This window comes from Barbatula barbatula (assembly GCF_947034865.1).
Source record: "Barbatula barbatula genome assembly, chromosome: 10".
Classification (NCBI taxonomy): domain Eukaryota; kingdom Metazoa; phylum Chordata; class Actinopteri; order Cypriniformes; family Nemacheilidae; genus Barbatula; species Barbatula barbatula.
In genome coordinates, this window is record NC_136773.1 from 818,237 (window position 1) to 930,932 (window position 112,696).

Consider the following 112,696-nt stretch of genomic DNA (forward strand, 5'->3'; position numbering starts at 1 on the left):
AGAGAGAGAGAGAGAGAGAGAGAGAGAGAGAGAGAGAGAGAGAGAGAGAGAGAGAGAGAGAGAGAGAGAGAGGGGAAGGAAGTGATCTAGAGGAGAAAGTGTAAGAGCAGTAGTGTGTGTCAGTAATAGAAGGCAGTCTCGCTGCACTGGGGGAAAGAGGAGCGCTCTCATTGTGCCTGTTATATTCTGAACACGGACGGCTGGAGAAAACACTTTTCTCACGGGAGCAGAGAGATGGACTCAGATTCTGGAGATCAGAGTGAGGGAGAACTCTCTCCAGGTAAGACATGATGAATTCAGTGTTGTTTCTCTCTCTCTCTCTGTGTGTGACAGCACAGGCGAGCACGGACACGTGCTGTCATCTCTCTCATTAACACATCCGAGGACGGGATCTGGATGAGCAGCGGGTATATATGCTCTGGGTCATGAGAGCGCTGAGATTCCAAAGGTTCACAGACTTGAGCGGATGATGATGTCGGTGGTAAAAGCAAAGTGACAGGCGATGTGATTATAAATACAGTAGTCTCTCCCAAAGACTTTTAGTGAAATGAGTCTGAGGACAGACAGGTCTCCGTTGTTTCTTCCGGTCAGCAATGAAATGCCATTCTCATAGTTTTCTGTGATGCACTTTCTGTATGTCCACAACCGTCTCAGCTTTGTGTAGTTTTGCTTCTCCTAAGGAATTTTTCCAGAAGTGAAAGTAAATTGACATTTAAAAGAAACATAACTAGAATGGTCCGATCTCTAAAGATGGTCGTTGGCAATAACATTTGGCTCTGGCTGATGAAGAAACTTGCAGCCAAAATGTAGTTGTTGGTTTTGTGTTTTCGAGAGAGCCCTGGAGGAACAAACACTCATCATCCAGTGGAAACGATTAAAGTCCTTCAAAGAGCAGTTCATGTCAGTTGTGTGTGTGTGTGTGTGTGTGTGTGCGGGTTTTAAAGCTGCTCTGTGAATGAAGCGCTGAGGGAAGGTTTGAGGTTTTCATCTACTGTGAGGTTTGGCTAAAGATCGTCAGAGAGTCTCTTTCATGTTTCTGTTCTTCCACTGGCTGATTAACTTCTAGTTTTCGACTCAGACGTCAGACCCACAGACCACCCACCACAAGTCCATCCACTGACCGTCTGATTTGAAGTGCACACACAAGACCTGACAATGATATTCTCCGTTTCTGTTTGACCGGCTGCTGATATACATATTCAATCTAAAACATGTTGTGTCATTTCAACCCAACTTAATTAACCTATGCTGGGTTGTTTTAACCCATTGTTGCATTTGCCCATATTTGCCCTGCAAAAAATGACTTTCTTACTTCCACTTCCAGTAAAAATGTCAGAAAATTCATGAATCAAGAAATATTTTATTGATGAGCAAACTGACCTTAGAAAATAAGTCTTGTTTTAAGTCCAAAAATATGACATTTCAGTGAAAGGGTTTACCTTTTTCTTAGTCGCTCAATTCAAGATGATTTTTCTTACCCCATTGGCAGATTTATTTGAAAAACATGTTTTGTTTGCAGTGTGACCCCACATGTCTTTAGAGTGAACACACACACACACACTGTACTGTCTGAGGGGACTTTGACTAGTTTATCTTGTCTATAAAGTTTTTCCAAATTAATGTGTATATTATAACCATTACATGCTAATTGTATGTTTTTACGCAGTGAAAATAACACGTTTTTGACTGAAATTGTCAGTAAGCTGTATACAGTATACAACAGATGATGCATTTGTGCCAAAATCCAAAGGCAACCACCCATCGTTGAACACATTTTGAGTGCCTTCACGTCGTCCATCGTTCTTGGTTCTTTACGTCACGTGAACGAGGTGAGCTTCAGAAGTGGGCAGTATGAAGTTTCCAATGAAGGCGTGACGGCAGCATAAGTGAAGCAAACTTTATGCAAATAGACAAAACATAAGAGTCAGGAATGAAGACTGTATTTTGATGGATGCATCTTTCCCATCCTATACACATGGCACGCACACACATGGTCTACTCATGATGACAAACTGCACACTAGATTAAAGACACGACACATGGGAAATGAAACAGAACATGAGTTGAGTTTTAAGATCTTTCTCCTTTAATTATCAAGTAGGTTGAAGATGTTTGTCCTGAAAATTCTTCAGGAGAAATAAGAACAGACAAGTAGAGCACCTAACAGCATATGAAGATCAAATGTGGTCTCGCTCAGATACTGTAGTACAGTCGGAGATCTTCATGAGAAATGTGCGGTTCGGTGTGAGACGTGTTGTGATAAGATACTGAACTGAAGAAGCAGGTGATTGAATATCATTACAGTCCGTGCGTGTTAACAGAAGTCAGCAGGGAATATTTAAAGCTGCACACACAGAAGTCTGTGTTTTCCAGAAGCCAGCAGTTTTCTGTGGATAGCGCTGAAATGTTTTGCTTTGGCTCGCGCGTGTGTGTTAGTCATCAAAGCTCTTTCCAGTGACATGTGTCCATCTTAACGCTCTATTCCTGGAGAAATGACACAGGTTTGTGTGTGTGTTTGTCGTGTCAGCAAGCCTTAGTCTTTAAAAACATAGACACTGCTGCTTTAGGAGAAATAAGTGTGTGTGTGAGAGAGAGAGAAGCCAGACTTCATCACACTTACTGTGTTCATATAAAGAACAACATGAGGGCCTTTGAAGGACTGACCTGAGCCGTATCTTATGACGGGTGCATCACAAGGAAACCAACCAGAAAACTCGAGCATCATACAGTTTACAGACCATGGACTTACACAAATGTGTATGAGGGGATAGGGAACATCCTTCGTAAAATAACAAGTATTAGGGAAAAGCATTAACATTGAAACCCATCGCACCGCAGAGAGAGAAAGAGAGAGACCATCTGCAGACTGGCATGAAGAAAAACCTCTCTGTTTCTGTGAAGCCCACCAAAAGATAAAAGACAAGAGATTCCAGTTTTCTCCTCCTCGCAGCATGAATGTGTGTGTGTAAGCGCAGAAAGGAACTCTCCAAACACTCTTCTGAGTTTCCTGGCACTCCCAACACACTCATGGGTTTAACTGGCATGCAGACGGCGAGAGGGAGAATTTGTGCTGAAACAGGGGAATATTTTTCCACTTTCACGTTGAATAATGTCTCTTGATCAGAGCAAACGGATGAAAGTGTTTGTGTTCCCTTCGGCGTTCTCTCGGTTACCAGAGGAATTATATACAGCACACTGCATAACGTCTGTAATACGGAGTCGCCACAAGTATTGAGATACTGTAACCTACAATGTCCTGACAACAATATTTACAATAAATAAAATCCCTAGTAAAAACCTTTTCATTGAAATACATTGATTTCATGCTAAGTTTAGTTTAAATGTAGTAACATACGTACTGATATCAAATTATTATTAAAGTTTATTTGTAGTACACAATGCACATTTCCTCATATTAAGCCTTTGTTTTAAAGCACGCTCCCCGACCTCAAGAGATGCTCTAGCAACAGATGTTAGGTCAGAGGTCGTGGCCTTTATCCACATCTGTCTCCGGCTCCAGGGCCACTCCGAGCGGGTGCAAGTACACTAACATCTTGTAATTTAATCATATTTAAAGTCTTTCTATTTTAAGAGACTGTGGAATTGAATACAGAACGCACACACACACACATCACAGCTTCACTCTCTAAATGAATATGCTGAATTCATATTCTACATGGGCTCTGTAATTATAAAAGCATCCATTTGGAGAGCTGTGAGAGAAATCGAGCCAAGAGTAACACACACACACACACACACACACACACTCATCACAGTGTTATGGAAAATCTGGCAGGGCCGATGGGGACTGAGAGATTTTCTTCTTACTCAATGCGGTCAGCTTCACTTCTGCACGAGCTGTCTGTACCCCTACAGTAAATGTGATGCGTTTCATGTACAGCTCAGCACACAACTGAATCTGATAAGACCTGCTTTAAAAGAGTGAATAAATACACAAACTTTTCATTTTGCCAAATCACATTTGACATTCAATCTAATATTGTCAAAGGGTTTGTGTGAGGTTAAGGAGTTATAATAATGGCAGACATGTACACAATGAAGTTCTGTTAGTATACCACAAACTGCTGTGCATGTGACAGAGAGGTGCAGATGTCCTTATCTTTATCTAAAAAGAGAAGCGTGACTTCTGGCAGATCAGATAAACGGCTCTGAGTCCATCAGCACTGAAGCATAAGACGAAAAATCCTCAATCCTGGGTGGAGGAACATTTGGGCATCGGGGTTCACGTAGCAGAAGTCTGTCGGGAGGGATGCAAAAACCATTTAAAAATCAGCTGCCGGGTGCAAAACCATCTGCGGTCTGTGCTGAGTCTGGAAAATGCACGCGTGTGCCAGACCAAGAGCTCTTAAATCCATATAGTCAGCCTTCTTCTTCTGCGGCTACTGCTTTTCTGGAGGACGACACCTCAGTCATTCATCTGCTCTTTCTGTCTTTAGACTGACCAAACTATGAAACTGTCACTGACATAACTCACATCAGCAGATGAACTGTCTGCATCATTGAATATGAATACAGCGCCCTGCGTTTTATTGATATATCATCTGTAGTTCATCTTAACCAGCTTCTATAATCACCCGTATGCCATATGTACAGCATTAACTCTCTTATGCGTGATGTCGTACAGTTTTCTGTGAAGTATGCCAGATAGTTGGTGATCTATTGCATCCCACACAAACCACGGATTCATTTTCTTAGTCACCAAATGTCATTTCATGTAGAGAATCACGGATCAATGTATTCATGAATTCAATTGAAAATCGAAGATACAAGCCAAATGCTGATGGCAAGACAACACGTACACATACAGGTCATATGCTGTATATACTGTGTAGACGCAAGCGGATCAAGATTTTCAAACCTTTAAGAACAAAACATACTTGACCGAGTTTGCTGTAGATGTGAAATCATGATATACAGAAGCAGGTCTACATGGGGTCAATGCACTGTACCTGAGATCTGTGTGTTTAAAAGAGGGAAGCAAACTTTATCAAACCTTCACCTTAATGTCTCTGGATGAAAACACACTGACGTGTTTTACTGTACTGCTTTTACCACACGACCTTTATTCAGTCAGTCAATCAGTGATGTCTGCGCTATAAATTGATTTCAACAAATCACCACAGGGCAAAATCCAGCATTTCACAGACAGCGCTGACCTTTGTGTCACACACACACACACACACACTTATAATCACACAAAGTCATCATGAGGCCGGACTGATCTCAGATCAGATGAAATATGCGATGATGTCATGTGACACCTGAATCAGCTGGCTTATCTTAGAAGTGAATCACCTGAGCGAACAGACACGTTTCTACAGTACCAATACGTGTGAATTAAATGAAGCAGAAGTGCGGTAAGTGTGAGCAGCAGGTATTGATCTGGAATCAGAGTTCCTGATTCCAGTTTGCACATCATCCATGTGTCCCGCAAGGACAAAATAAACCAAGAGCTTCATTTTTGCATCACTGGTCACATCACCAGCCGTCGTCACAATCACTTTGTGAATTCCTTTGGGAAAAATGTAGTGGATGGAAAATCAAAGAAATGTTTAAGGAGATTCAGGATGAAAACAGCTTGGATGGCATCCTTTTCTGCTTTTGATCTGGACGATATTATGAGAACAAAAGAGATCTTGTTGTTTTGCATTATTACATCTAGGCCTGTGAGTTGTTCTTTTCTTGGCTCTATTGCATAAGAAGCTTTGCTCTTTCATCAGGCCAGAAGCTCAGGCGAGCTCTGCGTCTCTCTCTCTTCATCGTGGCTCACTCTTTCCTCTGCTCTCTTTTCCTTTCACATTTGACTCCTTTTCTATCTCATCATTGTTGCCCGAATGGAAAGAGTGAAGTGTGTTTGTCTTTTGAATGTTGACAGCTCTTCACAGGAGTGTTGGGTTGATGGTGATCCCACCACACACGACCGAGGACCTCCACACCCTTTATCACAGCGCCTGTGTGATAGACATGTGATGTGTCAACAGTGCATCATATTGAGGAGGAATGGGGGAGCACAATAACGTTTACATGTCAATGCTCATCTCAAAGTCCCTTATGACAAAAAACAAGCTTCTGACAAGAAGCATGTTTTTGTTCTCCTGAATAGTAAAGCATTGAAATCTGTTGAGAAATGTAAAGTTGATTTGCATGTGTCTTACCCTGTCCATGATGGTGGTTTTCACGAAAGGTTTGTGACATCTCTCTCACAAAAGCTCAGCAGAACTTTATACACCAGCAGACACTGACACGTGAGAGAATACTCTGTGTTTGTTTTACTGACAGTAGTTTCCAAACTACAACTCTGACTGCAATTCCAGCTTTCAAGATCAGTGTGTGTGTGTGTTTATGGTTTAGTGAAGGGGTTGGCAAGTAGGCCATACACAGAGGAATGGAAAGACATCGTATCTAGTTTTGTGAATGAAAAGCCGTCTGTGTCTTATCTGGAGTGAAGTTGGCACTGTTTGCAAAGAATATAATATCAGACTTCACCAAGAGACGCAGCATGGCAGAATTGACTGCGTTCTTGTTCACGTGTTGGTGCTGAGGACCCGCATTATAACGTTTCAATGCTTCACTTCATGCTGAAGGTATGAAACGTATTGCCGCTTTCTTTGGCCAATAGGCATATGACTGACAGGTAAATCAACCAATCACGTTCCGTCTTGAGCCGTGTTAATGTTTAGATTATGAAATCATGTGAAATTCAACCAATCAGGTGATGACTTCGAACGTGCTGAAGCGTTTCCAAAAAAGTGTGCCGTATGCATCAGGCGTTCAGCCAACGGTCTGTGGGCGTGATGTCTGAGACTAGCGATCGACAGACTCCTTTCAATATCTTTCAGAACTTTTCGAATTTAAAGCTCTCAATTGATTTTGAAATAAAACCTTGCTGCAAAAACATTCTCATAATTTTATTTTGAAGGTAAATTCACTACAGACGTGATTGTGACGGATCTATTTCAGAACCAGCTGCGGGCAAAATGGTGAAAATAATGCTGCTGGCGCGGGCCTGATATTATTGCTGGCAGCCAGTTTTGGCCTGTTGCTGACCACTGGTTTAGGGTGTGATGGGATTGAGGGAAGAGAGGCTGATCTCATGTTCTTGAAGTCCTTCAGGAGGCCACACTAAAGAGGCTTTCAGAAATCAGAAGGAGAGAGTCAGAGAAGACGGAGCATGAGAAAGACGTCGTTACTACATCATGATGTTAAGTGTCTGTGCATCACTTCCTGTGAGAGATCGAAGCACAGGTTTGGTCGTCCTGAGATCTGACAGAATTCCTTTCCTTACTGTGTACTGAGTGCTCTATTCTGCTCTTCAACGTGTTTGCTTTTATCTGTACTTTCTTTAAAAATGACACTTCCTGTCTAAACACCTGAGACAACAACTCACAACTGTTTGTAAAAGGTAAACACTCGTTCCTCTGATAACACGATGTGCTGTCATTGCTGAGCAGCAGTGTCTTATGGGACATGCACGACCACATTATTTGTGAACCTTGAAAATATTCATAATAGCCACATCCAAACAAAACAACACGCACACACATGCACAACAATGTTTGTTTATGTAAAATAACATATTTGTTTTTGTGGTAATATTTGTATTTTCTTTTCGGGGTGGAGGGGGGGTAGTGGGTGTTGTCGCGTGTATGTTGTATCTAGTGTTGTGTGTTTTCAACACCTTTTTAATTAATCCTTCAGTGTTTGAGAAAGACTACAGCTGACAGCTTCACACCCTCACACACGCACACACACACACACACACACACACACACACACACACGCACACACACACACACACACACACACACACACGCACACACACACACACACACACACACACACACACACGCACACACACACACACACACCAAGTAATAAATAGAATAAAGGAGGTCACAAGTCAATGCATCAGGGGTGAATTACCCACAGAAACACTGAAGCAGGAAGATCATGATATAAACAACATCTGAGACCAGCATGAATGTTCACGATTATGAGCTGCGTTCTGTACTCAAGACATACAGTAATATAGTCCCAAATAATGTCAAGTGAACAGAAATATAAATATCCATGCCGGTGTAAGGAATCTGCCGTTACGTTCATATTCCCTGAATTTTCATGCACATAATGATTTTTATACAGTACAAAATGATCAAATAAACATCATTTTGTATGAATGTGTATTCCCTCATGTCGCTGTGTGGCTGTCAGGTGAGTTGAAGTGAGATGTTGTGGCAGTCATTAGCACCATCACATGTCACTGCTATGACACGAGGCTCACGGAGGTCACTGCTGTCGTTATTATTCACATTATCAACCGTGTGTCCGCTGTACCGAACAAACACATACATGACGTAGCACTGGTCAAATGAGAATAACACCATTGTTCTCCTCGGACAGAAATGAGATATTCAAAACATTATTCCAGTGTAAAAGGAAACGTGTTCTTTATCTTAAATCTGCCACATTCTTTTCATACTGAGGTCTACTGTACCAATCCATTCTTTTAAAGAAACAAAGCCAACAAAAGTTTGTCTGTGTAATTTAAATAAATACAATGTAGATGTGAGAGAGCTCTGACATCCTTTGTTTGCAGACATCTTCATTTGGTATATTGTGATGTAATGTAAGAAGCAGAACTTTTCTGATCTCTGTCTACTGTACACAGGAACACAACACACACACACACACAGTGTATAATAAATCCTACTGCATTTAATATATAGAGACTAACGGTTTGTTGGTGTTCTGCGTGATCCTTAAAACACAGTTGTGTGTGCAGCGGGTCTGTGGATCAGGTGACACAGGTTTACATCATCAGAGAGAGAGAGAGATGCTGAACAAAGCCCTGATTCACTTTAACAACAAACAACAGCGAGAGAGAGAGAGAGAGAGAGAGAGAGACAGTGTAACACAGAGATGCGGATAATGTAAACACACGCCAATCGCTACCATGAAAAACTTAAAGAATATAAAGACACCCTAAGGACATAAAAGAAACAAGATATACAAAATCTCTAGAAACTAACCGCTTCTGGGAACATTGGAACGCACTTAATAAATCTCACCATGAAGAACTACCCATTCAGAACAGAGATGTATGGATAAACCACTTCTCTAACTTCTTTAGTAATATAACCAACAACCACGAACAAACTACCCTTGAAGACAAACTATCACCCTAGAATCAACTATTAAAGATTACCAAAACCCTTTAGATTACCAAATTACACTAGAGGAACTATGCCATAATATATGCAAACTTAAATCCAGAAAAGCAAGCGGAATTGATGGCATTCTTAATGAGATGATTAAAAACACGGACCAAAAATTCAAACTTGCCATCCTCAAACTGTTAAACACCATCCTTAATACAGGAATATTCCCCAGCATCTGGAACCGAGGTCTTATTACCCCAATCCATAAAAGCGGAGACAAATTCGACCCAAATAACTACTACTATGCGTAAACAGCAACTTAGGTAAACTCTTCTGTAACATCCTAAACAGCCGACTCACCAACTTTCTAAATGACAGAAACATTCTGAGAAAATGCCAAATCGGTTTCCAACCAAAATACCGCACATCAGATCATATTTATACCCTTCATACTCTAATCGACCAAGAAATTAACCAAAATAAAGGAAAACTCTTCTCATGCTTTGTTGACTTTAAAAAAGCTTTTGATTCAATCTGGCATGAGGGGCTTTTCTTTCAGCTTATTCAATTCGGCATTGGAGGAAAAACCTACGACATCATCAAATCAATGTACACGGATAACAAATTTGCAGTTAAAATAGGCAACAAGCACACAGACTTCCTCTCCCAGAGTCGTGGAGTAAGACAGGGCTGTAGTCTGAGTCCTACTCTATTTAACATCTACATTAATGAATTAGCTCGGGCTTTAGAACAGTCACCAGCACCCGGTCCCATCCTACTAGACACTGAAGTGAAATGCCTTCTGTTTGCAGATGATCTGGTGCTGCTGTCACCCACAAAAGAGGGTCTACAGCAACATCTAGACATCCTGCACACTTTCTGTCAAACATGGGCGCTATCAGTGAACCTTAAAAAGACCAAAGTTATGATATTCCAGAAAAGGCATAGTCGACAAAACCAACATCACAACTTTAAACTCAACAACGTGCCTTTAGAGCAAACCCAAAACTACACATATCTCGGTATAAACATCAGTAACACCGGAAACTTAAACAAGGCAGTGAACGACCTGAGAGACAAGGCACGAAGAGCTTTTTACTCTATCAAAAGGAATATAAAAATCCACATCCCAGCTGGAATTTGGTTTAAAATAATCCAATCCGCTATAGAACCAATAGCACTTTATGGATGTGAGGTTTGGGGTCCCCTCACCAACCAAGAGTTCACCAAATGGGACAAACACCCAACTGAGACCCTGCAAACAGAAATGTGTAAATACATTCTACGGGTACAACGCAAAACCCCAAACAACACCTGCAGAGCAGAATTAGGACTATATCCTCTAATAATTAAAATACAAAAAAGAGCGATTAAATTCTATAACCACCTTAAGAACAGCGATACAGAATCACTCCATCACAAAGCCTTACGTCATCAGGAGCTGAACCCAGAGAAAAGTTGTCTCATCCAACTGATCTCAGAACTAACTCTAAAACCCCAAACGTGTCCAACTGAACCCCAAACTCCAGCCAGAATTAACCAAATGATAAAAACACAAAAAGAAAAATATCTCAAACACTGGACAGAAGCAACAGCTCAGCAAAGTAAACTTGAATGCTATCGGTCATTAAACAGAGAATATAAAGCGGCAGAATACCTCAAAAGCGTATCAGACCCTAAACTAAGAAAAGTGTTGACCATGTACAGACTCAGTGAACACAAGCGCATGAGATCTAATTTCACCTTCATCTGTTATCACACTGCAACCTGGTATTTTCAACTGATGAAAGCTTTTCTGCTCCCTTGGCTTTTTTTCAAGTCCAAAAAAAAAAGATGTAGGTGCATCCATGTCATTTAACTTTGCAAATCTGGTCTTTAAAAGAGCTGTCTTTCCTCGTTCCTCCAATAAGCTCCGTAGAATTTTTTCTCATTTGCAACAGACTCACTAAAAGTTGAATTACTGTGGGTACAGTCACTGCCATGTCCAAGAATGGCTTGTTCAAGATTCTTTATTCTTGCTTTAAGTATTCCAGTATTATGTGCAGAAAACTGCTGGCAAAAGGTCTTAATATGTGTTTTACCAACATCCCACCATTGACTTAGTGACAGAAAATTACCTCTCTCCAAGCTTTCCAGAAAAGATCAAAGGAGTGAAGGAAAGTGCAGTCCTGCAATAATCTACTCTTAAACCGCCAATGTGAATTAGAAAACTTTGAAATAGACACAGAAACTGTAATAGATACAAAATGATGGTCAGAAATAAAAAAATGGCGTAATCGTACTACTCAAAACCCTTCCCCTATTACTTTTTCCAACATACAACCGGTCAGGCCTAGCCCCTGACAAGTAATTAGAATTAGCTTTAAACCATTTGTATTGTCTGATTCCAGGAAAAGCCTCTCTCCACACTTCAACTAAGTTGTGATCTTGAATTAATTTAATTTAACACTCAGCCGAAGGAAGATGAGGTTCATGATGATTCCTGTCTAAATTTTAATTAACAGTGCAATTAAAATCCCCACCAAGTGCAACAATATTACCTTGAGGACACTGTAGTAAGGCATCATAAAGTGTTTAAAAAAAGAAACTCGTGCTTGACCCATGTTCGGTGCATACACATTAATAAAGGAAAAATGCGTATCACCAACAACAATATCTGCTCTCAAAATTCGGCCAGGTATTATTTCAATCACATCTGGTTGTGTACCAACACGTGAAGACAACAGAATGACTATACCAGCACTAAGATTTGTGCCATGACTCAATGATATGCTGCCTTTACAACCTTTGCGCTTGATTTTGCTTATCGGTGTGTTTCCTGTAACAAAATAACATCTGCCTGTTTTAACCGCACATAATCGAACAAAACAATTCTCTTTTTTTCGCACCGACCACCATTAACATTAAATGTCCCAATGGTCAAGGTTGTCATAACCAAGAAAGAGAAAAGATGACTTTAACTGTAAGCTGCATTTTATTCCTGCAGCACTTCCTTGGGAGCTGACATCAGTGAAATAGTCCCCCATGTCAGATGTCTCACTATCATAACTTCTATCAAAAGACTGAGCCTCGCCACTCTCAGAAAGCTGCTCCATGTCAACCTGAGACAGGTCGACTGATGCTTGAGAGTCTCGAATCTCTCCTATTCCTACAAGTTCGCCTGGCTCTCCAGGGATTTCAACACTGTCTTCCGCAGCGACGGTCTCAGATCGGCCGTTTGCCGCACAGTGAACTTCAGTAACATTGTCATTCACTGGAAGCGATCCCTCATTCCCAGCATGACTGATATCTGCATCCCCTTTCGGGTTTTCATCATCTTTAGACACTTATCCAAAGCGACTTACAGATGAGGAAACATTGGAAGCAATTATAACAACATAGGCAACAAAATACATAAGTGCATCAAACTAGTCCATTAAAGCCTAGCACAGTATAAAAAGCTAAGAATAGTGCGGTTAGTAATTTTTTTTTAAAGAAGGAAAGGGAAGAGAATTAGGAAAAATCAATCAGCGACGTGTTGACGGAAGAGATGCGTTTTTAGGCGTTTTTTAAAGATGGCAACCGAGTCTGCTGATCTTGTAGCAGCTGGTAGATCATTCCACCAATGTGGAACAGATCCAGAGAAGGTACGGGAGAGTGACTTTTTTTCCTTTTTGGGATGGTACCACTAGTCGTTGTTCCTTTGCAGACCGCAGTGATCGGGCAGGAACATAGATCTGCATTAGCGAGTGGAGATACGATGGTGCAGATCCGGTGTTGGTCTTGTAGGCCAGGAGGATAGCTTTGAACTCTATGCGGGCGGCAACAGGGAGCCAGTGTAACCTGATGAAGAGCGGAGTTACATGCGCTCTCTTCGGTTCATTGAAGACCACTCTTGTCGCTGCATTCTGGATCATCTGGAGAGGTTTGATTGTGCAAGCAGGAAGTCCAGCCAGAAGCGCATTGCAATAATCCACTTTGGACAGGACAAGAGCCTGGACTAGGACTTGCGTAGAGTGCTCCGATAGGAAAGGTCTAATTTTCCTAATGTTGTAGAGGATGAATCTACAGGACCGGGTGGTGCTGGCAACATGACTTGTGAGGTTAAGCCGATCATTGATTACCACTCCCAGGTTTCTGGCTGTGCTGGACGGTGTAATCGTTGATGAGCCTAGTTGAATGGCAAGGTTGTGGTGAATCTTTGGGTTGGCCAGGATCACAAGCAGTTCCGTTTTTGCAAGGTTTAGCTGCAGGTGATGATCCTTCATCCAAAGCGAGATGTCACTCAGGCATGCCGCGATGCGAGCAGCGACCGTCGGATCGTCCGGTTGAAATGACAAGTAGAGTTGTGTGTCGTCGGCATAGCAGTGAAAGGAGAAGTCATGCTTCTGAATGACCGAGCCGAGGGATGTCATGTAAATGGAGAAGAGTAGCGGTCCAAGCACTGAGCCCTGTGGCACCCCCGTGTTGAGCTGTTGGGACGCGGAGACCTCATCTCTCCAGGATACTCTGAATGACCTACCCGAGAGGTAGGACTCAAACCATTGCAACGCCATTCCAGAGACACCCATAGCACTGAGAGAAGCCAGGAGGATGTGATGATTGACAGTGTCAAAGGCAGCAGACAGATCCAGTAGGATGAGCACAGATGACATGGATTATGCTTTTGCCAGTCTCAGGGCTTCGATGACTGAGAGCAGTGCAGTCTCTGTGGAATGAGCGGTCTTGAACCCAGACTGATTGCTGTCCAGGAGGTTGTTTTGCATGAGAAAGGAGGAGAGCTGATTGAACACAACTCGCTCCAGGGCTTTGGCGATGAAGGGAAGAAGGGAGATAGGCCTGTAGTTTTCTAGCAGTGTAGGGTCCAGGGTTGGTTTCTTTAGAAGCGGTGTGATGCAGGCCTCTTTGAACGCTGTGGGAAATGTCCCAGTGGTGAGCGAAGAGTTGATGATGTGGGTCAGAGCAGGCACAACCGTTGAAGAGATGGCCTGGAGGAGATGGGTGGAGATGGGATCCAGTGGGCAGGTAGTAGGGTGGTTGGAGCCAATGACCTTTGAGACATCAGCTTCAGACAGAGTAGAAAAGGCGGGGAGCACACACGTGTCAGGGATGTGGGCGGGTTCGACAGATGGTGGTGTAGAGAACTGGCTGCTGATGGCAGTAGTTTTCTTTACGAAGAACAATGCAAAAACAGCAGCTGTTAACTCCGATGAAGGTGCGGGAGCAGGCGGACAGAGGAGAGCAGAGAAGGTTTTGAAGAGCGTTCGAGAGTCCGGAGAGTTGCAGATCCTCGAGTGGTAGTAATCCGTTTTTGCAGAGGTGACGTCTACAGAGAAAGAAGAGAGAAGAGATTGGTAGAGAGAGAGGTCTGCAGGGTCTTTTGACTTGCGCCATTTTCTCTCAGCTGACCGGAGGCTGGCGCGATGCTCACGCAGTACATCCGATAACCAGGGAGCCGACGGGGATGGACGGGCTGGTCCAGATGCCAGGGGGCATAGGTTGTCCAAGCAGGATGAAAGCGTGGAACACAGGGTGTCTGTGGCATTGTCTGTATTCAAAAGAGAGAGCTCATCAGAGGTTGGGAGTGCAGAGAAGACACACTAGAGGAAAAACAGGAGGGAGGGAGAGACCGCAGGTTGCGCCGGAAGGTGACCATCGGTAGGACATCTGCGATATCCGGAGCAGTGAGGTCGAGGTCAAGGGTGACGAAGAAGTGATCAGACGTGTGCAGCGGGGTGACCTGAGAATGGTGAGTGGAGCAGTACCTTGTGAAGATCAGATCTAGATGGTTTCCAGACTTGTGGGTTGCTGATGTGGAAACCTGCTCGAGGAGAAATGATGCGGTCAGGTTGACAAAGTCAGCAGCCTGTGGCTTTCCAATGTGGATGTTGAAGTCACCTAGTACCACCAGGGGAGTACCATCCTCAGGGAAGGATGAAAGAAGCACATCAAGCTCCTCCAAGAAATGTCCAAGCTGACCTGGGGGACGATATATAACTACAAAATGACTTTTAACAGGGTGGGTGATAGTAACAGCATGAAACTCGAAGGAGCTGTTGTCATGGCGGTTTGATGTCTAAATGACATAACATGTTTTAAATCTAGATTTTTCACACCAAGAGGGATCGTTTTGATTGGCATCATAATTTTACCATAGCGGCTAAGTAAACGCTCAAGTGAATCATTTGAAATGAACGGGGGAATATTTGAAAGAGTAATCTTTTTTGAAGGGCTCTACAGTACCATGGACTCTTCCATTACAACCAGCTTTATTCATTCTAGATGCGGACATAATGTTTCGAGCACCTATTTCACTACTAAAGGCTACGACTATGAAGGCTATTCAGGCAATCCTCGACAGCTATAGTTTCATCTGGTACACATTTACACCCATGGCGGGGTGTTAGAAAATTAAACCCATCAGAGTCAGACGGCATTATTTTGGAATCTCAAACTGAGTACAAATGTAAAACTCTCTACCCTGTATTTCCAAAGTGTTTAAGAAAGAACAGAAAAGAAAACAGCGTAAAGACTCACTCAAACAAGCCGCCACTCTCTCGAAGCCTCACGATCACCTCGCGCATGCACACAGAGAGCGAGAGAGAGAGAGAGAGAGAGAGAGAGAGAGAGAGAGAGAGAGAGAGAGAGAGAGCCTGATGCACAAACACACAAACAGAACACATCTGTTTAGTCATGGCTAACAGCTGCTCATGGTTAGCAGTTAACACTGTTCATCTGAGATGGCTTTGAAAAAACATTTATTTGTGAAGTTTGTAAATGTCTGAACGGCAGGTAGTTCATATGTTGATGAAATGTTGAAAGTACTTGTTGATTTTCTTGCCTTAGAAGAGCATGACTGCCGTCTCATTGTGGCTAAACATCTAAATGCAGAGGTTGATACATTGAACTACATGAAGTATTTTAAACCTGGCCTTAAGATTGTGGGTTTAGTTTTAGTTCATTTTGTTATGAGTGTCTCTGGAATGGCTTTGCAATGGTTCAAGTCTTACCTCTCGGGTAGGTCATTCAGAGTATCCTGGAGAGATGAGGTCTCCGCGTCCCGACAGCTCAACACGGGGGTGCCACAGGGACCACTAATCTTCTCCATTTACATGACATCCCTCGGCTCGGTCCTTCAGAAGCATGGCTTCTCCTATCACTGCTATGCGGATGACACACAACTCTACTTGTCATTTCAACCGGACGATCCGACAGTCTCTGCTCGCATCGCCGCATGCCTGAGTGACATCTCGCTTTGGATGAAGGATCATCACCTGCAGCTAAATCTTGCAAAAACGGAACTGCCTGACAGACCTTTCCTATCAGAGCACTCTACGCAAGTCCTAGTCCAGGCTCTTGTCTTGTCCAAACTGGATTATTGCAATGCGCTGCTGGCTGGAATTCCTGCTTACACAATCAAACCTCTCCAGATGATCCAGAATGCGGCGGCAAGAGTGGTCTTCAATGAACCGAAGAGAGCGCATGTAACTCCGCTCTTCATCAGGTTACACTGGCTCCCTGTTGCCGCCCGCATTAAGTTCAAAGCTATGCTCCTGGCCTACAAGACCACCATTACCATCGTATCTTCACTCGCTAATGCAGATCTATGTTCCTGCCAGATCCCTGCAGGCTGCAAATGAACAACGATTAGTGGTTCCATCCCAAAAAGGAAAAAAGTCACTCTCCCGTACCTTCTCTGGATCTGTTCCACATTTGTGGGATGATCTGCCAGCTGCTACAAGATCAGCAGACTGTTGCCATCTTTAAAAAACGCCTGAAAACGCATCTCTTCCGTCAACACGTCGCTGATTGATTTTAACCTCTAATTCTTTTCTGTCTTCTTTAAAAAAAATTGTACTAACCTCAATATTCTTAGCTTTGTATACTGTGCTAGGCTTTAATGGACTAGTTTTGATGCACTTATGCATTTTGTTGCTGTAATTGTTATGTTGGTATAATTGCTTCCAATGTTTCCTCATCTGTAAGTCGCTTTGGATAAAAGCGTCTGCTAAATGACTAAATGTAAATGTTATGATGCTTCTTTCACAAATGTTTGAAAATGGCATCACATACTGTTCAATTTAAGTTTTGTACATTGGATTTGATGGATAATTTAATTTCTCAACAAAGAAAGATATTTTGATATCAAACAGTAATTGGAGCACAACCTCTGCCTAAGGTGAAAAATTAATTTAGAAAACAGGATTTGTCTCCGGAGCGTCCAGAAGTTTGTGTGTCTGGATCATCTCTGACCTGAGTATCACCAGCGCCTTGTCCTAGCGGTTGAGCTCAGGTAGTTTGTCATTCAGAGGAAAGCTCATCATTGAAAGTCTTTGTAAAGGTCAGAAGAGGCTTCATCTCCTTACCTGACAGCCTGGCATGAGTGAGTGGAGGTGAATTTCACGCTGCTATCCTCTCCCTTTGAGATATGAGAGATCAGATCCTCGGTCAGGCATTTCTGTGGGATTCTCAGACAGAAGAATGATGTGTGTGAGGCAGTGAGCGGCAGTGATGGGCTCTCTGTTAATGATAAGCACTTCTCTTATAGCAACTGAGAAACAAATTTCCTCTCGGGTTGCCCACACCTGCCCACACGCTCACGAAACCCGCTGACGTTACATCATGATGGCCTATAACAGACACAGAGATCTGTTCCCAGGCCTCAAGAGCTGCCTCTCATCTTCAGTCAGAAAACACCAATACGGTACAGCATATGATGAAAACTCATTTAGTGAAGGTTTATATGTGACCCTGGGTAACAAAACCAGTCATAGCAGCACGGGAATATTTGTAGCAATCGCCAAAAATCATCAGGATTAAAGTACAGATCATGTTCCATGAAGATATTTTTCTGTGAATATATCAAAACTTTATTTTTGTGAGTAATATGCTATGCTAAGGACCTCATTTGGACAAGGTGATTTTCTCAATAGCCTATTTTTTGCACCCTCATCTCCAGAGTTTAAAATATAGTCCAATCCTAACAAACCATACATCAATGGAAATTGCTATAATTTACATTAATGAATAAGCAAAATAAACTAAAATTTACATTTCAAAGCATCTTTGTTAATGTAAATACGCAGCTCCGTGGATACTCAATTGCTTTAATATGATATAATGAAAACATAGAACAATTCTGGATCATTAGTTTGACTGTAAGTCAATGATGTCCTCTGTCGTATGGGCAAACACATCCAGTGGCTTCACCTCATGCCCCTGGTCATTGCACAATCCAGTCATTGACTGTATGAGTGGAATATCCTTTACTTCGTAAATCGACCCGTAAAGTGTTACGCAATTGTTTCCCCTTTACACTTTTAATATAAAGTATGCCTTAGATAACAACAACATACAAAACAAATGTAGAAAGCACATGCCGTACGAGACTATGATGAGTAGATAGGCAGCTTTCGATAAAACAGTTAGCACACACCTCCTGAAGTGCATTACTCATGAGACAAAAAACATCAACAATGCAAAGAAAACTAAAAAGAGGAAGATTTCCACGATCATAAGCGCTCTCTTAGAAAAGCCCAAATCTGAACTTGTGTGTTCTTCCTGAGATCTGAGTGTAGCGTACACACTGAATCATGCAGCTCATGGGCGATTGTTTTCTGGGTCTATACGAACAGTAATATCAACGTGTGATGTTTAACCAAGTGAAGATTCAGAGGAGAACTGTGCTAAAGTCTCAGATGAAAATATGATACCTAAGAGAGAGTGCCAACTCTTCAGGCGGAGCAAACAGCTTGGGCTTATATTAGCACAATCCATTAGGCAGCGAGGTTGCAATGTATTACATTACAAAACAAAACAAACTATCAAGCTGACTTCTGCAAACACAAGGATGCTCAGAACTGACATCATATTTTTGTGCGGTTTGTGAAACGGCTTTGAAGCCAAATTTGATTTCAGTACAGAAGAGCAACTGAATGTAGGGAACAACAGTGCTCATCACATTAACAAGCCACGTAAAACTAACTAGCAAATAAACAAGAAGAAACGTTTTAAACCCTTGAGTGTTTTCAATTAAAACCCAACAGACCTCCTGTCTTGGAAATACCTTTGGAACACTTTTGTCTATGATTGCATTTTACGTGACATATTTTAGTAGTAGATGACCACAGGGTTCATGAAACAAAGTACAAATGTTTTTAAATGGACTTTCCTGGAGCATTTCACTCAAATATAACATTAAATGAGTAGCAAGGAAGGGATGTGACTTCTCTAAATGCTTTTTCATAAAAATCACATTTTTCATGTGTTGACAGTCTAATGGAGGATATAAAATTTTAACAAAATATGTTTCAAGTAGAGATGCTTTTGAGTCTTTTAAATCAGAAAGATGCATTCCATTTGATGACTACGTAGTGAGTTTGCTTTCTTCTCTTCACAGGTCAGGAGAGTTTCAACTCCAAGAGTTTGGCGCTTCAGGCCCAAAAGAAGATCTTGAGTAAAATGGCCACCATGGCCGTGGCGAACCTCCTCACAGATGACACCAGCAGTGAGATTCTGGACGAACTCTACAAGGCCAGTCGTGAGTACACCAAGAGCAAAAAGGAGGCCCACAAAATCATCAAAGACGTCATCAAGATCGCTCTTAAGATCGGCATTCTCTACCGTAATCACCAGTTCAGCCATGAGCAGATGGAGACCGTGGAGCGCTTCAAGAAAAAGATGAACCAGGCGGCCATGACGGTGGTGAGCTTTTACGAGGTGGAGTACACATTTGACCGCGGCATTCTTTCCGACTTGCTGATGGAGTGTAGGGACCATCTCCACGAGCTGGTGGAGCATCACTTGACGGCGCGCTCCCACGGTCGCATCGACCACGTTTTCAACCACTTTGCACACGTGGATTTCCTCACCGAGCTGTATGGACCGTCTGAAGAGTACCGACTCAACCTCAGGAAGATCTGCGATGGGATAAACAAACTCCTGGATGAGGGTGTACTTTAACCCAGCCTCAGCTCCATCGGGCTTCTGAGAGTTGAACTGATGTCTTGAGAGTTGAACTGATGTCTTCTATGAAACTTTTGTGTGTTTTATGTTTATGTGGGAAAGATCGGTTTGTCATGATAACTTGATCATGTGATTGTAACCCAACCTGTAGGGATGGGCACCCAGACACTAGTTAAAATGCCACCCACTGCATACCGGGTGATTGTCTGAGGAGATTCCTTTAAGGTGTCCTGTAAACCTGCCCTTTTGTGAGCAACTGCAGGAACGTTTTTAATTACAATGCACTGTGTGAAAATCAGCCTACCTGCCCTTAAGAATGGCCTAGCAATGCAAGCCTAGCTTTCTATAAGAGCCGGCGAAGATTGGAGAAGTTAAGCTGTTAAATAAGAAAATCTCAGAAGCTTTGAGAACTTCTCTGATAAATGCCACGTATCTTTGTTGAACGGAGCGCAAGCCAAAATAAAAACGTTCATGAAGTGCAGTCGAAAGATTGTGAATAAACTTTGGGGTTTTGGTCGTCTTCTGTCTTCAGCTTTTTGTATCGACTCAGGTGTCCCATCCCATGAACATGTGCTTGGACTTTACAGATCCTGATGTTTCTCGGCATGTAAACGTTTGATTATACACAAGCTAAATGTGACCCCAGAGTGTAGCACTATTTCTCTGTCATTAAACATTCCTTATGAACTCCCTCGGGTGTCCTTTTGTCATTTTAACTTACTCCGATTGGTCCGTGTTTGACTGGAGGTGCTGGTTATCTAAGGACTACAGATATAAAGTGTATGAATGGGGGGAATGCAGTGCTCAATATGGCGGCTCTAGCGACAGTGAAAACAGCCAATCATCAATCAGTGCAGACGGATGATGCTCAGTGGGAGGGGCTCTGTGCAGAGAGATTCTGTATTGCCAGTCTGAATGTGCACAGGTGCAGGAGCAGTCTGCTGAAAGGTTATTTTTCATTTCAAACTGTCATTTGAACTAAAAAAACTGAATATTCATAGAATAGAAGTCACGTGTAGTTGTTTGTGGGGCAAAGTGTTATTTTGACATTATCAAGCAAATTTAGAAATATCCGCCTTTAGGTTTACCCTCAACTTGATAGGACTTGGTCGTGGACGACTGAAGTATCTGCTTGATTTGCAAATACAGCCACTACATATGTGTTGATGAAAGCACTGAATTGTGGCAAAACTGAACAATCCAGAGACCACTGCTGCAAATACTTTTACTCAAGAAAATGCTTGCCATTTGTCATAATGTGTTTTTTGAAACCTTGCTTTTCATCTAACATAATGTGTTTATTATGTAATCCCTCTTTATTGATGACTTGAGGAGAACAGACTGACAACATTTGACAGTTTTTCCCATTACGGTGGTCAATGGTGGCCAAGCATTTTCCCCAATATCTGTTCATCAGAACAAAAACGTTTAGAGATTTGAAACTAATCGAGGGCGAGTGAATTTTCATTTTTGGGTGAACTGTTCCTTTAACCGAACACATCTCTGTCAACACAAAGCAACATTATGTTGTGCCTGTGATATTCGATCACAAAATCAACACTAAAAACAACTTAAACACTAAAGGCGTCTAACTTGCTGATGATTAGATTGTCTTGTTTAATCTGTTGGTTTTTAACAGCCCTTGTGTGCTTCATATATTGCGACTGAGAGCCCAAAAATCTATTTCAATGTTTAGTGTCACATACCCAAACATACATAGTACGACATGCAGTGAAATGCTTTTCGACTGTCTGAATAAGAACTAGAGATAAGAAAGAAAGGAAGGTTAAACTATACATAAATAGTATAAGGTGAGTTTGAGAAGTGTCCATGATAAGTGCAATATATGTTATATACTGTATAAGTAAGTATACAAATATAGCTACAGCAGGAGATGGCTCGGAAAAAGAGAAGAACATAGACAAAGATGAATAAATCCCCAACACACACAGTGTGCACTGAAGAGAGAACCGCATCCAGACCGACGACAGAGACAAGTGTAAGGGGACATCACATCACTGCATCTTACAGGTCAGCACACTATAACATTCTCATCTGTAATGATTGACCAAACTGTTTGCCTCGGCCTTGGATTCAATCATCAAAGAGAAGGGCTTCAAAAGAAAGATTCATTCATTTCACATGGAAGAAGAAGTCTTGGACCAGCGGTCTAACTTATTTTTGATCTCCTCTGTCTGTAATATATAATAGCTACCCTCACCTCTCATCACGTGCTGGATTTGAATAGCTTTGAATAAAAGAGAAATGGCTGTATAATTACAAACATGACAGAGAGAGGGCTCGGGTGTAAATCTCTTTATAACACCCACCATATAACTCTCTGAGACCACCCACCTCTCTAGTCCATGACTCACCAGAAAACACACTCTCTCTGTCTCTGTCTCTCTGTAACACAGAATATAGGTGTCTCCAGAGCAGCTTTTGACACACTTTTGTTTCAATTCGTTCATATAATCAGGCAATTATATATCTCTCCAAAATATACAGCTCCAAAACGTTCCTCTGCTGTAAAGTGGCGCAGATCTTTCATCTGGCAGGCAAAGGGTTGAAATAGCCGTACATTCACACAATCATCTGCACACATCATGTGATATCATACACACTGGCACGTGCTGGGCTAATGTAACTGTAAATATGTGGTCGATTACTCCCTTGACATTTCATAACATAGAAAAAAGCTCTTTCAAGTCTTAAGAAACCCATTGAAAGGCACCAAATGAAAACCTTGACTCTTCATTGATCTTTTATTTCAGGCTGAAGATGTTTCGTGCAATGAGGTTCTTCGTGACCTTGTTGGTTCCTCCATCGACGGATTCAACTCAGGAGTCTATGAAAGCCCTGAAACAGATGCAGATAATCCCTCCTGTAACTCTTCTCTACGGTATCTTACTGTGTTGAAGTCCAACTGAGTCAAGACGTTTCACTTGAGTTTTTACAACTGTTGACCATCAGAATCAGGGTTCTCAAAAAGACGTGTGATAAGAGCAGGATGTTTTGTGAGGATCCCTACATGTCATTTAAAGGTCAGCCTCCTCTGAAAAGCTATGGGCTAAATATATGCCTAAACATGAAAGAGGTTGTGCCAGCAAAATATACATACATATACATCAGGAGTGTTCCTGGGCCTCAGTGGTAGAGCGCATTTGAGCGCAGAAGGTTGTAGGATCCATTTCCCTGGCAACACCCATCTTAATAAGCTTGCATCGACTGTAAATTGCTTTGGATAAAAGTGTCTGCTTGGTATTTGTATAAATGTAAATATAAAACAAGAGACCAACCTTAGTTATGCCTGTTGACTGTGTAGTCAAATTCAAGCTTCCATTAAAAGATTATTTGAATATGAAAATACACTATCTCTAAAAAAGCACTTCCAATGAACTGGGGTGTCAGTCTCGGGAGAAATACGCCCCCTGCTGGCTGATGTCATATAACAACCAAGAAGAGAGAGAGAGAGAGGAATACGATTTCAAACAACCCAGTTCTGACAGCGTAACTGTAGAGCAAACCATAAGTCATTGAAATTGTAGTATGCTAAACAGAAATTGTCATTTACTAACATGTTAAATATGTTGTCCCGAACCTGTGTAACCGGCTATTCTTATCTTCATGAAAAGCAAAAGAATACGTTTGAAACAATACTACAAGATGAGAACTATGGCTATCGATCCCCAAAACTGCTTCAAATGATTAGGAAAACAAATGTTTTGAATGGCTTTAGAACTGTGAAACGGTGAATGTCACTCACTTGGCTTTTGGATATTTCCACATGTGTAGCCCCACCCAGACTAGTGAAAAAGCCCCACCCAAGACCACAACACATGAAAAGTGCATGGAGGACTAAAGCACGAGCCAGTCACAGTCGAGTGCATTCCTACTGCATCACATCCTATAAAAGATAACTTCATGACAAAAAAGTTAAGGGCTCATGTCATAGTCCGCCAGTGGTTTACATTTAGATTTAGTCATTTAGCAGAAGCTGTTATCCAAAGCGACTTACAAAGAGTTCGGGGAGCAATAAAAGTACTCATGCATGCCTATAAACTGAACACACGTGATTGTGTTTTTGTAGTTTACGGAGAGACAATAACTGTAACCAATTTTAAAAGTTTTAGCGTTGAATTTAAGGGGGAGTCTTGAATACGACGCCGTCACTTTAATAATTAAAAATTGCAAAAGTATTCATCCCCCTTCATTTTATTCACATTTTGTGATGACGATGCCTTATCTTAAACTACAAATAAAATAAAATACATTAATCTACATGACAAAACAAAAAAACACATTTGTGACAACTTTTACTAAAAATAAAAAAATGAATAGTGGTAAGTATTCATAACCTTTTTGAGGACACTTAAAATTGAGCTCAGATGCATTCGTTGTGCTTGTTGATGTTTCTACACTTCGAGTGGCGTTAACCTGTGACTGATTCAATCGAATAAGTGTGATTCGGAGGGGCATAAACCTCTCAATAAAAGGTGCGTCAGCTGAAAATGCACTTCAAAGTAAAAATCAAGACATGAGGTCAAAAGAACGGCCAGTAGAGCTCTGAGACAGGATTGAATCAAGACACAGATCTCCTGTGTCACAAGACTCCTGAAAACAATCTGCTGTATTGAAGGTTCACAGAAGCATGTAGCCTCAATTTATCCTTCATGAAAGAGGTTTGGAACCACCAGATCTCGTACTTGAGCTGACCTCCGGTCCACACTGAGCCATCGATAGAGAAGGGTCTGGTTGAGCTTCATGATCATATATGGAGACGGTAACATCACTGACACATGAACACTTGAAATATGCAAAAACGTACTTCAACGAATGATTCAAAGCGGTCAGAAACAGGATTCTCTGGTCTGATGAATGTCAGTTTCATGCATCATGTCTGGAGAACACCAGTAGCATCTCAACAGTAAAGTGTGGTGGAAACTGCATCGTGATGTCTTTCAGCTGCAGGGACTTTTGTCAGAGTAGAAGCTCAACGGCACAAAGTACAGAGATAATGATCATGAAAACCTAGCCTCAGAGGGTTCATTCTCCAACATGACATTGATCCTAAACACACAGCTAAAACAATGCAAGAGTGGCTTATGGACAACTCCGTCAACGTCCTTCAGTGATCCAGCTAATACCTGGGCTTGAACCCAACTGAATATCTCTGTAGAAACCTGAAAATGTCCGTCTACTGATGATCTCCATCCAACCTGACAGAGATTGAGAGGATCTGAGGAGAAGAATAGAGATGTGTAACGCTTGTCACATCATTCCCAAAGTCTGTAAAGGTGCTTTTACCAGTCAAGGGTATGAATACCTATGCAATGTACTTTTTATTTTTAAGTCACAAATCAGTTTTTTGTTTTGTCATTATTGTGCACGGAGTGTAGATCAATGTCATTTTTATATTTTATTTAAAGTAGTTTAAGATAAGGCAGCAACATACCAAAATGTGAATAAAATAAAGAGGGATGAATACTTTTGCAAGGCACCGTATATCCTTCATGCAATTGGCAATAACATTTAGTCATGAGATCATGTGTGTTGTGATCCGGCTGTTTAAATGAAACAAATCAACTTCATTGTGGTCAGCAGGTTTCTCAGCAGTATCTGGCCATAGACAGCTGTCAACAAACGCTCGACCGACACAGATCTCTGCTGTCAGAGAGAGAGAGAAAGCCAGAGCCCTTCTGTAACAGATGATGATAAGCCCTTATTTGTCCAAACCCGATTTAGATCTCTCTGATTCTACTCATCTATATGTACAAGTGAAGAGCATAATGGAGTTGATTTAATTTCTCTGAGCATCAGTCTTCATCTGCAGGGATACAGTAATGGAGGGAGCGCGTGCCCGTGACCTTATGCATGAGGTTAAAAGCACACTTTCACAGAGAAACCTGATAGGACCGGCGAGTTTTTCCATCTTTAATGTACCTGCAGAAGAGCAATGGTCCTGCCAAACGCGTTCCTCTGTCTCTTCAAACATCCACTCACAGCAAAGCAAGAGCTGTGACCCATACGATAAGGTGTTCCTGCAGAATGAGATATTGGAGATATGTCTTCCCATGCAAATCCATCTTGTTTTGATACTTTTCACAATAGAAAGTTGCATCCCACAACAAGCTATTAGATGTCTATTTATCCTTATTATTATCATCTTCTATTTGTCCTTTCTTAAGATTAATTGTGTAATCCATAGCTAAGGTTTCTTTCTCCATTTATACACTGTGTGCTTGCTCGCTGGAAGCCTGCTGACATCAGGTGTAGGGCTCTGTCCTATCAGTCAGACTAGAATCGTAAAGATAATCAATGATATTATTGAAAATGTTTCCAACGTATATCTTGATGCTGATAATAATGTTGTTATCAGCTCTAAGTGTTCATTTCTAAGCGGTCTGTGAAAAAATCAACAATATCACCTTTTTTAAAGTGGGGGGGCATATCCCCTGTGTATTCTGTGCAGACGGAGTGCTCGTTGCTGCCTGTTGTGGATGAATACCAGGGTAGCCAAATCTACATGGCAAAACTAGCCCAACGGACCCATCCCTAACACCAAAACCCATTATCTTCACTCGATTTTATTTACTTTGACTCACTGTAATTATGACCGTACGTAATCATAAACAAAGCTTACTTTAAAATATGACCATTGAAACTCCACTCTAAAATCTTCACCCTGGCAAGAGTTTTCAATAAAGTTTGGTTTCAGTGAACGAGTACTGCGTTTGAGTGTGGACGAACGGCCAAACCGCAGTCTTGCGGTTTTGAAAATACCAGTGTTCGTGTGAGAAGCACGTCTCCTCCAATCCCTCCGTGCTCTTCAGGAGTAAATATTCCCAACAATCCCTGTTCTCCAGCCTTTTCCCAAACCTGTCTGCTGACCTCACCCGCTTCCTCCCATCTGGAAACACACAGAGAGTATGAACACTTGTTTACTACATATATTTAAACTTTTCATGACACGCGAAAACCTTCCGAGAGCAAACATTTCATTAGATGGGATCGACCTCCAAACTATGGAAGCCCAATCCTGCCAAAATGAAAAATAAATAAATGCAAAAATAAATCCATTAAGATATGTAACAAAGATAAAATACAGTAAATAAATGAATACAGAAATACATTTTCTAAAAACAAATATTTGATTGTTGTACATTTTTGTATTTCTTTCTTGCATTTATGCTAATGTACAGTATATGTATTTCCACATTAATTTATGTGGGGTTCTACACAGGCAGGCTCACAACACCGTGCATCACATTCACTCAACACAGAGATCATGTGATCTGTTGTAAGGTCACATGACTAATCAGGAAGTTATAAATGTTTGCTGGCTGTAAGGCAGACTCTGTCGTGTGTGCTGGGCTCCCTGTTCGTGCAGTTCATTGTAGAAGCGCTTGTCTACTCTTTGAAGAGGACACAGGTTTCTGCACGGAGTTTTAACATTTAGGCCTCATTCACCTGAACTGCAACAGAACGTTCACCTTTTCTCTGCATGTGTTAATGCGCGGTGGGACAGTTGAGCATACTGAAAAGAAAACCAGCCACTGCTTTCCTGTAGTCAATTTCTTCATTTCCTGTTTGAGTTTGGGTTTGTTTCTCTGTAGCTTTTGTCAGTCATGTGCTACATTCATAGTATTTATAGTCATATTTTTACTGAGTGCTGCCATTTAAGCTGGTGGTTCTCCTCCTTAACTATGTCTGTTGCGTAGGTTGTCCTGTACAAGGCCGGATCGACACTGATGCTTTGCCCTCCGTTTCTGTGTTCATAGATTGAGGAAAAATCCACCAGTAGTTTTAAGATCAGTTTTCTACGTAATTTTTTTACTCCAATATAATAAATTTGAAATACATTTACATGTTTACCTCTTGTTGACTGTCCCTTTGCGGGGATAAACATATTCGCCACACTACATTCACGGGAAGACTTGTGGTTCCTCCTGCCCATCATCAGGAGGTGGCGTAGTCAGACTTAAAATAAGGTATACTGCATGGCACTACATTTATGTCTACTCATTTATGTCATAAAAGAGCAATAATACATTAGGTGCTAATACAGAGTTACTAGTTTCAACAAAAGCCAGAACAATACCTATTGAGAGAAGAGAGAGAGTTAGTGTTTTTTTTCATTTGTCTGTCACAGAAGGGAGATGATTTTGACAACCTGCACCAACGACACCAACACCATGTTATAAGTTATAAAATATAATGTATGATATCTGTTGTTTGTTGCTATTGTGCCTCACATTTTTACACAATTGCCTGTTCATTTAAGTTAATAATTCAGGATTCATTTAAAATTATTAACAGGTGCTTGACTAGCCCTGCTATAGCTTATATATTTAGTAAAGTAAAGTCTAGTTAAATTCCCAGATACTACAGTGTTTCCTTATGAAAATAAACTTTTAACTCAATGATGACATTAACACAAAATCCCAAAAAATTAGGCATTATAAAATCAGCTTTTACTTTATGAAACACATTCAACTTCTATTTTAATTAATTATATCATGCAGAAATAAACAATATGTTAACACAGCAAAATGTTTGGTCACAAACTCTATAAATATAGTATATACTACAGTGTTTATTACTGTAATATATACTATGCTGTAGTATACTTAAATATACTATATTATTGTTTCATTTGGTCACACTCTTGCATGTCATTTTGTCAAAGCACAAAATGTTTCTATGGCTTTAGAGTTTACCTGTGGCCTACAGCACCACTCTGTGCTCGACTGCCATGTCTGAAGCAAGTCACGCCCCCTCATTACCATATGGACACAGAAATTAATAAATAAATACATATGAAAATAAATAAATGTCAAAATTTCGAAATATATACAGTATATTAGCATAAATGCATAAAAGACATACAAAAATGTACAAAAAAAATTATAAATGCCTAAATAAACAAATCATATACGTTTTCATATTTTTTGTTATCTTTAGAATATGTATTTCTTTTTTTATTTATTTTCGCTTTTTTACATTTCTTCATGAAATATTTATTTCTTTTTCATTTTGGCAGGATTGGGCTTCCATACAAACAGCCAAAGCCCTTGAGGGGGAGACTTGTGACGATGGAGCTTAATCTGTCCGAGTGTCACGTGATTCATGAAGACTTCAGATAGTTACAGGATGTTCTTGGCAGACAGAATTCTGTGAATACACTCAGAGAGTCAGAGAGAAAGAACTGTTAAGTGTGGGATTTTGTGATCAATAAATGCCTTTATATACAATATTTATGTAACAAACAGTCGTGTACATGTTATATTTATATATAGTTACATCAATGATGCTTTATAAAAACAATTTTAGGGTAAGTGTGATCACTCCTTGCTCATTTGAATTCAATTAAATTCACTTTTATTTTTATTGCGCTTTTTTGCAATTTGCATTTCATCAAAGCAGGTGTACATGAAAAACAAAACCAAGAAACATAGCATGGAAACACAGAAAGAAAGATAGACCTGAAAATAAAATGAAATAGAGATGTCATGTTGCTTTTCATCCATGGTGTCTTCCTCCCTACCCGAACAACCCTTTACTCATCTACTGATAGTCTCTTAACCTTAACATCCTGTTTTGAGAGTGTCTGCCGTTCTACCTCTAGGCCAGCGTGTGCTTCACCCTCTTGTCCTCTGGTTTTCTGTGGATCTTCGCGAACATCGGACCAAGCTAATGCTGCAGATTGGAAGTGGTGCAAGTCTAGAGACCCTGCTGCCCTCTCCAAGTATCTTAACTCCTTCACTACTGATATATTTGCTGCCAAAACCAAGTAGGTACTTTCAAAACAAAATCCAAACAGCATCTAGCCCATGTCAACTTTTCTTAACCTTCTCCTCTCTTCACTGTCCCCTTCCACCTCCCGCCAATACATAGCTGACTGTCGATGACTTTGCAAACTTCTTCACTGATAAAGTGGAAACCATCAGCAGGCAATTCTCTGCTCAACGCATCCCTAATCTTTCTCTTACCCCTTGCTATCCTCAACTCCCTCTTTCTCTCCCTTCTTGGAGACTGATGTCTCCAAAATTCTCCCAATCCCTTCCCATCTCCTACAGGCTATATCTCCGTCACTACTGCCTCAACTAGCAAAATAATAAACACACCCATCACCCCTGGTACAGTCATCACCACATTTAAACAAGCCCTGGTAACACCCTTTATCAAGAAACCAACACTCTACCCCTTAGTGGTCAGCAAGTACAGACAAATCTCACTCATGCCTTTCCTTTCCAAGGTGTTTGAAAGGGGAGTATTTAGACAACTCTCTGCCTATCTCTCACAGCACGTCCTTCTGGACAGTCAGCAATCCGGCTTCAAGAAAGCACATTCTACGGTCGTCGAAAACCTATGGCAGGCAAGGGCTAAATCCTTGTCGTCTGTCCTTAATCTGCCTGATCTCTCCGCTCCATCTGACAGTGTGAACCACCAGATCCTGCTTTCCACTCTCTCCAAACTGGGAATCTCTGGAACTGTACTCAACTGGTTTGACTCTTATTACATTTACATTTACATTTATTCATTTGGCAGACGCTTTCATCCAAAGCGACTTACAAGTAGTTTTTTTTATACAGTGACACATTACTGCAGAGCAATCAGGGGTAAGGTGCCTTGCTCAAGGGCCCTTCAGTCACAACCTGCTGGTACTGAGATTAGAACCAGCAACCTTCTGATCACAAGCCCAACACTCTAACCATTAGGCCACAGCTGACCCCCTTATCTCGCAGGGAGATCATTTAAGGTATCCTGGAGCTCCTCAGGGATCTGTTCTTGCTCCTCTCCTCTTTTCTATATATACCACCTCCCTGGGTCCAAAAATGTATGCACATGGGTTCTCACTCTCTTCATTGACATGTCGGGAACTTAGGCATTACTTTTGACTCTGGTTTGACTTTGATAAACAGATCAATGCTGTGGTTAGAGGTTGTTTTTATCAGCTAAAAAATATAGCAAAGATGAAGTCATTCTTAACATTAAGAGACAGGGAGTCTGTAATAGATGCTTTTATCTCATCCAGATTAGATTATTGTAATGTACTCTACTTGAGTGTTTCACAGTCTCTATTGTCTCGTCTTCAACTTGTTCAAAATGCTGCTGCTCGATTTCTAACTGGAACAAGGAAGAGGGAACTTATTTCACTAGGGTTGATCTCCACTGTCTCACAATTAAATATCATATATATTGTAAAATATTGTTGTTTGTTCATAAAGGTTTGCATGGACTGGCTCCGTCATACAGTATATCTCTGATCTTCTGTTCCACTGTTATGCCTCAAGGGAATACCATACTATTTGATGTAAGTACATCAGTTTGAATGAGAAGTGTTTCTGGTTCAGGTTGACCTAACTAGTGCAGCCTGTAAGGGATTTGGAGTGTGGAGCAGTAGAATCAGGTGTAAGCCATGTTGAATAGATACGGTTTTAATCTAGATTTGAGCTGACAGTGTGTCTGCCTCTCGTACATTACAAGCAAGACTGTTCCAAAGGCGCTAGGTAGGAAAATGATCTGCCTCCCGCACATGATACATATTACCAATTGGCCAGAACCTTCGCAGGGAACATGAAGGACTGTAATGTTACAGGATCATATCACCTACTGAGGACCTAAACCATTCATAAACCATTCAACCTGTCCATATTAAATTCATTTAATTTAGGAAAAAATCTACAGAATCACAATACCCAAAAGCACTTTCCACATTTATTAACCTAAATACACTGTACAAACTACAACTATATTAATAGGATTCGTTCCCACTCGTGTCTGTATCTCTAACTCTAACTACAACAATGGATAAAACATCCTTAAAAGAATGAAATGTACAATTAATAGCATGTTCGTTGTCTGTCACGTCCAGCAATTTCCATTTATTATCCTACCATAATCTTCTATTTATGCTAACATCCCCTAAATCAAAAACTATCCACTAAATTGCTTTGATGCACATGTTGATTTGATTCGGATGTATACATAATATTCTGTACATTTTTATTCTATAAGCCCTTCAAATTGCAATATATATATATATACAGTATATATCATTGATGTGTGTGTAATGCCATGGTCGTGGTTGTTGTTAATTAAAGGTCTGCCTTTTTATGATGTTTAATTAACAAAGTTCGGGAGGAGCCGTAGCATATACAAGCTCGTAGGCAGGGGGGGTTCAGGTGGTTCGAACGAACCCCCCCTCACTGCCAAAGGTCCAGAATTTAAATCGTTTTTTGTTCATGTGATTATTGTCATCATTGTTTTAATCAATGCTTGTGACAAATTTCTGGGTTGTTGTTTCAAATTAATATGATTATTATTGCAGGACGTGTGTGTGTGTGTGTGTGTGTGTGTGTGTGTGTGTGTGTGTGCGTGTGCGTGTGCGTGTGCGTGTGCGTGTGCGTGCGCAGACAGAGAGAGTTTTCTCAATACACTTTTCAAAGCAACATGAAGAAGCATCGCCTCTGAATGATGCGGGGGGATATATATATTTTTTTTATTAAAAGGATTTATCCACTCAATATTCTACAATATAATAGCCATATAAACGTAGTGTGATTATAATAATAAAACATAGCAAAGAGGCATTGACAGAGAGTCAAGACATGATGATGACTGTGTATGGACTGACAAGTGTTACATGAGGAAGCAATTTGACAACAATGCAATAAATATTTTAGATGCATCAAAAAGCGTGCTGGTTAAGATACTAGCAGACAAGCTAATCCAGCACAAATGAGTGCATAAAAGGTCACCAAAATGAAGTAATTGAACCTCATAATTAAATACAAAAGGAGGAGAAAAACTGCAAAAAGGTCCACTTTTTGAAAAAAAGAACCTCCCCTTTCAACAGGCTGGCTATAGAGAAATAATATAAAAGTTCAACATCAACATGAAAGTTTGTTCACCCATCCTTTCCCACATCCAGTGAAGTCTAACAGACCAACGTACACTCATAGACAAAAGGTGCTTCAAAGTTATTTGATGCCATACAAGAACCCTTAACATCTGAAGAACCTTAATGTTTCAAAAAAGGTTATAGTGGTGAAAAAAGGTTCTTCAGTTTAGTTTATGCTTTTATGAAGTGCTGTACAGATATAATACAAGGAATACAAATACCAAGGATAGAATAAAAATTACAAAATAACATTTACAGCAAATACACATGTCCACCGTACATAAAAAGCATCTCTCATACGGTGTTAAATGAAAGGCATTCTTTAAAGAACCTTTGACTGGATGGTTCTTTGTGTAATTGCTGTGAAGCACCTTTATTTTTAAGAAGGCCCATGAAACTTACATTGCACACATCTGACTGCTCTCAGTGTTGTTGTTATTCATGTCTCCATCTTTGGATATACTGCAGGCAGGCGGGGCAGATAGACAGATGATGTTATTATTGTGCACTGTAGTAATCTATTATTCAATGCTGAATACATCAGGGACATCTGCTGGACACTCATATTCATGACACACACACACACCCCTTCTGTTCCAGTCTCTAGGACAAATGCATTATTATTATTATTATGGGTGAAACGGCATTTCTAAATACACCTACAGAAATAGACAATAAACAACTGGATGATTCAATAACATTTAATACATTGTGGGGACATGATTTTATAGTGTTTCAATAATACACACTGGGAGTGTATAAAGTGACACTGGTACAGTGTTGAAGTTAATGAGATAATGAAGTGATGATTGAGTAATGAACAAGCAGAAATCTGTCAAGAGCTCGCCAGAAGAGAAGTAAACACAAACACTGCCATCTATAAACATTTATTTGTTCATAGACTTCATGCAAATGATACAGGTACATTTCTACAAAAATATCTGAACTTTGCAACAAAATAGTTTTGTTTTAAGTGGTGAAAATAGTTTGTCTGGAAGGCAAGTCTGGTTAAATCTTGTCAAAATATCCAGCGCTGACCAGTCCAAGCACAATCTATATTTCAACATTTCTGTTCTTGTGTTCCAAAACCGCAGCGGATTGGTTTCATTATGAAATATTCTGGTTAATGATGTTATTTCAGTTAGCCCGATTCCTTATACAATCTTTTAACACATATTGTCCTACAGTCTATAACAGGACACTTCGGTTATATGCATTATATCATAAAACCACAACAGATTTGCTTGTTTTTATTACAAATTAATTTGCAGGAAAACTTAATAGACGTAATTGACTTCAATGGAACTCATCTAAATAAAAGTCATTGACATTGGAACAGTGATGAACCATTGACAGGGTCATGGGCGGACGTGGGTGTGATGATGTCAGAGGACACAGCGCATCACAGTTTGAAAAGGGTTGTTATATGTTATACCCGCTCGGTGTACTGCATTTAATAATATCATAAATAAAACAAATAGATAAAATACCAGCTAAATCATTCAAAAAATACAAAATAGCGCTTTTGACCACTGCTTAAATGTCATTTTACACAGGTTTTATTGATTGAATCTTGATTTCGTTCAGTTTTTTTGTTCCTTACACTGGTTCAGAGCCTTTGATATAACACACATACTCTCATTCAGTATATACAGTAGACATATATTATATTTGTGGTTTTATTACTCACACACTCTTCATTAAGATCATTTAGAGGCACCAGGTTTATTTTTTACTGACAATACTGCGTGCGATGAGTTCCTTCATGATCTCGTTGGTTCCTCCGTAGATGGACTGCACTCGAGAGTCTGCAAAAGCCCTGAAACAAACCCAGAGAGCCACATACACAACTGACCAATCAGAGTCAAGTGTTCCAGAGATCATCTCATGTTGACGTTATGGATATAGAGACTGCGACTCACTTGGCTATTGGATATTCCCACATGTATCCCCATCCACCGTGAAGCTGCAGGCACTCCGTGGCAACTTTATTCTGTAAATCTGAAGCCCTGAGAGAGATAAGGATGATATCACATAATTCACATTTGAGACTTTACTGACTGTTTATCCCGAAGGACTTCAACAAAACACATCACACTTTTTGTTTCACGACGACTAAGGCATTTTCCGAGTCCGAATACATTTTTGTCTCTCTTTTTTAAATGTAATACTTTTTGTCCATCTACACAGACCATACAATTTGTAATTGGCAATAATTTGCATATGTAGACATGAGATTGTGTATGCTGTGATTGGCTGACATCTGCACCTTTCTCATTGAGTGTCTCACCAGTATTTGGCCATAGACGCCGTGCTGGAGTCCAGTTTTCTCTCACTGTGGAGCAAAAGACAGCTGTCAACAAACGCTCGACCGACACAGATCTCGGTCTTCAACTCCGCCAGTTTGTGCTGCACAGTCTGACAGAGAGAGAGAGAGAGTCAGTCCAAAGGCAATTCAAACGTCATTGATTCTTCACATCTATATCCTGTTGAATTGGATTTCTGGATGAAAACAGTCCAAGACAAATCAACTTATTAAGCAGCAGAATGGTGGGACCCTTTTCATTCGTCTTAGCACAGTTGTTATTGCGTGGGTTTACAGTTTCAATGTGGTAGCGTAGCTAAACTGTAGCGCTGCCTGCACACCGGCAGAAAGACATGATCTTGTTCCTTTTCGATGGAAGCTTGTCTCCCTCCGGTGACACGAGCTTGGCGTCAGGCAGTGGCCGTGTCTAGTGACAATCTCAAGTTCAAAGTCTACTCCTGATTCAAGGTGCAGCGCTGACGACAGTTTCCCAATTAGGAATGATTGTGAATTCAGCTCAATGTGGATTGTTATTTATATTCATAAGCTTTAAACATTCCCATCTGTGTTTTTCACAGCGTGGCGCGATGCGACACAACAAAAGACAATAGAACGTGTTAGAACTCGTTATCATGTTAAATTTCGTCCACAATGGATGCGGTGGAGCTCAACGCAATCGTCCCATTAGAACAAACCGTGTGTTGTGTAGACACGGTGTAATCTATATTTCTGTTCTGTTCTATAAAATGATCATGTCTAGATTTTTTAAAAAGCAGGGTTAATATCACATCATTCACAGTTTTAACATTCTTCTTATCGCCTTGCCATTTGCTAACACTGTGTTTTTTTACACCAGATGTGACATGGTGTCCAACAATACTGGTGTTGACAAAAACTGTAAATAACATGAAAAGAAAGCATTTCTACTGCGTTTATGTAAGGATAAAGCTGACTAAACAAATGATTTTGACGAATGTTTAATGTACCTGCAGGTCAGCAATGGTCCTGCCAAACGCCTTCCTCTGCATCACATAGTTCCTCGTCTCTTCAAACATGAACTCACAGCTGGCAAGAGCCATGACTGCGATAATAAGACGCTCCTGCGCAGGAAGAGAGAGAGGGAAAGAAACAAATACGATATTTAGAAAACCTTGAGCAAACCTAAATAAATCAAGATTCATTTATTGGTACATAAACCATTCAACCCTGTTTAAAAATGAACAGGTTACATTTCAATCACAATTAATAACCACAGTTAGGGGTTGATTTTTAACTTGCAGTTGAGCAGAGAGAATTCAATATGGAAAGTGTCTTGAAACGAAAGACAAGGTAGAGTTTGACGGCCAAGTAACATGGCTTTGTGTACTAAATGTAATTTATGGTTTGTCCACTTTAACTCTCTGAAATCCTACAAAGTATGTTCTCTCAAGAACGTGCGTCCGCACAAGTTTTTCGCAGCCTTTGAATTCAAACATGGCTACTTATGTTTAGAAAAACAAGTTCTAAAATGCTGTAAAGATTGAGGTTTCTTTTATTAACGCCGGTGATGATAAAGGTGTTCATTGAAAACGCATGGTTTGGTTTACTGGTGAGTGTCAGCGCCACATGAGCGGAGTGTTTGCTTGGTCCATGAGTGACTGAGCGAATGTGTGCTGTCACTCATATACCTGTGGCAGCTCATTCATCAGATAATAGAATCCTTTATTGATCTGACCCAACAGAGCATCAGCCGGCAAACGCACGTCCTCAAAAAACAGCTCTGCTGTATCCTGCACACACAAAAACATCACGGTTTTCAAGAAAAGCATTTACATTTAGGCATTTGGCAGAAGCTTTTATCCAAAGCGATTTACACTGCATTATCCTATACATGTTACATAGGAATCTGCAATCCCCTGGGATCCAACACAATGCTCTTTCCACTGAGACACAGAGATACAGGAAAGTGACTTTCTGACTTTCACACGAGCTGGCAGTGCTTGTTAATTTAGCATGTGTACAGCATAATGTATGTGGAAAGACTTAAGGAACCTGGGCTTTGAGACCGATCTTCTCCAGCTTACGGCCCTTGTTGAAGCCCTTAGTGCCGTTGTCAACCAGGAAGAGACTGATGCCATGAGCCGCCGTCTTTGCTTCACGATCCGTCACTGTGACTACGATCACCACATCACTCATCCAGCCATTAGTGATAAACACCTGACAGAGAAATATGGGACATTTTGTGCCAAACTTTTAAAATAGAAAAAAAAATATGAAAAGAGAAATGAAATGAATAGACAATTAAAATGAATAGAAAATAATGAAAACAAGAAATTTTATTTGCTAATTTGACATGTTTTTTTTTAAATAAACTCTGTTTTCTCAAAACAGTATTCCAAGTTTCCTTTTTGCAAATCATGGTTCATGAATTCGCTGCTAGAGAAGTTTTCGCTTTCTCAAGTTTACGTTCACCTTTTTGGCGTCCCAGAGCAGGAAGTAACACTTCAGTAGAACGGATATTAGAGAGCCATCAGGATGCATTAAAAGTACATGTAGAGTTTAAATGATTTCACTTATATATTTGGTAGTAATTGGTATTTGAATTTGGATCAAGAGATGAACATATGTTTCAGTACTTAGGATATGAAGATCTAAATATGGCTTCATGGGAAAACTGTTAAAATGGACACATTTTAAGTCATCATATTCTCCATATAGTGGACTTCAATGGACTCCAAACGGTTGAAGGTCAAAATGAAAGTTTCGGTGCAGCTTCAAATGGCTTTAAACGACACTAGACGATGAATAAGGGTCTTATCTAGCGAAACGATGGGTCATTTTCTAAAAAGAATACAAATGTATATGCTTTATAAACACAAATGCTCACCTTGTTCTGTTCTGCAAAGCGCGATCACAACTTCATGTAATAGCGTTGAAAAGGTCACGCTTGAAGTTGGTAGGCCAGGGCGAAAAAATCCATCTCATCTTCTCCTCCAAGTTCAAAATCGTCCGACAACGTTGTTTTACCTTTTAAGTCCCTTCTTTGTAAACGGCGTTCAGCTTGTAAACACTGACTCTGTTCTTCCGCCTACATCAAACGTAACATAATTGCGTATCACATCAAGTTGTGATCGCGCTTTGCAGAACAGAGCAAGGCAAGCATTTGTGTTTAGAAAGCATATATATTTAAAAAAAAAATGAAAACAACCTTTATTCATAGTCTCGTATCGTTTAAAAGCCCTTTGAAGCTGCACTGAAACTGCTATTTTGACCTTCAACCGTTTGGAGTCCATTGAAGTTCACTATATGGATAATAATCCTGGAATGTTTTCATCCAAAATCTTAATTTCTTTTCGACTAAAGAAATAAATACATAAACAATCTTGACAACAGGGGGGAGAAAATTATCATGAAAATGTATGTTGAAAGTGAACAATTCCTTTAATAACTATTCATCGCAGGCATTTAATATTTTGGCTTTCATCACGACTGATGTTGGTCTTGTTTCCGTAAAAATAGAAAAAAGAATTGAGCCGGGGACACGGAATGACCCAATAAGATCCTCATATCTTTGGAAATGAACCTTATAAAAGTAGTTACCAACAACTAATAAGATATCATCAAGATGTCTTTTGGAGTTCCAAGCACACAAACTGCTTTCTCCATGTAAAATAAAATACCTAACACACTATGACGTGCTCATCTTTGTAAAATCCTTTTCAGCCCCTGTAATTTCAAACATTGTCGTTTTGACCCACTTTGACACATAATAACCTTTCATACTGTGTAAAACAATCCTATAGACTAAGATGTATCAGATCAGACTGAGCTTTATCCATTACAGAATATCACAGAGACTGACGGTGTTTCTCCAACCTTGCTTCCATTAAGAATCCAGTCTGTGCCATCTCTTTTTGCATATGTCTTCACTCCTTGAAGATCACTTGAGTCAGAAAAGAGACCATGATAAACTGAGACGACTCACATTACAAACTATGTATATGTGACAAAATGCGTTACAAGAATCCATGATGTATTTCTAGAGAGTTCAGCTTTTGACTCTGTTACGATATAACAAATGTGAGCGGCTAGGCTGAAGCTCACCTGCCGGCTCCAGGTTCTGTCATAGCGATGGCACCAATGCATTTCCCAGCAGTCATCTGTGGAATATACCGCTCGATCTGAGCACTAGAGCCATAGTGACTGATGTAAGGCATGACGATCTCAGAATGGAGAGAAAAACCCGGACCACTGCAGTTTGAGTACATTCTAAAGCAAATAGACACAGAACAGATCTGGAATATCACAACACACAGAGTAGAGCATATCTTGACATGTACACAGGGCTGGAATGGGGTGAACATGGGAGTGAATTTCAAGGGGGACGGAGTTCAACCTCAAAGTATACGGGATGTCTCTTTTTATCCGTTGATTATACCATGCTCTGTTTGCAGGGGCAGACTGGCCATCTGGGTTTGCTGGTTTGGGGCTGGTAAGGGACGCTTTGGCCGTTCAGACCAACGTATTATAAATGCTACGCGAATTCAAAAGACACTTATGCATATATGTAAACATCAATAATAGCTTTAAACCGGCAAATGACCATGAAATGAGTGTGATAACTGTGCATTAAAGGATTTGAATGCATGACGTGGAGGCCAGGAAACACCCGATACGAAGCGGAGGCTGCTTTAAAACGCTTTGTTTGACGCAGGGATCGTGTGAGGGCGGGGCTGCAGCGATAGAACAGGAAGGGGTGGGATTACTCACTGCTCCTCCCACACTACTGCAGCAGACAGCACGTCTCCTCCAATCCCTCCGTGCTCTTCAGGAGTAAATATTCCCAACAATCCCTGTTCTCCAGCCTTTTCCCAAACCTGTCTGCTGACCTCACCCGCTTTCTCCCATCTGGAAACACACAGCACACGTTAGAGCGCAAAGAGTTTGGACACGGCCAAGCACACTCACTTTTGGTGTAAGGTGACTCACTCGGCGTGATAGGGAACCACTTCCTCCTGAAAGAAGCGCCGGACGTTCTGCCGGAACAGGTCGTGTTCCTCCGAGAAGATCCGTCTGGTGCCGATGTCCATCAGTGTGGTTGCCGAGGCCGTTTCAGGTCGAAAGGGGGCTGCTGTTTCCCCCGCGTGAGGCTGTGAATGCTGCATTCTGGGACGCAAATCAACAGCTTGAATGACTCCAGAATTAAATCATCGCTTTGATCACTACTGTCTATTACAGAACATTTGATTTGATCTGAATGAACACATAAGATGAATACTTCTCAAGTTTGATCTTAGTAATACTGAAGGATGAACAACACTTCTGGGAGGGTGCAGTCACTGTTTTATTGATCACAGATCTGATTATTATTATTATTATGGTGCTTTTGAATAGTGACGCAATCGCATTTATATGTGAAGCAGCTCGTGACGCTCACCTCGCCTTTGACCCTGTGAACCCTTGAGCTGTCCGTGAATGAACACATCGTGTGACGAGAGAAAACCTGCGAACGCTTCTGATCGCAAACATTCTGCTGAAAACAACACCTTTACAAACAACACCTTTAAAAACAACACCTTTACAATAACTCGAGCTCAAGACAACAGCAGCGCGAACTTTACTCTACAATCACAAACCCCTTCCGCCCAATACAAATAACACTTCATAATAAAAGTCCGTCGGGTGAATGGTGTGAGGTTGGTTCACACTGAGTGCACCTTTAATTAACATCCATGAAGCACAACATGATGTCATTGATTTGATGAAACTGAACTATAGCTGCTGCCTTAACTGCTGAAATGAATGAAAATATAAAAGATGTCCCCAGCTACAGCACCCCAGATCTTGGCTATTTCCAGCACTGTACGTAGTATTTCATTTAATTTATATGTGATATATGTTAAAGAACCTGTTTATCAGAAATAAAAAACATTTATGAATAAGCACTTTTTCCATCCAACCGTCACTTGCTAATAAACTGACAGCAAATATCAGTAAGAAAATAAAATAACCCGCTTAGTGTATTGTCATGATGATGTTGTGAATATTTGTGCATGTACAGAAATAAAATACAGCCCTCAACATTTGTGTCGAATTCAGAAGCTCAACGATAAATTTAAATGACACCTGCTTGTAAGTCACATTGGATAAAAGCGTCTGCCAAATGAATGTGAATGTGGTAAATCAGATTTATTGTCAGTAGATTCGGTTTCATAAAGCAAACGTAAAATAGTTGTAACTCAGTTACTATGGCAATTTATGCTGGGAAATTAGCCTGGTCGGGGCATGCTAACTGTCAGGCCATGCCTTAGTTGTTGCTTAACTAGAGGTCAACGTAATGTGATGATATTCCCACTGATTCTCTGTCATAATGCAATATTACATCACTTTAATGAACATAAATACAAATTTAAAGATATCAATTAAATAAATTATAGAACACGATAATAAATGAATATATTGTCTGTTGTCATATCCATTTGATATAATTTCAATGCTTAAACTAATGTCAATAACATTTGAATTTAAACATTCCCCAATAAATGAACAATAGCTATAACCATTTCAAACAATTATACTGGCCAAAAATATCTACATCTAAACAATTTATAGTGATCTAAAAAAACTAAGAAAACTGTACGAATATAAAACAGTTAAACTAACTGAACATGAAATCAGTTTAATAAAGAAAACATACAGATTTTAAAAAGGTTCATTCAGATGTACAAAACTAAACATGTTCTGCACACCAAACTGTTCTGAATTAGCAATCCCTGTTTCCATTGCATATTTAAATGCTTCACATGAGTTTTTCAAGGGATTACTATCGAAAGCCAACAGGATCACAATCTGCGTGCTTTTGATCACCATATTAATATTAAAAGGGCGATGTCTTAACACTGCCTGGTGCTAAATTAACATCATATGCCGCCACACGTTTAAATACGACTTCATATTTGCATGTTCAACTTGCAAACACTTGACTCTGTACTTCCTCCTACATCAAGCGTGACCTTTTCAACATAATTGCTTATTTTGTGAAGTCGTGAGTGCGCTTTGCAGAACAGAGCAATTTGTGTTTATAAAGTATATACATATTTATTTTTGGGGGGAAATTACGTTTGGCTAGATAAGACCCTTATTCATCGTATGGTATCTTTTAAAGCCCTTTGAAGCTGCACTGAAACTGCTATTTTGACCTTCAACCGTTTGGAGTCCATTGAAGTCCACTATATGGAGAATAATCCTGGAATGTTTTCATCAAAAACATTCATTTCTTTTCGAAGAAAGAAGAAAATACATAAACATCTTGGATGAAAACAGGTGTGAATAAATTATCATGAAAATGTATGTTGAAAGTGAACAATTCCTTTAAGGCGTGATTGTGTGTTAGCGTGTTAGTTTCACGTGGTTTGTCTGTTTTGGCCTTCCATATTTCTTCTCATCACTGGAACAAAAAAAGGAAGTCGAGTTGAAAAAGCAGTTAAATGTCACCAGAGAGAGCGCAATTCACCCATCCGTCCTGCAGAGGGCGACACAAGCTCCTAACACACTGGTCACATAACAAGCTTACCAAAATAAACCCCAATTTATTTCTCCTACAGTACTGATCTAAATTAAACTGTCACACTTTCTTTATCATTTTTATCAAACACTGCAACGATATTACGTTCAAGATATATTATAGACAATATATTAAAATCGTGGGGATACTGTCCTAGGCCATTCAAAACATTCTGGTTTGTTTATAAGCCACGCTTGTCTGATATATGGACAGAACACATTTGTATTCGTATGTACATAAAGGTTTGTCAGTAATCGTCTGATCGTAAAATGATAATGGAAAAGAAATAGCACAGCACACATAATGCAAAACATCGTACATTTTGTAGAAACAGTAGGTGAATATGAAATAAGTCTTCTTTCATAGTGTGTACTTGTATTATCTATTCCCACGTTAGTCCAGATGATAAGCTTTCTCACAGAAAGTTCTACTGTGTCCCATATCTCAGTGGCTATACGATTTATAATAAATGAATATGAAATTAAAAGCATATTCAATTATCCAGAAACAGGTGTGATCTCCAGCTGGCTCGTAAATGTCTTCTTTTCTCTTATCAGTTGTGCTCATGCAGCCTTTTATTGTCCCGCATCTTGAATGCGCCGCGTGACGCAGGTGATGCAGACTGACGCAGATGGGCGGGTGTGATCGGGTCATCCTCTTTCTCCTCCATCCATGAGCTGCTGGACTCTGGACCAGTTACTGTACGCGGAGCTCGCATCAGCTTATCCGAGTTTAATTATAGCTGCGACCTGATTTCAGCACGGCGGGGACTCAACAGCAGCCGCTCATCTAAAGCGCTGTAGACTGCGCACGAACCGGGATCTCATCTCCTGGATAACACGAGCAATACAGCATCCGCGGAACGATGGCGTCCAAACGCGCAGGGCTGATGTCCGTCATTCAGCTTCTGGCTGTCATCATCATGTCCGCGCACATCTCCGCGTTCCCCACACCTGCCGGACCCGACGGTGAGTTATAGCACATCACATTCAATAATCCACCTATGGCTTTAACAATCGAATCGCCCTCTTAGTGTTATGACAACATGTCTGGTAAACTGGCTTATTTATTATGAAGGAATAATATTTGTGTATGATTGTTGTTGCTGTGGAAAGCATCTGGACACGGCGGAAGGCTTTTATTTAGTTGTGTTTTAGTTCTTCACTGGGAAGCTCTCTGCGTTTTCAAAAGGCTTTTAAGCTTTTGTCCTATAATCCAATAATTCAGTAAGATTCACTCGGACTGTTTAAATTGCAACTGAAAGTTCTAATAAAACATCCAAAAGAAAGTAGTAGCGTATTACCTGCGTAAAGATTGTGGTTATAAGCAACGATTGTTATAACAATGTAGTTACAGTGTTATGACTATTTAATATTAGAGTCAGACTGTAGTTCTCCAGTAGTCCTCCTAGTCATGTATTAAGGTCAAGACTGACTGATCCCTGATCTGATCTCTGCTTTTAATGACGGTGTGTTCTTTTGTCCAGATAAGAGTGTGTACAACCGAGAGCTGACAGAAGAGAAACCATTAGAACAGCAGGTGTGATCTCAGAAATATTCACATATTACTATATTAATGAACATATCACTGTTCATTTTCATTTATTATTTTCTTTAAAAAAAGATTAAAAGTCTTTGAACACAACTATTTGAAGAGTTTGCTTCCAAAATGAGATTTTTCAAAAACATCATGTTTTGATTATGTAACATGTTTTAATTGTGTTAGTTAGCTGTATTATTTTGAGTTATTGTGTTTGATTGATATTAATTGGACTGCGCAATAAAAAACAGGGACATTTCTAGAAACAGACTTCTCATTTTGAAACCAAACTCTTCATTTGCTTCCAAGAATACACAACAAACATTAAAAGGGGCTTGATGTATAAAAGTAAAAAAATAAAGAAAAAAACAAGATATTGTGCTTTTTTCAATAGATTGCAGAAGCTGACAGTCGCATTAGGAAGACAGGTGAGAAATAATCCCATCCGTGCTGAAGAAACACTTTATAGTGATCAATAGCGTTTCTTTCTCAAGTGTGAAAGTTGCTTGTTGGCTCAGTGTGATGTCCATCCATCCAGACCCCAAGCCAACGGCACCAGCAGAGTCAAAGTCAGAGAACGATGACATCACTTTCCTAAAGTCTCTGGCTGAGAAGTCCAAAGAGTCAAACAATGAGACTCCTGTGTCCGATTCTGTGTATGATGAGTCTGACTCCACTAAAAACAGAAGACTGGCCGATGACTATGACTCTACCAAGAATGGAATGGACTACAAATACCAAGGTGAGAAAACAGAAACCCTGCTGATGAAATACAGCCAGACAGAGCACACGAGGAATACTGTTCACTGTGACCTTCAAAATCCATAACAGCCGTGAATATTTACTCTTTACATAAAATTGAATGACAAATGCTAACTACTGGTCTTATAACAATTGATCAGACATTTAATATTGCAGAATATATAGTGCCCGACTTTATTTGTTTCTAAATATGCAGTATATTATATAAGTGTAGCAGGTTTATGATGAACATTATCCGTATGTATCTCTCTGTGTAAGTTAGTTTGTAAAGTAATAAAATACGCACAGGTTAAGAAAAACCAAGCTGTTCAAAGGTCATGTCATCTATTGCTCCTGCTAATCCAGTCCTGTGATTTAAAATGCAGGAACAGGTGGCAGACACCACAGGTCAATGGAGAGAGAGAGAGAGAGAGAGAGAGAGAGAGAGAGAGAGAGAGAGTGAGAGAGGATTATCTCTCTCTCTCTCTCTCTCTCTACAGACTGAATGTTTTAAAGCATTACACGTCCGTCTCTAACAGCAGGACACGTATATATGTGCCGTAGTCAAACTGAGTTATTCACATATTCTTGTTTGGTGACTTGTTTACATTGCGTGATGTTTGTTTCTTGAAGTTGTGTACATTTACAGACTTATTTAGAAAACTAAAAAGGGTCTTTCTTGTCGAACTTAAACTCGGTTCTAATAGGAACCGAGTTCTGTCATAATTTCTGTCATAATTTAGTCCAGTGCCGATCCTAGACGTCTGTCAAACTTGTGAGGGGCCCTTGTACAAATAATACAAATGAGATATAAGGCCTTAACATAACTGTATGTAACTACAAGAAATAAAAAACATGAATTAGCAAAGAACAACTTAACTTAAATAATTTAGTAAAACATTTCATTCCATTTTTGATTGACCTAAAGGCTCCGATTGACTTGTTTAAATGTCTTTGATCTGCTAAACACAAAGGAAGATATTTGAAAGAATGTCAGTAACCAGACAGATGTCGTTCCCCACGGACTCCCATAGTACTGTGACAGTAAATGGGGGATGAGGTCATATTTCTTACAAATATCTTCCTCTGTGTTCAGCAGATATCAAAGAAAGGTGAACGGGTTTAGAATAATCTGCCGGTAAGTAAATGAAGACAGAAGTTTCATTTTGGGGTGAACTATCCCTTTCAGTTCTTAAAATGTCTTAAATGTTACAATATTAAGACTTAAAGTCCCCGTGAACGGGAAGTTGTGATCGTTTTTAGATCTGTATTTTGAAGCATTATTTTGAATTTCCACCATTGAACAATGGTGGCCGTGGCTTTCGTCTTTCTCTTCGATTTGACTGGATGTATACAAACATCCGTTGCGTTTTGAAATCCAACTGGGAGCCGACTGACGGTTGAAGGGGAGGAGTTAACGGATGCTCCGCCCAAGACGTCTAACATAGACTAGATTATGAGGCCACGTGAATTTTAAAAAGAAAATGACCCACGTTGATACACTTTTAACAGAAAACACAGCAATATTTCATGACATTTTTTATTTATTTCACGGGGACTTTAAAGGCCAAAGAGTCAACAATTTAATTGGTGGGGTCACCATCTTAATAACAACATTAAACATTTACATGTTATTTGAGTCATTTTAATCTCTAGAGAGAAATTGTCATTGCTTCAGTCACACAACCTGATTATTCCAAACAGAAAGTGATTTGTTTAGAAAGCGGGGGTTCTGTCTGCATTACTTCAAAAAGTGAAAGGTTTTGATAATGTACATTTAGGGTTTCTGTCTTTTTCGTTTATGAAGAGAAAAGAGAATTGAAAGAGAGAGAACTACTCAGAACGCAGATGAAACCTACTTTCTCGTTTTGTTCAAGGTGACGAAATGTTTGGTACAGTTCACCCTAAATTCTGTTTAGTTATAGTTTGACTACATCAGATATTTCTACTGAACAATCCGGGACATTTTGACATTCGTGATATGATTTTTTGAAATCATGTTTAGATTCGTACAGTATAATTCAGATTTGAACAAAGGCCCTCTCTCTCTCTCTCTCTCTCTCTCTCTCTCTGTGTCTGATGTGAGCGTCAGACGTTTGATCAGTGTCATGTTTCAGTCTGATACTGACTTTACAGGAAGACATATGAGCAGTAACTGGATCTGTGTGCTAGATAATGGCCGATGGACTGAAGGTTTTGCGCAGTGGGAGGTGTTTTGTGGGCCTCGGCTGTGGAATTACAAACAAGAACTGCTGGCAACACTCATTTTATTATAACACCTCCTCCTACGGTGTTACGGTCTCTTCTTATCCTAACAACAGAATCTAAAGCTTTTGAGAGCTTGTTACTGATCATTTCTAGATATGGTCAGATTTCTCCTGGTATGGAATAGAAATCTATGGATCAGTGAAGTTTAAGCAGTGCTGGAAATTCACTGCACGGAGGAAACTTGAGTCAAACTGTATTCATGTGAGAAATGTGCAAAGGATAAAAGATGCAACTCTGTCGCTGGGACCTTTAGAATTACCACACGTACACACAGTTATATTACACACTTATTACAAACATACAGCACATGATGTCATGATGACCAATGAGAAGTATTTTAAGAGAGGACGAGCAATATTCACGTGAGGTCATTTCTGTAAATTGGAGTGATGTGACGTGGTTATGTGTTTTGTTTCAGATGATCCTGAGAGCTTCCGCCAGCTAGATGGGACGCCCCTGACAGCTCAGGACATCGTCCAGAAAATCGCCAACAAAATCTATGAAGAGGATGATAGAGGAGTGTTTGACAGGATTGTGTCGAAACTCCTCAAGCTGGGTCTAGTAAGACATCAGTCTTCATTCGTTTGTTTTGATGAGTGCTAACATCAGGGTGATGGCAGAATCATTAAGAACACAGAATGGCTGTCAAAACGCAGAAACAAATGTATAGTATAATGCAATGGAAGTCGCTTTGGATACAAAAGTATGCATACGTTTAGAAATGAAAATGTATCCAAAATGTGCTCATTTCTCTATAGGGGAATGAAAATTGTCTGTCATAAAGTAACCCTGTTTAACTGATCGTAGTAGAAGGAGTAAGACGTGCGTCTGTGATGTTCTTCAGATCACAGACAGTCAGGCAGAGACGCTGGAGTATGAGGTTGCTGAAGCCCTGCAAGATCTGATTACCAAAAACGCCAAAGACAACATGATCGGAGAGCTGAGTATGGACTACCCTGTGAACACGGCGGCTGAAGACACACACAACAATATGGTATGAGTGTGTGTTTACAACCCGTCCACATCTAAAGCCTTTCTCATTTAACCCGACGGTTCCCTGTTTGCTTGTGTTCAGGAGGAGGAAGACAGACCCAGCCGGCGGGACGACGAAGAGGACGAGGGTGGTGATGATGGCGATGAAGAGCCGGAGGAGGAGAGCAAAGATGACACAGTAAGAGCTGATGACTCATGGGACACTGTGAGCGACGGAAATGACAGGAATGAACTCAACCCTGAGGATGGACTGCAGGACCTTCAGTACTTCCCCAACTTCTACAGACTGCTCAAGAGCCTCGACACAGGTACACAACACTTGAGTGGAGTTGAGCTTTTGTATTCTTTCAAATACACAGGAGGAATCTGAGTTGGTTTTGTCACTACAGATCAGGATCGAGAGGAGAGAGAGACCCTCATCACCATCATGAAGACTTTGATCGACTTTGTGAAGATGATGGTGAAATACGGCACCATCACACCTGAAGAAGGGGTTTCTTATCTTGGTAAGAGCACAGATATCCATCTACTGTTGGACTCATACAGTTTCTGTCCACATGAAAGAGTCAAGAAAGAGACGGCTGAAGTCTTCGGTCAGCTTGAAAGGGTGATGTATGTTTTGAGGTGGAGTGGGGTGCTGATACCTTCACCAGTAGACCCAGTGGCTCTCATTCATACATCTGAACTCATGAGACGTCTGTTTCCCCTTTGTGTTTTGGGGGATTCCCTGAGATAAGCCTAATGAGCTTTGCATCCGTAAGAAGAACACGAAGCTTTGTCCTCCCTGACAGAGAGAGTGAGAGGTTCCATACGATGTTTACCACTCATTTGCTTGCGTGTGTTTGGCTGGTGTTGGATCTACGTGACGTCTTTGAGCTGTGGTGTGAGACCCACTGTTTTGACGACAAATGATGGTTGAATTTTTTTTCAGCTGCTGATTCGTAAACAGTCAAACTCCATGCAGCTTGTAGACTAAAACATGTGTTCTTGTCAGTGCCGTGACTTGAGTAAAAGTTTGACTGATGTGACCGAGAACAGGACACAGATGGATGTGATGTGGTGTTGTTCATGAAAGGACAGAAGTACAGGATGTTTCGTGACTATACACTGTATGTTTAGGACATCTGTGTTCATTGCGTGTAATGAATTCCGTCTGTTTCTTAAATGAGATGTGACAGGACACAGAGAACAGCGTGGATTTCTCCATTACGTAATAAAGAGAGGAGGTTACTCAGGCAACCTGCGGCACGTGATGACAGCGCTGTATAGATCAAATGAAATGGAAGGCTGTGTTGCCGGGATACGGTCGTCTGGTTATTGATCGTGCTTAAAACATGAGATCAGGCTCCTGCCATTGTGTCCTAATCTTCCACCCTCAGATTGTGTGTTTGCGTGTCTTTGTGTGTTTGTCTATGGCAAACAGCTCCAGGTCGCATAATGAGTACATGCAGATATTGCTCTCTGTTTAGCCTTTGTATAAACACTACTTATCACCACAATACAACTGGCAGTATTTCCAAAAAGATGAAAACTATAAAGAATTGGATTGTCAGGTTTGTGATGTCTGTGTGTCAGGTGGTTGGAGTGGAGCGGTGACACTCATCTCATGAGACATTATGAAGAATCATGCACTCACATATAATGATCTACCAAATCAAAGCCCTTTTAAACATGTTACCAGCTCATCAAGATGCGAATTGCGTCAGTATTTTCATATTAAACTCCCTCTGTCGTGTTCTGACACATTTCCTATTGAAACAGAATTTTATTCGGGGGTCCCTCTGTGCCCCCAATACAATCGACTATTGTCAATGTTTGATTATTTGCAGTCAGACTTTAAACCTTACACACACTATTCTATTAGTTGTAGCTGTGTTGAGCAAGTGCATTGTGATTGTCAAAACATTTGATCATTTCATTACGTCCAATTTTAGGTGAGCTGTCCCTTTAAATTATGAGCACAGACCATACGAAGGTTGTGGAATTTGTTGTTCAACGCATTTAACTATTGAATATACTTGATAACCATTCAATTAATTTGCAATATGCACACAACTATTCTTAACCTTATCCCAAAAAACACGGAATTGATAGATAATTGTAAATTACACGAATCACGTAAATGACATCTTTTTTATAAATATCAGCATTTTCTAGTTTGCATCAGTAAATACTGTCGGATGTTCAACATTTCTATCGTTAAACACTTAACAGTTGTCAGTTATTGAATGTTTTAAGTCACTTACAGTATGTCGTGCGTTGGACAGCACTCTTTTAACTTTAAAATTGAAGCGTCTTTCTTGCTGAACAGCTCAAGACGTGACGGTAGCTCTGTCTTCTTTGATTCGATTGGTCACCTCACTCATTTTGAAATCACAATGTTGGGTTTATTCAGCATATTTGACACCCACCACAGAAAAAGTTGTGTGTACACAGAAAAAATGTGCGTGAGCAAACGGTAGTTTGTCGGGAATTTCAATTTTTTTTAATTTCGTGTGCTCTTGGGGCCCCTGGTGGTGGCGAGGCCCAAAGCAGCCGCTTAGTTAGCATATAGGCAGGGCCGGCTCTGAATGAAGCCGAGGTGTAGACATACATCCAAGCATTTTAAGACAGGACAATGATTTGCACAGGAAAAACAATGTTTAATTGTGTAATTGTGATGGTCAAAGATAAGTTTTACTTTAAGGATTTCCAGAATCACAGAGAGCAGTGTATTATTTACATCAGTGAACAATAATGTATCAGAAAAACAGAACACATTGTGATTGATTGTGTTTTTCACACAGAAAACCTGGATGCTATGATCGCCCTGCAGACCAAGAACAAGTTGGGCAAATCTCTGATTCCTCTCAGCGTTACGCCCCCTACAGGTACTAAAACATGTTGAGTTGTTCTGCCACACTTTACAATAAGGTTATATGTAGCTAGGGTTGGGAATCGAAAATCTATTTCAAAACTCGGAATCAAAAGGAGCAGGAATCAGATACTTGAAATTAAAACTTTGATTCCTCTTATTCCAATATGTTCATGTGTTAACTTGTGATAAAGCACAGGAACCACAAATTGACCATAGTTTCATTAGAGGAACTACACTTGAACCATGATGTAGTAAAGTAATACAAATTGTAATAAACCAGACTAAACATGGTTGCATGTGTAAACGGTGTTCAGAAATTGATTTGATTTGATTCAATTTGTTGTCATTGCACACATTCAAGTACAGTGCAACAAAATGTATTATATATATATGTAATGTAATATATCTATATTTTGCAAACTAGTCAATAAGCAGGACAAGTGGCCAATACAGGTTGATATCTAAATTTAAACTGGGAAACGATACCCATCACTGTATGAAGCTAACATGAACTATCAAAGAACAGTGTAGTTTTATACAAGCACAGTTGTTCATTGTTTGTTCATATTAGTTTATTAAACGATGTTAACAGATAATCTATGAAATGTTTTAGTTAATGGTGCAATTTGCATTATAAGATCAACAAATGCCACAGAAGCCATTTGTTCATTTTAACTTCACATTCTAGTAATGTAGTTACTGTAACAGGAGAGCCGGTGACTTCAGTGACCGTTGGCGACAGGAAGTGGGCGTATATAGCGACGTGACAAAGTTGAGAGTTGCTCACCTTTATGCAAATGAAGAGCGACTACCAATAGGAGTAAAGCAGCGGAGCTCACGTCAGCCGTCTCTCGTCAGTTACAGCAGACAGTTTGTTCATAACCAAATGTAGGAACGCCTCAGAGCAAGAGCCGGAGTGTACGCACAGTAACTAATGTTAACAAAAGGAACCTGTTCATAAAGTGTTATCGTGCTGTGTTTTTTTATGGTTTGAAATCCAGATCTGGTTTGTTGGTTCCCATCAGTCACATTATAAAGTGCAAGTCTCCCCCTCTCCATCCAGAGAAAGCAGCAGATGATGATGACAACACCAAAACAGAGGCTGCCAAAATGCAGAAAGAGTATGAGGCCCTGAAAGACTCAACCAAAGATGTGCAGCAGACTGCAGAAGAGACCAGTGAGTACAGTTTCATCCTCTCACATCTTCACACCAACACCAGATCACTACTACTGACGGTAATGAAGGAATTACGAGCTCACGTCCAGGGACATTATTCAGTCGTCATCTAACACATTTCACATAAAAAACATCAGTTTCTTTCAGAAGTGTCATTCTGTCTTTTGTCAGCTCATCCTGGAAGGTCTGAGAGCTATCTGGAGGCAATCCGCAAGAACATTGAATGGCTGAAGACACACAACAAGGACGGCAACAAAGACAGTAAATATTTATTAATTTCACATCATCAGATCAATGGTTTCCCCACAAACAGATTTGTCATTTAAGAGAATCTGTTTGTGATAGGATTCTGATTTGGTTGGATTGAAGCTGATAAACGTTTAGGTGTAATCTTCATAATGTCTTTTAATGGCTGACGATCAGAGGGATGATGGTCAAGAGTCCAGTCTCTCTTTCTCTCTCAGACCCATCCAAGAGCTTTTCTTTAAAGTGAAGATACACTATTTATTTGAAACACGGAGATGAAAAACGCTTTTCTTTCCCTTATTTTGCAATTGAAATAAGGTCGGGTGAGAGAGCTCATGAATATGCGTGGCTTTAATGAGCTTGGCCCGGTTACAGCGCTGCGACTGGAATCTGCTGCGTTATAGACAAAAGATCCGTGCGTACGAGAGCGGACATCTGTCTGTGTTATTCAGAGCTCTCTCTCTCTCTTCATATTCCACAGAAGCCTGTTATAATCGTGAAACCCACATGATACACATTTTATAAAAGACAAAAGCATGAATCTAATTCAGCAATATATTTCATTCATGTTGTCATGGTTACTGTTCGTAACGTGTGTCTCTCAGAAATCATCCGCACACACGTATGTAATGTGTGTGCAGTTCATCACGGCCACGGGCTGAGCGAGACAGAAAACACACAGCTCTTGTGTATTCAAACTGCCCACGCTCACAAACATGCAACCTTTAAAGCCCCCACACATGCACGCTGCTCCAAAACCTCCGCGTTACCTCTTAACATTCACAGGATGTTTATTATAGTGTAAATCCTGCTCGAGCACTAAATAGGTTTTAGAGAAGGGCTCCATACATGTGTCTCTACTGACATGTTGTTCTCCTCAAGATTACGACCTGTCCAAGCTGAGGGACTTCATGGACCAGCAGGTGGACGCTTACATGGATAAAGGCATTCTGGAGAAAGATGAAGGTGACATCATCAAAAGAATCTACGGAAGCCTGTAGGAACTGCAGACCAAGCTTCTCCTGTAATCCAGTAACTGTTAGACTGTGTACTAAATCAATTTCCACTGGCCATACTAACACGGTTCCTAATGCTTTAACTCCTGATAAAACATACTTTTTAGTGAGCGACTCAGGCAGTATTTCTGCAAAAGTGTATTCTCCTGGAGGCAATATCTTCTCTCAGTCTCACGATGTACTGCTGGACGAACGACGTTTCAGTTGGAAGTGTTCTTAGTCCCCAGTAAATGTGGCGGTAAGACGAGTGTAAACTAGAAGCTTTTGCACCCGTTCTCTTTCGCAATAGACTTTTACATCATCTTCTGCATTTATGTCTTTAACATTCATTCATCATTCATGTATGGTCAAGAGCATCTTTTCCTAATTTGATTTTTTTAGAATGAGATTCATCTGCGTTGTTGTTTCTTAATCAACCACATTAAATCAGTGTATACTGGCAGTGAATCTGTCGTTTTCTCTTGTGTTTGACCCCCTGATCTGATCTGTAGGGGGCGATCTCTTTGCTTTTCTGGGTTGTTTCTTCACTATAGGTCTCTGTATATTCACAACAAATCAAGTATTTTTAAATGTAAATATTGTGATTTTCCAAATATCAAATAAACATTGCCTTTCTTTAAATATGTGCTCCGTCCTTTGAATCATACAACTGTGAATGGTGAATTTATCATGAAGATCAGGTCGGACGTGTCGCTGTATTGACAACACTGTCACATACATTTAATTATTCGTGTGTCTTACTGGTATATTTTATATCAGCGTACAAAATATTACCAATACACTAAATCATCATTAATGATTATATACGTTAACAAATAAATGACATTGTTGGTCCATGCATATATGCTTACACAACATCCAACCAGAGTCTTCTATAATAACAATACATGAAAAACACACCGTCATAAGATTATACTGCTTTTAAAATATGCGCTTTCATTGATCTCTGTAAAAAAAACAGTACACATCCCCTCTTTATTACCAAACTACTGTAAACAGAGCCATCTGGAAAACTTCTGACAGTATCCACACAAACACAGTTGATATCCATCCTACTGTAACTTACTTTTAAGAAAACTCGTTTAAATGTAGAAAGACAGACTTCATGTTTATTGTGTGTGTTTCCATGGTGATACAAAGGTGCGATGTCCATCCTATAATAAATGCAACACTTTCCTGCAGATCTGTGTTAATCGATGTAATAACTGACGCTCATGATCAGTTTACAGAAGCTTTTATTCTGTACACACAGAAACACAACACACATCCCTCTCAAAGCCACGCATAAAGCTTTTAATAGGCCAATGAAAAAGAAAGAAGTGACGAAAAACCAGCAGACGGGCTTGATTTACCTTTGGGACAGTATGTTACAGAATATTTTATAAGCAGAGACAGTGTAAGGACATTTCTCAGAAGAAGACAAACCCTGCCGCTGTATCCACACGTGAGGAACTAAAATGCTTAAAATCTGAATTAAAATCACTGTAATACTGCTGGAGAAGGCGATGACAGCAAGTCAAGGAGCAGAATAAAGATCTCCTGAAGACCACCACATCAGATTTCCTGATACGATGATGCTGAGATTGTTGGGTCATCTTCCTCCCTAAAATTAAACACACACACAATCGATTAAAAACATAAAATAAATACTTCACCTTTAAGAGCTCGAGATTGCAGCACCATAATATTTGAGTCTGGTTTGACTTCTTCATTCATCTCGGTTGTAAATGATCTTTTCCAATCATATAAACAGACACTCGCATGTGTGTTTGTGTCTCTGCAGAGCGTCATGATTTATTCAGGACATTTGTAAGACTCATCTCTCTTACAGCAACACACTCGGAGCTGAGAGAAATACTTCACACTTCAGTATATTTACACATAGAACAGAATGAGGAAGAAATGTCTGCTTTACAACTCGATATCTGCTTGTATTAACTACTACTATTAACTACGACAGAGGCGGTCAACACCTCTTCTGCAGAATTCAAAGAGACATAGAAGACATTTCTGTCACCATTTATCACCTGTAGGAGTTTCTTTCTTCTTGGATGAGATGTTGAGCTACGAGAGGATCATCGGCGAATATCAACTCAAATATGTCATTAGGGCTGCCCCTGACTACAGATCTTTGTAGACGACTAGTAGTCGTTCATGAAGGCCATTAATCCACTATTCGCACGTTTATGTTATTTCCATGAACGTGAATGCTGCAACTATCCACTAGATGTCACTTTTCCTTTTACGACGGGTGGATGTTACGACAGGGAGCGTATCCTTCGTTCTTTGCTTCATTAACATGGCGGATGCGGGTGTGTCGTCAAATTTAACATCATCTTCACATACAAGTCAGAGGTTCATAGGATCGCAGTCCCTCTTTACTGCTAATATTGTGAAATTGTGTTTGTTTTACTGTATCTAAAATGTAAAATAACCCAAGTGTGTTTAAAGTTTAATATACAGGTATTGTGATATTTACTGATCTTTTCTTGAAGTATCTGTATTAAATCTATAATCATTGACTCTAATCGAATCGAGCGCTTGTGAATCAGAACATCAGAATGATACCCAGCCCTAAACAAAACCATAATAATGAGCCTTTAAAATATGAATGAAGCGCTCAAACGCACACATCATGCAATCTGCTGTGACATCGGCAAAAGTTATGATTATATGTCTCAATATACTATACCAGTAGTGAAAACAAAGAAATGGAACAAATTTAGATTTTAGGCAAACGATCATCACTTTTCCCTTTGATTTCTGCGTCTCCGCCATCAGTGCTCTTCTTCCCAACGGCTTCACAGAGCTCAGTTTTGTTTAAACACGACTGTCGGCATTGACTGGAAAACTGAGCTCTGTGTTCAGCGCACGATGAGCTAGTGCTCAGAAGAGGATTATTCCACCATCACGCCGAAGCGTTCCAAGCCATGTGAGTCTGGGTCCATGACACCTTTACAAACTGTTCTCAGGTCGGAGTTTTCGTCACGGTTGTCTAACAGTCCTGAACATTTCTGTCATGCGCCCTGCGGTGGAAAATGAAACCATTTAGGTAGCGGCTGGCATGGATCGGCACGATTAAGCGACAAGAACCATTCGGTGTGATGGTGGAAAAGCACTCATCGAAGGCCTTCAGAAAGAAGCGCACTGATGACTCACTTTTACATTTATTCATTTGGCAGATGCTTTTATCCAAAGCGACTTACAAGTAGTTTTTTACGGTGGCACATTACTGCAGAGCAATCAGGGGTAAGGTGTCTTGCTCAAGGGCCCTTCAGTCATGACCTGCTGACACTGAGATTAGAACCTTCTGATCACAAGACCAACGCTCAAACCACTAGACCACAACTGACAAAGACTCAGACATGGAAGGGCCACCATAGTATCATGCCACTATCCAAGTTTACCGTAATGTTCTAGCGAACGGCTTTGTTAAGTGACTGAAATGAATAAATTGTGAGTTTGGGATTCTGTATTCCTTTAACCATACAGAACTGGTCAGAAGGCTTGTCGCAGTGCATTCTGGGATCGCCACATGCGTGATGGAACATAACAGGGCTGCATGTCTGAATAACACCCATGATGCTTTGAGGGCTGTGAATGTCTGGCAGCCGTCCCATCGAGGGAATCAGAGCGCGAACCTACGGCAGGTTCAACTGTAACACACCCGCATGTCTGACTTTAGCGCTTCCACTCGGAGTAACACGTCAGCTGTGCGTCACAAACACGCTTCAGATTTCTAGTGGAAGCGAGTGAGCGAGGGAAAGATCTTACAATATCCTGCCATCTCATTCACAAGATGATGCGTCATCTGAAATATAAACTGCAGCGAGTTCAATGCAGTGATTCAATCTGTGCTACACACACCAGCTACCTTAATGCTCAATTCTGCTAAGGATGGTGTAGTGATAGAGATGATCACACATACAGTATCTCTCTCTCTGCCTTTACCTCTCGCCGTCCTCTTTGAGTTTGCGTGCGGCTTGTTTGGACTGTTTGATCTGTAAGTCCAGTCGATGTAAGAAGTCTTTAGCGGAGAGCTCCTCGGTCTGCACCGGCCGGGTGTCGGGCTCCGGGACGGACTCTTCCGGCGGAGGGGACGGCGCGTCCACGTCCTGACTGACACACGGCGACTCCTGCGGCGTGTTTCCCTCGCTGTCGGGCGACTCCAGAGACAGTCCGTTAAACAGGGAACGCTTCTCGCGTCTAACAGGAATATTGAGAGTGTTCCTCAGGAATATGCAGTCGTTGCTGAAGAGTTTATTCACACGCTTGATTTGTTCCATCTGTTTAAAACACAGACGTGTGAAACACAGGAGTCATTTACTCATCATTGTTTGCTCCTTCAGTATTTACTACAGCATGACTGTATTTGCTCAGAGCTTCATGGATGTGATTTATACAAACATTACGGTTTGTGAATAGTCAGTTATGGCTTTATAATGTGTTTCTATTGTGTTCGCAGCACAGAGGCTGTGGGTTCAATTCCAGGAAACACACAAAGAGACAGACAGACACACACGCACACACACACACACAAACAAACAACACGCACATCACGCACGCATACACACACACGCACACAAACACACAACACACACACAACACGTACACAAAAAACACACACACACAACACACAAACACACAACAGGCACATCACGCACGCATACACACACACACACACACACACGCACACAAACAACACACACACACAACACGCACACAAAAAACACACACACACAACACGCACACAAAAAACAAACACACACACGCTCACAAACAACACACACACACAACACGCACGCGCACACACAACACAAACAACAAACACACAACACGCAAACAAACAAAACGCACACGCACACAAACAACACGCACACAAAAAACACACACACACAACACGCACACAAAAAACACACACACACACGCACACAAACAACACACACACACAACACGCACACACACACACACACACACCAAACAACACGCGCATACACACACACACACACACACAACACGCACACAAACAACACGCGCACACACACACACAACACGCACACAAAAAACACACACACACAACACGCACACACACCAAACAACACGCGCATACACACACACACACACAACACGCACACAAAAAACACGCGCACACCCACAACACGCATACAAACAACACGCGCACACACACAACGCGCACACACACAACACGCACACAAACAACACGCACACAAACAACACACAAACAACACGCGCACACACACACCACGCATACAAACAACACGCGCACACACACAACACGCACACAAACAACACACAAACAACACGCGCACACACACACCACGCATACAAACAACACGCGCACACACACAACACGCACACAAAAAACACACACACACACGCACACAAACAACACACACACACAACACGCACACACACACACACACACACCAAACAACACGCGCATACACACACACACACACACACAACACGCACACAAACAACACGCGCACACACACACACAACACGCACACAAAAAACACACACACACAACACGCACACACACCAAACAACACGCGCATACACACACACACACACAACACGCACACAAAAAACACGCGCACACCCACAACACGCATACAAACAACACGCGCACACACACAACGCGCACACACACAACACGCACACAAACAACACGCACACAAACAACACGCACACAAACAACACACAAACAACACGCGCACACACACACCACGCATACAAACAACACGCGCACACACACAACACGCACACAAACAACACACAAACAACACGCGCACACACACACCACGCATACAAACAACACGCGCACACACACAACACGCACACAAACAACACGCACACACACACACAGACGCACACACAACACGCGCACACACACACACACACACACACACACACACACAAAGTCACTTAAAAGCGTCTGTGGAATACACACACACACAAGTGTTGTCTATGTGAGGAGATGACTGGGTTTGTTTATATGATAGGTAATAATGCTGCACGTGTCAGATGTTGTGTAGATAGTGAGCACAGCGGGATGGACACAAACCGTGACGCCGTATCTCAGCGCTATTCCCTGCAGCGTTTCTCCGTCCGACACACGATGCTCTACGTACGTCTCTCCCAGCGGCGCCGTGACGCTCGCGGTGCTCCCGTAGGAACGCGTCTTCGTGCGGGCCAAACTCTGAGATAATTCACTGTCCGACTCGGAACCGGACCGGGATCTGTGGACCCGCGCGCATCCTCCATCATCCCGCAGCACGGGAGAATACTCCGCCATCTTCAATCCGTGTTGATTACACTAGCGTCACTCACGCGATAGAAACGCTCATGCTGTGGCGTGGCGGTGGGTCTTATCGGGGTGATTTGGGACTCACGGGTGATGCGAGGGCTTGTCCGGCGGCCATTGTAGTCACCGCGGGCTCGCGAGACGCTGACAGTCCGTTGAAATCTGATCCGCGCGTGTGACGATGAGACGCACAGTAAACGCGTCGCGTTTTTGGACGCTGTGTATCGATAGCAGCGTCGGAGCCGACCGACCAATCAAGGACTCGCGTAAGGCACGACGCTAGCAGCCAGTCAACCAATCAGGGACCCTGTTTATGCAGCAAGACAAGAGAGAATATGCACCAGTAGAATAAAACAAACAGCACAAACACTTATGATAACAATCACGAGCACAAGAACACATCATCACACAAACAGGTTTATGACGGAGCTTTATTTTCACTGTGTAGTTATTACTGTGAGTTAGCTCTTAGTTTACACAGGCTGAAAAAAATGATGATCCCCGATGATCGGCACAGAGGTCACTGACTGACCCTGAGACACTTAAGTGTTGAATGAACCCCGATGATCGGCACAGAGGTCACTGACTGACCCTGAGACGCTTAAGTGTTGAATGAACCCCGATGATCGGCACAGAGGTCACTGACTGACCCTGAGACGCTTAAGTGTTGAATGAACCCCGATGATCGGCACAGAGGTCACTGACTGACCCTGAGACGCTTAAGTGTTGAATGAACCCCGATGATCGGCACAGAGGTCACTGACTGACCCTGAGACGCTTAAGTGTTGAATGAACCCCGATGATCGGCACAGAGGTCACTGACTGACCCTGAGACGCTTAAGTGTTGAATGAACCCCGATGATCGGCACAGAGGTCACTGACTGACCCTGAGACGCTTACGTGTCGAATGAACCCCGATGATCGGCACAGAGGTCACTGACTGACCCTGAGACGCTTAAGTGTCGAATGAACCCCGATGATCGGCACAGAAGTCACTGACTGACCCTGAGACGCTTAAGTGTCGAATGAACCCCGATGATCGGCACAGAGGTCACTGACTGACCCTGAGACGCTTAAGTGTCGAATGAACCCTGATTTTCGGCACAGAGGTCACTGACTGACCCTGAGACGCTTAAGTGTTGAATGAACCCCGATGATCGGCACAGAGGTCACTGACTGACCCTGAGACGCTTAAGTGTCGAATGAACCCCGATGATCGGCACAGAGGTCACTGACTGACCCTGAGACGCTTAAGTGTCGAATGAACCCCGATGATCGGCACAGAGGTCACTGACTGACCCTGAGACGCTTAAGTGTCGAATGAACCCCGATGATCGGCACAGAGGTCACTGACTGACCCTGAGACGCTTACGTGTCGAATGAACCCCGATGATCGGCACAGAGGTCACTGACTGACCCTGAGACGCTTAAGTGTCGAATGAACCCCGATGATCGGCACAGAAGTCACTGACTGACCCTGAGACGCTTAAGTGTTGAATGAACCCCGATGATCGGCACAGAGGTCACTGACTGACCCTGAGACGCTCAAGTGTTGAATGAACCCCGATGATCGGCACAGAGGTCACTGACTGACCCCGAGACGCTTAAGTGTCGAATGAACCCCGATGATCGGCACAGAGGTCACTGACTGACCCCGAGACGCTTAAGTGTCGAATGAACCCCGATGATCGGCACAGAGGTCACTGACTGACCCTGAGACGCTTAAGTGTCGAATGAACCCCGATGATCGGCACAGAGGTCACTGACTGACCCTGAGACGCTTAAGTGTCGAATGAACCCCGATGATCGGCACAGAGGTCACTGACTGACCCTGAGACGCTTAAGTGTTGAATGAACCCCGATGATCGGCACAGAGGTCACTGACTGACCCTGAGACGCTTAAGTGTTGAATGAACCCCGATGATCGGCACAGAGGTCACTGACTGACCCTGAGACGCTTAAGTGTTGAATGAACCCCGATGATCGGCACAGAGGTCACTGACTGACCCTGAGACGCTTAAGTGTTGAATGAACCCCGATGATCGGCACAGAGGTCACTGACTGACCCTGAGACGCTTAAGTGTTGAATGAACCCCGATGATCGGCACAGAGGTCACTGACTGACCCTGAGACGCTCAAGTGTTGAATGAACCCCGATGATCGGCACAGAGGTCACTGACTGACCCTGAGACGCTTAAGTGTCGAATGAACCCCGATGATCGGCACAGAGGTCACTGACTGACCCTGAGACGCTTAAGTGTCGAATGAACCCCGATGATCGGCACAGAGGTCACTGACTGACCCTGAGACGCTTAAGTGTCGAATGAACCCCGATGATCGGCACAGAAGTCACTGACTGACCCTGAGACGCTTAAGTGTTGAATGAACCCCGATGATCGGCACAGAGGTCACTGACTGACCCTGAGACGCTCAAGTGTCGAATGAACCCCGATGATCGGCACAGAGGTCACTGACTGACCCTGAGACGCTTAAGTGTCGAATGAACCCCGATGATCGGCACAGAAGTCACATTTTAAAAGTAAATCAAATATAGCAGAAATCTTTAAAGCGCACGTCTGTTTTTAATGTAAATGCAATAAATGAATTTCTCCGGACTTAATTATGTTTCTTATTAACGCTCACGTGTAGGTTGTTGTTAATACGTTATAGGTCAAAGAGCATACGGGTCACATGACCATAATGGCGGACGCGGTATGTTTGAAATCTCATACTTCTCTCACTCATACTATATACTGTTTTAACGGCCGATTGGTAGATACTTTAATAGTATTCAAATTCAGTACGTAAAGTCACAGTATGTCAACTTCTCAATGCTAACTATTGCTATGCTAATATAGTCTAGATATATTCTTACAATGTTCTATCAGATATTCTGCTATTAAAATCTCTTAAAAATACAGTTTTCAGATCATGAAGGACGGTAGTGTAACCACAGATACACAGCAGAGAGTTTATATCAAAAGCAGAATGTCAAAGGATTCCATGTGTCTGGTTTTAAACAAGGGCACAAATCATAATTGAGGATTATAGTAGTCGGTGCACGGGCAAAATATAAAAATGTCCCTACATGCATTCATGTCATTTTTAAACGTATTCATATTTTTAAATAATGGATACAGAATATAGAGAGCAACGATAATCTGTGGAAAAAAGTAACATTTCAGTGCAGAAAGTGACACTTCAAAACTCAATAGAAGGGGCAATGACTTTAAAGCTGGGATACAGTATTTGTCATGAACACACGAGATGCTGCTTTCAGATTCTTTCAATGTGTCCACAGTCTGCTGAATTGCATTTGCACAGTTTTAACCAAATAAACCATTAGAACAGATCCAGTCAGTCTTGATGGTTGTCTCGTATGCTGTTGTTTTCTTCCTATTTTCAAGCAGCAGCTTTTACAAAATGAAGCATGATTTTGCTCAAAACCTTTCCATGCTAAAATATTTTCTGTAAAGCTGTTATGAAACAATGCACATCGATCAAATGTCATTGAAATGGAAGGCCAGTGATACAGCACGGCACTAGTGACAGTAAGAGTAGTGTGTGAGATATTTGTCATTTGTCAGCTTTCCTGTATCTCAGTGGTAAGAGCATTGTGTTAACACGCAAGGTTGTGTGTTGGATCCCAGTGGATTGCAGATACCTGTGTATAAATGTATAGGAGAATACAATATTGTGGGTTACATCCTTCGTTTGATCTGATATTATTCATCTCTCATCATCGTCCGCTCTGTCCCCGTCTGCAGTTTATGTACGAAAGAACATGACATGCAAAATTCAACAAAAAGATAAAAGCAATACATGAAGGGACACGCTGTACAGCATCAGAAACATTTTCCTAAATGTTGTCTAATTATTGAGCAAAGATGAAGGCTATTTCCTCCACTGATACATTGCATGCAGTATTTATTATATAAAATAGTTCCAATCTGATTATTGATCCCATGGCTGTGTCGCTTCGTTCGTGGTTACTATGGTTTTAGTGCAGCGTGGTTAATTTTGTATGGCGAAGAGCAGCAGGTGCTTGACGTGTTACCCAACACCCTCAGTAAACAATAGAGCCCTCTTTACATCACCTTACAGAACATTTATCTTCTGCTTGAATAATGTTTCCATAATGTCATTGGATTTCTGAACGTACGGGAGCACTCTTATGTATTTTCTAATAGAATAGAATGGAGTTAGTGAGAGTGGGCTTACAGTATTTGCTCATGTGTATGAAGATTAAACTGAGAGCTGCTGAACACCTGAGCAGGTGACGCCAGATGGTCCTGTTTAACATTATTTTGGTGATCAGGAAGATCTTTGGGGTCTTTGGTTATCAGGAAGATCTTCCCTGCCTGTCTAACAACGTTTGTGTACATAAAACAAAATAAAAGCATTTGTCTTGTCGCGTCCTACTGAATTAGCTTGTGCGATTTTGGTTGGACGGCTTCAAAAACAGTCACATATACACTGGTCTAAGCAAACAACATTTCAGTAAGGGAGGACAGCCCCATCAGTGAAGAAGTTGATTGAGACACACTGGTCGTCCATTGGTTTCCCCAGGTGTGTCACTTTGACTTGTTATTAGCACGCATTAGTTTACTCTATTTGAACCCCAGTGTGACTCTTGTTGTTTGTTGTCTAAAGTTATTTGTATAAAGTGTTTTTTAGTCCCCACGGGGTGTAGAGGATGTGCATTAACGTCACTTTCCCGTATGAACATGGCGGGACACGCCCTTGGACACGCTCCCGAGTGGCAAAACATGCAACAAAATAGAAGAAAGAAAGAAACCAGTACTAAAACACGCAATTATTTGCTGAAATTACATGCAGCGACAGTGATCCTCACAACTTCCCTAAGACTATGTGTTCCTAGAAACTGCAATTTCCTGACATTGTAAGCAGTCATTTGGCGAGTGTTTTGCCCCTCACGGGGGACCGCTCAGGCGTGCTCATGTGGTAAAGTGACAACATGTCCATACCCGCTTTACTTATTAAAGCAACTAAAACCGAAGAGAAGCTGATTACTGAAAAATTAACCTTTTCAATGTCATTACGTATTATGTGAAGTTGTGAAAGTGCTTTGCAGAACAGAGCAAGGCGAGCATTTCTGTTAATAAAAAAAATACATTTAATTTTAGTTTTTTTTAAATGACGTTTATTCATCGTCTGGTATCATTTAAAGCCCATTTTGACCTTCAACCGTTTGGAGTCCATTGAAGTCCACTATATGCAGAACATGGCAGAGAGAGGACAGCTTTTCCCCACGGTTCGTAAGCTGTAAAGCTTCTTAATGAAATGATGAGGTTCAACCCAACCCATCATGCAAAAGTGACGTCATAGCAAAGGCGAATCGGATGTGTGTGTTTAGATGTTGGTCGGATGTCTGGATATCTGATATGTTTCGGATGTTTTTGTAGAGACACAATAACGTGACTGCTTCGTATTTTTGATCTTATTTTTCTGATTCACAGACCCTGAGCAGGTTTCGATAATCTTTTTCACTTCAGTAGAGAATTGAGACGATAACTGTGACACGTGAAAGAATATCCCAAAGACAGCAAAAGTATGAAATCATTTAGAAATAGCCTCGCACTGTTGAACACGTCCCGTTCCTTAATAGAAATCCTTAGATTTTTCCAAAATAAAATCACATCACATTTATACAATAATGTTCTTTTATTTTGTCATGTATGTCCACATGAGCCTTGCTTATGAACAAAAAAACTGAGCAGCAGTGAAAAACAACAGGTTTGATTGACAGCCTCTGAACCTAGCAGGTCACATGATGAGGGGTTTCAACTGCTACCGCTCCATAATATTAATGAACAGCTACGGTAGCAGCGCGGCAGGAAAAGTTCTTTCCAACTTCCTGTCTCTGTCGCCTTTTAGTAGTGTCCTTATATAACATACCATAAACTGACAGCTGCGGTGGGCACTTTTTACGAGCACTCTGACAGCAAAGCACAAATCCATTCATTTTAGATTGAAGTGTTGCTTGGGAACCTGTCCATCCATCAAGAGCTCTCCAGCCTCCACACATCCTCTCTATCTGGCCAGGTGCTCTCATGTAGAAGGGTGACTACGCCTCCCTCTGGACAAAACTTCAATTGCATTAAATGATCTCCTCCAGTGATCATGTAAAGACCAACAGGTTCTCACTCCTGATGGAAGCGGCCCTCTGCGTCACTCTTTAATGTGCAGGTATTCTGTTGCTTAAGGTTGTTCGCTATATATTCCAGAACAAGACGCGTTTAATTCCTTGCATTTGTAAAAATAGAATTAGTATTTATTTGAAAGATATTTTTGAGTGCCTAACTCCACCCCTGCCCTAAACCAAACCCTTTCTCAACCATGAGTGATCTGTGCGCGCACAGGTCCCGCATATATTACAGAGGAGATCGGGAGCTTAAAAAGACGACCGGCAGGACTGTTGACGAGAGAGGACCGGGCCCGGACATATGTTTAGTGTGTGTTTATGTTTTATGGCCGGCAGTCGACTGTGAGTCGGCTGCCAGTCTTTACTTCCGTGTTTGTTTAATTAAAGTTTTATTGTTTAAATGTCCGCGGGTTCCCGCCTCCTTCCTTCCCTTCTATTAAACCTCATTACACTTGCGCATTAATTCAATCAGCAGTGTTTCAGAAAAACTTCTCTCTGGTTTAGAGCGCAGAAACAGTAATACTCCGCGGCTGAAACACCTTTTTGTGTTCTCAATATTTGCGCATCATTATTTCCTGATAAACATACTGAACTCCCTCTTTCGATGTTGAACGCAATCTTTTTACGTGCCACACGTAAAATATCGCTAGCCTAGCGCCACTGCACGAGATGGCCGAGTCGATCTGCCACAGTCAGGTCAAGTCACCGCTGACCGTCCAGAGACTGTGCACGCAGCGTCTGCCCAGCCAGAGCTAGAGCTTCACGTCACGTCTGACCAGCCAGAGCCCTTGGACAAAATGGCCACCGCAGAGCCTTATCCCGAGAGGACCACCGCCCTTCCAAAGTCTTGCCCTGTCATGTCGGCGTCTGAGGAATAGGCACTGATTATAACGGTCACAGCTACAATGTGTGTGTGTGTGGGCTGCTTACACATTGGCCTCACCCACCGTGGCTACCGCTACGCTTGTGTCTTCGGACAAGATGGTCTTCTCCACGGCTGTGTCTTCAGACAAGATGGCCGACTCCACGCCTGTGTCTTCGTACAAGATGACCTTCTCCACGCCTGTGTCTTTGGACAAGATGGCCGACTCCACGCCTGTGTCTTCGGACAAGATGGCCGACTCCACGCCTGTGTCTTTGGACAAGATGGCCGACTCCACGCCTGTGTCTTCGGACAAGATGGCCGACTCCACACCTGTGTCTTTGGACAAGATGGCCTTCTCCACGCCTGTGTCTTCGGACAAGATGGCCTTCTCCACGCCTGTGTCTTCGTACAAGATGGCCTTCTCCACGCCTGTGTCTTCGTACAAGATGGCCTTCTCCACGCCTGTGTCTTTGGACAAGATGGCCGACTCCACGCCTGTGTCTTTGGACAAGATGGCCGACTCCACGCCTGTGTCTTTGGACAAGATGGCCGACTCCACGCCTGCGCTCCACCTCCCATTTGAGCTCTGGTCTAATTCCAGTTACGAGTGTCTGGAAGCCACTCCTTAGGTGGGGGGCTATGTCACGATTGTCAGCTGGAGTGCCCATGAACTCCAGTAGAGGGCACTCCACTCAGGACTCTGGTATTTTGTGTCCATTCCCACTTACAACTCCATTTCCCATAATCCCATGCTAACCGCCACCAGGTGTTCCCCATTACCACTCCTCTATAGAAACAATGTTTGGACTCTCAATCATTGCGAAGTCTTGTTTAGCCAGTCTCACAGTTCAGAGCTTTTCCCTGTATTTATTCCTTCCGTGTATTACCTTGGACTTTTGATATCGACTGTGATTCTCTGCTGCCTGCCCCGACCTCTACTTGTGACTGTTGATGATTTTGGATATTTCCATTTGGACAGCATTTGAAAAATGGACAATCAATCATTTAAATTCGATTCCAATCAGACATGCATACAAATTGGATTTGGATTGACGGTGTAAACAAGAAACTTTTTATGTTCTGTTCATGGATTAAAGTTTTCCATGATCATTTGATTATTAGTAGCCTAAATATGGGCCGAAATGTTTTTGTAATCCACAATGAACGGAAACCTCTGAAATGAGTTTAGCCATATAAATGTTATGTGCTTTTAATCCATAGAAAAGTGCACCTCTGTGTGCTTGTAGATCAGTGTTCATTTGCAGTCACAAGTGACGAGTCAGTGCAGTGGCTGGTTTTGACTGTGTTTGTTCTCACTTTGAGGTGGTTTGGAACAAGAAAGCAGGCGTGGAGCTGCGAGTGAGTGTATTCAGTGATGATGCTGCACTCACATGTAAGGTACACATTGACATTCAGGTGAACACCGCTGAGTGACATTGATGCTTTGGAAATATTATTATTATTATTACCTCATTACTATACAAACTAATGTTACAGTATAAAAAACAGTATAAAAGCAACTTCATACCACCCTATTAATAACAATACAATTTTGATAATTTATTTGAATATCATTTTAATTACATTAACAAATATTACGCTTAACAGGTTATATTGCAAGACAAATAATGTGTACATGATATCCATATTTATAGCCTACTGTATACAGCTGAGGGAAAGAATTAAGAGAGCTTTCCTCTAGTTCAGTGGTAAGAGCATTGTGTTAACAACGCAAGGTTGTGTGTTTAAACCCCATTTAAATCCTTTCTATTCATTTATTCAGATTTAAATGATTATGTTTCACGTAATATTTATTGAGGGTGACTTTGACTTTCACTCGGTGTTCAACCATGTTGCAGTGTTAACTGAGACTGAGCACATGTTCATCAGCACATTTACTAGGAATCATGGGAAATCAGTTTGGCTTGCTGTCTTTGCTCAAGTGTGACTGACCTGTGGAAAAGCTAAACTTGTGGAGAACGTTCGTCTGTCCAGTCTACGGAATGATGATCAGTCTTTTCCCATGCAAACATTTTTGCATGCAATCCCTAATTGGTTTCACAGTAAAATGCCTGTATTTGGTTTTCCAATGAGCCCTTGCAAATGTTTTTAGTCAACCCTGAAATAGTCTGAGAACAAAAAACCCTTGTCCGGTTGTGATTTGGGACTTTTAAGAAATGTCTAGACAACAAAAGTCTGTGGGGTTCAATGTAGATCAAGGGGTTCAGTGTTCTTCAACTTCAAAATGATATGATGATGGTGAGTACATCATGACAGAACTTTCCTTTTTGGATGAACTGTCCCTTCAAGACAGGAACATACTGTAATATAGCCCTGATCTCATGACGGCCAGGTCCCTCCTTCAATGCAGAAAATTGAAAAGTAGCACACCTCTCCTCCGCAAGCAGCCTGGGATGATATGCCACGTGACGTTTAATGCTTGCGGCTGGTTCAGATCCTAAAAGCGATAGTTGACCCAAAAATGAAAATGATGTCATCTTTTACTCATCCTCTTGTCATTTCAAACCGAACAGAAGATATTATGAAGGAAGTTGGTCACCGAACATCACTGGATCTCATTCACTTCTATTGTATGGACACAAAACCAGTGCAAGTGAATTGTGCCAGATAAAAACATATTCTTTGGTGTTCTGCGGAAGAAAGAAAGTCTCGCAGGTTTGATATGACAAGGTTATATGTTATGATATGTAAATAATAACAGAATTCTCATTATGGGTAAAGCATCGATTTAACTACTCTACGCACGAGTCACAGTGAAGGACACATTATGTGAAGAGCAGGTGGCCAACAGAAATGTCAAGGTTTGGTGTAACCATGAGCGATCAGTGTTAGGGAGGTCACAGCGGTCTATCTGGGGTCGAAGCGTTCCTACGGCAGGTGTTCCAGGGTTCTGGAGTATTATTCATCTGCGCTTCATCTCTGTACTGTTAGAGAGAGAAAACCAGACAATTCTCTGACCATCATCACTTCATCAAACACGTCACACAGAAAAGCTCAAGGTATGTTCAAATGTAGATTCACATCAACATTGGGTCATGAGCCATCTGTCCATTTCAGCTCAAGATTTTCAACCCTTCCCTTTTCCATCACTCGAGCCATCAGATAAGAAAGGTAAACAATTATACAGAAATAAATAAACAGTTGTGCAGAATGGCATCAATGCCAAGTATTAACCTTAAGTTACATGAAGGAAACATTTACATGTATCAGTGTGGAAGATGATATGATGGACATTTAATGAAAGGTTTTTACTATACAGCCGGAGAAAAAGAAGACTAAACTCACTTGCTCGAATGACTTTCATTACACACATACTAATACAACCCGGTATTGTATGAAACCAGTGTTACTGTACTACTGCAATGAAAAGAAAGTATTTGATCATCAGCCTTTCACTGCCTCCTGCTGGTTGGTGTCGGTACTGCATGCTCTTCTTCTTTCTGTCTGTAGATGGCACGCAAGCACTTTTTCTTTTAAAAATATACAGCAACAAAATGCTAATACAATAAATCATATTAACAGATTAAGAGGATTACATGACATTAAAACAAAGAAATAGAACTGATCATGTTTTAACAGCTTTTTCGTTCTCTGACGATTTCATTGACATTAGGCATTTTTCAAATTCTTACATAAAGACTGAATAAAAAAGAGGTTTAACCTTTAAAGTGTTTACGTTTACGAATGTGGAATTTAGCCAAATGAATTACATGAGATTTATCTTTTGTAGTCAACTGAAGCTTTTCTGACCGTTTCTAAGCAACACATCACTGCATGCGTCGGCACGAGAATTCTGGTATTTCCTGTTGTATACCGTAAGTGTCTCCCTGCAAGCATTTCATCTCTACCCTGTTATAATGTATAGAGTACACAACCATTGTTTCATCATTTGGTTGCATGCATGTAGTGCCAAAATTGTATACACTTCTATGGAAGCACAAATGAAAAAAGTGACTCTGTTGATGCAAACCTGCATTCACATCCTTCAGAGCCTCGCCTCCTCCAGTCACATTCACTGGTGTGTAAAGCACACAAAACACTTTACACTTATTGTTAGAACATGTAGTGTTTGTGCATGAGCAGGGTTTGCAGAGTTATGCAAATGAATCAGTCGACAGGCCGGCGAGACGTTCAGAAGCCCAGAGACTTCCACAGAAGAGCGTTTCATGGTGCTCGTGCACTTCATGTGTATATGTCTTGTGCAGTGTGTGTGATGTAATAGAACATAAAAGAACCGGGTCTACACACACACGAGCACACTGGACCTCACGGCTGCTTCGGTTCTCGCTCTTATGTCTCTGTGTTTTTGTCAGGAATGACTCTGTATGCTCACTCTCTGGACAAAATGTGGAGATGTAGGATTATGACCTTCTGGATCTTCTGAAATTTGATTCTGTGACCGAACCCAGATGACGTATGGCTCACTGGTGCTGTCTGCTGGGAAGATCTGCAGTTCGTCTCCTTCATTCTGATTCAGTCAAACACACAGAACCAGCATGAGATGATCACAGAACAGCCTTTCATCTGGGTCGAGATCAATCCCAGAACAAACGTGAAGAATACATCTGGTAAAAATAGCACATTTGAATGTCGTCAACCTAAAGCAAAGGCTTTCCCATACTCTGGCACACACACAGTGTCATGACTCATTTCCCCTGTAGCTGTAGGGGTCTGACCTGGTTAGGGGTGAGACGCGTGTTCTAGTGATGAAGTCATAATGACATCACTGAACCGCTGATTCAAATCAAACTTTATCTGTTACCTAATCACAATTTGAAGTGAACTAACTCAACAAAAGTCAATTCAATTCTCTTTCATTTCTACAGCACCCTTAACATCTTTTTCTGCTTGACAAGCACATGCTAATATAATAAGTAGGATTGATGGAACAATATGTGATCAATTTCATGGTGCCCTAATAGCAAAATTGTCTCAATATTATGGTGGTCACATGACTGTATGAAATGACAGGTCTTCTGGGCCTTTAACATAGAGACAATAGATGTTACCTCTGTCAAGGTCCAGCTGGTGCACTTTTCTTTAATAGGGAATTGTAAGTCCTTTTGTAAGTTCCAGTTAAGATTGGAGGATAAAGAAAAGAGGACGGGATATGACATGTTTCATTTGTCCATCATGGTAATGTTCAATAATTGTTTATGAAACACTTCTGGCACTTTTGACCAAGTCTTCATTTGTCTTTTTAAATACAGCAGTAAACACCGCAGCTATTATGTTGATATTGTTACATTCCTAATAAGGAATTCCTTGTCCATTGTATTAAGTGCTCTTCTCCAGAGAAACACTGTTAAGGATATCCCAGTCTTTGTGTTTGTTTTAGTCTTAGTGTTACATAGTTCTTGTTGAGTGTGTTTAGTTATCGTGTACTCTGTTTTTACCCCCTTGTGGGTTTTGTTTTCTGTTATATATATATATTATATATATTAAATATATATATATATTAAAGTCCTGTTAACATACCTGCTGCCTGCACTTGGGTTCTTCCTACCATATTCGTGACAGACAGAAGTATAAAACAGGAAATTATGCAGTAAATATAATAAAAAGACAACTTTTCAATAAGTTAAATACCAAAAAGAATAACCAAAGAGAGTTAAAACATTCATTTGTGGTCACATGTAATAACTGTATTGACGGCATATATTTTTGACATAATAATGTGTGACCCTGGATCACAAAACCAGTCGTAAGTAGAACAGAAATATCGTGGTAAAAGCAAACAAAACGTTGTATTGTCATTTTCTTTTATGCCAACAATCGTGTTTCATGAAGATTCTTTTTATTTCAAATATATAAATATATCAAAACGTTATCTTTGTGAGTGGATGCAGCTAAATTGCTAACAAAAATGGCCGGAAACACAGATACAAACTTACAAACAACGATAACTAGTATGATAAACCATACAACAAAACAGATTTTGTATCAGTGGCAAGCGGTGACATTTAAACGGGTATGCTGAGTGGTACGACGAGTAGCAGCCGTTTGCTATTTTTCACATGTTTTGCTTGAAAAGATCCCAGCCCCCAATGTTAATAATGTGGGGGATCTGGACACATGATCTCATCCTGCCCCAAGCGCCCGCCACGACGCTCAGTGTGTACTTATCGTTCTCCTTCTATAGCTGCTCGTTTGTCTCTCACTGATTTTATGTTAATGTCCGCTTCTTCATCTGTTTCAGTCAAAGCCCTTATCAATGGAAATCTCTCTGCTCACCACCTTTGGGCTCTCCAGGAAATGAAATTAACATAATCTACGGATTCACAATATACTCAGAAAACCACTGATCTGTGGCCAGATCTGCTATCACTCCCCCACAATATCTCTCCGAGTCGGGCCGAAACACAGCGAAGACATCTCGTTCTGGAGGATCCACCATGAACATCGTCCTGGGACGACCCTGGCTCCAACAGCATCAGCCCCACATCTACTGGTTTGTGTCAGGATATCTCCCAATTTGTCAAGGGCTACTCAGTCTGTGCCATCTACAAAGCTCCCTGTCGCCTTCCGTAAGGTAAACTGCCTCACCGCCCATGGTCTCACCTAGCCATAGAAAGCCCCTTTCTGACTCCTTCACCTGCATCTTGGTTGCTTACGACCGCTTCTCTTAAGCATGGAGACTCATGCCCCTACCACAGTTGCCCACTACCTTTAGTTTATTTCACCCATAAAACAGGAAGATTTCATTAAACTTACTGCAACATCTAAATCAACAACTTGCTTATTAGACCCCATACCAACTTAATTATTAAAAGAGCTACTACCTGTTGCAATTGAGCCCATTTATAACATTATCAACTCGTCAATTAATCTAGGCCATGTCCCAGGACCCTTTAAGATGGCCGTCATTAAGACTCTAATCAAGAAACCAAACTTAGATCCAAATGAACTTGGAAACTATAGACCGATTTCAAATCTCCCATACCTGTCTAAAATACTAGAGAAAGTAGTGTGGACTCAGTTGTGCTCTTTCTTACAAAATAATGACATACATGAAACATTTCAGTCAGGCTTTAGACCGCATCATAGTAATGAAACTGCACTCGTTAAAATTACAAATGACCTGCTTATAGCATCAGATAAAGGTAACATCTCACTCCTGGTCCTGCTTGACCTTAGTGCTGCGTTCCATACCGTAGACCATAACATACTTCTAGATCGCTTACACAATTATACCTGTATTGAGAGACAGGCTCTTACTTGTCAGACAGACATCAATTTGTCCATTTAAATGGGGAATCATCAAATCTAACGCAAGTAAACTATGGATTACCACAGGGATCGGTTCTGGGACCCCTGCTGTTCTCCATATACATGCGGGAACATTATTAAAAAACATGGAATTAGCTTCCATTGCTATGCAGATGATTTTCCTAATTATCTTCACTTTCCTTTAAAAAAAAAAAAAAAAATTACTAACCTCACTATTCTTAGCTTTGTATACTGTGCTAGGCTTTAATGGACTAGTTTTGATGCACTTATGTATTTTGTTGCCTATGTTGTTATAATTGCTTCCGATGTTTCCTCATCTGTAAGTCGCTTTGGATAAAAGTGTCTGCTAAATGACTAAATGTAAATGTACTCAGCTATATATCTCATCAAGACCAGATGACGTTGAAGGATGTACTGTTACTCCAACAAATACAGTAAAAGATCTAGACGTTATATTAGACAGCAACCTGTCATTTAGAAATCACATCTCAAATGTCACAAAAACAGCCTTTTTCCACCTTAGAAATGTTGCAAAATGATGAAATATTCTGTGTGTTGCTGACGCGGAGAAGCTTATTCATGCATTTATGACCTCAAGACTTGACTACTGTAATGCACTACTTAGTGTTTGTCCTTCATCATCAATAAACAAACTACAGTTAGTTCAGAAAATACCATCACATAACCCCAATGTTATCAACCCTTCACTGGCTTCACATTAAGTATCGTATTGACTTTAAAGTTCTTTTAATCACTTATAAAGCCTTAAAGGGTTTAGCCCCTACCTACCTAACAGAGCTTCTATCACACTACAACCCATCACGCTCTCTAAGATCTCAAAACTCTTTTGATAACACCTAGAATAACTAAATCCACCAAAGGGGTCGAGCTTTCTCATACGTAGCACCTAAACTCTGGAATAGCCTTCCTGATATTATTCCAGGACACACTCGCCCAATTTAAATCTAGATTAAAGACACATCTTTACAGACAAACATTCACTTCATGCTAAATATGATAAATAAACCACCAGGAAATGCTGACATTAGATATTTACTACAATCATTATATTAACACAATGTACTGTGTTTTACCTTTTTTGTGTTTTTCGACAAACAGTGCGAGACAAGTTATGCACCAAAGTTTTGTCCAGAAAAAGTATAATAAGGACACCACTAACTTTGTGAAGTTATATTTATTAGCAAACAATTAAGTACAAGTATAGGCCAAATATACTTTTAAGTATATTTCTAAGTAGAACATAAGTAGACTGAAAGTATACTTTCCTATATATAGTTTAAAATAAGTATACCAATAGCACACTAGAGCTTCTTTGTGATAAGGGTATACATAGCACTTACTGTCATTATTATCACGATGTGTGTCGTTTTGTGATGATGTTATGTTACATGAGTCAATTGGATGGCACAAGGTTGTGTGTAATCCCAGAAATAACCCAGTGTTATAAAGCAAGATGGTTTTCAATGATTTTCTCAGCGCACTGTTGGTTTCAAAAGACTAGGACTATTCTGTCCAACAGTGTATTTATTGATGGATTGTACTTCAAGCTGCTGAGAACTGTTCCTGCGTTGACTGGATTCAGGTTACAAACATTGAACACACCAGTGACCGGTCTACAGCATTATCTATCAAGAAGCTAAAACGGTATCTTTAGTAGTCATTACAAATCTACGCAGTTGCTGGAATGTATTAGTCTCCATTTATGAATGAATGAACACGTGCTAATGAACAGTTATACAAATACTACAAAGTGTTAAAACGTTCGTTGGTACAAAGAACAGCAAATCTGTAAAAACATACATTTTTATTGGATGATATTTTACAGAGTTGTATGTTATTAGCAGTACATAACAAGATTTCCTCTTCTGGACTCGTGTAGTATTAACATAGAAAACCTCAGCATTATATGAGCTGTGTTCAATACATGACATACATGATATTTGAATGCATACATAGGAATCTCTTCTGAGGAGGATTTGAGATGGATGTCTGAAACAAACTCTTGTGCACAGGTCCTGCTTCCAAACATGAGCAAAGCATGAACCGTTAAACCCACAATCGAAGAAAGATGAGCGGAAAAAACAAACTCACAGACACGCACGACTCGGCATGCGTTCGCAAAGAACGTAAAGGACGAACAGTCAATTGATACACAAGGCTCTGTCATCTTTACAAGACAAAAAAGTACAAAAGAAAACACATCGAGGTGAGAAAAGTGGTCCAAGTGTAGCACAGATGTAAAGCATGTATATACTGTAATGCACAGCGAGCACGAGACCAGCGCGCCGAAGCCTCTGTGCTCTACATTACACACCGTCACCAGCGATGAACACATCCGTACCAAGCCATGTACAGATCACGTCAGATAGCTGGAGTGACGAGAGAAATCATGCAAACATGCGTGTGATAGTGTGTGGAGGCTGCAGAAGGACCGCCCATCACCTGAAGTTGGTCTTTATTTACTCTCCGTCTCTACACGTCCCTCATCAGAAATGTTCTACATGAACTCATCTATATTAAACCCGAAAAAACACAAGTTGACCTGCCAGAGTAAATTTCAGAGCATGTCGATGTTAGTCTTTGGCATAGTTATTTAAAAAAGCTGTTTATCTACATTAGAAATAAGTCTCAGCTTAATCTACAGCTGACAACAACTAACTTGTTCTCAGCACTTTCAAGCGATACGCGAGAAGTCAAAGGTGGATCTTAAACCGCACAGATGGTTCAGTGGGTGTCAAACGGGTCAACGTTCTCATGGGTGCTGATCCAGAACCAGTTTTCTTTTCAATCTCGAGGATCAGATACAACTGGGACACACCCCTGCAGTTTCTCAAAAACGCACGTGTGTTCTACAACACAAACGGATGAAAATGTGGCAGTCAGCAAGAGTGACGGAAGTGAGAAAGTGTTTCAGCACAACACTCAATGCCACCAGGTGAAGCTCACATTTAGCGGGGAACACAGCAGATTCAGTCCAGTTGAGTGACAGATTGTGAATCAGCCCCAGATCTCTCTAGAACCTGATGTGTAACCGTCTTAAACCTGTCCATTCTGAACACTTACACAAAAAATATGACAAAACTACAAAAAAAGTTTCGTTTTTTCAGCTGCATAATAAACAACAACAATAATATTCATATAAAACAACACAAAAGATGGTCGAGTATAAACAATAGAGAGGAGAATATCCAGTTGTGTCCCTTCTTCAGGTGAAGTGGATCCCTCAGAGGGTTTGGCACAAGACTCTGATCAGCTCCAGAGAGAGACTAGACTCTACAGATCTCGCTCTACTCGCCTCTGCCGCACTGAAAGAGAGAGAGATGAAGACGTGTTATGGTCATGATGCTTTAATGAGATGTGCTTCTTAAAGAGGCTCAGGTGTGTTAGTCAAACCCTTATCCTGTTACACAAATCAATCAAACACACACAACTCACTCACCGTCCGTCCATTAAAGAACTTTCAATGAACTTGTGTTATTATTTATTTTGGGTCCTTGGAAGAAAAGCTGTAAAGTGATCCACACATTATGTGTTTGGTTAGTTCGTGTGTGATTTCAACCCAGTGTGGATCTGATCAATTCTAGTACAATGTACATGCGAGTAAAAACTAACACAGTATCACCTTGACAAACAACTGAAACAGACTGTTAGCGTACATGCCCAGATATCATCAGATCAAACCCGTGCGTACACACATTATACCTAAACATGTGTTTGACGCTGGAGCAGAGCTGGGCACATGACATCATCATCATCATCATCATCATCATCATGTCACACTACACAGTCTGTGTGTGTGTGCTAACATAATAGGACTGGAGGACAGGACACAGATCCAAACTTTACCCGAAGAAAGAGAAAGAAAGAGAGTAATGTCCATTTCTGCACATGTTTCAATTAATGGCCTGCAGAGACTCCAGACAAGTTTTAGTTGTTGCAGTATGTAAACTATAAACGATAGTTTGTGATATGGGTCACACAGATTGAAATCTGTAGGAGGAGCTTATTATAGTTGCAAACAGAAAAGTACCAATCAGGACACACCATGGCCTACGTCCCTCCCCCCACAGTGTCCATCAATCAAATGTCCACCAAAGCTCTCTGTGTTTGACACAAAGTCTATGCAGAGTGCCAGTACATGTGAACTTACCCAGGTCATTGTTTTTTGTGATGGCGGCAGCGGCGCGGGCTCTAGGACCCTGATGAGTGAAGTGGTAGCCGAACTTCACGATGCCCGTGTTCTGTTCCAGCATCTTGGCGATCTCCATCTCCACCGATGTGCCGAGCTGCTGCCGCTGAGATCCAACACACAACATCATCATCATCTGTATCACACAACGTCTACTTCAACATCTCACGGAGTGCCTTTACATACACTAAATGAACGGATATCAGTTTAAAAGAAACTAGGGATGCACCGATACCAGTTTCCGATTCCGATACTGAACTTACAAATATCGGCCGATACCGATCCAAACCCGATTTTAATGTTTGCTGATTGTTTGTTCGGTGTCTCTGAATTGTCGAAACACCTCTCAAAATGCTCGCTACGGATGAGAGGAAACGCAGAAATCGATCCCATTCTGAATTATTTTAGGATAGACGAAAATATGGGAGGCAGTGTGTAAATGTGATTGAGTGTGAGGTCGAATTGTGATCAATGTGAGGTCGAATTTATTTTTTAACGTGAGCAAATTTCGAACTCAATGTGCAATGGCCTTGAGACACTGTCAATAATATTCACATTCAGTTGAAATCAATATGTTCACTATAATCATGACAGGCCTGAATACTGATGATGCACACAGGTCAGTGTTGTCTTGGCTTTCCTTTAATAGTGAAGTGGAAGGGTGGTATGATGCATGATGGTACCTGGTTGTCGATCTTGATCTCTGAGAGCATGTCATTGTCCCTCAGACCTTCAACCAAAGCCTGAACTCCAGCGCTCGTGATAAAATTAGACTCCAGATTCAGACTCTTCAGGCTCTTGTTCTCTCGCAACATATCTGAGAACGCCTGCACGAAGACATGCAAAGAAAAAGTTTCAGGAACACACAACATTCACAAAGTGAAAGTTTCTAAGGTCAAGGGTTTAAAAATGTGTCATTGTTTCATCGCCCATAGATACGACATTCATCCAATCACAACCCATGAGGAATGAAGCTTTGATGCACATTGTCGTGTCTCTCACCACAGCCACGGGGTCATTGCTCCGAGTGGCAGCCAAACTGAACTTCTTCACATGAGTGTTTCTCTCCATGGCTTTAGCAATCTCCTTCAGAGTCGGGATGGGAATGTTCTGGAAGAAACATTCAAAACATATGGTTACACATCATCCGTTTGCATGAGGAGATGGTTTTTTTCTCAAATGGAGAACGAGTGCCATTGTTGTGATATCAATGTTATCGAGTGTGTCAAATACAAGCTCTCGAAAATCAAAACAATAATAAACAGCGGCTTTCTGTTTTGAACAGAATGTGGTGTTGTGATGAAATGACCGAATGGATTTGAACGTACTTTGATGTTGTTCAGATTGATTTCTGTCAGCGAGGGATCGTTGGATTTGATCCGCTGGAGAGTTTCCTCCACGTTGGTTGGGTTTGGTGGCTCATCGAATACCGGCTTCACCTTCTCTCCTTTAATAACATCTACAACACAGATCACCCTTGAACTGTCACACAGCTCTGCGATGTCACAAACAGCCTTTGTGCGGTCACAATCTGTAAACACATATCTTGAAACAAGTCTAAGACAAGGTGAATAAACTCACTGTTATAACCGTCTTTACAGGTGGCGTCATAACTCTGTGTGCTGGTCACCAGTGTGTTCACTCCAAGAATAGCTACACAAACAACAACAGCAGATTCTACATTTACAAGGAACAACTTATGACAGAAGTCTGGAGTTAAACATTTTGGCCACTATATCATCCATTTTTGAATATGTAAAGATCTATAATGACGAGGTGAACGTGAACATTTGACTGGGTAATGTATGCGTCATCATTTATCAACAATGGTACTGATGAAGCCACAGTGATTCCTTATATTCATCACGACATCATGAGCGCATGGAAAGAATGAAGCGTGTGACATTTAGAGAGGTGGATCCCATCATTCATCTGTTGTGTACCTGCCAGGTCACACAGTTCAGTGTCAGTAGCGCTGGACAGAGCCTCTTCCAGTTCCGGGTCAAGGGTCGTGGCTTCCTCCTTATGCAGCTCAATCGGTTTCTGTTTGGGCACCCACGCCTTTCCTGCAGCCAAAAAAAACAACCACCATATGAAATATTCACAATATGCTGTTGAATGTGCTCTTCTGTCATCAAGACAAGTGCATAAGACTTTAATAATATCGTGTCTATCGTTTAATGATAACATGAGCGTGAGAATCATGAAGCTGGTCTCGTGAGGAGTTCCTTCGGTTCACACAGCTTTATTCACAACATGTGACACAGAAATGAGATGTTTCGCACAGTATATGAAGACAGTTTTTACATGACAGCTCACACAAAACAAAACCTATGTCATTGTTTCTTGCCCTTGTGTTTTACCACATCTGTTAAAATCCAAGTCAAATGTCCTGACTCATCTCATCTAAACTGCACGTGACTATAACCTGGTGCTAAACATCCTGCGGTGTCTGGAACAACGGCGAGTAAACAATGCCTGGATGAAGGATGAATGGGTGCTTTAAGATGCCTTATAATTAACAGCTGGTTCTGGCCTTTTATGTACAATATGACACAATCTTTCCAGTCATCATAATGACACGACTGCTCACAAACCTCTCATTACACACAGACACACGTCAAATTCAATCTCTGATCTAGCCCGGACAAACTGGTTTCTCAAGTTTTCCACATTCGCAAGCATTTCTGAGAGTGATGTCAGACACTCAAGCCTGTGAATGCCACAAAAACTCATTGCTGTCTCGATACACTGAAGCAGAATATGACATTAGATCTAGACTTTATTTAAAGCTTTCTAAGATTTCTGGGCCCTCAACCAACACAGCAGACTTATTACACTTCTAGAGCCAGATTATAAATCCGATCCAAGTAGACTTCACAATATAAGTGAATGAGCAGAATTTTTAACCATTGCTTGTGGTGACAGATCAATTTCTGGCTTAAGATCATTTTGTGGCTTGGCAAAGACAAACATCACACAGTGAGGATAATGAAGCATACTTGCCAGAGGAACTAGGGCCCAAGCACCATAGGAGCAAAGGCCTAAGGCTGGGACGAAGTATTCACACCAATTCTACCCGTCTAGGGCAATTCTGAAATGGCAAAAACGTTGTTTGATGCACAGCTCTTCCATGAGCTACGGCTCTTTGATCAGTAGGAACTACGACTCAATCTAAAATCACTACGAGATCGAGTCATCTATAAAGTGCATTTGAAAAAGCAACACTCATCAAACATCATTCTAAATATTCTTTATCATCATGAATAGGTATGAAGAAGAGCGATAGAATATGCCCACTGGCATTTCCTGGAACAACATGTGTAAATGGTTCTTCTTTTGCGGAAGTACCATTTTCTGGGCGAGACCGCCCTCTGGCTTTCGGATGTGCCCCTGCATTAAACCGCAATTCATTGAGGAACGGAGCATAAGAACTGCATGATAAATCCCAGGCAAAGGTTGGCACATGGGCTTGGCACTGGAACTCTGTCGCACCCCTTTGTGTAAAAACATCTTGGTTGCACAGATTACACATACATGTATGTTGATGATGACATTCGTGTGGATATTGTGAGTTATGTGGGCCCATCTTCGCTGCGTGCAGCTATATTTGGTGAGAGACTACGGCTCGCATTAACACAGTAATTGGTGTGTTCTGCATCTTATGGGATCTGAACCTCTAGCTTTAACTTTTATTTCTATGCCACAGATGGAAATGATACCTTCAAGCCCCCCTCCCAGAAAATGCAATTTTTAGAAGCGTTTCTACCAGAAATTGAGAACACCCTCTTTTTGTCATTTTTGTAACTATTGGTCACTCATAATGTTTGTCTCTGGGTTTTGCAAAAAAGTATGAAAATAGTACAAATGCAGTGTGCTTTTTATTTCCTGTAAAGTGGAAGTGCAATGATTTTCTGGCCATGTCGGGAGTGTTGTGCTTGCTTTAAAAACATTATCATCACAACGATTATGCTCAGTTACAGTCATTCTATGAAGCATAAATGGTTATCACTAATAAAATACCATTTGGCCCATTAAGCAATGACTAGCCACCCACCCATTCACATACTGTAGTTCTTCATTAAATATGCTTTTAAAGGGACAGTTCACAAAAACTTATATCATCATTTATTGCTCATCACAAACTATTTTGTTGAATAACTATGAGTTTTAGCAGCTCTCCTTCATTCAATGTCAACGGATGGGGACAAAAAAGGCAACATAGAAACACAAGAACTGTGTTTGGTTTTTCAGGGATTTGCTGCCCTGTCAACACACAGACTTCAATGATCATAAAACATTTGATAAACATATGCACGGAACGTAGCTGTTTGTCTGTGTAACACATATGGAAAAATGTAATGCCTTTAAGGCCTGTACAAAAGAATACAAACAACACAATCATGCCTTTGTGCAACAGAAACCACTAACAAAACAGTACGGAGCTCAAAACAGCAGGACACGAGGATGTGGATTAGCTCGTCCCGCAACTATTTTAACGACGGCAAATGAAAACATAACTCTGAATCTGGCAGTCACATGCTATTGTGATGTCTTCATGTTTGGCTTCCAGAGTAACACCTGAAAGCACTTGGACATCACCTGTATCAGGGATCAAACCTCCTCTTTACGTCAGCGGCGGCACGTTCTGTTTGTTCAACTGAAGGTCAGTGGTGCCGCAGGCTGAAAGGGCAAATCTACATCTTTAATCAGTCATACGTGTGAAAAACACATTCACCAAGTGAGTCCATCCATTCATGAATAAATCATGTGTCATTATTAATATTGATTTAGACTCGGGATAATGTTACAACAGCAGCTCTATACAAGAAACAAGGACATGCCATTCTAAACGCAAAGCTTACTGTATTCTGTACCTCAAAATGGTATAGTTTAGTGCTTAAAGATCTGGGATTGATGTTGTGAATCCCACTGAACCATTACTCCACCATGGTGCTCTTGAGCGTGTGTCATTAATGCTGGAAGCTGCTCAAGTCAACACGTCCACTAAAAACAGAGAATAATCAGATTTGTCGATTTTCAAAAGAAAACTAAAGTGATGCTTGTCCCGTTGCTGTAGTCAGCAGATAGCTACAGTTGGTTGCTGCAAACTGAGGTCACCCACCCAAGACATCTGTGACTTCTGTCAAAACAAGCTCATGTGACCTTTCATACAGAGTCCTCGAGTCATCATCAGAACAAACCAAACAACTTCAGATGTTATGTGTGAACACGGATCACTAACTAACCAATCACACTGCACCTTGGGTTTCACTGGTGATGGGTATGAACAGAGACGTTCTGTACTGAAGATACAGTATATAACAGCCCTCGCTCACAGGGAGATGTGAAGCGTTTGTGTAGCTGGTGTTCAACCGAACCACTGCAGCATCATAGCGGGGTCTTTTGGGTTCGGCGCAGCCACTGGGCTGACCTCTCCCTCCCCGGGAACTTCCTGTCCTCGCTGGACCCAATCACGTCCACTTCTGTCCCCTGAGATTGAGCGATTCTGCTCACACCCCCAGCAAAGAGAAAAGACATGGAGCGATTCAACCCATTTACACATCCAATAAATCAACACAGACTAAAACTAAAACTGTCATTCAAACCACAGACAGGAGCCCTGAGGCGTATCCCATCATGCCTGGCCACCCTCACTGTGTTACCGTAGAAACATACAGTCAAAGAGAGAAACAGATGCCTATCGCTCACATTCTCTCGGTCGCTTAAAGCCATTAAGGCTTCATCCCAGAGGATTCCAGCACTTCCTGTTTCCTGCTCTCTGAACTCATGTTCTCCAGTCTGCGCAGGCATGTTCTTCATGTACTTGCATATAAAAGCAGAGGCACGATGTCATCTGTGCCAACTTCAGAAACACAAGGGAACTGTATGAGGGGATTTAAATGTATGTGTCCTGTAGACGGAGACAAATGAATTAATGATGACACATTAGCATTCAGTGACCCCAAAAACTGAGCAAATGAGACGTGACTGAGAATAAAACACAGGCAAAGAGGAAAAACAATCTGCTCCACCGGTCTGACAGCTGTAACACACAACAGCTGCGTTGCCATCCACATGCAAATTTGGTTTACGCAAGATTGTCCCATGTGATCAAAAGAACATCAATGTAAATAAAAGCCACTGTGACACTGTTTACAACAACACACCAACATCTCTCTTCATATAAGAGAATAGCAGCATCTGCACTAGACCTACTGTACGTCAATTCAGAGGGACAATCTCATTGGGATCACTTTACAAATAAAGCAGACCTTTCAAGCTATGATTTAACCTTTGTTCCTTGAAGATACCTTGTGTCCTGGCAGTGAAGGGACTTTTTCCTAAGCGGATGAATGATAAAACACATTCAATCAAGATCTATTCACATGAATGAGATCTTATAATGAGAAACACCAGCGAAGAAGCTTGTGATAAACACAACATTATAAAACGGTCAGTTCTGGTGCTCGAGTCCGATTGGCTGAGCCGAGTTCTAACTGCTGACCGCATTACATCACCTATAACACACGAGTCAAAAATCATCCTCAGGTCATTTGTTATCAAATGTATAATGTTATACCCGCTGGAGTTTGAGAGACTATCATCACATGTTTGCGTTTGGTCTTCTGTTGGAACTTGAGATCTGTTTCACTTCTTCTCTCTGCTATGTCACATCATACTGTTCTCACATATTATACTATATGTTAAGAAATGAGAATAACACCTCATGTTGAATAAATCCTGATTTATAAACACCACACGGTCTGACCAAATCACTACACGTACATTGAAGAGCAGCTGTATGCCGTCATTTTGGCTATATTGCTTATTGGTCTCACGCAGCCAACACAGTCTTTACTATGAATCACATTTGCTTTCTATTACTGCGCTCACACCATAGACTGACTTGCTTGTTACGGTTTTGTTATTTTAAAAACTATTTAAGGCAATACTGCTATTATCAGCGTTTCCTCCATTTGAAAGCCAGCGATATGAAATGACCACACCTCAACACTGGAATGAGCAGTCTCCAGCATTCACATACACATGAGTGAAATTCATTTCAAGAGGTTTAGTGTGACCTCTGGTCACTGAATGCTCTTATTGTACAGCAGCTGCTTTACAAACGTCTATGAATAATATTTATATTTGTAATAATATTTCATATTGATATTTATTTCACATGTCTGAATGCCTTCTGCCCTGTTTTCCCTTGATCATCAGCTAATCATCTACTAACTCAACAGGAAGTTTTTGTATTGTATCAGTTTATCAGTAAACCGCTCAATGTCACACAGGCTTTAAATGGACATGAGGAGGAGGAAACCATGAACATATGTCAACTTTAGGTGAACCGTTTCTTTAAGATTGAGATGTTGAAACCAGTTAAATGAGCCAAGTACTGTTTGTGTGAAGTGATGAGTGTGAGAATGCAGTTCATCTTTAAGAATCAGGGGCTGTTCTTAAGAAAATATTTCAGAACATTTGAAGTCGTAAGAATAACATTATATTACACTTGCTAGCTTGTGTGGTAGTATATGTTTATATAATAAACTTTATGTGTGTACCAAGCACATCGCATTCTTATAAAGACTATATATATACACATTAGCATGTGATGTGTTAAACAGCATTTACGGTCGCATGCGCTAAACAATATACTTATTATAATACGTTTTGTGTGTTACGACAGCATAATAGTTGTGACCCTCACCGTTTCGGGTCACTTTGTCACAGAAAGCACTACGAGTTTAATAATGAAAGCTAAAGGAAGGCAGCTAGATATTATTTATATTATATCAATATAAGTATTCCTTAAAGGGGTGGTTCAACAGTGTTTCATGCATTCTGACTTCTTTCCAGTGTTAAACGTGTTGTCTTCTCATGATTGACATGGTCAACTTGTCACAAAACGAGGATGACGCAGTATTTCTGTGCTCGATACACTACGCCAGAGTTCGAATGTTCGTGAAGTTCAGCTGTGTTGTTTGTTCGCTCCATTTGGGTGATGGATGTTGTATAAACGGTGGATATACCGCTGGATTTGGAGATGGTTTGAAACTGATAGATGGAGCGGTCCCAGTGCTAAAAGATGCCGGACATGAACCGCATGCAGTGAGTGAAGCTGAAGACTGTGTTTTCTTGGCAATGTGTGCACAGGTGCTTGAGCTCCACCCAAATTAAAATTGAATAAAAACTATGGCAGTTAAAGGTACAGTTTGTAAAAATGTGCACGATCAAAACAACAATGGCGTAGCTTGATGACGCTGTGAAGGAGCGTGGAATGATGGGACCTGTTATGTTCAACTCCGCCGCTGGTGGCCATCAATCAGACGGGAACGAGAAATGATGTTGTTACGTTATAAATGTTGCGTATAATTGTGGTCTATAAAAAAGTGACTGCTCGAAACAAGCTAGTGGCCTTCTAGACACGATTTCCGCATTTGTCCATGACACTGTTGTCATGCAGTTTCTACGTCAGTAAAGGCGAAAACAAAGGCGTCATTGACAGGCGACTGCACAGCCCCGTGTCACTGTTTAGAATGACGATTTTCTCATAATTTACAAGTAATTGGAAACTTTTGAGATGTACAGTATGTAGGTACAAAACATATAACACAGGACTAGTGGTTTTGGGATGAGACTGTTTAAATTCCTCATTCTGCCACCGAAAGAAAAAATTCTTTGGGTACGTGCGACAGTAACACGCAACCGGTGTCCTTACCGGGTCCCAAACTGCTCCAAATGTTAGGTTTGTCGGACATCATGCAGTGCTGACCAGACCGAACAAAGCATCTTTCATTAATTGCTCTCATGTTGTTTTCATAAGCAGATCACATAAAGTTGAACACATAATAAATCACAAACTAGCATTTTTTATAAGCGTACTACTTACAGAACTCACGTGTCTCATTTTTCAAACATGATGTGCTGTTGTGGTCGGCCAGTTTCAAACTGCATATTTGGCACACTGACTTTGTCTTGTCCTTACTGGATTGAAAGTGTTCCCACACACCCGATGTCTTCAGCATTTTCTATAACTAAACCATGACGTTCACTCATGGGCGATTCATATTCAAGTGCAAATGAGAGCCGCTTCACAGGGGAAGTCAGGTGTTAGAAAATAACAGAATATTCTAATCTCAAAATTGAAAATCAAATGCAAACCCACCGAATAATCAAATATTCTGGTCCAGCCCTATAAAAAATCCAGACATTTTCCTGACCGTATTAAACCTCGGGGCAACATCACATTCTTGTACCTTTCTTTTCTCCAGAGAAGGTGACGAAATCGTCTCTGTCTTTATAATCCATGGCCTCCTTCTCCAGATATTGTTGGAGTTTGTCACGATTAAACGGACCGGTATCCATCTTTGTGGTCTGGTCCTTCTGTCTGAGTCCGGCTGGCAGCAAAGCATTCTGGGTGGTAAAGAATAGATTAAACATATTAAACCATAAGACTTGTAAACTGAGTTTACACCAATGAAGTAATACTTAACATTGTTTTAACACATCAACAATATTAATGTTATTGCTTATATCTGTTTAATAAGGATCAAATCCAGACCTAAATTGAAGCGTTTACAACGTTTACAACAAATTCTTTGTGAATCAGAAGCTCTTGTATATGGGACACCAGAGCTCTGTTTACTGATAAACAAACAGATGTGAAGTTGTTTACAACACAGGGATGTAGAGAGCGGGCTCTATGATCTGTGGGAAAAGGAATCGCGAAAGTGGAATTCTACTATTGAAATGTTGTGCGAGTGTATGAGTTGCACAGTTTAACACTCGTGGATTTCTCTGTATCTCACTACACAAGGACATAAACACATGAACTTAGTTAACCTGAGAGTTAACCTGACTTTATTTTACAAGTGTTTCACTGTTTACACGGTTTACTGTAGTAAATATTATAGTGTAGTTAAGTATGTTTACGGACAAATGTATTAACTTTTGTATAGCAAAACACTGAAAACACAGAAAATGTCAAAGTAAAAAAACAAAAATTTGGGAAAACAAAATGTATATGATTTGATCATCTGTATGTACCATGTCATTCGTCAGGCAACATAGGGCGTGAAGTCAGCTTTACATTCTGTATAACAACAGTTTTTGCATTTAATATAAACAGCTTTGGGATGGAGGTGTTTTGTGTGTGTCACCTCTGGGTCGATCTCATCCAGAGCGCTCTCCAGCTGTTTGAGTTCCTCCTCTGAGAGCTTATCCAGAATCTCATCCTCATCAATCTCCTTATACTTCTCCAGATCTTTCTTAAAGGAAAGAGCCATGATTCACGCTGCCCGTCAGAGAGAGACCGCCGTCCAGTTCAAGTGAGGGTCTGCACACAGACAATTCAATAAAACATTAATACGAGCTATTCCTCTCTCTCTCTCTCTCTCTCTCTCTCTCTCAGTGGAGGCGTTTAAGAAGCTGAGATCATACAACAGCACTAAACACAATCCCGTTCATTCACTCACAGCCCACTCATTCACTTTCATCTGTTCTTCAGTAGAATAGAAACCTAACCCCAAAATAACTACTGTCTTTGTAGAGAGGCAAAAATGTTTGTTAGCATTTAACTTACAAAAGAAAAAGCAATAAGGCAAATTAGGCTGCGACTGCAATAAATGGTGAACTTTTGTGAAAAAAAGTACTTGCAAGTAAAACCGATGGAATGCATTTGATCAGAATCTAGAAGTGTTTGTGATCGCATTCACAGCAGAGTTACATACATATGAAATACCTCTGACCTCAGGATTATATTGTTTTAACTGTAACAGAAGTTTACATTTTACATTTACATTTAGTCATTTAGCAGACGCTTTTATCCAAAGCGACTTACAGATGAGGAAACATTGGAAGCAATTATAACAACAGTTTAAGTAGCAAGTTTAAGTGGCATTTCCTTGACTGACTCTATATACGTCCTGAACCATAAGGGATTCTTTTAGTGGGGCTCTAGACTACCACCACATGTTGGGTCGCTCTGCGCGTGCCTTTCCAGGAGAATTATTCAATAAGAGACTAAGAAAAGTTGTTACGTTACCATTTTTCATGTTGGAAAAAAACTTTCTGAAACCTGTATGAACACTGGGGGAGCACAGAAATACCTGGTTTTGTGACAAGTTGACCATGTTAACCATGAGAAGACAACACGTTTAACACTGTAAAGAAGTCAGAATGCATGAGGCACCGTTTGCAGGGCCGATTTAAAGGGGCAGCAGCATAATAAAGATCTGGGTTTATGACATTCAACAAAGGACGGGCCCCAAAACCTTCACGGATATTACAGGATTTGTCTTCTCTTTTAGGAGTTGTTCACAACAAATAAAGAAAGAAAATAGCAAACTGTACTTTAGTTGTTAAAGATGTGCTTTATATATGGTGGAGAACATTAACATCAAATCATAAATAATGATGATGCATTCGTCATTGATTTATTTGTGTATGAAACACATGAATGAAGTGATAGTTATTTCTTGCCTCATGACTCTGATGATGCCACCAACTGCGTAACTAAATAGCCCCAGTGCCACCTCTCTCAAATGTTGTGTGTCCCCCTCACATGCCCGCCCGCCTCCTGCTGGAACTGAATTCTGCAGAATCTCATTCCCATCTGGAAAGAGCCTGACCTTTCACCTTCACTCCCCACCATGCTGCGTTTCATGAGAGACACTAATCATCATTAACATTACTTCATACATCTGTTGTTTTAGCATCAACGTTCACGTTCATATGCCCAGGCAGTCAGTAATAGGGACAGCATTCTAGAAACGGTCGGTCAGTTGAATGTGCTGCTGTTTTCTGCACAGATGGACCAAGTGAACGACGGGCAAAAGCAAAGCGGGGTGGGTGTCTGATTTCAGAATTACGCTTGTTTAGACACAGTCGGGCCGAGTACCAAAACAACCTTGTAGCCAATCAGCAGTGAGGAGCACAGTGCATTGTTTGAGCCGAGCCTGACTAAAGATGGGAGAGCGGTGTGTCTGCTTTGGTGATAAGAGAAATCAGACACTTAACTATTGAATTTAGTGTAATACACAAAAGTCAACATTACAAATAAGGTGGAAAGTAAACAAATGTCTGAATAATGACACCGTTTGATGTGCTATACGTTAATGGATGCAACGAGCAATGTATTTTATTGTTGACTAATCTCATGATTCTTTTTTTGATTAATCTAATAATGATATTTTGGAATAATGTATTACTCCTTTGGCATTCTTTCCAATAAATAATCAGTTCTATTATTTTCTTACATTATAAAGCATATCATACTTTCATAAATAAATGTTGTTATGTTAAAATTTGAATGCTTGATTACATTCAAATCAGCATTTTTACTTTTACTTTAAGTTACAGAAATACTTTGATGACTTTGCTCGGGCATTTAAGAATGACCATAACAACATTTCAGATGCTGTATAACAAGATCAGTCCTCTGGTTACGCCGTCCCATAGTGCAAAGTTTCATCACTTTTTTATTTAGTAGTTTCCATCACTGGTTTCTGATACGAAACTTCAAAATGTGCATAAAAATCAGGGTGATGAAAGCCCGGCTATACTGTTGGAGTTTATATTAAAGAGTTTTAAGTATTTAACTCAAACCCAAATGATCACAGCAAGACTTTACGTTTAACTCAATCTAACTTGAGTGCTTAAAAGCTAAGCATACTGGACTTTCACTAAGAGTAAGAGAAGCGTGTGGTAAATCGCCGTTGGGCCGCTCAGCAGGATTGCTATCGGCTTAGCTCTCGAGTAGTGACTGAAGTTTGTAAGAGTCTCACAAGAGTACATAAAGCTATAAAGTTCTCACAAAACAACACACTCGCGTTTAACTAGTTATTTTGTCTAACTTTTAACTTAACCTTGTTTTGTCCCTTTTATTTATTTAACACTAAATGACTCAATGTTACACAGACAAGGCTTAAGACTAGTCCCCGTATAAAATGAAAATATTCAAATTTGTCAGTGCCTTTGATTTGTCTCAAGCCAATAATGTTTTATCTAAGGCATTTTTATATACACGCTATAAATATCCTTATTTAACTAAGATCTAGTCCTAGCTTAAGCTCTACAAAACCTGACCATAATGTTTTAAAATGATCCTTTTTGGGTACACTGATGGCGTTTTTCCACTGCAGGTTTAGTACGACTCTGCTCGGTACAGTTCATTTCACTTCGCCTCAGTTTGCTTTTCCACAGCAGTTTAGTACCACTTCCAAGTGGGTGGAGATTATAAACCTATCGTCATGGTTGCGCCCCCTCTACTGACGTAGCATCATTGCGAGCGCGACAAACACACAAAAAACAGAGCTTGGGAAATCTTACAGCAAAGAGCAGACAACCATCATTTGTTTTGCTCAACGCCGCACGAGGGTAAGCTAATGTAGCATTTAGCATTGTGTTAATGGTCTCAATCTCTATTTTACCGTCATGAAGCCCATAACGAAATGCCAAAATTACATTTTAAAATGTGTATGAATGTGTTGTGAATCCAATGACGCTGGTAATGATTCTCTCGCCCAATCGGTGATCTGTGTGTAAACACGTCACATTTTGGTATCGGCTTGGAAACTCATCCGAGGTGGTACTGTACCCAGTGGAAAACCCCCAAATGTGAGCAGTGCTATGCAGTGGAAAAGTGCCATTACACACCCGGCACGTAGCTGTCAGCAGCTCACCACAGAGCTAGATTCACTCATAACATTATGTTCAAATCTGACTTACGATAGTAGACATGGACAGACGACCTAGAGCAAAGTGGGCTTAAGGGTCTTAAGGGTTAAACAGTGCTAAAAATGGAATGTGATTCTGGAAGCTCTGGGTCGCTCTTCCCTTGGATTATACCTGCAACCTTTGTGATAACCGTCAAGACGGAACTAGAAGGTATTTTCTGTAGCTTTCTATCAGACAAATCTTAACACCTCTTGCAAGCTAATCTGACAGACAGACAAATGAAGGAGGAAATCTGTCCCGTTCTGTTCTCTCCTGTCTGCCGTATTATGTGCATTACAGGACAAACCCATAATACGGAGGAAAAGAAACGGGGCACAAAGTCACACGACCACCACACATGATGGAAGCAAAGCATCTCTGCACAGAATGAAGAACATTCACACCAATCTCAAGATGCATGCGATGATCTCGGACAAGAAACCTATTATCCTTAAGTAAACCTATATATATATATAAGTAAAACTACATGAGTTCTCTAGAATGGGAAAATGCTAAATTTAGCTGGGCTCCTGAGAGTGACCAAATCTTTTCTGTGGTTCTTTCTCGTCCAGCACTTCCTCCGAGGTCTTATGAAAACCAGACGGAGGGTGTGTTGTTATTGTGTAAGAGCATTGATTGAGACATGTGCTCTTTAAAAGGGAAGGGCTTATTCAAACAAACTCTTTATCTCTATAGCACTGACTAGGATAAATGTAGATCTTTCACACTCCAAAGATTTCACACGTCTTGGATCACGTCAGGGATTCTCAGACCTCACCCAAACCCAATGGGGTTTCAATGGTCTAAACAGGTCCTGATTTCTAGAGACGACCGACCCCTATGATGTTACATAATATCATTAAACGAGAGGTTTCGAGAAATGCTTTTTAGAACTGCGGCATTTCATTTTTTGTATGATCAAAATGTAATGATGCCACACTGCATTTGCACTATAAGCAATCTCCGTTGGTCGAAATCAATGAAAAACATGTCACTGGAGCGATGTAGTTTTAATGTGCTGCTCACTCATAAAACTCATCTTAGAGGACACAGAAGAAGAGCGGTGTGGGTGTGAGTTGAATAGAATCTAAAGGGAGACTCAAAACCTTACAGCTCCTGTCACATTGATCATCTGCATCTATAAACAAGGGAAAAAAGGACTGGAAATGTGCCTGTGTACCAAAAGATAATGGCAGTACAGTGCCGTATAGATGGCCTTAAAGTCCCAGTGAAATTTAAAATAACAATTCCTATTTTTTCGTTTATTGTAAATACTAGCTTATCAATGTGGGCACTTCCGTCCTGTAGCGACTATCCATCTTAAATGACATACGTTTATGGGCTTTGGCGGTGCACCAGTTCCACTTCAAAATGCAACGGCTTATTGTAGCTCCTCTATGACCCCTCTTTTTAAAACATGTCGATTTTTACTATTGCTCTGGAAAGCGCAGTGTGCTCTGATTGGCCAGTTGAGCAGTCATTGGGATTGGCTGATTACCCCAAGCGTGTGGCGGAAATGTTACGCCACCTCATCATAACGCTGATAATCACAATTTAAGACTCGAACGGTACTTACTAACTTGGCCGATTTCACGAACTGATCGCAACTCGATGACGTCACCGCGCGATGGCGTCCAGAATGCGTGAGGACGCAAATGATTTGGCACAGCAGTCATGTCATCACCTGTGTGGAACTATTACGACGTTTAGAGAAAATTTGCAGTGTATGTTCCAAAGAAATCTGACGTGGAGGAGCATTGTCCAAAGCAGAAGGCAAACCCACGAGGGATCAGTGGAGACACGCGGTGCAGAGCCATGCGTGTGTATATAAACATTATGACCCGTGAAAATGACAGACAATGAAAAAGTTGAGCGCAACCTCTGTGCCGAATACGATAAATTGGGCAACGGTTAGTAATGTGACTCTAACATTTCTTTTTTTATAATTGTATTTTGTCCTCCTCAAACTTGTATTGGACTATGTTTAAGTTACATCAGACTTCTCCATTTTAGGAGATTAAATGTTTATTTGTCTTCCGCAGTTTACTATTGGACCATTTTAAATACATCTTGTAGTTTGCATCAGACTGGTCCATTTTGTTTCGGTTTATTTTTGTCTTTATTAAGTATACTGACATTCATATTGTTTTGAATAAGTCTTATTGCAAAGGCATATTAAAATGTTCACTGTATAACGAATATTCTTTGTGATTATTTAGTACTCTGTTAAAACAATAGTTACATTACATTAGAATTACTGTTAAATGTAACAAAATTCTACAAATATTACAAAAGGCAAGATCTATAACTGAAAAAAGGTTAACGGTGATCAGAGCGTTCACAGATCAGTTATATAAAGCTTGAAGCATCGGAATGGGGATCAGTATCGGCCGATCACGATGACAAGAAATCTGTACTCACTCACTATCGGCCGCAAAGATCCTGATCGCAGCATCCCTGTTAGATATATCTCATCCATCCTTACATCAATAACATCAGCCCTCGGGGCCGCACGTTACATCAGAGCAGATTCTTTTCTCACAAATGGTAGTATTCTATGTAAGAAACTAATAAAAGCAGACATAACTGTAGAAATGAAGTGATAAAGCATCTCTGTGTAAATCAAGTCAGAGTCCGTGTCGGTTGAACCTCCTTATTGAAACGGGCCCTTTGTGTTTTATATGGTGTCCTTGTGTAAAGCTGTTTAGCAGTAGTATAACCTGTGAAAAGCACTATAAATGGTTTGTACTGGATCAAGTCTTAATTGATTTGCAACATGCATTGTTGGAACAGCGCCTCATTAATCCAGAATAGTTTTGTTATCATTATTATATTGTGTAATGCATTAAATAAAGCCACACATGGTCACGCCCCGGGTGGAGACAAGATATAGGAGCTCAGTCCTCGTGGGGACAGATATGGTAACTAATAATAATCATCATCATCATCATCATCATCAATTGCTATAGAAACCGAATGCAAGTGCAAACCATGACACACGAGAGGCCATCAGCATCAAGTGCATATGATGATGTCATTTCACAAAGGGTTCACCCCGCAAGCATAGAAATGATATTTACAACCTTTAAAGATTTATCAATGTATTAAAATACACCCATTTAAATGGCCCATATTTCAGCAATAGTCCCCCAAAATTTCATAAACATTTACAGTTTAAACTTGCCACGCTGTCTCATGTAGTTTTGACAGCAGTCACTGCAATGGGTGTGCACATCACATATGGCGGTAAACAGATAAACATCATTGGTGAGAGATTTCAGATCGAGCATTAAATACAGAAATCAACGTCATATGTTCATTATGTCATTTCATATATGAGTGTAAATGCGTAATCTAGCAAACCCATCTGATCGCGCGCTCGAGCGCTTAGCCAGCTAAAGTCAACCGCTCCGCCACAAAACTCAAACATTTCTATATGTGAGAATAAGCGAGCATATATATATATATATCTCACCCTACAGAAATAACTCCTCGCGTCTCAACCGTTTGTTGTCCTTTCCGCCTCGGGAATGTAAGAAAGTCCCGCACCCGTCTTCACTGTCTCGCTCCAAGGGCGGCAACACAGGAAACTAGACGCTAGAGATGCCCTGATGATTGACGTGTACAACAGCCAATCGAAGCCACAAGAACGCGCCTCTCAAAGGGCGTTCCCGTCCTCGACCAATCAAAGAGCGTGCGGCCGATCTGTTTGGGATGTGTAGTGCACAGATTGCGTCATTAGGCTATCTTCGAATCCAGTAGCTCAGAGATGACGTGTTTTTGTAGGCTAACCCGGAAGTAAGCGCCGCGCTGGTTCGCTCGACCGAAAGCCTGTGCATTTCCCCATAGACTTGCGGAATATCGCTAAAGATAAAGACCAAAGCTTTATGATGATTACACGTCATTGATTACATCAATATGATCTTTACACATTAGCACCACATGTGCTACAATCGGTAGACGTAAAGCGCCGCGAAACCCTTAAAAAACTTTATTTAGATGTTAACAGAGTTGGTTGTGTTGCACAACATAGAAAACAATGTTAGCAATTGTAAATGATTACAGTAGAGAAAACTAGTTAATGTTTATTTTAAAATCCTTATCTGGGCTACGTCAAAGGATGTGACGTGACGCGTGGGAGTCTCATAATTATTAATGAGACTGTGTTTTCTTGGCCAATGAGAAGACATTTCTCCTAAATATTCATTACAGCGCTGTGTGTGTCTCTATCTGACCCTTTAGAGATGACCCTTCAGAGATGACCCTTCAGAGTTGACCCTTTAGAGATGACACATGTTAGCAATCTGATGGATAAATGAAGAGAAAGCAGAACACTTACCAGGAGTTCTGATAATTGTATATAAACGTATATTTGATGTGAAGTATATGTGGGGGAAGGCTACTGCACTGAAAGTGACGTTTACATTATAGCCTACTATACTATAATTATATAGTATAGTATAGTATAAGTGAGTTTGTAATTATGTGCTATCCCTGGGATCAAACCCATGTCCTTGGCGGTGCTAACGCCTGCTCTGACCACTGAGCTAAAGGAAAGCTAGTTGTTAAGATTGTAGCGCACAGAAACACACTGCAAAAGTGACTTTCTTACTTAGTCTTTTATTCTTGTTTCCCAGTAAAAAAGTTTTTTTTTGATGAGCAAACTGACCTTAGAAAATAAGTCTTGTTTTAAGTAAAAAATATGAAATTTTGGTGAATTTGTGCTTAAAACAAGCAAATAAATCAATCTTGAAAAATTATCTTGAATTGAGTGACAAAGAAAAGGTCAAACTTAATTCAAGATAATTTTTCTTACCCCATTGGCACATTTGCTTCTTTTAAGCACAAATTCACTAAAATTTCATATTTTTTTACTTAAAACAAGACTTATTTTCTAAGGTCAGTTTGCTCATCAATAAAATACTTCTTGATTAAAATTTTTTTGGACATTTTTACTGGAAAACAAGAAAAAAAGACTAAATAAGAAAGTCATTTTTGCAGTGCAGGCGCGAATGGCCATCTGGAGCTCTCAGTGGGCCGGAGCTCACATGGACCAGCACACCTCAATAGATGTGTCTCGTTTCGGAAGGCTGCGTCCTCCAGAGGACTCATTTGATGCCTGTCACGTCATCAAGGCCGTCTCGTTTCATAAGAGCAGGTACAACCCTCCCCAGGCACCCTTCTAATGCAACCTACTTTCACAAGAACACATGAGGTGTATCCTTAGTTGCTAGACTTGTTGAACTCTTTTGGCATTGTTTAGCCTAGAACGTTTTTACCTCTTAAATTCATGTAGAAATCATTTGAATTAATTTGACAGGTGTGCTAGTTCAATGTGTTGTCAGAGCAACATACTTCCTGTTTCCTTTTCTGCCAGTATGTCCTACGAAGCATTTAGTTCTAAGTTTACTTTTACATTTATGCATTTAGCAGACGCTTTTATCCAAAGCAACTTACACTACATTATCCTATACATTTATACACAGGTATCTGCAATCCACTGGGATCCAACACACAACCTTGCGTGTTAACGCAATGCTCTTACCACTGAGATACAGGAAAGCTAAGTTGAGAATCCTCCGTATACCGCATCCTTTAGAGGACCTCTGGAGGACTCAAGGACGTAGCCTTACAAAACCAGACACAGCTATTGTGTCACGTTCTGAACTTAAACAGATGGACAAGTGGACTTGTACTGTGACCCGAGGACTTTTCCATCTCTTCAAATGCTCTATACTTGCAAGGTATACTTGCATTTAATCAAAAATAGATACTCATATTACAGTAAGTGTTTCTGTAAAACCGATGTGGCTTGAAAGTTTGATTTATGACCATAGACTGTATAAAACAGGTAATGACTCATATATTTTAGGATATGGAATGGGATCACTTTCTCTGGTGCCCGACCCGCTCTTCTCACAGCCTTCATGCCTGTTTTATATCCAGAAGCAGGCACACCATCCAGACCACCAGTTTTAGGCCGGAAATGAAGGCGATGAGGCGAACCATGGTTTAGCCCAGATCGGGCTTCAACGGGTTTTGTAGCTTATGTTCTTATTTTCACGTAGATTTTGGTGATTTATGTACAATATCTGAAAACGCTAGAAAACCTACATTTTTATGTAATGTTCATAATATCAATCAATATCTGTTCAGTTTCTAACAAACACTTAGGGACAATGTGTAGACTTTTAATGTCAAATATACATCATTTTCAGAATTCAATTAATAGGAAAAAAGTATTTTATTAGATTCTTATATGAACAAACATTTTAACAAAACACACTCAAACAGAACATAATTAAAATGTTGAATAGATGTTTAGTATAATTGCAACAGAAATAATGAACACTTAGAAGAGTTAACTTTCTGTCCCATTTTATCACGGTTTACACAAAAAACACTCAATGTCTTCCTGGAATGAAAAAATAAATTGTAAAGGGCTCTCTGGAACCTTCCAGGTGTTCCATGAGACTGTTAAGAGCCATTTCCTTGTCCTCTTCATCTACTGCCAATGCCGTGCTAAAGGAGAACAGTTTGTACATCGTTGCAGCTGAGGTATTTTTGCTCTCATAGAATTGTCGTCTCTACAATGGATTAAATGAAATATACATAACACGCACACGCACGCACAGACAGTAACAAATGATCAGTTAAGTTCCTTAAAGTAACGTCCCACAAACCATAAATAAATGAGCTATGCATTGAGTAAATAAAAGATTATAACAAAAATAAAGATAGAGATGGCAGCTTCGCCGCAGAGCCTCTTTACAACACCCTATCGAAAAAGAAAGCCAATGTTTTTTTCATAAAATTGCATCAGTGTCATATGCATACATGCAGTTTTAGATATAGTTCACGTTTTCTCATAACTGCTGATGCCTGAAAGCCGTCGTTCAATATATTAAATCTATGATAATGCCGTAAGTGAGTCCTGCCTGTCGCAACATTTGCTATTAAAATAACATTTTATCATAGTTAAATCTACATATCGTTCCCAACCAAAGTCGTTTTTGATGTGAACACGTTGAACATTAATGGACAGCTGTTTTTTTCAGTGTAGTGAAGCTTCTTCCATTGACATCCATTTAAAAACTGCCTCTGGTCTCTTTTCCTGCAATCCGGAGATAGCATGACTTTGACTAGCGATGGAACCAGAAGTCATGAAATGCTAACTCGCTTCCGGGTTTTGCATACAAAAATACGTCAACCCCTATTGAATTGTTTATATGCTTTTGCATTTATAACCTTTTATTTTGTTTAAATTATTATTCCAATTGAATTAATATTACACTTTAAAGGTATTATTAATGTGTTATACCACGGTCTGTTTGAATACTGGATTCTGATTGGCTGGAGGGTGTTCATTAAAACCCTTTAACACACGGTTAGCTCGAGTCAGTTTGATTACATGTGAACCGGTTTGATCTAAAGCTACACTGTAAACATCAATAACAGCTTTAGCTTAGCAAAGACCGTGGTATATGAGGAATAATCCACAGCTAGTCGTGCGTCAAAAGATTTTAATGCACCTTCGCGTCGGGTGGTTCTTTGGCTCCACGTAGCTGTGGATTATCACTTACTTGTTGAGGTTTTATGCTTATAGTTTCTTCATGAGAATTGTGGTGATCAATAAAATGAAGCACTTTTCAGTGAAAACGACTTAAAAGCCAGTATTACGAGACTTGAAGGACTGTAGTGAAACCAGTCACATCGGTGCACATGTTGAATGACAGGTCACATTCACCTGCAACAACATCCTCTCCAAAGATGAAAGGTCAAAGGTCACATTCACCTGCAACAACATCCTCTCCAAAGATGAAAGGTCAAAGGTCACATTCACCTGCAACAACATCCTCTCCAAAGATGAAAGGTCAAAGGTCACATTCACCTGCAACAACATCCTATCCAAAGATGAAAGGTCAAAGGTAGATCACAGTTTTGGAACAACATTCATAACAGAATTACAATTTTGGGGTGAAGTATCCCCTTAAGTAGAAATATACTATAATACATGTAAACAAATAATAAAACATTTGTATTTGTCCAAAAGTGTTATTGTCCGATAAAACGCTAGTTTTCTGAATCAAACAAAGGACCCACAACGTGGTCGATGCAATCCACTGGCTTTTGTTTTCATGTGGGGCTTTTATTGTGTAAAGGTTCACCCGGATGTGGTTGATGATTCCTGCTGGCGGTGAGCATGGCGGACATGGATGAGCTCTTCGGCAGCGATGGAGACAGCGACAACGAGCAGAGAGGTGCTTCACACTTCACTGAAGACTCACTTGTGTACTTTAATCGCTCTTCATCATCGGTCAGGTCAACGATCTTAAAATACCGCCGAAATATCACAGTTACGTCTGTAAGCAGCTGCTGTAGTCGCGGTGGTTTGATATAATACACATAACAAAGTGTCGACTGCCTTACTCGTTTACTTTCTATCATTTGTTTGCATATTTATTATAACTAGCAATCGCGCTAGCCATAACACATCCCTGGGCTATATATGTGCATTATATTGTATATATTACTATATGAATTGCAATTACTTGAATAATCAACAGGTAATGCAAAACAATACTACATGCATGTTTTGATTTGACGTATTGTTACGAATCTAATGTTTATGTTCTATAAGTTTAAATAAGTGTACTTGTTATTGATGAAGTGCTGCCTGTGGTATGTGAGTCAAGCTTATAATGCTTCATAAGTAACTAGTTATTTAGAATGAACCGGATGTGTAACCGACTCATGTTTTTCAGAGTCTGGCTCTGGTTCTGCCTCCGATTCTGAGCACGAGAGACCCAGATCTGTCAGCAATGCTTCGGGCAGCGAGAGCGAGAGAGACGAGGATGAGGATGGGGGAAAGCCCAGCAATAAAGAACTCTTTGGAGATGACAGCGAAGACGAGGAGCGTGGTAGCCAGCGCAGCGCGAGCCAGCACAGTGGTAGCCGGCGCAGCGTCAGCCAGCACAGCGGCAGCCAATCGGAGCGATCTGGCAACCAGTCGGACGCGAGCATGCACTCGGAAAATGAGCACAGTGGGTCGGAGCGGCATCACGAGGAGGAGGATGAGGAGGAGGATGATGAAAGGGGTCACAGGTCAGACGTGGGGAGCCCTGCCTCAGGGGCAGGAAGTCGCCGGTCTGAGAGAGGAAGTGGAAGTCCAGGCTCAGAGGTGGGAAGCCCTCGCTCAGAGGCAGGAAGCGGTCGCTCGGATCCCGGCACACCTCATTCAGATGGTGAAGGGTCAGGGAAAGAGACCCCTCAGCACTCCGGAGATGAGAAGTGGGGTGGGGATTTAAAGAGTGACCAATCGGAGGACGAAGAGAAACAGCAGAACTCTGACGACGAGAGGGAGCATTCGGATGATGAAGGGATGAGGCGGAAGTCAGGTGGGTGGCGCTGAACCTAAGACAGACAGTTTTACTTTTTATTAAAGACATGCATGTAGAGGATGATGTCGATGTTTGTGGTGATTCGTTTTAGAATCTGTAAAGGGCAGCGACAGCGAGGAGGAAATTACAAGAAGGAAAAAGAAAAAAGCAGCGTCAGACTCCGATTCTGATTCCGACTCAGGAACACACAGTGAGTAACACGCAGAGCTCCGGCTTCATGAAGCATTGCTGAACAACACCAGGCTTCCACAAATGCACTGACTGATAAAAATGTTAAGAAATGCAGTAACGTCTTTAAGTAGTCCATCAAGCAGCTTCTTGCAAGATGCTTGCACAATTTAGATTTAGATTCAACTTTATTGTCATTACACATATACAAGTACAGTGTAACGAAATGTAGTTTATGTCTAACCAGAAGTGCAGTTAGCAAGTGCAGGATATACAGTGAATAAATACAGAATACAGTATGAGAGAATATAATACAGTGGGCATGGACTATAGAAATATTTTGCAGTAGGAATGTTCTATGAAAATATGACAGTAGGTATATACCATGAACAATATATACAGATGACTATATACTATGAACATTAATGTACAGGTGGATATGAGCAGATAATAATTTAGACTTAACAATAGTGAAAGTGACCTAAGTGTTCATAAATGATTGACATTAGCTATTAAAGTTGCAATGCAATAGGTGAGTTAATGCAGTTATTGAGGTTACAGTGCAGTAGATTAGTTAGTGCAGTTATGGAAGTGGTCCATTAGTGCAAATGAGCATATTTCAGATGTGCAAGTGAGCAGTATAAACAGTCCAGTAGAGCAGATACATGAAGTATTGGTGTGTACAGTTCAGTCATGCATGCAGCCCTGTAGTGCAATGTAAACAATGTTATAGCAGCATTGGAGTTAAAGGTAAGAGAGGTAGTGGAATCAGTGGGGGGCAGAGTTCAATAATGAAACAGCTCTGGGAAAAAAGCTGTTTCTTAGTCTGCTGGTTCTTGTCCGGAGGCACCGGAAGCGCCTACCGGAAGGCAGGAGAGTAAACAGTCTATGAGCGAGGTGAGAGGAGTCCTTGAGAATGCTGCGAGCTCGTCGCAAGCGTTTCTTCTGGATGTCCTCAATGGGTGAAAGTGTAGTCCCTGTGATGCGCTGGGCTGTTTTCACCACCCGCTGCAGTGCCTTGCGCTCAGCAACAGAACAGTTCCCGTACCAGACTGTGACACAGTTGGTCAGGATGCTCTCTATCGTGCAGCGATAGAAGTTCACCAGGATAGTTGAAGACAGTTGGTTCTTCTTCAGTGTCCTCAGAAAGAAGAGACGCTGGTGAGCCTTCTTGACCAGGCATGAGGTGTTGGTGGTCCAGGACAGGTCCTCTGAAATATGAGTCCCCAGGAACTTAAAACTGGAAACACGTTCAATCACAGTAGAGTCAGGTGTTAAAAGAGCAGCATCTGTGTGTGTAGGCAAGAAAACCGCAGCGAATGACCTGTTCGGAGAAGCAGATGATATTTCATCAGACAGCGATGCAGAGAAGCCCCCCACACCTGGACAACCACTGGTGAGACACTTACACACGTGTTACACATTTGTCATCCCCACTCATTTATGTGGATGAAAGCCATGTTCCAGACGTCTGTACCTCAGTTGAACGTCTTTGCATGTGATTCCCTCAACTGAACTGATGCGATCTGTATGTTCAGGATGCAGAGGATGGCATGGACGGAGATCACCCTGAGGAAGAACCCGCTCCAGAGACCAGGATTGAGGTGGAGATTCCCAAAGTCAGCACAGATCTGGGCAGTGATCTCTACTTCGTCAAATTACCCAACTTCCTCAGCGTTGAGCCCAGGTGTGTTGATGGATTCAAAGCACTGAAGGCGTCGCGTCTGCTTCATCATCGCATTGATTCACTCTCTGTGCGTTTCTACAGGCCCTTTGACCCTCAGTACTACGAGGACGAGTTTGAGGACGAGGAGATGTTGGATGAGGAAGGGCGGACGCGTCTGAAGCTGAAGGTGGAGAACACGATCAGGTGGCGCTCTCGACGAGACGAAGAGGGAAATGAAGTCAAAGAGAGCAACGCGCGGATAGTCAAATGGTCCGATGGCAGGTGAGGAGACGCAAACACGTAACAGATGAGAAGATGAGATGCACCAGAAGTCAATGTCTCTCTCTCTCTCTCTCTCTCTCTCTCTCAGCATGTCTCTGCATCTTGGCAATGAGGTGTTTGATGTGTATAAAGCACCACTGCAGGGCGACCACAACCACCTGTTCATCCGTCAGGGTACAGGACTGCAGGGACAGGCTGTGTTTAAGACCAAACTCACCTTCAGGTGTGTCACACACACACACACACACACACACAGCTTCATGACTATGAATGTATGACATATAACAACTTGTTTAAAATAGCCGGCTGCTGCTCTCAAACTGTCATTTGACTGTGCCGTCTGAATGAAGAGTCACATTTGACATGCAGATGTGTGTGTCAGGATTCTGTGAATCTTGCAGAGGCTGATCTAAGCTTTTTGTGAGGCCATCACTGATTAAAAGTAGAAGTGCACTGATTGGCCGCTCAGAGACCGGAATCGGACGGTTTTTCGCAGGACGTGTGATTGGCCGGTCAATCTCACGTCTTGCCGATTCCAAACTGATCTTCTGTTGCCCGCGACGCAGTAACGTCACAGCCGTCAGTGTAAACGTGTGTGGGCACAGCCTGTCTTTCATGGCTTGTTTATGCTCGCATTTGTGTGTCCACCGTACCACGAGTCGCAGCTGACTGACACGCATCTCTCACATCTGATATATGACTGCACGCGTACAGACAAAGAGCTGCACTCACTGTAGGTCGTCTACTTAGGGTGCTAACAGTGATGCTAAACTCACGTTCACTCCGTGTAAAACCTCAATCCATTCAACCTGATTGCTTGTCTAACGTTAACACTGTGGTCATTTCATGAAGTTAAAATGACATTCACACGACTTCTACTTGTTTTGAAAATCCAAAAAAATGAATAAATCAACCTATATATGTGATTATCTGATTCAGACACATAAATCTTAAGAGAAGAATTCATTTATAATATTTGTAACTTTTTACTGAAGTTGCAGCTAAAATGAATCAAGCAGAGTTATTATAGTTTAGATTTTTGTTTTGCTAATGTTTTAAAATGACTTATTTTTAGTTTGTGTTTATTTTAGTTAGTTATATTTTAGTAATTTTAGTCAATAATTTTTATTTTATTTAAACTTCAGTTTATTTTTGAAGCAACATTTCACGTTTTTCTAAAAGATTTTAGGCCAATGTTTTATTTGATTTCAATGAACTGGACTGGATCAACCCACTTCTTTACGTACGATAAAGACTCTTTATTTTACATTTCAGAGAATATAATAATGTTAGTTTCAGGAACAGACAAGAATGAAGTTAAAGGACTGTTTTATTCTTAGGCTTTTGTGAGATGAGTACAAAAGAGAAAAAGGTCAATTAAGTGACAGTTGTTTATTAGGGTTCGAGCATGAAGCATTAGATACCTATTGTGTCAGATCGTATTATATTCATTATTTCTACTTCTTTTCATTCACAGAGTTATATAATTTCGGAGTTGTTTAGGTCAGAAAAGATCTTGTAATTAAATGAAGCTTTGAGAACTGCATTTAGGGAAATTGTAATGTTCAGTAATTTGTCTTAAGAAAATAAAATGTGTAGTTATGAAAAACTTTGTATTTACATTTATTCATTTGGCAGATGCTTTTATCCAAAGCGACTTACAAGTAGTTTTATACAGTGGCACAATACTGCAGATCAATCAGGGGTAAGGTGTCTTGCTCAAGGGCCCTTCAGTCATGACCTGCTGGCACTGAGATTAGAACCAGCAACCTTCTGATCACAAGACCAACGCTCTATAGTCTGTGCATAGAAAACCAGCATCGGCCAAAAATCTGATCACTTACAAGAAAATCTGAAACCGGAATCCAAGAGAATTGCAATCCGTGCATCTCCGTAAGATCAATGTTGCTCAGCTGATGAATCATTTCAGTTTTCCACCAGCAGGAGTCTCTGCAGCACCACAGCAAGCCGATGTAGAACCTTTCACATAAACTTGTGTAGACGACGTTGCCTTGTGATTTTCCACATACATAGAAGTTTACTTACTTTAACAAATCTTGATGTGCGTATGTGTGCGTTTAAACTAACAGTTGTGTGTGTGATGTGTGTAGACCTCACTCCACAGACAGCGCTACACACAGAAAGATGACGCTTTCTCTGGCTGACCGCTGCTCAAAGACACAGAAGATCCGCATCCTACCCATGGCTGGCAGAGACCCCGAGTCCCAGAGAAATGAGATGATCAAGGTATCACACACACACACACATTTTGAGCTGATGGAAATGTATGTAAAAAACATTTGATGGGTTGCACAGCATAATATAGTTATTTTCTGATGGGGACACACTATTCTTATTTCGAGGCACCCGGCACGTAATGCATCTCTACGACAGCGGGAGTTGCACATATGACCCAGTTATCTAAACAGATGGATTGAGGTGGAGTGCTGTGTCTCTTTTATCTCACCATTCAAGGTCCAATTTCATATCAAATGAACAGCCGTCAGTCAGAGATGCCAGCAGCAGAAACCCAGTTACCCTTAGACAACCTCAACATAACGCTACAGTCATGTGTTCATGAGCTTTATGAAGAGGGTTTTATAGAGAACAAAATAATAATGCAAAACGTCATGTTGGTTTGGCTGTTAAAAGAGTCTTAAGAATATGACTTTATTCTAGCAGGTTTACTGATGAAGTCATTTACTGATGTTTATGGCAACATTTACCTGAATGTTAAGCATTTTTCGGAGTCGGCTTTGACACTTGAGTGTATTGAACTCTATGTACAGAAAGAGGAGGAGAGGTTACGAGCGTCCATCCGCCGGGAGTCCCAGCAGAGACGCATGAGAGAGAAACAGCATCAGCGAGGTCTGAACGCTGGATATCTGGAGCCCGACCGCTACGACGAGGATGATGAAGGTGAAGAGTCCATCAGCCTGGCTGCTATCAAGAGCAAATACAAGGGCGGCGGTCTGAGGGGTGAGTGACATTCAAACCTCCACTCGCATCATGTCTGTATATGACTCTTTCTTTTGATAAATCTTTAGAAATGTCTCGGTGGTTTCGTGGAAGTCAAAGGGGTTTAGTGGTGTTTGGTTATTAACATTCTTCAAAATATATTTTTAGTGTTCTGCAGGCGAAAGAAAGTCGAACAGGTTTGACTTGACATTAGGGTAAATAAAAGACGGACGGAAAGGACCGAAAGCGTTTAAACTCCTTTTGGATTCTATGAAAAAGTGTAAAGTCAGTTTTTTTGATACACAAGAAAGAAAGCAGCTTCACACTGTAAGAACCCTCTGAACGCTGGGGCGTGAAAGCTCTCCTCGTGTCTGCAGGAATTAGGGCAGTACAGATGCCCTCTGAACCACTCCGGGGTTTTCGGTCTCGTCTCTATATTGTATTCCCTGGCTCCCTGCCGGTCTGTGTTTCTGCACAACAGATTCTTTCAATGAGTTTGAGACCCGCTGCGATCAGCCAGAACATTTTGCACTGCAACAACAGCTTGTGTTCCCAAAACAGCACGTCACACACACACACACACGTTCCCGCTGACAGTAAGAGCTGTAGCTGTTAGCCGATTACCTGCCGGCTCCTTGAGACTGCATTATGCTGAGATTTAGATTAGTTCTGGTAAGAAGTATTTAACTAAAAGAACATCTCTCTGGAATGGAGGTACGCTCTGGAGAATAGGGCCACATTTGTGAGCTGAACTTTAGTTTTTTTGTTTGTGGGTCACAGAGGACCGAGCCAGGATTTATTCATCAGACAGCGATGAAGGTTCGGATGAAGACAAGGCCCAACGGCTGATGAAGGCCAAGAGATTGGACAGCGACGAGGTGAGGACACGTCGACACACAAACTTTCTTCTGGTCCTCAGAAAGCATTTATTGAAACCATAATGGTTGTGTTGTTTCATTTATATAAATGCATTGTGCTGATGAGTGCCTAACCACTGACACAGTTCTACCTTAACATTTTTGTTAATTGAATTTTTCTAATATTTGTAAGTGTTGAATGTGTTTATCTGTTCAATCTTTCAGGAAGGAGAGAACTCTGGAAAGAGAAAGGCCGAAGAAGACGAGGAATCTGCTGCCAAGAAGCAAAAAAAGTATGTCATCAGCGATGAAGAGGAGGAGGAAGACGAGTGATGTTCAGTTGCTTTTATTTTTTTTATTCTGTGATTAGTTGATCACTATAATGTAGGTCTCCAGTATCACAACAAAATGCAGTGCTTTGTTTGTATATTTTGAAAGGCGTGAAAATGCTCATCATTGCAACACATCAATAAAGAAGAACCATCAAACCACTGCCTCTGTGCTTGACAGAAGAACGTCTCACAGTTACACATTTAATCATTTTGTGACGTAAACGAGACTCGATTACATGCTGTGGTAAGATAATCATCTTAACCTGTCATGTATGACTGCTGTTAGTTGAGAGCATGTGCAATTTATTGTGTGTGTGCGTGTTGGAGAGAGAGGTGTTTTATGGGTCACTGACAAAAAAAGGTTTGGCAAGATCAGAAGTAAAAAAATCGTATGCATCAGATATTTTAATATGCACTTAGTGTATTTATGTTGATTTTGTGTAATAAAAAATCTTGGGTTTTTACCTAAGTTAACTGAACATGTCACATGGTGTAACTGGCAAAGAATGAGAAATATTAGATATTTTATCTACCTAGAAGGAATGTAAACATACTACATGCATGCTAAAAGTATATAATTAATTTTCCGGGTTTAGAGCACATCACAGTACATAGACTGCTTTGGCGTCTGACCGTGGCTGTATCTCGTTATTGGTCCTGCTAGACCGTAGTGCTGCATTAAACACCATTTACCACAGCCCACTTTTACTTAGGATTGAAAATTACATCGGCAGTAATGGAATAGCTTTAAATTGGTTTAAGTCTCATTTAACCAACCCTTTTCAATTTGTAGCAATAAACAATTGAGGTGTCACTCAAATCACAAGTCCAGTACGGTGTACCACAGGGCTCAGTTATAGGGCCTCTGCTCTTCACAATATGCTACCTCTAGGAGATATAAAGGCAACAATGAGTTGAGTTTCTCTGATGATACTCAAGTTTATATTTCCTCGAAGCCTCACCAAACACAGCAGTTCAAGCGTAAAATACTGACTTGATTTGATTAAAAAAAGGATAACTTTACTCAGATAGACGTACACAGTATCTCAATTATCATCACTAAACCACCCACATAAAAGGATAATAATAGCTAAAAACATTAATTCACATTTAGCTGAAAAAGTACAATAAAAAGATCAAGTATAAAGACTGCACTATGGTGTTAATCACGTGATTGTATTTTACAGTATTTGACACTTTACAGGAAGATTTGTGATAGAAGTGTAACTGGTTTTTATAATATTGTTGAATAATCATTGTATTTCTGGGGACATACCTTATGATATGACATTAGAAAAACTGACCATACCAATAAATGTCAAATGATCTCACGTTTTCAAGAGTTACTAACCTTTGCATGCAGTGGTTATTGTCACAAGGGGTTATTCTCTGGCAATTAAATCTTAATATCTTAAATAAAATTAACAAAATTACTCCTTGAATGGTTGTTACGTCACCTTGACACTTAATGAATCTGACTCAGCTCACATGATTCCCCAAATTAATTATAATATTCAGAACAATGGTGCCATTTACTTTTGTTTAATATTCAAATGGCTAATTTAAGATTATTCCAGGGTAGCTCATGTGGTGTTTTGAGAATTTCACCTTTTTTAAACAGTTTTTATGGTTATCACATGGACATTTCTGCAGTTATTCCCCAAATATTTTCTCAAAATGAATTAAATCCAAAATGTCTGTCTTGTTCCTCAGAAAGGAGAATGAATGCAAGTAATTAGCAGATGTTTCTTGAAATTGTAACCCTTTATTATTTAAATGTAATGAAACCACAGGGACAAAAAAATTCTATACATTGACCCTTATACACTGATCCGCCGCGCTGCCCTAGAATGACGCGCACACGTGTACCTTCACTCTGTATTTTATCTCTAATTCATATTAATCGCAGTGGTGCAAAAAACCTAGCTTTCATTTTTGACATTTGAGCCAGAAAGGCCTGTTGTAAGGTATTGTACAAGCAAACATCTCTCACATTATGTGCTCCCTGTATTGAAGAGAAGGAAAGGCAGGTGATTTAATAGTTGATATTCATTCCACAACGCTTTCCTCTTCAGCACAGAGAAAGGTTTGGGTTTGTATGGTCTGAATGAATTGCATAAACACGTGTGTAATTTCACTCTGTGTCTGTCACAAGCACATGCACGTCTCTTACTGATGTCTGTGTTTTGTTGAGGTATGATGGGAGAATGTACCAAACATGCTAAACACCTTACTTTCATTTTAGTTTTGCATCTCTCTGTCTCTCTCTCTCTCTGTTTTATTGATGCAGCTGCAGAAGGATGTAGAAGACAACAACATTGTTATACTTTAAAAAATTTTTTTTACAGAAAACAAGAAACATGAAAAATGTTCAGGTTATAGAACACTTTCCTGATCGTAAAGTTTTTATTGATTCAGTTATCAAGTTAATAAAATGTAAAAGTGACAAAGAGGAATTTACGGTACAGGAGATATATAGGCTAAGGAAATTTGTTGCCAGAGTGAAACTGGAATTAATGAACAAAGATGGGTTTGAAACTACATAGTGTTAGTATTTTCTTTCAATTTTTGTGTTTTTTTTCTGTCTCCTTGAAAAACACAACCAGATGAGTGCAATAAGAATAGGCACCCTTAATCTGAATGGTGCGAAGTGTATACAGAAGAGAATGTTGTTGTTTGAATCAATTCGTCAAAAAAGCATTGATGTGACTTTTGTTCATCAAACTAACAGTGACAGTCTAAACGAAATTGAATGGAGGAAAGAATGGAAGGGCGAAGTGTTTCTCACCCACATTAACTCAGGTAGCGGTGGGGTAGCTATGCTATTTGCCAAGAATTTCGTGCCGATTTCATGTGAAATAGAGCAAATGATACCTGGTAGGCTTTTAGCCCTAAAAGCTAAATTTGAGAAGTTTAGTTTTATTTTTTTGAATATATATGCTCCTGTAAATTGACCAGAAAGAGTGTTATTTTTTAGAAATGTTGATGTTTTCTTACAAGGTTGTGAGTCTGGTGATTATGTTTTTTTGGGGGGTGATTTTAACTGTACGGAGAATGATGTATTAGAAAGAAATCACTTAGAGCTTCACAATGCTTCAAGTCGCATTATACGAGAATTAATGCAAACCCATATCTTAAATGATGTATGGAGAGGAATAAATGGGAATGATAGACAGTATACATGGTCACATACCAAGGAAAAATGTCATTTCCTTAGCTAGACTTGATAGGTTTTATTGTTTTAGATATCATTTTAATATTATAAAGAAATGTGTAATCTCTCCAGTTGGTTTTTCGGACCATTGTTTGGTGTTATGTGAAGTCTTTATTGCAAATGTTAAAAGTAAAAGTGCATATTGGCATTTTAATGTTTCTCTTATGGAAGATATGAATTTTAAAGATGTGTTTTCCAAGTTCTGGGAAAATTTTAGGCTTAAGAAGAATTGTTATAGAAATTTACGTCAGTGGTGGGACTGTGGGAAAGTCCAAATAAACATACTATGTCAACAGCATACTTTCAATGTTTCTAGAGACATTACACGCTCAATCAGAGAGCTTGAATCTGAAATTACTAAATTACAGAACTTGGTGAAGGCCAAGAAAGAACACAGATTTAATGATGCTCTCTATAATGCAAAAATCTGCTTTAGTAGATCTGCTGGGCACAAGGACACAAGGAGCATTGGTTAGGTCTCGATTTCAGATGTTAACACAGATGGATGCTCCGTCTAGATTATTTTTTGGCCTGGAGAGAAAGAATGGTCAGAGTAGATTTATACATTCTATACGTTCTGAAACTGGGCAGGAATTGAATGAACCTGCTGACATAAGGAGGAGAGCTGTGCAGTTCTACTCTAAGCTATACAAAGATGAACATAAAAAGCATAAAGAGTTGTCTGCCAGTTTTTATAAAGGTGTATTCCATATCTCAAAAGAATCCAAGAAAAAACTTGACAAGCCTCTCTCTGGAGAGGAACTTTTAACAGACTTGAAGGACATGAATCCTGGTAAAGCACCAGATATTGATGGTCTTTCTGCAGAGTTCTATAAAAGGTTCTGGGGAGTACTTGGCGATGATTTCTTGGATGTTCTTAATGAGAGTCTGGCTGAGGGCTCACTTCCTCTAAGTTGCAGGAGAGCTGTAGTTACCTTGTTACCTAAAAAATGTGACTTACAAGAAATAAAAAACTGGCGTCCTGTAAGCTTACTCTGCTCTGACCTTAAAATCTTCTCGAAAGTCTTGGCCAACAGACTCAAAGATGTGATGGGGCAGATTATTCATCTTGATCAGACCTATTGTGTGCCTGGCAGGGCTATTACAGATAATATCTCCCTTGTTCGAGATATTTTGGATGTTTCTACCTTTAGCGATTTGGATTCTGGTCTTGTCTCGATTGACCAGGAAAAAGCTTTTGATAGAAAAGAACATCAATATTTTTGGGATACTCTAGAAGCTTTTGGTTTTGGCCCGATTTTTTTCCAGTATGATTAAAGTAATGTATCAAGACATTGAAAGCATACTGAAAATCAATGGTGGTTTGAGTTCTCCATTTAAGATAGGAAGAGGTATAAGGCAGGGGTGTGCTATATCTGAGATGCTATATCCTTTGGCCATTGAGCCCATGTTGAACATACTTCGCTCAAAAATTGACTATCTACTTTCTACCAGAAGCTGCTTAAGATCTGGGGTTCATTTAATACCAGAGGACCAGAAAATACTGACTCACTGTTCTGGTTGTTGGAGGAGCCTCTAGTCAGAGGAAGTCGACTGG

At 40.8% G+C, this 112,696-nt stretch overlaps 6 protein-coding genes and 1 long non-coding RNA gene across 9 annotated transcripts; 4 read left to right on the plus strand and 3 right to left on the minus strand.

Annotated features, from left to right (window-relative positions):
* On the plus strand, window positions 1-20,815 carry tnfaip8l3 (tumor necrosis factor, alpha-induced protein 8-like 3). The gene is made up of 2 exons (XM_079465518.1): window positions 1-280; window positions 19,558-20,815. Exons 1-2 carry the CDS (start codon window positions 235-237, stop codon window positions 20,118-20,120), a joined length of 609 nt encoding a protein of 202 aa, XP_079321644.1. The 5' UTR covers window positions 1-234; the 3' UTR covers window positions 20,121-20,815.
* Window positions 20,816-33,715: 12,900 nt separating this feature from the next.
* On the minus strand, window positions 33,716-41,007 carry acadl (acyl-CoA dehydrogenase long chain). Of its 2 annotated transcripts, XM_079465936.1 has the most exons (12): window positions 40,891-40,960; window positions 40,752-40,844; window positions 40,304-40,480; window positions 40,085-40,222; window positions 39,419-39,583; window positions 39,191-39,257; window positions 37,367-37,531; window positions 37,003-37,104; window positions 36,322-36,435; window positions 35,321-35,448; window positions 34,953-35,039; window positions 33,716-34,849 (listed from the first exon to the last, which is right to left on the minus strand). In XM_079465936.1, exons 2-12 carry the CDS (start codon window positions 40,841-40,843, stop codon window positions 34,756-34,758), a joined length of 1,329 nt encoding a protein of 442 aa, XP_079322062.1. In that variant the 5' UTR covers window position 40,844; window positions 40,891-40,960; the 3' UTR covers window positions 33,716-34,755. The 2 variants fall into 2 exon arrangements, with proteins under 2 accessions (XP_079322062.1, XP_079322061.1); XM_079465935.1 differs by having other exon boundaries at window positions 40,752-41,007.
* Window positions 41,008-43,546: 2,539 nt separating this feature from the next.
* Window positions 43,547-54,895, plus strand: scg3 (secretogranin III). Its single transcript, XM_079465436.1, has 12 exons — window positions 43,547-43,846; window positions 44,365-44,417; window positions 44,812-44,845; window positions 44,956-45,159; window positions 47,845-47,987; window positions 48,271-48,420; window positions 48,502-48,727; window positions 48,809-48,925; window positions 51,206-51,289; window positions 52,340-52,453; window positions 52,625-52,714; window positions 53,582-54,895. Exons 1-12 carry the CDS (start codon window positions 43,744-43,746, stop codon window positions 53,698-53,700), a joined length of 1,437 nt encoding a protein of 478 aa, XP_079321562.1. The 5' UTR covers window positions 43,547-43,743; the 3' UTR covers window positions 53,701-54,895.
* lysmd2 (LysM, putative peptidoglycan-binding, domain containing 2) lies at window positions 54,369-60,313 on the minus strand. The gene is made up of 3 exons (XM_079465437.1): window positions 59,804-60,313; window positions 57,667-58,001; window positions 54,369-55,318 (listed from the first exon to the last, which is right to left on the minus strand). The coding sequence occupies exons 1-3, from the start codon at window positions 60,032-60,034 to the stop codon at window positions 55,270-55,272; spliced, it is 615 nt and encodes a 204-aa protein (XP_079321563.1). The 5' UTR covers window positions 60,035-60,313; the 3' UTR covers window positions 54,369-55,269.
* Window positions 60,314-75,502: 15,189 nt separating this feature from the next.
* On the minus strand, window positions 75,503-95,880 carry tmod2 (tropomodulin 2). 2 transcript variants are annotated; one of them, XM_079465938.1, is made up of 10 exons: window positions 95,736-95,880; window positions 88,705-88,880; window positions 87,802-87,958; window positions 80,479-80,601; window positions 80,117-80,188; window positions 79,864-79,994; window positions 79,538-79,645; window positions 79,219-79,362; window positions 78,497-78,641; window positions 75,503-77,651 (listed from the first exon to the last, which is right to left on the minus strand). In XM_079465938.1, exons 2-10 carry the CDS (start codon window positions 88,828-88,830, stop codon window positions 77,620-77,622), a joined length of 1,038 nt encoding a protein of 345 aa, XP_079322064.1. In that variant the 5' UTR covers window positions 88,831-88,880; window positions 95,736-95,880; the 3' UTR covers window positions 75,503-77,619. The 2 variants fall into 2 exon arrangements, with proteins under 2 accessions (XP_079322064.1, XP_079322065.1); XM_079465939.1 differs by having other exon boundaries at window positions 75,509-77,651; window positions 95,741-95,833.
* A 1,413-nt stretch (window positions 95,881-97,293) lies between these two features.
* On the plus strand, window positions 97,294-98,235 carry LOC306899364. Its single transcript, XR_013787197.1, has 3 exons — window positions 97,294-97,418; window positions 97,747-98,004; window positions 98,133-98,235. It is a non-coding gene; the product is annotated as an uncharacterized lncRNA (long non-coding RNA).
* A 1,976-nt stretch (window positions 98,236-100,211) lies between these two features.
* Window positions 100,212-108,085, plus strand: leo1 (LEO1 homolog, Paf1/RNA polymerase II complex component). Its single transcript, XM_079465934.1, has 11 exons — window positions 100,212-100,521; window positions 101,026-101,658; window positions 101,753-101,851; window positions 103,131-103,225; window positions 103,368-103,516; window positions 103,598-103,777; window positions 103,866-104,000; window positions 105,889-106,024; window positions 106,567-106,756; window positions 107,516-107,613; window positions 107,818-108,085. Exons 1-11 carry the CDS (start codon window positions 100,464-100,466, stop codon window positions 107,923-107,925), a joined length of 1,881 nt encoding a protein of 626 aa, XP_079322060.1. The 5' UTR covers window positions 100,212-100,463; the 3' UTR covers window positions 107,926-108,085.
* Window positions 108,086-112,696: the final 4,611 nt, after the last annotated feature.

Excerpts from the sequence above, each read along its gene's own strand:
- tnfaip8l3 (XM_079465518.1), top strand. The coding sequence starts at position 235 with ATGGACTCAGATTCTGGAGATCAGAGTGAGGGAGAACTCTCTCCAG. Across the intron at positions 281-19,557 it reads TGAGGGAGAACTCTCTCCAG|GTCAGGAGAGTTTCAACTCC; the intron begins GTAAGACATGAT and ends TTCTCTTCACAG.
- acadl (XM_079465935.1), bottom strand. The coding sequence starts at position 40,843 with ATGTTTGCGATCAGAAGCGTTCGCAGGTTTTCTCTCGTCACACGATGT. Across the intron at positions 37,532-39,190 it reads GGATTCTTAATGGAAGCAAG|GTGTTTATCACTAATGGCTG; the intron begins GTTGGAGAAACA and ends TTTCTCTGTCAG. Across the intron at positions 37,105-37,366 it reads AGATCGGTCTCAAAGCCCAG|GATACAGCAGAGCTGTTTTT; the intron begins GTTCCTTAAGTC and ends TTGTGTGTGCAG.
- scg3 (XM_079465436.1), top strand. The coding sequence starts at position 43,744 with ATGGCGTCCAAACGCGCAGGGCTGATGTCCGTCATTCAGCTTCTGGCT. Across the intron at positions 45,160-47,844 it reads AATGGACTACAAATACCAAG|ATGATCCTGAGAGCTTCCGC; the intron begins GTGAGAAAACAG and ends GTTTTGTTTCAG. Across the intron at positions 47,988-48,270 it reads AACTCCTCAAGCTGGGTCTA|ATCACAGACAGTCAGGCAGA; the intron begins GTAAGACATCAG and ends GATGTTCTTCAG.
- lysmd2 (XM_079465437.1), bottom strand. The coding sequence starts at position 60,034 with ATGGCGGAGTATTCTCCCGTGCTGCGGGATGATGGAGGATGCGCGCGG. Across the intron at positions 58,002-59,803 it reads CGCTGAGATACGGCGTCACG|ATGGAACAAATCAAGCGTGT; the intron begins GTTTGTGTCCAT and ends TGTTTTAAACAG. Across the intron at positions 55,319-57,666 it reads CTCAAAGAGGACGGCGAGAG|GGAGGAAGATGACCCAACAA; the intron begins GTAAAGGCAGAG and ends GTTTAATTTTAG.
- tmod2 (XM_079465938.1), bottom strand. The coding sequence starts at position 88,830 with ATGGCTCTTTCCTTTAAGAAAGATCTGGAGAAGTATAAGGAGATTGAT. Across the intron at positions 79,646-79,863 it reads TCAATCTGAACAACATCAAA|AACATTCCCATCCCGACTCT; the intron begins GTACGTTCAAAT and ends TGTTTCTTCCAG. Across the intron at positions 78,642-79,218 it reads AGATCAAGATCGACAACCAG|CGGCAGCAGCTCGGCACATC; the intron begins GTACCATCATGC and ends GTTGGATCTCAG.
- leo1 (XM_079465934.1), top strand. The coding sequence starts at position 100,464 with ATGGCGGACATGGATGAGCTCTTCGGCAGCGATGGAGACAGCGACAAC. Across the intron at positions 103,517-103,597 it reads TTCCTCAGCGTTGAGCCCAG|GCCCTTTGACCCTCAGTACT; the intron begins GTGTGTTGATGG and ends GCGTTTCTACAG. Across the intron at positions 103,778-103,865 it reads GTCAAATGGTCCGATGGCAG|CATGTCTCTGCATCTTGGCA; the intron begins GTGAGGAGACGC and ends TCTCTCTCTCAG.